At 35.2% G+C, this 144179-nt stretch overlaps 1 protein-coding gene, 4 long non-coding RNA genes and 2 pseudogenes across 28 annotated transcripts in view; 3 read left to right on the top strand and 4 right to left on the bottom strand.

Annotated features, from left to right (window-relative positions):
* Window positions 1–12343, bottom strand: part of LOC105421060 (anthranilate synthase beta subunit 2, chloroplastic-like) — a 23565-nt pseudogene extending 11222 nt beyond the window's left edge. The window contains exons 1-6 of the transcript XR_016053233.1: window positions 12022–12343; window positions 11628–11803; window positions 6400–6470; window positions 6270–6307; window positions 6029–6139; window positions 442–541 (exon numbers count right to left, since the gene is read on the bottom strand). The product of XR_016053233.1 is annotated as an anthranilate synthase beta subunit 2, chloroplastic-like (transcript). The remainder of the gene's footprint in view (window positions 1–441; window positions 542–6028; window positions 6140–6269; window positions 6308–6399; window positions 6471–11627; window positions 11804–12021) is intronic.
* A 12706-nt stretch (window positions 12344–25049) lies between these two features.
* On the top strand, window positions 25050–42789 carry LOC105421047 (uncharacterized). Of its 11 annotated transcripts, none has more exons than XR_016053949.1 (6): window positions 25050–25780; window positions 33874–33969; window positions 35251–35334; window positions 38381–38492; window positions 41762–41918; window positions 42094–42789. It is a non-coding gene; the product is annotated as an uncharacterized LOC105421047 (long non-coding RNA). The 11 variants fall into 11 exon arrangements; XR_016053946.1 differs by having other exon boundaries at window positions 42048–42789; XR_016053947.1 differs by having other exon boundaries at window positions 38299–38492.
* A 4916-nt stretch (window positions 42790–47705) lies between these two features.
* Window positions 47706–104588, bottom strand: LOC18439193 (anthranilate synthase beta subunit 2, chloroplastic). 10 transcript variants are annotated; one of them, XR_016053935.1, is made up of 12 exons: window positions 104355–104588; window positions 100877–101024; window positions 96195–96303; window positions 69543–70205; window positions 69277–69452; window positions 67170–67240; window positions 67041–67078; window positions 66800–66910; window positions 62172–62271; window positions 56929–57064; window positions 50747–50855; window positions 47706–48057 (listed from the first exon to the last, which is right to left on the bottom strand). XR_016053935.1 is itself a non-coding variant. In XM_088864565.1 (11 exons), exons 4-11 carry the CDS (start codon window positions 69643–69645, stop codon window positions 47938–47940), a joined length of 855 nt encoding a protein of 284 aa, XP_088720691.1. In that variant the 5' UTR covers window positions 69646–70205; window positions 96195–96303; window positions 100877–101024; window positions 104355–104588; the 3' UTR covers window positions 47706–47937. The 10 variants fall into 10 exon arrangements, 8 of the variants coding, with proteins under 8 accessions (XP_088720691.1, XP_088720692.1, XP_088720695.1 ...); XR_016053936.1 differs by having other exon boundaries at window positions 100877–100998; XM_088864565.1 differs by lacking the exon at window positions 50747–50855.
* LOC110007726 (uncharacterized) lies at window positions 73332–97430 on the top strand. 3 transcript variants are annotated; one of them, XR_016053941.1, is made up of 6 exons: window positions 73354–73865; window positions 81366–81496; window positions 95608–95678; window positions 95818–95876; window positions 96598–96721; window positions 96824–97430. It is a non-coding gene; the product is annotated as an uncharacterized LOC110007726 (long non-coding RNA). The 3 variants fall into 3 exon arrangements; XR_016053938.1 differs by having other exon boundaries at window positions 96573–96721; XR_016053939.1 differs by lacking the exons at window positions 95608–95678; window positions 95818–95876; window positions 96598–96721; window positions 96824–97430 and having other exon boundaries at window positions 73332–73865; window positions 81366–83123.
* On the top strand, window positions 99636–100785 carry LOC110007727 (uncharacterized). The gene is made up of 2 exons (XR_002281856.2): window positions 99636–99991; window positions 100480–100785. It is a non-coding gene; the product is annotated as an uncharacterized LOC110007727 (long non-coding RNA).
* A 3551-nt stretch (window positions 104589–108139) lies between the features above and the next one.
* Window positions 108140–125527, bottom strand: LOC105421061 (anthranilate synthase beta subunit 1, chloroplastic-like; annotated as a pseudogene). The gene is made up of 8 exons (XR_016053934.1): window positions 125081–125527; window positions 124842–124996; window positions 117810–117881; window positions 117673–117709; window positions 117476–117586; window positions 109830–109962; window positions 108533–108603; window positions 108140–108409 (listed from the first exon to the last, which is right to left on the bottom strand). The product of XR_016053934.1 is annotated as an anthranilate synthase beta subunit 1, chloroplastic-like (transcript).
* Window positions 125528–135249: 9722 nt separating this feature from the next.
* On the bottom strand, window positions 135250–140546 carry LOC148782227 (uncharacterized). Its single transcript, XR_016053933.1, has 3 exons — window positions 140372–140546; window positions 135746–137023; window positions 135250–135581 (listed from the first exon to the last, which is right to left on the bottom strand). It is a non-coding gene; the product is annotated as an uncharacterized LOC148782227 (long non-coding RNA).
* Window positions 140547–144179: the final 3633 nt, after the last annotated feature.

Raw genomic sequence — 144179 nt, 5'->3', positions numbered from 1 at the left:
AAGCCCCAAATATGTTCAAATGACAAAAGGAACTTCACTTTGATTCATCATTCCAAAGCTGATATAGTTGTTCTTTAAATAAAAAATTAATATATTCAGATGAAACTTGAGTGAAGCTAGAAGGCACAAAGAAAATGCTACCCCGGCGTATGTCAATGTGTGTATGTTTGTATGTGTATGAATATTCTAATTCAGTTGAATAAAGTTGTTAAAGAGCAATGTCAGAAAAAGATCATCACATATACTCTGAACAACGAGCAATGTCAAAAAAAAACTGTTAGACTGTGTATTACAGAGCAATTTCATAAAACGAGTGACACATATAATTTGCATGAAAGAGCAATGCCATAAAGAGAACATGTATTGTTTGATTTTGAATAGAAGAGCAATGTCGCAAAAATAATGGCATGTGTAGCAACTAGAGGCAAGTGGCAAACTTACTTTGACAAACCTGAAAGCAAACCATCCTCTCCTTTTTCATCATAATATACAAGAGAACTCTTTCCATGCATAACTCCAAAGAGAGAACGTACAATCTTTCCTTTACAATGCAAAATTAGTCTTCATCAATAGGTGTTCATGCCAACAGGTCAAATTAATTTTCATCAATAGGGGCTTGTGCCATTAGTTATTCTGCTTTTATCTACAACTACTAGAAGTTCTTCAATATAGATGTTTAATCAAGCATATCGTTTCGGTGAACAAAGATGGAGATGGACAAGAGATACTCTTAAACACACACACAGAACACACGTATGTATCCATGCATTTTTTGGGGAGCACGTGGTAGGATTTGAATGTGGGATGTAGTGTGCAATTGTTTACACCTTAACAAATCAAGCCCAAGCCTGCATCCTAACAAATCAACCCCAAGCCCAAGCCTGCATCCTACTTATATACATAGATATCGAGATTTCCCCTTGTGCTTGGTGGTTCTGCTCTAGAATCACGATCTCCTTAATCTAAAGTGGGGCAAAGTAGGATCATGACCCCACAAGTCATGGGATCACAGTCCCATAGGCCATGAGAACCCTTGGTGATAAAAATGTGAATGAATTGCCAATTAAATTAAAAAAGGAAAATTGGTTTCAATTACCAGTTTTTAGATTTTTTAACATTAAAATCACATATGGACTTGCATAAAAAGTATCTACTTGCCTAAATTGAAAGAGATTTCAATGGATATCTAAGATAGATACAAATGGTTATCAAAGGTAAATAAAATTGACAAATACATTAGAAGCAAGTTATCACAGATCAGTACTTCCAGAATAAAAGGAGGTGTTTATTGCATGTATAAGTTACCTAAAAAGGTTTAAATGCATTTCAATTGATCCAGAATAAAGGGAAAGTTATCATGAATGGGCATTTCAATTGATTCATGACAAATTACATACTCTTGATATTCAAATTTTAAACCAAAATGTGCATGAACTTATCTTAGTTTGGACTCAAAGACGCATGTATCAATCTTGGTATCACATATCATATTTAAACATTTATATTTTTTTAGTTTTGTATAATTGAAATTCATAGTACATATGCTTAGAGAAAGAAATTATTTCATAAAAATAATGTATTAATTTAGTATATAAACATTCTACTAACTTTCACAAAGTTCCCTATAAAAAAAGCCTACATATGATCTTACAACAAAATTCCCTATTGACAACGTATTGATAACAATATTTACAACTAGCATTGTATAATGTAAGTAGTTAGAAGCAAACCACAGCACCTGGATTTTTTGCTCGGTGTCACCCATCAAATACATGTCCAAAACATGGGACCCTGTTGACGAATTTAGTGGCAGCCTTTATGTCCAATTTCTTTATTCTCAACTCTCAAGTTCCCAAATAGGACCATGTTTCCTTCTTCTTCTTTTTTTTTTGGAAATACGATTTCCTTGTTTACTTTATTTTATTCGCCAAACATATTATGTTCTTTATTCTGTTCAGTTTGAATAAGAAATCTAGGGTTTGGTTGCCTATTTTAGTTGCTAGGATTTTGTATCCTTTTTATGATAGTTACTTTCATGAAATAGGCGCTTAGGTTTCCCTATTATAAGCGTTACATAGCTTCCTAGGTTTGAAGTAGAGTTTCTATGGCAAGTTTAAAATTGCTCGGAGTCCAAGCCCAACTAGAACTAGGGTCAAGAAGCACCAAAATATGTGTATTTTGAAGTTTGAAAATTGAATAAAGAGTGGCTTCTTTAAGCTTTTGGCCATGGATTCCATCAATATGCGGCATTGATTCCTCAATCCCATTTTGTAGTGCTGATTTCACAACAAACCCTAATCTCTCTATGCTGCCGATTCACTACATATCATAAGTTCTCTTCCTAGTTCTTTGACAATGATGATTCTATACAAGTCTAGGTCCCTTGATCTTTCACGATGCTGATTCTGCAAAATGATAGAATTGTTTGGTGCTGATTCCATATAAATTTTAGGACCTTTGTCTTCCTGTTAGGCACATCCCATCTCATCATTCCTTTTCTCTAACCCCAAGTCATCATCTCCCTTAACCTCACATAAGACCTAGCCTACAAACTCTAAGCCCACTAGTGCAAGAATCATCCACTTGGTCCAAAATCAATGAATGGTCCAAGGACAACAAAAAGATACTCGAAAGGGAATAGAGCTAGTAAGAGAAGGTTAAGCCTATAGAGGCAACTAGAACACAACTATTGGCTCATGTGAAGTTGGACTAATAAGTTAGGTCTCTTCATGGATGTATTAGTTTAACTACTATGTAGACACAAACACAAATTAGGGGCCTCTTCCCTATTGATTGACCCCAAAAAAAAGACACAGATACGCATATGCATGCATCTATGTTTCATTTACTTGTTTAAGAATGACAATCAATCAAATTCAATATTAAGTATTATAGAGTAGAAAAGAAAAATATACACAACAAAATGACAGAGTGGGCCACACTATAGGACTTTGGGAGCAGAGGATGATAGAGATCACTTACAGGACCAACACAAAAGAAAACATCTAGGCACTAGCAGAATGTACGATGTTGACATTTAGTGAACACCACCAATAATCAACAAAGTAATATATCCAAGCAAAGAACACCTTCCTAGATCATATATTGCACCACTGTTTATTTAAGACCACTTTTTTTGAGAGGGAGATATCTAAGATCAAAAGCCAAGGGCATTTGTGATATCATAACATCTCTTTATGCATGATGAGTTCTCTAATCTGTAACTTAAAGTTCCTCTAATTTTAGAGGAATTGAAGATGTTCCTACCTACTCTTAATCACTTAAATGTGAGGTAATATGGTACAAAGTTGAGAAGGTAAGGTCAAAGGGGAGATACATACTTTTAGTGAAGTGTGTATTTGGTTCGATGGTAGTTAAGACCTTCAATTCACCCTATGCGTTAGGGCAGATCTTTCTTATTGTTGAAGAGGCAAGATATTCCCTGTTATTACAGGTTGCAGTTGTTGGGGTTTGTGGCCTACTGCCCATTTGAGGCCATGAGAGCATGTAAAAAAAATTGTAGTGAATTATGCACTTCCATGGGAGAGCATGTAAAAAAAATTGTAGTGAATTATGCACTTCCGTGGGAGAGCATGTAAACAAAATTGTAGTGAATTATGCACTTCCGTGGGAGAGCATGTGTTGGTTGACTGTCCAAATGTTAGGCAATTTATGGCCATGGTCATGTCCCAAACCGTTATCCCTGAATATATGGTACTATCGTTGGGTCATCCTTATTCAGGTCAAAGAAATGCCAGGGATAGTGTGTAGGCCATGAGAGCTTCATAGTCTTCTATGTGGATGTAGGCATGTGAGAGAGAGGGCTAAATCTTCAACAAACTTCTGCTCAATATGTACACATGACAGCCGCGTACTAGGAAGTAACCCTGAAAAGAGATGTTTACATTGGTATAGAGAGTCCCCTTTGTACTATAGTGACATGTCCGTATGATTAGCTCTCAAACGGGGGGGGGGGGGGACATGTAATTCACATTTCAAAACCATGGTTCCACTATTTATTGGCCAACTTCAACAAGCCAATCATGAGCCCCTGCATGAGACCATAAGTCATCGACCTCATTGGGATAGTTTGAGAGGATAGTCGAGGATCACGGTTGCTAGGTAGTGTGGAGTGCCCTAACACACGTTTCTTGACGCATTGGTACCAATCCACTTTTAAGTGTCTTGTTTTCTGTGTAGTAAATATTTTTGTGAATTCTATAAATTTTCTCAGATTTTTTTTAAAAAATTCAACAGTACCCTCAAAAGGGCATTTCAAAAATTACAGGATTGTGGAGGAGCAAAGTGGAATATGTGAGGGCATTTGGATCTTACCCAAATCGTGCACCACTCTCACATGTGTTGGGCATGGAGCCCATGGGGACCACACACCACACCTATGAGGTGGCACACCCCCCCTTTCTCATTCTTGTTTTTTTTTTAAGGCATTTTATTATAGAAGAATATCTAGTGTAATCTTTTTGAAAAGATTATGTGACTTTAGGTGGTAGGAGTAAGGATTTTTATTTTATTTTTTAAAATATTCTTCACATCTTTGACCAAATCTTTTATCTTTTTGACTTCCTACAATATTATGTGAGATAAGGGAAGTTCTAAAAGTTTGTTTTTATTTATTTATCTTATCCTACGTTGACTAGAAGTGAATATGATTCAAAAATTCAGGGGATAAGGTTCCTAGATTCATCCCTAGCTGATCCACAAATTTATTCCTGTCACCTCATAGATTACCCCAAATCCTATTGGTCATGATGAGTTATAAAATTGGATGGGTATACCTAGGGCCCTTGAGGATGTTGAGATAGATGAGTGGAAAGACAAGAAGGGATGGAATTCGAAATAAATCTATTCGAGAGAATTTAGGTTCGACACCAATAGGAGATAAGATGAAAGAGAGTAGACTTACGTGGGCAGGCCATGCGTGGTGTCAACCAAGTACAACACATGTTAGGTGGTGCTAGTTAGTTCCAGTGGAAGGACTACAAAGGCAAAGGGTAGGCCCAAAATGACGTGGTTGAAAGTAGAGTCCAAAAAGATATGAGAGCTTATAGCCTTACTGAGGGTATGGCCTTTAATAGAGTAGAATGGCGGACCATGAATCATGTAGCCAACCCCAATTAATTGGGAAAAGACTAAGATGATGATGATGACCTAGGGCCCTTGAGGCCTATATAAGAAAGGAGCCCCTCATTCTCTATACAAACTTTTAGCCTCTCTCCCCCTTTCTCTCCTCCACACCACCCTACTCTCTCTCCCTGTCTTTCACTATCCCCTCTGGTCTCCAAAAGTGGTGGCACGCACCACCCTAGGCAGGTGGGACACCATCCAAAAATTTTAGATAAGAGCATGCCCAGCCCAAAGTAAAACCAAGGGAGGTGCCATTCAAGGCATGCTCTAAAAGATCCAAAAGAGGTACAAAGAAACCATAATCATACCTATGCTCTCAAAATCCTAAATCTAAAAGGCATTGCCTATGGTAGCTTCCCGATTAAGAAATTCGGCAGGGCCAATAGAATCAGAGTGCACCATCGGTCAAGTAATCGGGTATGGGGTATATGAAGTCATAAGGGCGTGATCCTATGCAAAGTCAAGTCAGTCTTTCCGTCAAGCTTATTTTCAGCCGTTATTCTTCGGTTTTATTGCGATATCCAGGAACATTATATGTATTGAAATTCTTAATTTGAGCTTGTTGTTAGTTCTTGGATTGTGTTTCTTTTATTTGGCAGTAAAAAGAAAAATCCTTGGTTGTGTTAAGGGTTTTATTTCTTGTTTACAGCAGTGGTATGTGGCACTTGTAAGTGGAATTCAGAGTCATTAATAAAAGCAGATAAAAAAAAATTAACTTTACTCCTTGAATTCCACATAATCACTTCTTTCAGTAGTTCTGTGTATTATTTAAACATTGAATAATAAAGGAAAGCCTTGCGACCAATTCAAACAGAATCGAAAACACAATACTTCAAAATTTACATAGTTTTACAATGTCATTGAAGGACATCGAACTATTTACCTCCATAGGCCTCACCGATGCATTGGAGGCCCATTCAAACTCCTAAGAGAGGAAACTCCGGTCCCAGTTCCAGCACACTCTGTAGTGATATTCCTGAGTCCTGAGGGGTACCTGTGGATAAAGAGGTTAATTAGTAGCAGAAACTAATCATGAGGAACCAGTAGACAAGGAGGTTAATTTGTAGCGTTAATTAATCGAATGTATGAACCTATAATTGTTAATCACATTGGAAAAATCTTACCAGGACCAGGAGAGATAAGTATTCCTCTCAGCTTTCTCCTTAACAGGACAAAACAAAATCATTCAAAAACAAACAAAGATAACAAGGTCAAACATATGATCGTACCCAAAGAAAAGAAGAAAACAAATACCTTTTGATTTCAATTACAGAAAGCTCATCATTACGGTACACCTCGTAGATAGCACCGAGTTCGCCCAAGTACTGCAAAATGGAAAAGGAAAAATATGTAGCCCTTAGCATCTAATTCAATCTGTATCATTCAAAAATTCGAGCATTATGTGCATGTGAACTTATCAACAGCTCAGTTATTTTCTCATTAGAACTCCAACGTTCTTCCATCATCAGATCTTAGCATGCAAACTCTCACTTAGAACGAACACCACATTAAGTTATAAGAGGGGTAACTTGAGCGCCTTGTGCCGGGGACATAATTTGAATCTAACAGTGCTCTATGAAAAAAGGTATAGTGGTAAGTGTAAGCACTACAATGCTTAGTCCTCTTATTTTTTCAAAGATGTTGAGGATGAATGTGTCCTATTTCATGCGGACTGGTAACCAGGGGGTCCCGATGATGACTGCCATAGATAGTTCCCTTTCGTCATCGGAATTGGAAGAGAAATTGTGGTGAATTGGTCCAAAGACAATCAAAAAATTGGCTCCAGATCCAAAGTTGATCATAGATGCAAATTGGTTGAGATGGCTACCTTTGAAGTCTGTACTAATGAGGCTGGAAAGTGATGACAAGGGAAATATGATGGTAAATTGGTGAAAGCCTTTTGAAGTAAAGAGTAGGGCCATGGATAAGCTCTTTGGGAGCACAAAAGTGCAAGAAAAGTGTTCAGAAGAAAAAAGGGACAAGTAACTTGAGGTTGTATCTGTCTGCCACAAAGCTTTAAAACTCGGCCAAGTCGACTTGGACTAGGCTGAGCTACTCGGACACAACACCTTGGCGAGCCGAGCCCTAGGAACAAACTCAGACACGTAAAAAATTCACGTTTCTGGTGATGATTTGTGAGTCATATGTTCTATTTTTCTATTTCCCCTTTTAATGGATTTTTCTGAATTGTTTCTATAAATTAAATTTCCTTGAATTCCATCGTTTTTAGACTTTCAATGTTATTTATAATTTAGTTTGCTTTTTACGATTTTTTTTTGGAAAATTATTTTATATTTTTTAACTATTGTTGCCCTTTTTGGGCTTGTACATGACAAGGACGAGTTCACTCGAACTCAACCGAGTTACTCGGCTCCAACAAGAGCCAAGTCTCGATCCCGAGGCCAAGTTTTCCCACATTGGTCTGCTATGCATTTGGGGAGACATACAGAGGGACATTACACAATATTCTAGTATATTTTAACTTGTTCAAGACTAAATTATTTTGTGGTTATTAGTGCTCACAAAATCATTCTAATCATTTTCCATCAAAATAAACCATTTTCGCAATGTTTAAAAACATTTACAAGGGAAATTAAGATCCTATGAAGTTGAATTGGGAATCAGGGCACTCCACTTGGCTAGACCAAATCCAAAGCAACCTTCTCAGTATGACCAAACAGACTCATGTCCCACAGTGTATAATCAGGGGCTCATGATATTAGCCTGTCAAAGTCAAACCAATGCATGACTCTGAATCCCCAAGTACTAGTGGATTTCAGGTGCATCCCCTAAAGGACATGCATACACAAGATGTGGGGGGTCCTCTTGTAGCACATGTGCATACCTCTTCTCAGTGGATCCTTGGAAGAGTTGGCTTCCCATGATTTGCGACTGTCTATGCACATGCTATGAGAAGGTTCTAAGCGTAACAGATTTAAGCCAATGCCCTCTGTTGGCCCTAACATTCCCATACAAGGCTTATCATTGAACTCATATCATCATACACAGAAAATCACATCACCCTGACCCAATCATCTAGTCATGAGGCCCAATCGAGCTCAATAATAATAACAATAACTGATCCTAACTAGAGGCAACCCTAAAACCTCTCAGTGCCTCTCATATATACACCAATCCTTCTCGTGACTGTCCCAAGGTTTCCATGACTCTTGGTCCTAATGCGCTAAGATCCTACAGTCATGTCGCTCTTTCCATTCCCACTCTGATCAATAGCTATAACATGTCGGTGTTAACATGTCAATGTTACAAGGCCTTGAAAGGCCATAACTCCAACAGCTGGAACATGTCTACAGCATGCCTTAAGAAATTCTCGTGTCAGACACAGCCTTCTTGGCGGGTCTACCATAGACATGTGTGTCAGGAACACCAATTCTTAATGCATCTAGCATTAGACGTGTGTCCATATCTCCATACACACGTGTATGTCATTTAGACTCGCATGTAGATCACTCTAAATACATATGTTGAAAACTTAAGACAACCATGTCCACGACCTGGTATGCAATACTAGACTCACATTTCTATGATTTGGAAATGTGTCTTTTACTAGTTAATTTTATTATTAAAAGTGAAATTAATTTTATACTAGTTGATGAACATGCCTTTAAAGTGTTTAAATGCATTAAATTAAGTACACATGAGGCACAATGATAATTGGATGAGTGATTGAAATTAGGGATCTCTTTCTAAGAGTCTCCGTTGAAACTGTTTTTATCCTCAAAATATTGGAAAATTTCTATTGGAGGTAATAATCTAAAGCTCAATATCCTTTGAAATTTTGGACACATTACTTGATGAGGTAAATATTCCCCACCATTTTGGATCTCTCTTTCACTATCTCTGTCTATCTCTTTAATTTTGATTAGGAGATAGCAGGTTTCCCATTCAAAAAGAGATAAAATGCTAAAAAATATAAAGTTGATTGGGGATAAGAGAGAGATCCAACTTACACTATACCCTAAACTTTTCAAATTAAATTAGCATGTCGGGCACAGCATGTAGTTTTCCAAAAAGAAATCCAAATAATGCTTTCCATTGATTAGTCCCTAATGATTGGGAACAGGAGCCGCCTAAAATGCAAATAAAGTGTCAAAAGAAGCTGTGAAGAAAAATACTAATACGAGCTATGCTAAAATCAAAATTTGGGACAGTGTGTCAAAAAATTAAGATAATTAAAACACCAAAACTTGGAAAAAATTGTATACAATTCAAATCACAGAACTGCAGCACACCCTAGAACGCAAACCATCGCCAAAGAACTCAAAAACATCAAAAGACTCATATTCCGGGATAGATGTGTAATCATTAAAATATGTTATACATGCCTCAGTCATCTACTGTTCCAATTAGCCTCATGTTCTCCTTTCTTATAAAAAACTCACAACCTAACTCCACCTAAATCACATATCAAATAAAGAAGCAAATAAAGGATCAAATCTAGGAGGAGTAAGAAGTTGCCCTCCGGATATATATTTCAATGACACTAATTTTTTATGACACAAATTGTAATATTGAAGAGGTTTGTGAAGGCTGCACTTTAAGTTCCTTATCATGAATAAAATTTCATTAGTATGGAAGTTCTTCCCCACTGATTCACCCAAAAGAAATGATCAAGTGAATATCTAAATTACCAGTAGGTTCCTCTGAACCAAAGACTACTTCGTATGATGAATACAAAAATCGAATCCCAGACTCCTACGAAACCAAATGATTACAGAGAAACTTATCGTTCCAAATTATGAAGCAGAATGCTAGATCATAACTATCAAACATAGTAGGCAAAAAGAGATATCCATAGACAAAAGGAATAAGTACAGCATTTAGTACATAAACTTGAGACCGTTGATAATACCATATAAAAACCAATCCAGAAGGTAACATGCAAAGATTAATCAAAAGCAACTAACAAAAGAAATTTATACAAAACCCAACATAATCGTAAAAATAAACATAGCAATTAGCTCATGAACTCGATATCATTTATAAAAGTAAAACCATAAAACCCAATACAACAAAGTGACATGCAAAGATTAATCACAAGCAAATAGCAAAGAACTCAACACAAAACCCAACGTACTCCCATAACAAACACAGCAATTAGTTCATGAACTTGAGATCATTGATAAAACCATGTTCTACATAATACATAAAAGTAACATGCAAAGACTTGATAAAACCATGTAAAACCTAATATAACAAAGTGAGATGCAATCATGCAAATGTTAAGCAGGAGGAAATAGCAAAGAATTCATTTTTAAGGCCCAACATACTCATGAGAATAAACAGGTTAATTAGTTCCTGAAATTGAGATCATTGATAAAAGCACTGAAACTTGGCCAACGGGCTAAGTCCATTCAGACTTGACCAAGTTACTTGAACTTGGCTCGTTGTCGAGCCAAGACACCGGCTACAAACTTGGGAAAATACAAATTTTCATAAAAATCATAAAAATTATATTTTTTTGTAAAATAAATTATTCATTTTTTAGAGGGAAAATTTCATATAGAACCCTAATTCCATGTAATATTCCATGACAGACGCTCCTTCCATCTTTCTTTCAAACAGCATAAAGAAACTCTTAAAGATTTCACCTTACCTCTAAAGATTTCACCATTCCTCACCATCTCCCTCTTTTATTTATTTTCATCATAAAAATTAATTCCAAAAAATCTTTTTGTACCATTTCAACCCAATAATAGATGAAAAGGGAACAAGAGGGTTAAAAAAAAATTTGGGTTGAAATAGTATAAAGATGGGACTAATTTTTATTATCAAAAGTCATTCAAAGAGGGAGACACGAGATGAGGGGTATGGTGAAAGCTTTACGGTTTCTTTATCTCGCTTCAAAGAAAATGGAAGGTAAGTCTATGATGAAATAATTAGAGTTCTATCTAAAATTTTCCCTTTTTTATATGTAATTTTGATCTTTATGATGGTGATTAGTGAGTTTTTCATGTGCCCTTTTTATATTTTCCACCCTTTTTAGATTTTTTTGAAACAAATTATTTTTTCTAAATCTATGTTTTATATTTTTGTCCATCTTATTTGGACCTTAATGTTGTTTATAGTTCACTTACCTTTTAACTTTTTTTTTTTAAAAAAAATATTTTTTTATTATTTAGCTCTTTTTGGGACTATGCACAACCCAGCGAGTCCGAGTAACTCGGCTCGGGCAGGTCGCACGTCATGAGTACGAGCCAGCGCCTAACCTTCAAAACCATATAAAACCTTACACGAAAAAGTGGCAGGCAAAGATTAAGAAAACCCAATGCAAAAAGTGGCATGCCTAATCAAAAGCACAAAGCTCTATACAAACAAATCTTAAAACAACAAAATATAGAAAATTAGTTCGTGAACTTGAGATCACAGATAAATCCATGCAAATATTAATCAGAAGCTACTCGCAAATGATAGTATACAAAACGTGAAGGATTTTTTTTTCCTTTTTTTTTTAACCTCACCTGGCAAAGATTATAAGTGAAACTATAATAGTCATCAATCACAATGATTGGATTGACTGAATTATTCTCCTTAATTTCGTCATTGGCAGAACCCACTTTAGTTATGGCTGAGGCTCTGAGAATGCGAAAAATCTTATTCCCGATTGTTTTGGAGCAATGAACATTGAAACCAGCATCTGGAGAGAGAGAGAGAGAGAGAGAGAGAGTCAGATGTAGAACTCACTGAAAGAATAAGAGACATGTAATGAGAGAAAGGGGGTGCTTATTTTGACGGGTGCAAGTTTGAAGAGAGAAAGTAGATTCCACTAGGGGTCTTCTTGAAAATGCATTAATTTGAGTACTGGGGATGAGAGAAACTGAAAACGCCATGAGAGCAGGTTACTAGGCACCCAACCTCGCCGGAAGAGGGAGAAAATGAGGGGAAAGATAGAGAGAGAGAGAGAGCAGGGCGCTTGGCCAAACTCGGTGGAAGAGACAAAATGCGAAGGGATGCACAGGGTCCGACTGAATAAATAGACATGTAGAGAGAGAAACAGAGTTAGAAAGAGAAACCAAGCCTGTAAAATATAGAGAGAGAATGACCCTGAACCTGAGGAGAGAGAAATGTCGAAATGGGTAGAAGGGTAACATCGCCATCTGATTTGAAAGTACCCACGTACTATTTCGTCCTCGTGAGGGTAACATCGCTCTCTGATTTGAAATGACTCCCATACCATAGTGGCAAATATGTAATTTTAGAGAGCGGAGGCTAAAATTTGAAAGAGGGGATACTATTTTCCCGCCACGCGCTCCTATAACCTCGTCCGCCATCACCTACATTTGGCAAGAGAGAGAGATTTTTGCAAAATTAGCTAGGTCTTTTAAGATAAGATATTCACCACTACAGTTAATAATTTTCCACTTGAGGCATATTTTAATACCAATAATTTAATAAATTTTTTCAAAGAGATTATCATTGAAGCCTTTTTTTATTATTATTATTTGGGGTTAGCTTAGTTTTGTGGCTTTTAAAGATGTCTATGTCCAAAAACTTTATCCCTGACATATCACCTACCTACCCAAGGTTTCTAGTGGTTCATTCATTGTAATGATCGGAGATATACCCACCCATGGTGTTTGTAGACCTAAAGAATTGTGTGGTCTCTTGTGTGTAATTGTGGGTCTATGAGAGCAACGAGCCTCAACAAATCTACACACAAGCTACATTATTAAGAAGCAACCCTATAAAAGTACATGTATACATATGCATATAAAGAGTCATTTTTGCACTGTAATGACAAGTGTTAGACTTGTTTTTGAATAATAACTGAAATCCACATCTCAATATTATGCTCTAACTGTTTATTATCTATTTTGACAAACCAATAATGAGCCCCAACTTTGAGACGGTGGGTTATGAGTATTTGTTGTGTTTGATAAAAAAGCAGTTTTTCGTCATCGTTTATGGTGTGAGTGAAATGCTCCTATTGTCGTTATTTTTTAGTCATTGATACCACTCCATTTTTAGTATATTTTATTTTGATGTTGTAAATATTTTTAATATTTTAAAATAATATTTGTACTGTAAAATACATTAAAATGATATTTCTAAAATTGTTCAAAACTCAATATAGCACATATGAGAACCAATTTTCAAACCCCCACATGTACATGCTACCCATGCATACATGAGCTCATAAGGTAGCCACTTTTTTTAAGCACAAAAGGAGTACGCCACTTTTTTTAGGACAAACAGGGCACACCTCTGGTTCAAATATTATGTGAAGTCATTTTACTTCGAATAAAATCTCGTTTTTTTGAAATTTTTTAAATATATATCTTCTTTGACTATAGGAGAGATCTAGCTAATGTTTAAATTTGATTGTATTTTCAATTTAAATATGAGCTTAAATGTATCAGAATTTAAGGGCCTAAGGTTCCATTTGTCCATCCAAAATCATAATGGCTGATTTGTGTAATCGATGGCTCTGATTAAATCTCTCTCACCCTATAAATTTCATAATTTTCTTAAAGTTATAGCTGAAAATTGGATAAGACTTATTGATATCCTATTCAAAATAGAAACTAAATATTATTTCTATTTAAACAAGATTTCAGCCCCTCTCTTGACTACAAGATATTTATCTCTCATGCCCAAAAGATTTATCTCTCTTGCACTCAAAAATTTTCCTCTCCATCATGTCTCTCTCTTTTTTTCTCCACACCAAATTTCCTTCACTCTTCAAAAGAAATTCAAAGTCACATGCCCCTCTCACTTTTACCTATAGAAAGGCACACTTTCTCTCTCATCTATGTTTGTGTTAAAGAAAAATATAGGTGGTACTATAATGAAACTCTAAAGCAAGGGTTTGTTGTATTTTGAATAAATAAGAGAGAAGCCCAAGCATCGAGACAGATCAACTCAAATATTTAGCCCATATTTGTTCTCATATGGTTTCTACAAATCCTAGTTATTTTTTTAAGCTCTCTATAAACCCTAAAAAAATGAAATATTGCCTATAAAGCTTCCCTATCTCAGATTTTTAAGCAACACCTAAATAAGTAAAAATGTATCATTGGCCAAAGAATTAGGTGTGGGGTATACTAAGCCTTAAGTATGGTAACTTCATGCATCTTCCCATTATTTTTAATTATTTTTCAATATTATTTCATATTCTAGGTGATTTTTCCTAACGTTGTTTTGTGTTAAAAATTATGATGGATATTTGTTTTAAGATCTTGGATTGTTTATATTTCTCTTGATAGTATAATTAAAAATACTAAGTTGTATTTAGGGCGTTATTTTAATTTTACAACAACATATTGTGATTTATGTAAAATATATTTTAGGCATTTGGTATAAAAGTAAAAAAAAAAACTTGAATTTAATACCTAGAATTCTATATAGCCACACCTTGCATATCACGGATCATACGTCAATGAGAACACAAATCCTCATACTTTTTTTTATTACCTCCAACCATGGTTTTTTAGGTCTACCCTTGTCATTTTTTAGCCTTCCATTTAGACCAACTTGCACCTCTTAACAGGTGTTGTACTAGGTATGCATTGTACATGACCAGTCTGCCTAAATATACTTTATTCCAAATACTGAGTTATATTTAGGGCATTGCTTTAATTTTACAACAACATGTTGTGATCTATATAAGTAGATTTTAGGTATTTGGAATAAATAAATAAATAAGAATTTTAATTTAATACCTTGAATTCTATATAGCCACACCTTACATATCGAGGATCATATATCAGTGAGGCCACAAATCCTCATACCTTTTTCATTACCTCCAACCATGATTTTTTAGGGCTACCCTTGTCATTTTTTAGCCTTCTATGTAAACCAGCTTGCACCTCTTAACAGGTTTTGTACTAGGTATGTATTGTACATGACTAGTCTACCTAAATATACTTTCTCTCATCTTATCTCCTATTAGGGCCACACTAAGTTATTCATAATATATTCATTTCGAATTCTATATCTTCTTGTCATGCCCACTCATCCATCTCAACTAAACTCACCCTATGGTATATTGTTTATTGCCTGTCCAACATTTCGCCCCATACAGCAAAACTATTATTACAACTGTCCTATATACCTTCCCCTTTAGCTTCATTGGTATGTAGTGATCACATAAAACTATGGTTGTACATCTATTTTAGTAGTATCCCAAGGGTAATATTTGAAGTTATTTTCAAAAGTTTTTGTAGCGGAAATCAAAAAAAGAATTCGTTTACACAGGATTATGCTCAGGTGAAGAATATGGTTTACAACAATATTTCAACTAGATCGGTGGGAAAGATCATTCACCCACATATATGTGTTGGATCACTGGAATGGTGATATAGATCAGGTTCTAGTCGGTATAAATTAATGATCATAAAAAATATTTAAAAATAAATGAAATATAAAAAATTGAAACAGAGGTTTATATGGTGGGTACATGAAAGGGACATGGCAAAACATTAAATCATCATCATCAGAGCTTTATCCCAACTATTGTGGTCAGGTGCACAAATCCTATTCTACCAATAGGTTCAATATTCATGAAAAAATGTGGCAAAATTTTACTTTGGCTCCTAACTAATACAACCCTCCTACTTTATCCGGACTTAGGACTAGCATGATAGATTTGGTCTTGAATGATTTTCATCTAGATCGAAAATCGCCAAATTCAAAAACACTGATTGATGATAAACATTGTATATTTTTTATTGTCCATTTTTTAACAACTAAAGAGATTACCATCATTTGGCAGTTTCAAGTTGCTTGCTTGTTGCTCCTTTTACTTCATGATGCTGCGCAAATGGCATATTGTAGGGTTGTAAGTTTAGGAGCAATATTTTTTTTTCTATTATTATTCAATAAAAAAACGGGTAGGAGGCCATCTCCCCCAATCGCTTAACCAAAAAAAAACTATATGTATTTTGCTCATTTAACTTGGGCCACTCTAGTAGAGAACTATCAAAATGCCTTTGTCGAGTTAAGCATGGAATATGAAACAACAACAATTTGGTAAATTTTTAGCTGTATATTTCCATTTGGGTAGATGAGAGAAATTAAATTGAAATAGTAACCACACTAACTTCTACATATTAAATTGATGAGCACGTTCATTGTACTTCGGGAGCATAATTTACTTTTACTCCTTCAAATACAAGATCTAGTTGGGAGTATTTTTTTATCTGGAATTTTGGGAACTATTTAAGAATTTCTAAATAATTATTCTAAAAAAAAAGTTGAGTTTTTTAACACTTATATCTCACAAACTAAATATTGACTATTCAATCTTGAAAATTTAATTTTTCAAGTTAATAGAGGGTACAATTAGGAATTCTTTTTTATTGAGGTTAATCTATGGGTTGAAGAGATTATATCCCCAAAATTTGAGATCCTAAAATTAATTCAAAGTGGGATTTTACCTGAATTGATATGTTTTTTAAAGCACTATACATATATTGCATGGAACTTTGATGTTCCGACACTAACAAATCCTTAAGTCGATCATCTCCACCTCAATAATAATAAATTTGAGAAAATAATAACTTTCACAAAAAATAAAGTATTATGTAACATAATATTTAGACAATTAATAGATATGTCAGATTTTAGGTTTTCACAAGGGTTTTCAAACGACATTTTCGAGGTGCGGGCTTACTTTTTCTTATGTATGGTAGCATGCCCAAATGCTTATGTATCTATCTACATTTGCCAGGATTGGGCGACGTCCTACGAGGTTGAATCAACGCCTGGCATGAAAATTACATCTCTTTTCCACACTTTTTAATCTCCTCTCAATCTCAATTACGATTTTACTCCTCCCGTTACAATTCAAATTTTAGCTTTGGCAATGGATTCAACCAAACCTAGACCGGACCCAGGTCCGAATAGGTCCAAAATTTGGACCAAAGGTAAGGTCAAAGTCTAAATTTTGGACCGTAAATATAATTCAAGTTTGGGTCCAGCGGGACTCCGATTCAAATAACATAATATCTAAGTAATATCTAATATTATTATTTAAAACTTTATTTTTTAATCTTTCAAAGCAATAATTATCCATTTAATTCAATACCACATCCTCTTGACCCCATAAGAAAGTGAAGTTTTTTGTTTAAACCAAGGATTAAAAAATCGCCAAGTCGAGCCGGACTCTCCCGGTTCGACTCGGGAATCGCTACCAAACGCCCCGAATCGACACAAAAAACAGGAATCGCCCGTGTCCAGAGAGAACCGGGCGATTCCCAATAGTAGACTCGCGATTCTGTCCGAGTCCCAATAGTAGAATTGCGAGTCACCCGGAAAAACACGGGATGAACAGTGTTCTTCACGGGATTTCGATTTTTTTTGTCTTTTTTTGATCGATTTCAACGTTTTCAGCCTTATGAGCGAATATTACAGGCTTTAATTCAAATTTGGAATCATTTTTACTCAATAAAAGGAATCAAAACCCACCGTTTTTTATCAAGAAACTTAGTTCACATAGTGAGTTTTAGGGTTTCTGCCATTTTCACGATTTCAATCGAATTAAATCTTCATTTTTTGTAAAATTTCAGGCTGAGTGATTGTAAGAGTGTTGGTCACAATTTTGTGTTTATAATTTGTGATTATCTTGGAGGAATACATATCAATTTTGAGTTTGAAGGCACAGATGCACGAAGAACAGGTAAAAACTTAGGTTTTTTTTTTTTTTTTTCCCCATGCGATCAAATTTATAGGATTTTGATTCTTTGTAGTGTTGTTTATCATTAGATATATTCAATTTGATTAGTTGGATTTTATAGAAAATAAGAGTGATGTCTGTACACAAAATAGTGAACTGTTTTTTGTTTTTTTTTTTTCCGCCATTTTCACGATTTCAATCAAAATAAAGCTTCATTTTTTGTAAAATTTCAGGCTGAGTGATTGTAAGAGTGTTGGTCACAAATTTGTATTCATAATTTTGATTATCTTGGAGGAATACATATCAATTTTGAGTTCGAAGGCAGATGCACAAAGAACAGGTAAAAACTCAGGTTTTTTTTTTTTTCCCCATGCGATCAAATCCAGTCAATATTTTAGAAATCATGTATTAAATTTTATAGAATTTTGATTCTTTGTAGTGTTGTTTATCATTAGATATATTCAATTTGATTATATTTATCCAATTTGAGTTGGATTTTATAGAAAATAAGAGTGATGTCTGTACACAAAACAGTGGACTGTTTTTTGTTTTTTTTTTCAGCCATTTTCGCAAATTCAGTAAATATTTTACAAAGAATGTGTTAAATTTATGGGGTTTTGATTCGTTATAGTGTTGTTTATCATCTCATGTATTCAATTTTATCTGATTTATTCAATTTGAGATTGATTTTTGAGATTGAATGACTAATGTCTGTGAAGAGCTGCGTTTTTTTTTTTTTTTCCTCAATTCAATCGATTTTAATTAATATTTTGATAATAATGTGTTAATATTATGGGGCTTTGATTTGTTTATAAAAACATGTATTAAATTGGATGTAATTTATTCGATTTAAGGTGGATTTTTTAGTTGGAATGACTGATGTTAGGTTGGTTTGTGAAGACCTGGGTTTTTTTTTTTTTTTTATTCATGATCAATTTTTTTGAGAAATCGTGATTTTTTGAAAAATTATTTTTGATTATAATGAGGAATTAAACAGTATTTTTAATTTTTATTGTTAAATTTCTAGCTCAAAAAATTGCATGTTGATAGATTATTTATGCAAAAAAATATATGTTATTATATTTTTAATGCAAAACTGTATTTTTTAATTTGTTGTTAATGCAAAAAAATACATTAACAAATACATGATATTAAACTGTATTATATTTTATTGCAGTTTTGCATTAAAAAAGTATTTTTAATTTTTAAAATTTTTAATACAAAAAATACATGTTGTTAAACTGTATTATCATGAGGAATTAAAGTGAATATCATTGTAAAAAAATCGTGGCATGTTGTTATATTTTTAATGCAAAACTGTATTTTTTAATTTGTTGTTAATGCAAAAAAATACATTAACAAATACATGTTGTTAAACTGTATTATATTTTTAATGCAATTTTGCATTAAAAAAGTATTTTTAATTTTTTAAATTTTTAATACAAAAAATATATGTTGTTGAATTGTATTATCATGAGGAATTAAAGTGAATATCATTGTAAAATATCATGTATGATAATTATATTAGCTTGCAATTATCAATTTTATTATTAAATTTTTAATAATTTAGTTGTAGGCATGTTTGGAGCTTGTTTTTTTTATTATATTATCTTGCATATTTGTAATTGAGATGTATGAATATTTAGCATGTGTGGCTTATACAGACTTTTTTTTATCTATAATGTTGCATAAATATTTTTTTTTTCTCAGTAGGAACTATTTGTCGAAATGAAGATTGGTGACAAGTCCATATGTATTGCCATTGTGAATTGCTATACCATTGTAAATATATTTTTTATTGATACTATATCAATGTAAATTTATTGTTGTTTATGTAGTGGCTAATATAAGCTATTTTTATCGATAATGTTGCATAAATAAATTATTTTTCCTAGTAGGAATTAAAATATTTTTGTCAATAGAAGTATTTTGCATTAACTAACAAATATAACTTCATGAACTACCCCTACATATTATCACTACACATGGTGATTATTTTTCATGTTCAACTGTCAAGTTAATTTTTAACATTTTACATTTTAAAGTTGAACCATGGCAAGATCTGCAGAAGACCCTGCATGGCAACATAGGGTCAGACTTAACCCCAACCAAAAAAAACAAATTTATTTGTAATTACTACCAAAAAGTGATAAGTGGTGGGGTACATAGGTTCAAGCAACACTTGACAAGGATTAAGGGAGATGTTTCTGCATGCAATAGTGTCCCTAATAATGTAAAAAAGCAGATGACAGCATTTCTCAAGGCTACCAAAGGAAAAAAAATTGCAAGTTAGATGATGGATGAGGAGATAGCTAGTTTATATACGCCATCAAGCGGAAATGATCTAGAAGAACAATATAATAATGACTTGGAGATGGCCACAATAATGAGTTTACATGAAACATACCAGAGGGAATGCAGGTTTAAAATGCTAGGTGGTTATGACATCGGCATGCATGGAGGGCTTAGCTCAGACATGCATGGTGGGCCTAGCTCACACATGCATGGCGGCCCCAGCTCGAATATGTATGGCGGGCCTAGCTCAAATATGTATGGAGGGGTTGGTGACAATATGTATTAAGAAGAATTAGATGTTGAAAAAATTGTTTCTAGGTTACCTAGAAGTGCCAGTATTGCAGGTCATAGTCGTACAGACCCATTTTTCTTAAAGCCTAAGTCACAACAGATGACTCTAAAATGTATGGTTAAAGGTACAAGAAACATGTTGGGGAGATATGTAAGTAAATGGTTATACGATAAAGAGATTCCCTTTGATGCAGCCAATAACCTATATTTTTCACCTATGGTCAGTGCAATCCAGAGAGCCGGGCATGGGGTAAAACCCCCGACGGCATATGAGTTCAGTGGGCCAATATTAGATGGAGAGGTGGAGGAAGTTACAAAATGGATTGAAGAATATAAACAGAGTTGGCCAAGGACAGGCATTACTCTCATGAGTGATGGTTGGTTGAATAAAGTTAGCAAAAATGAGTTTTTAAACTTCTTGGCCTATTCTCCAAAAGGTACAGCTTTTTTGTCTAGCAAATACGTATCAGGGACGAAAAAAGATGCAAACTTCTACGTACGACTATATGATCAGATAGTGAAGGAGGTGGGAGATAAGCATATAGTCCAGTTTATTACGGACAATGCGCATGCATGTGTTTCTGCGGGCAACAAGTTGATGGATAAGATGAAGCATCTAGTATGGACCTCGTGTGCTGCACACAGCCCCGATCTTATGTTGGAGGAGATCGGTGCCATCAAAATTGTGAAGGAGACTCTAGAGGAAGCAATGTTAGTGTCGAGATTTATATACCATCACTTTAAAATTTTATTTATGTTTAGAGAACACTCTAAGAAAAAAGAGATAATCAGGCCTGCCATAACCCGCTTTGCGAATGATTACTTAGCTGTGGACTCCATTCGGGAATCTGAAGGTGTATTAAAGAGATTGTTTACCTATGGAAAGTAGTTAAATGACCGCCTCTTGAAGTCCAATACCGATATAAAAGTGGACGGCATAGTCTCAAATAGGAGGTTTTGGTCTCGATGTTCCAGTGTTGTAGAGGCCACTGCCCCTTTGGTCACGGTGTTAAGAATGGTGGAGGTTGACAAGAAAGCTACCATGGGCATCATTTATGAAGGTATCGAGAGGGCGAAATCAGCTATTGGGGAGAAGTGTAGTTTTGCTAGAAAAGTGATTGAGATTATAGAAAGGAGGTGGAACATCAACTTTGGATGTCCAATTCATTATGTTGGTAAATATATATTTATATCATTAGAATGCTTCATTTTAAATCATTTTTTTATAAAATTGTAAATGACATTTTTCTATCTATATATTTTCTAGGTTACTACTTCAACCCAAAATTTTTCTATTTGACACCTGAACATCCCCACAAGATTATGGAAGGGGTCAGATACATTATTGCAAGGTTGGAGAGAAGCCATCGAAACCAAGTAACAACAGTACAAGAAGTATTATTTAATGTTTGGGTAATAACTTCATTGAGTTGTTATATTTGTGAGGAATAATGCACTAAAACGAAATATATTTGTTTTAGCTTGCTATGTATAGGGATGCTATAGGATCATTCAGAACTAGACTTGCCAGGAATTCTTGAATTAAGATGGATCCAGGTTATCCCCTCGCTAATATTTTGTTCATTCATATATTTAATCTTATGAATTGTTCTTGCCCTTACAATGCTTTTTGCATTTGAATCCAGCTGAATGGTGGGAGATATATGGTACTGATGCGCCTCACCTAAAGAGGATAGCAATCAAGGTGCTCTCCCAGACATGTTCTGCTACTGGCTGTGAGCGCAACTGGGGTACGTTCCAATGGTTGCACACTACTAGGAGGAATCGACTCGCTTCAGAGAAACTTCATAAACTAGTCTACGTTTATTATAACTTAAACCTCCGAGAGCGACAAATAAGAAAGAAGCTTGAAGACTATGAGCCGATAGACTTAGACACAATATTTGTCACAGATATAACAGACCAATGGGTAGTAAAAGAGGAGGAGCTAATGTTGCACAAGAGAGCGTTCATTGAGAATATCGGTGAGGAAGATCTTGAAGAAGGTGATAAGCAACATAAAAAAGGAAGCAGTCAGCCAACGTATCCACAATTCGTCAGAGATGTTGGTGATATTGCACCTAATGAGGGAGAGTGGGAAGGGGGTCTAAGGGAAAATGAGAGAGATGATGATTCCGAGGCCACCTTATCCCAGCTATATTATTCACATATCGAGTCCCAAAAGCAACAGGGTAGGGATGAGCACGACAGTGTAGGTGAGCATGAAGGATGGACAAGCTTCGGGGATTTTGGATTGGGAACACAACAGAACACTAATGCTCAGGGATTTGGATATAGTCAGATGCCTGTTAATATCGATTATTCATTTTTAGATTGAATCAATGAATTATCAAACGAATTCAATCAATGGCATCAGCGGGACCAAGAAGAATAACGTCGTCGGTCATTTTATTTTTAGATCGTATGTTACTAATTGTATGCTTTATTGTAGTCCACGTATATTGATATACTTATTCCATGATAATTCTATGTTTATCTTTCTGTGTGATGTAAATTAAATGATAATCAGTAGTTCATGTAGGGAAAGAACATATAAATATTCGTATATTCATGCAAAGAAATGAAAATTCTTAATGGAGTACCCTCATTTTTTATTGAATTCCTAAAAAACAATATTTATAATGAATTTTAATAATGTTTTCGGATTTTGTTGAAGCTTTATTCTGACCGTTTCACCCGATTCCTGATCTGGATCGTCGATTCGGATCGGTTTTGGCGGTGCCCGATCTGTTAAACAGAAAAATCGAAAAACAGAAAAAAAAAAAAAATAGCAGAAATTTTTTTCCACAGACATCACTGTGTTCATCTAAAAAAATCAGGCTGTAATTGAGCAAATTAAATAAAATTGAATATGTTAAATGATAAAAGACACACTAAAGATTAAAAACCCTACAAATGTAACTCCTTATTTTCAAAATATGCAGTGAAATTGATCATATGGCGGGAAAAAAAAAACCCAAAGTTCTTACCTGGTTTCGTAAACCGGTGCATTCAATCTCCAAATTACTCTGTTTTTCTCAACGATTATCACAAATTCGTATTTTTTGATAAACAACTTTACGATCAAAATGCCTACAAATTTTCACAGATTCATACTCTATTTGGCTTGCAACACAAGGAAAGGCGGAAACCCTAAAATCACAACTTTCATGATAAAAAACATGAAATTTCTCCACCATTTAATCCATGAAAAGGCTGAAAAAAGCTGCATAAAGTTTGTATATTCGATCACAAGGCAAAAAAATAAGAAAAATAATAAAAAAATAACAAATTTTGAAGAATCCCGTGAAAAACACTGTACAGCCTGTATTTTTCACGGGACTCGTCGATTCTGTACAGTGAATCGACGAGTCACTGTACAAAATTGCCCGATTCTCTATAAAATCGGACGATTCCATATAATTTACCCGAATCGACACATTCATTGTCAATTTTCGAGTCAAACCAAGCGATTCGACATTTTTTAAATCATTGGTTTAAACCAACTACTAATGAAACCCAAGGACGCAATCATTTCCTCTTGTCAATGGCCAAGTGTCCACCATGCAATTCGCCCAGTAAAAAATTTCAATTATTGAGCATGTAAAAATTTCCCTTGTCAATGGCTACGTGCCCAACATGCAGTTGGTACATATCTATTCACCCAATAAAAAAATTAATTAATTTAGTACACAACCATTTTCCCTTGCTAAAAGCCACGTACCCAACATGCAGTAGTTGTAAGAGGGCGTGCTCTCTCTCTCTCTGTATTCACCCAATAAAAAAGATCATTTATTGGGCATGCAAACATTTCCCTAGCCAAGGGCCACATGCTCAACATGCAGCTGTACAGACGTTATCTCTCTCTATTCACCAATAAAAATTTTTATTTATTTAGCACATAATCATTTTCGCTACTTAAAGGCTACGCAACCCAACACGCCGTTGCAAAAGGGCATGTTCTCTCTCTATTCACCTAATAAAAAAATTCATTTAACGAGCATACAAACATTTTTTTTTGTCAAGGAGCACGTGCCCAACATGCAATTATACAGACGTGAGCTCTCTCCATTCACTCAATAAAAAAATTCATTTATTTAACACAATCATTTCGCCTTACTAAGAGCCACATGCCCGACATACAACTATACGAGAGCGTGCTCCCTCTCTATTCACCAAATAAAAGAAATCATTTATTGAGCATACGAACATGTCCCTTGCCAAGGGTGCCCAACATACAGTTATACAGACGTGATTTCTCTCTATTCACCCAATAAAAAAATTCATTTATTTAACGCACAATCATATCTTCTTGTTAAATGTCACGTGCTTAACATACAGTTGTAAAAGGGTGCCATCTCTCTATTCACCCAATAAAAAAATTTATTTTTTGAACATACGAACATTTACTTTGTTAAAGGTCACTTATTAAAAATAATTTATTTATTTAACACACTATCATTTCTACTCACGAAAGCCACGTGCCCAATATGCACTTGTAAGAGGGCGTGCTCTCTCTCTCTCTATGTTCATCCAATAAAAAAATTCATTTATTGAACATGCAAATATTTCTCTTGCCAAGGCTACATGCCGAACATGAAAATGTACAGGCGTGATCTCTCTTTATTCACCAAATAAAAAAATTTATTTATTTAGCACACAATCATTATCCCTTGCTAAAGGCTGTGTGCCCAACATGCATTATAACAGACATTCTGCTCTCTCTCTCTATCGGGCCAGAGTCAACATCCGTATCCCTTTGTAATTTTCAGATGCGGGTTTGCGTCCAAACCCAAGTCCCAGTCCCGGTCCAGTAATGTATTTTTAGGTCCGGGTCCAGGCCCGTTGCTAACCTGTCAAAACCTTCGACTCTATTAAGAAGAAGACAGGTGGGGGAAGGGCAGTTTAGTCAATTATGAAGAGAGATGTGAGAGTAGGCCAGAGTGATCATTTCGACATTTTTCTTTCTTCCACTGTGGCTCCCTCTCTTTCTCTCTCTCTACGGACCTTTCCGTTCTCTCTCTAACTTTCCACTCTCTCTCTCTATTTATTTATGTGGCCGGGCCATATATATACCCCTCATTGTCTCTCTCTTCCAATGAATTTGAGCTCGTTGTAATCTATTATACCTTCTATGGCTTTCTTACTCCCTCTCGATCCCGATACTCAAACTAAGGCTTTCTCAAGAAGACTTCAATTTCAATCTACTTTCTCTCTCTCCAAACATGCATCCATCAAAGAAATACCCCAATTTCTCCACAGATGGGGGTTTCAATTTGCATGGCTTTGAAACAATTGGGAATAGGGGTTTTGGCCCCTTAGAGCTTCACCCTAACTGAAGTGGGTTCAGCGAAGCATCAAATTTAGGAGAATAATCCAGTTAATCCATTCGATGTGTTCAATATTTGCCAGGTATAATGCTTGTCTATAGTGTCGTTTGCTAGTAGATTCTGAGTAATCTTTGCATGTCACTTTTTTAAATTGGGTTTTGCTTTATTTTATCATTGATCTCAAGTTCATGAGCTAATTTCTATGTATATTTTATTGGCTATCTTGTATTTGGGTTTTTTTTATGGAATAATTTGCTATTTTCTTCTGGTTGATACTTGCATGCCACTTTCTAGTATTTGGTTTTACATGAGTTTATCTCTTTGCATGTCGCCTTTTTGTAGTGGGTCTTTTGTTGTTTCATCTCCAGTTCATGAGCTAGCTAATATGTTTATTGTTAGGAGCATTGGCTTTTATTTTGAACTACTTGCCAATTGCCTGTGCTTAATCTTTGCACGCAAGTCCTCTGTTGTGTTCAGTTTATATTGTTTGTGAACTAATTGTTATGTTGATTTGTATGAGTGAGTGTTAACTAGTGAGAGGACAACCGGTGGAAAGACGAGCGAATTTCCAATTATTATAAGCCTACATCAGGGGTCACCGTTGAGCCTATATCTCTTTGTTTTGGTTATGAATGAGTTAACTAGGTTTCTATAGGATGAGTTACTGTGAGGTATGTTGTTTGCGGATGGCATAGCTAATAGCTTTGATCAATGAGACTAGAGACGATAATGCAAAGTTAGAACTTTGGAGGGATACTCTAGAAACAAAAGGTTTTAAGAATTGTGGGACTAAGATAGAATATATAGAACACAAATGTAGCAATAATAGGAGTAGAAACGAGATATTAGTTAAAATTGATGCCAAGAAGGACATAATAGAGATTATTTCCAATATCTTCGGTTGATAATCTATAAGAATGAAGAGATTGAGGAAAATGTTACATAGAATTAGAGTTATATGGACAAAATGGAGATTCGCTTCTGGAGTGTTATGTGATCGTTGCCAATTAAACTTAAGGGGAGACAATTGTAAGACCCACCATGCTTTATAGGACAGAATGTGGCCGTTAAGAACAATATATTCATCGAGTGAGTGTAGCTGACATGAGGATGTTGAGATAGATGAGTGCCAAAACAAAAAAGGATAGAACTCTAAATGAATACATCTAAGGGAAGTCAAGGGTAGCTGTAATAAACGATAAGATGAGAGAAAGTAGATTTAAGTGGTCTGGCCATGTGTAGTGTCCATCTAGAAAACCACTGGTTAGGAAGGATGATTTGGTGCAAGTAGAAGGCTCAAACGATGTGGATGGAAGTAGTAAGAGGAGATGGATTGACTATGGTTTGACTGAGGGTATGGCCCTTGATACAACGGAATGGCTTAATATGATATGTATAACTGACCCAAATAGCTAGGATAAGGCTTGGATGATGATATTTAGGGATCATGTGAATATCCGTTTTTTAGGGATATTTGAAATGTCCTGAAAATTTAAAATCTTATGTAGATGTCATTTTTATTTTCCCTTCTCAAAATGCCCATTTTTGTACTCTTAGTTCCGAGCTGGATTGAAGCCAACTTTTGTGGAAAATATTATTTGGTAATGACTGTACTGAATATATTCATTCATTTAATTAAGTGCGGTATTACTAGTAACAAGAAATATATTCTTTTACATGTTATGCTTGGTATTCTCAATACTAAACTATTGTCTTTCTCTCATGCTGGGTATTGAGAGTATTGAACACTTTCGGTTTTTATTTTTTAATAGTTGTTCGGTACTCTTAGTACGAAACTTTGTTCAGGCATGAATGTGTTCGGTACTCTCAGTACTAAATAATGTTTTTTCGCAAAAAACAACTTTAGCACAGTTCAGAACTGAGAGTCCCAAATACTGGGAATTTTGGGAAAAAAAGAAAGGGGGAAAAGGAACATATACATAAAATTTAAAATTTTGTGGTTGTTTTTTAAATATTCCTAGAAAGTAAGGATGTTTACCTTAATTTCCCTTATATTATTAATATGTTGTTTTTGTAAATTTCTTTTGTTTCTTACTCCTAATTAATCTTTGCATGCCACTGTTTGTGTTGGGTTTTATATGGTTTTCTCAATGTTCTCAAGTCCGTGTACTAAGTGTCATGTTTATTCCTATCTTTATGTATCCATCTGTTTACCTCCCATGTTCGATAATTATGATCTAGCATTCTGCTTCATTATTAGGAATAATCAGTTTCTATCTTGTTTGTTTGTTTAGGAGGCTGTTTTTGTTTTCCAGTATTAATAATCTGAAGTAAAGTATAAAAAAAAAAAAAAATCTGAAGTAATCTCTTGTTCACAAACCTATTCAAAGCATAAAATTCTTTGCATCAAAAAATAATGATACTGAAATAAAATCTGGAGTACAAGTTCTCCAAATTGTTCCTCCTTTCAGTTTTGATCCCATATATGCTTGATTATTTAATATCTGATTCAGATGGAGACAGGTTGTGGGTTTCATAAATGGAAGGAGAAGCGGCTGAGTGGAATGAGATGACTGAGACATGTATAATATTTTTTAGTTCGACCCACTTTAGATAAGAATGATTACGCATGTAATTCTAGAGCATGGGTGTTTATGTTGTTTTTGATTTCCATGGTGATGATTCGTGTTCTAGATTTGGTGTAGGTTCATGTTTTTTATCGTTTTCAGTTTTTTCTAGATTTTGGTATGGTATTTTAAATTTTAAACAGTGTGTTATAGATTTTGATTTAGGTGTAGATTTTATTGGTATTTTGCATCGCTTCTCTGGATAATTTATTTATAACAACAGTTAAGGGTAGGGTGAGACACAAGGTGATCAACGAGAATAGAGGTCCATTGTGAGAGAGCGCTTAGGATGGCTGACCGAGAAAGAAGGAGAGAGAACTGTGAGAGGGCATAGGATTGGTGCGAGAGAGGGACGGAGGGGGTTTCCAAATTGGCAGGGGAGTGAGAGATATCTAAAAGGAGATCCAAAAGTGCAGGGGATATGTATGTGCCTATCCATATCTTAAGTCAAGTTATCTCCAATGAAAATTTTCCAAACTTTTGAAGATAGAAATGAGCTTTATAGAGACTCTTTAGACATTTTTATCTCCAATGAAGGTTTCCAAAGTTTGAAGACAAAAACGAGCTTTATAGAGACCTAGAGAGAGATCCTTTCCATAAATCAGCCAATAATCACTGTACATCATCTATTTGCATTTGCAGATTTTCTGTATTTTTAAATGGTAAAATTTGTATATTTTCATTCAATTCTTTAGGCAATTAAATACATGCAAAAGCACGTGCACTCGAGTAGTATAAAATTATTTTAAGCTCTTAATAATAAAATTTGTTAAAAAATGGATGCTTATTGACATGTTTGTCTGTATTGCATATACATGTGTTAGGGACATGTGTCTCTAAGTGATGAACGCGTGTCTAGAGTTATGGATGTGTTTCTAAATGACAAACATGTGTCTAGAGTTAGTCACACTCATATCTAATGGTTGACACTTGAAGAAGCGCGTGTCTAACACTTGTCGATGGCAAACACTCCAAGAAGCACGTGCCTTACATGAAGCTTTTCAAGACATGCCACATGCATGTCCGAGTTGTCTCATTGCATATGTAACATGTTGAGCACGTGTCGGACACATTCATGTCTTGGTAAGTTTTACCATACACATGAATTCATAACGACCCATTTTTCCTGAAAGATGGTGCGTTCTTCCAAAATTTTCAACCTATGTTTGATACCATCTTGTACCTCTCATCCTCCTCACATGCATTCTTAAGACTTATTAAAAAATGTTGTCCTTACTAACCATCCTCCCAATCCAGTGAGACAAAAGAGCCTCACTGACTTTCCCCCACATTTAGGTTTCCCTTTAGTTTGTGAACCTCCAATCACTTATCTAAGTGGACTCTCTCCCTTTGGTCTTTATGCTAGACAAAATTCTTGATAGGGGTGGCAATGGGCCCCTCTGAAGCTAGTCGAGGGATGGCTTGAGCTTGGTCCTAGACTCTAGAGGTTTGCCGGGCCTGCTTGAGGGCCCTGCCCAGCCCAGTCCTGGCCAAAGTGGCCCTAGCCCAAGAACGGCCCTAGGCTTGGGCTAGGTGCCCATCCTGGCCGTGTTAATGGAGTTGTGCCAGGCTGTGCCAAGCCATTAGATATGAAACCTTTTTTTAAGAAAAATATAAAGAAAACAAAGAAAGCATGGCCGGGCCTGGCCTTGGACAATGGGTCTAGATTTCAAGCCCTGCCCTGGTTCTTGTGGCAAATTTGTTGCCCCTAACCTGGGCCACGTGGCCCATTGCCACCCATACAAATGTCAATCTTGTTTTTGGTAGATATTCTTATGCGAAAAAATTGTATTAATAAAGTGGCAAAAGAAGTTTTAGGAGAATTCAAAGGGAAAAGAAATTTCGATATGGAAACTTGGTGGTGGAGTGATGAGGTTCAAAAGTCTATTAGAGAAAAACGATCATGTTATAAAGCTTGACAATATAATAGAAAAGACCAAAACTTAGAAGAATAAAAAATGGAAAATTGTTTCATGCGGACCGCATTTCTATATATGCAGTCCAAGAAGTGTAAATCATCCATTTTAAAGATGGATGCAAGTAGGTGCTCCATTTAAAAACAATGGAAACAATGTTTTCTTACTGGAAATGTTATTTCTAGGTTTTAAAATTTATTTATTTTTTCGTATTCATCATCTCCATCCTAGAGATTACATGTCCTTAAAAATTAAGTCCTAAAATCCATCTCAAAAATAGATTTATTAAGAGCCCCGCATTTCTACATATGTGGGCTTGGCCGCATAGAAACTAGGTCCATATAAAAATGCTAAGAAAAAATAAGAACATGGTAAGGCTGAACTTGAGGCATACAATGCTCTATTAAGTTAAAAAAAGTCATAGGATGATCTATTCAATAAACTAGGGTATGTCTTTAAACTAGCAAAAATGAGAGAGAAGAAGTGTAAGGATCTAAATTATATTAAATTCCCTAAGAGTGACGATCTAGGGTGTTGGTGAAGGATAGCTAGTTTAATAAAAGGTGGCAAATTTATTTTCAAAAATTGTTAAATGACGAGCACTTTGAGAGCACAACGTTCGAAGAAACTTTCGACCTAAATGAGGTCAGAGGTCATAGATACATTCACAGGATAATGATATTTGAAGTGAAAGAAGCTTTTAGAAAGATGAAGGTTGTATCGACTTTAGGACCTGATGGCATCTCAATAGAGGTTTGAAAGTGCATGGGAGAGATCGATATATTCTGGCTGACCAAGCTGTTGAACAAGGTGTTGAGAATGGAGAAAAATTATTATAGTACATATTTACGAGAACATAGGTGACATACATAGCTATATGAATTATTGAAGGATCAAAATTATGAGCCGCACTATCAAGTTGTTGGAGAAAGTGATTGAGCAATGATTAAGACATGAAACAAGTGTATCCAGAAATTAGTTCGTTTTTATGCAAGAGAGGTCAACAATTGAGGCTATTTTCTTAATTAGGCAACTAATTGAGACGTTTAGGGAGAAGGGAAGAGACCTCCCTGTGGCCTTTATTGATGTAGAGAAGCATACGATAGGGTAGCTAGAAAGTTAATTTGGCGGGTGTTGAAAAAGAAAAGAGTCTTTAGAGGAATTATTGACATGGTAAGAGATATGTACAAGGAAGCACTAACTAGTGTGAGGACAACTACACTAGTTTTGGCCATGGATGGGTTAATTAGGCATCTACAGGATGAGGTGACGTGGTGTATGTTGTTCGCTAATGACATCGTTTTGATTGATGAGGCTAGAGGCTGTGTCAACGCAACATTAGAATTTTAGAGGGATGCTCTAGAATATAAAGGTTTTATAATTAGCATGATGAAGACAAACTATATATGGAATGCAAATTTAGTAATAATAGGAGTAGAGACGAGAAGTAGTTATGTTTGATGGCTAATGAATACTTAAAAGAGGTTATTTTCGATATCTTGGGTCAATAATCTAGGATAATGGAGAGATTGCAGAAGATGTCAATCATAGAATTAGATATGGGTTGACAAAGTAGAGATTTGCATCCAGAGTTTCATGTGATTGCCACATATCAGTTTAATTGAAAAGGAAGTTTAATAGGACGGCTGTAAGACTAGCCATGCTTTATAGGTTGGAACGATGGATAGTTAAGAAACAACATATCCATACGATGAGTATAGATGACATGAGGACATTGAGATGGATGAGTGGCGAGACAGAAAATGATAGAATTCGAAATGAATACATACAAGGGAATTTAGTGGTAGTTCCAATAGGCGACAAGATGAGGGAAAGTAGACTTAAGTGGGCTGGCCATATACAACGTAGACCTTATACCACATGGTTTAGGATAGGTGATTTGGTTCAAGTGGAAGGCTCTAAAAGGGCAAAGAGGCAGACCCAAAAGGATATGGATGAAAGTAGGGAGAAGAGATCTGATGACTTATGGTTTGATTGAGGATATGACTCTTGATAGAGCAGAACGGCAGAACAAGAGCCGTGTAGCCCACCTCAAATAGTTGGGATAAGGCTTGGATGTGATGATGATAATTCTCATGCGAAAGAATGACATGCATTCTGTATGAAGATTCACTTAATTAGCTTTTCAAAGGATGATTCTCCCCTTGTGACAAAACCTTACCTCTTCCAAGTTGTAAGGACATCAACAAAGCTTTGCCTGTCCAAATTGTAAACTTCGTTTGACCCCCTCATTACTTTTGTGTCCAAGATGTTCACTTGGACTAAATAACACAAAGTTATGCCCCAAGGTAGCTAGAGAAAACTGCCAGGATTCAGTTAAAAATTGGCCACTCTAGGATAATGCACTTTGCTCATTTTGTGTATCGAGGCATATTTTAACCGGCTATCATAGTTTCCGGTTGGAGCATTGGCCTCCAACATTTGGTGTATGATTGGACTCCAACATTTAGTGTATGACAACCTTGTGCCGAACACAGTGTACTAAATCATCTCTCAAATTTTCAGCCTCCCTCCATTGCCACTTGTCAACATAGTGGACTCATGCCTCCTGTAAGTGTCTGGATGTTACTCATACAATGAAAAAACCTAGTAGATTCATGATATATCAACCTATCCAATCGTGACACTCATTCTTTGTGGCCCCAATAGGTATTTTCTTGCTTAAGGATTTCAGTACATTGAATCTTAAAGAGTTATGCTCGAGACTATCTCGTTGAGTTTTTCTGTTTTCAACCCATGTAATTGCTGATTTGTGTCATTTGGCTGCTGACTTTTTTCCTTCTTCCCAGTTATCAATCTAACCCCGGCATGTTGTATTGTTGTTGCATATTGTTTAACTACTGACTAAAGAAAAAGAACTCTCTGAAAGCCATTTACATATAAACCATACATTACTTTCAAATTTACAAAAATTTAATGATGTCAGTTCATAAAGTAGAAAGCATGACAAAGAAACTTTGGTTGTCTTTTGGTTAAAAAAATATGAGGATATAGGCTAAGTTCACCTCCATGAGCCTCACCAATGATTGGAAGAGACATCCAAACTCTGAATAGACGAAGCTGTGGTCCTAGTTCAGGAACAATTTGAAATGACATTGTAAAGGGCCAAATCTATAAGCCCCTTCCTTGCTTTTCTCTTTCTGCTATAGTAACAGGTGTTTCTATTAGTCTTGTTAGCCTTTTTGGCTGTCTGTGTGTCTGAGCCTGTATCGTCTGGCCCTACTCTCAGGGACTATGACTCAACTGAGGTCCACGTGTCGTGGATCCAACTCTTTGTAACTTCCTTTATTTCTTAATGTTAAGTCAACTTCTCTCACAAAAAAAAAACAATTTGTAATGACATTACTGAATCCTTGGGGGGTGGATGTAAACGAATCTATGAGGTATATATGAATGATGAATTCAGAGAAGAGGAAATTAGAAGTTATTTATTTTATTCTTTTCCTTGGGTGTGATCCTAAGGAAAAGAATACCTCTGTTTGTTATCTTTGTTTGATACCAAATACCTCTGTTTTGTCTTGCGAAGGAGACAACTGAGAGGAATATTTATCCCTCCTGAACTTGGTAAGATTTTCTCTTGTGCATATGATTACTTATTGGATTATGAGTATGATTTTCTTATGCCATTAATTAACCTCTTTTCTCTACAGGTACCCCTTAGGATTCAGGAATATTATTATAGAGTGGGCTCAAACTGGGTTTGGAATTCTTTCTGTTTGGAGTGTGCATGAGCCTCCAATGCATCTGTAAGGCTTATGGAGAGAAATAGTTCTATGTACTCATATATTTTATCTAAAAGGCATCCCTACAATTTTCTTATTTATGAAATGACATCATAAATTACGTAAACGCTGTATTGTGTGTTTTCTTTGTAATCAGTCACATAAGTTGCTTTTATTATTTAGTAGTTAAACATTGTGCCACAAATTTACAACCTACTAAGGTTAGAGAAAAATCTACGGAGAGCCAAATATGTTGCCCTCACAACAAAAGAAAGATTTCCATTACTTGACTAATAAGATATGCATTGAGGAAAAAGGAAAATGAATAGTCTCAACTGCCAATGAACCAAATACCTAGTTTACAACAAGTATAAGCTCACTATGGACCTTTACCTGCTCAATCGGCAGATGTACCCAATTGCCTCGCATCCTAGTGCTTTAAGAGTGGCTAGGAAGAACTACTTCAAGTCTTCAAAATTATTAGAGGAGTTTTAAGTTACGGATTTGAGAACATGCTGTACATATAGAAATGTCAATGGTATTGCAAACGCTCTTGGCTCTTAAGGATGTTAGATATATCTCTCAAATAAAAAAGGATCTTAGATAACAAGTGAGGTGTTATATGATTAGGAAGGCGTCTGCCTGGAGATGTAACTATGTTGATTGCTAGAGATTTTCACTAAATGTCAACAACAATATACAGTTCACCAAAGCCTAGATATTTTCTTTTATGTTGGTCCTATAGATGATTGCTAACACCATTTGTCCCAAAGTGCAGTGTAGCATGCTTTATTTCTTGGTTGAATGAATTTTCTCTTGTGCTCTATATTTTTGTCATATTGAAGCTAATTGATTGGCAGTCTTGAACAACTAAATGAAATGTAGATTCTTAGTGTGTGTCTGGGTCTGTGTTTATATAGTGATTCCAACAAATATATACATGAAGAGGATATTGTGAGTCTAGAGCATAACCACCAACCACAAAGGGATGTTTATGTTGATGAATATTAAGACTCAGGCTTGGGCTTGATTGGTTAAGGTGTCGGCACTTGCAACAATGCATCCCGAGCTTGATTCCAACCACTTCACTAACCAAAATACACACATTTTTATCATTGTGTGCGTGTGTGAGATTGCATGACTTTGTTTTTTTGAGTGAGTACCTCTTGTCCATCTTTATTTGCCGAAACGAGATGTTTGATTGAACATCAATGTTGAAAAACTCTTTGTAGGAGTTGCTATTAACTTACAAAATTACTGATGGCGTGAACCCTTATTAATGAAGAGTATTTTCTCATTCTACAGAATTGTGCGTTCCCCTTATGGTATTACACATGAACAGTTTTCTCTTGTACCATGATGAAAAAGGAGAAGATGCTTTGTTTTCAGGTTTGTCAAAGTAATTCGCAGTTTCGATCTGTAGTTGATACATATGCCATTCTTTATGTGACGTTGCCTTACATGCAAACTATGATATTGCTCTGTCATGCAAATTATACCTATTGTTCTTTGGAAAATTGTTTCATGTGGGTTGGACCACATTTCTACATTTCTACATATGCGGTCCAGAGGTATAAACCATCCATCTTTAAGATGGATGCAAATAGGTGGTCCATCTAAAAACAATTGAAACTAACGGTCCAAATGTTTTTTTAATAAAATTGTTATTTCTAATTTTTGAAATTTATTCATTTGTTCATATTCATGATTTCCATGTTAGAGATTGCATGTCCTTAAAAATTAAGTCCAAAAATCCATCTCAAAAAATAGATTTTTAAGGGGCGTCTCATTTCTAAATAGACTCATAAAAACTAGGTCCTTGTTCTTTTTATGACATTGCTCTTAAATGCAAACTCTAACATGATATCCTTTGTGACATTGCTCTTTTATGCAAATTATTTATGCCGTTCTTTTATGATACCGCTCTTTGGCTGCGTTTATTCAACCACATCAAAACTTGTTACACACAAAAACTAGAGTAGCAATTCTCCAATCCTTGCATTCTCAACTTTGTACAATTTTCAAGAAGTATATTTCCAGTTGCTTGTTAAAATGACAAGCATACCAGCGTTAATGTGATATCCATTTGAGGAATAACACCTGGTATGTTTGGAAACCACGTTTTTCCTTTCTGTGTATCTCTATAGCCTTCTGAGGTACTATTTTACCCCTGTCACTTTTGTGGTTTCCCTTGTGTGGTTTTGGTATTTTTTTTTGAAAATCATAAAGCTTCACCTGTTTGTCATTTTTGGACTTTTAAAGGATTTAATTTGTTAGAGTACTATTTTATAATATGAAGTTACATTTTTGGAACTTGGCATGTGTTATTAATTGGTAAGTGAAGAAATGATATTTTTCAGCTAATGTCCCATGTTGAGAGGTTTGGGTGCGCGTTCTCTACTTTGGGGGAAACAAGACTACGCCCTCCTTTTCTGAGAAAGACGAATGGTCATGAACCTCTAAGAGGTTGATAATATTTCTAAGTCGACAAAAATAACCCCAAAGGAGAAGATGATGCTACTACTTTCCTTTTAGGAAAAAAGTCCATTGTACCCGAGTTTCTCTGATGTCAATAGATTCAATACCATGCACAATACTTCACTGAAGAAGATCTCATGTTTTATATTAATATTATATTTTAATTCCCTATTCGATGCACTAATGAATAAGGAAATTCTACTATTTAAAACTAGAGATAAACAGATAGAGAAATAGGGATTTAGGAGTTTAGGGACAAGGATTACACGCACGCACTAGAGATGTAGGGAATTTGGATAAAGAAAATATTTTTGGATACGCTGAGCAGAACGTTTCTAATTTGATATATTTATTCATATATTTCTCTATCCTATCTTCACGTGAGATTGTTTTCAAGTACTTTTGGCTAAGAAGCCTAACTAGGGCTGAGAATTTTTTGAATTGGGTCTGTATTCGGATCTAAATCTGAAAAGTATACGTGGGATCCGGATCCAAAACCATTCGGATACAAAATGCTAGGATCCAGATCTGAAAAGTACCCACGCAATCATCTGATTTGCAGTGGTATATCTCATCCCACTCCAAGATGCTGCTGTTGTCCTCTGCACACAAGAGGCTGGACATACAGTCAAAGTTCGGAGAGCCATTGATGAAGATGAAAGTTTGGCCTTATGAAGATGCCATGAAAATGGCTGCCCTTCTATGGTCTGTAACCATTGAGGTCTCCTGGAGCATTGGCCATTAGAGCCACCAAACAGTGGAAGCTTGAGGGAGAGAGAGAGGGCAACAAAAGGGTTGTATTTGAGTGGGTTGATCTATTTAGGGCAAACAATTAGAGGTGTGTGGAGGAGAGAGAAATGGCAATACACTGGAGGGAAAGGAGCGTAGAGAGAGAAATTAATGATTTAATGAAGACATAAGGAGTGACAGAGTATGTCACACACGATATCTACCTAGCTCACCAAAAAACCCACTGGAAAATTATGCCGGCGGCATCTGCTGCAACTTCAAATCATGGTTTTACAGAGAAATCCTAATTCATGTGTAGAGAGAGAGAGAGAAGCGAGGATTCAATCCTCTCGTTCATCTTCTATAAACATACGTTGGGGCTTGGGTCTTCTTAAAGTTTTAAAAATTATATATATATATATATATATATATATATACTATTTTAAGAATTGGGTTGGATCCGGATAGGTTCCAAAATTCGGGATTCGGATCGAAATTCGGTAAATTCTATGCCCTAGCGCCAACTACTTTCAAATGGCAAAAACTGTTTCACTAGTTAGTTTCAGAGATCAAGTTGTCATTCCAACAAGCAATTGGATGTATCCTAACACAAACCTTGTGCGAAGTTGATAACGCAACGTTGCGATGCTCCAATGTTTTATTTGGTTGGATAAACTTATTAAAGAAATGTCACAAAAAGAACAACACATAGTTTGCATTAAAAAGCAATCTCACAAAAAAAGTGACTTGTTTTGTGACTTGTATGAGGAGCATGTCACAAAAGGAATGAAATGTATACTTTGTTTAAAGAGCAATTTGACAAAAAGAATGACGCAAAGAGTATTTTCACAATACAAATGGCATGTAGAGGTATCATTATAGTGTAACCTAGCAAACATGTATGTTGAGCCTAAAAGGGACATGTCACAAAAAGAATGACATGTATATAAACTATAGAGCCAGGTACGAAAAGATATGGGGATTTATGGTCTCACTGAAGGTATGACTTTTAATAGAGCAGGAGGATCAGGATTCTTGTAGTCGATCTTAATTAGTTGGGAAAAAAATTTGACGCTGATGATGAGAGCCAAGTGTGAGCTTTTTGGCAAGCTTGAAAACAATTCAACTTTTTTTTTTTCATCATAGTATGCAAGAGAATAATTTCTATGCATAACACCATGAGAGGAGCACAATCTTTCATGAAGAATGATAATATAGCCTTCATCAGCAAGGGTTCATGCTATCAACAATTCTGCTTTTATCCGCAACTTCATGAGGGAGGTGAGTTACATGGCATTCAGTCAAGCATCTTAATTGCAGCGAAGAAAGATTCATGGGAGGTACTTGCTCTTAAACATTTCTTTTTTTTTTTAATGGTTAACCAAACAAGTTTTAGAATAGGGTTGTAGTGTTGGCCGTTGCTATCATTAACACCTTAACTAATAAAACCCTAACCCCTTTCCTACATTTAAACGTTGATACATGGATCGCACCTTTCGATTTGTGGTTTCTCTAGAATCGTCATCCAGGGAATCTAGAATGGTACCATGGATGTTAATGATCCGACAAGTCATGGATCTTGGTTTTGTATATTATGAGAAACCTTTGGGGGTATGATTTGGGTACTAATTAATAAGGAAAAATCATGTGTATATGATTTGGGTACTAATTAATTAGAAAAAATCATGTGTAGTTACTCGTCATTTGAATGTCAAAGCCTGAAATCCTTTATGACACTTGCTTAAAAAGTATCCACTTTCCTAAATAAGACACTTTAATGGACATATATATAATACATTTGATAAAAATGATTATCATTAAAGACAAGTTATCCAAATTGGTATGCCTAAATCAAAGGATATTTTATTGCATATATAAGTTACCTAGAAAAGATAAAAAAAAATTATATGAAAGTGATCACGGATGAGATATCCATTCATTATTAATTACTTGCATAAAATAAGTAATAATATCTTGATATTCCAATTTAAAATTAAAATGTGTATGGGATTATGTTATTTTGGACTCGATGATGAATGTATTAATCTTTGGAATCATATAATTATTATGGCATATTTGTGTTTTCATTTTTGTATAAATAAATTTCAGTTTTTATTATGCTTAGGTAAAGCCTTCTTTTTATAAAAATATATCAAGTTAGTGTATTAATAAATTTTGCATAAGTTCTTTTTATAAATAATATATTAAGTTAGGTGAATTTTGCATAAGTTCTATATAAATAATATATAGAAAAGTTCTACCCATAATCTCCTGGCAAAATTCCTTGTTGATAATATATTGAAAAATATTTGCCGCTAAGCACTTTGTATAGCCTACAAAGTTGGGAGCAATGTTACCACAGCACCTGGCTTTCTACATTTGGTTGCATGTGAACATTTGTTGCCTGGGCAGAAAATTGATTATGGCTTTAGTGAGAAATATTAGGTTTAATTTCTCTATTTCCAAATTTCCAAATAGGATTGAGTCTTATAGATCCCGTTGAAATTCTAGGGTTTAGTTTCCTATGTTACTGGATTGCTTAGTGACAATTATCCCTGATAAATTGAAATTTTCTCAATTTTATCACAATCAGTTATATTGCCAATAATAACTCTAATACTATCCCAACAAAATAAATATCCCAATAAAATGAATTTATCATATTATCACAATAAGAAGCTTTCTTGATCGTAAATATGAAAGCAAAATTAGCAATTTGACTCTAAGAAGAAATATTCAATTACCAAAAAATAGCCCTGAAAATCTCAGTGGAACAATTGGGGAGCAATTTGCAAGTCACTAATAATGAATATGAAGTTAAAGTTGTTAAGGTTGATAATGAGTTTTAATATTTCAATTTTTGAGTTACATTAGCAAATAGTGGATTTTATCATTTATAAACTTTTTAACATATTTAGTTTTTGTGTATAATTTGAATTCAAATTCATCAAGGTTAATAAGAATTTATTGTACAACGAACAATATAGTTGACTAAATAGATTAAAGTCCTGATAATTATTTGATTCATTTTCAAATGAAAAGATATGCGATAATATCCCGATAAAACCCTCCATCGAGAATATCCCTATAATGATAATTGTCACTAAGGTTGCAAAGATTTAGTTTCCTTTTAATGAGAAATTCCTTTATGCAATAGGAGCTTGCTTATTATAAAGATTTTCCTAGTTTTTAATTTTGAAAGTAGAATTTCTATGGCAAATCTAGAATTACTTGGAGTCTAAGCCCAACAAGGAATTGAGCCAAGAAGCCACCATGACACATGCATTGAGCGTAACTCCAGGCAATGAAATACTTATGAAAAAAAACAAGGCTACACAATATAACTTGAGAATTTAATTAAGAGTGGCTTCTTTAAGCTATGGTTGTGAATTCCATCGATAAGGTGCTTAATCCTCCGTATCTTGTTCTGTTGATTCCTCAAGGAACCTTGATTCTATATGGTGCCAATTCCATACAATTTATAGGTTCTCTTCCTAGTCCTTGTATAGTGCTGATTCCATACAAGTCTAGGTCCCCTAATCCTTTGTGGAGCCAATTCCATGAAACCCTAATATTGTTTTGTATTTATTTGGTACAATCTTAGATGAATTGGTTTAAATTACTTGACAAATGCAAACAAATGTCTTTCTGACATGTATATATTTATCAATGTTTCAACTATTTGTTTAAGAAAGGTAACTGGTGCAACTAGAACACAAGTATTGGCTCATATGGCATTAGACAAACAAGGGAAGCCTATTCATACACGTTAGACAAATAAGGGAAGCCTATTTGTTCTTGAATTTGTATGACTTATCAGACACACACACACGAATGTATGTATGTCACACATGTATGCATGTATAAATGCTTCACTTATTTGTTTAAGAAAGGTGACTGATTCTAAGCTCTAGCGGATGTATACCATTTGACCTGTTATGAACATCACTAGCAATGAATATATAGTAATATCTGCAGGTAGATCTCACTTTCTAGTTACATATTTTCATTCAATATTCATCGAAGATCCCTTTTTTTGTCTTTTTCTTTTTTCCCCCAATTTGTTGACAGATATGTAAGATACTTGAGAGGCAAGAGCATCAACATTATAATTAACATACCTCTATCAATGGTGTTTAAAGCTCCTCTAGTTGTTAAAGACTTGAGTTAGATGTTTCTTATCTACCTTGGAGGCCTAAATCTCTTAAAATCACTTGGACTCAATATGGTACTTATGCATATTAACCATATAAGGTCAATGGGGTGCTTTCTACTCGTAGTGAAATGGGTATTTGGTTTGTTGGAGCATCCAGCCTCTTGGTCGAGTATGGGAAACCTACCTTTTTGTTGTAAGGGCATGACATCTCATTCGCTCTACTGTGATTTTCTCTAATACTTGCTGGTCGTAACTTTGTTGCATGCTTGTAACTAGTGACTAATGAAAATCAATCTATGCAACTAATTCAAATAGAAGGATAAAAAAAATTAATGCTTCTGGTAAAAAGAGATTAGTTCATAGCCTAAAATAGTCATACATATGATTCCAGAAGCATTCATAGCCTTAGGACAAGAGATAAGTATTTTGTCGGCTTCTTTTTTAATAATGCAGAACATAATCATTCAAGAACTCAAAGTTAGCACCAAGGTCAACCAAATACTGTGAGGAGCATGCCTTTCCGGGGCCATATTGTGTGGAATGAGTCATCAAGGTAGAGACCAAGCGGAGATAGAGATAAGCAGGAGATAGAGATAAAGTGTGATTAAAGGTATCAATCTAATAGCATGCCCATTCAGAATAAGCCAACATGGTTGTACTTCAAAAGGATCATGATTTTGAGAATGCACATGTCATGTACACTAATCAGTTTGCTATATTGCACAATTTTGTTTTGAAGTTTGTGAAAAGTGAGAGCCAATGCTTATGGGTGAACTGCGTAACAGATGGGGATATATGGTGCGTGCACTGCTCAAAGGTTGGTAGGACATTAACTTCTGGGTGAGCAGCATGATAAATGAGCACGTACCTGAATCTCCAATTGGTAAAGGTTCATTAGCCACTGGCTCAAAGCCAATGAGTAGCAGGAAGTGTCAAAGGTTGTTGCATGAGCAATCAGATTTTGACCAAGAAACAAATGATGTACAACGTGAATCAGGACAAACACCCTGACAAAACATCACTATACTCGCTTAATGGATTTGAACAAAGCTGATGATCAGATTTTCAGATAAATTCACGGCGCAAGTAAATGTAGCTGAGTACTAGTACCATTTGTACAGACAAGTGGAAGCAGAAGACTAGGTTTTCCATCACTTGATATGGGCAGTGGACATGCGCTTCGAGATCCATGATGATGAATACTACATTGTCGATCTTGCTAGGTGGACAGGCACATGTATGGAGGGCAAGTTGGTGGGTTATCTTGTAAGCATTTTATTGGTTCAATAGATCATAACATCTTGCAGATTTGGCATTCCGCAGTCCTTATTTCACAGTTAATTATCACACTAGATCTTATTTCGAGTTTGTTCCAGATGATAGACAATTACCCGGTGTGTCAAATGATAGGCAAATGTCGCATAGGAACAGAGATTGAAGACATCATGGATTAGAATTGTAAATACCTAGTGTTTTTTTTCCTTGTTTGGGTTTTTCTTTTTTGCAGCCCTATCAAAACATTTTCCTATGGATGCGGTTTTATGAGTCAGCCGACTCATATGAACACGTGTGGGCCCCCACTAAAATTTACCTTAAAAATGGATTTTTAAGGGGTATTGTGGTCATTATATTTTATACAAAATTTACTTACAATATTTTTTATAATAGTACCCCAATGAGAAGATGGCATGCATGAAATTTTATATTCATAAAGTTTGTATAAAAATTAAAAATAAAATATTCTTAGGTGTTTGATCTAAAGATCAAACGGTGAGTGGTTCACTTAATCAAAATTGGATGGCTGGATGGTTGGAGAATCATAGATCTTCTATGCTGTAGGGGAAGTATGGAAGCCTTTTCCCTTCACTTCACATTAATGTTTGGCATTTCACATTTTTTTGCTAAGTTGTCATGAGGGAAATTTTAATTTTCCACCGTTTACATTATGATCACTGCGCAAAAAAATCGTCAAATTATCTACTTCAAAATCTTACATTATGACCACTTTGCAAAAAAAAAAGGAGGTCCCATGCACCTGTTCTTTGCACTTGCGTACAGTTCAGATTGTTAAACCTAAGTTGTCTAGTGTAGACTATACTGGGCTGACTCACAAAATCAAGTTCTTCTCTTATACAAAATGATTTCGTGAGCCGGCTGGTTATTGAATAGTATAACAGCATGTACATACATATTTTAAATTATTATGAGTTGAAATTTTGTTAGAGATATATGAAATATAGGTGCACCAAAAAAAAAAAATTTTAATTGTAAAAATGCCTATGCAGTTATCCTTGTCCATGTACATACATCTTTTAAATTATTATGAATTGAAATTTCGTGAAGAGATATATGATATAGCACAAAAAAAAAAAAAGAATTAATTGCAAAAATGCCTATGCACTTATCTTTGTCCCCTTTAGTGTAGCATAGGTTGTCCAGATCACAAAATTAAGTTTCTTTTAAAGAAAATGATCTTGTGAGCCTATTGAATAGTATAGGTTAGGTGGCTTAAATTCAATTTGAGCATATTCAATGACTACAATGTATGGGGGCCTTTTCTTTTTTTTTATTTTTCTTTTTTCTTTTTTTTAAACCCTTTTAAATTAGAATGTAAGGGTGCCTTTTTTTTTTTCTAAACCCTTTTAACTTTTGTGGAGAGAGGTGCACGATACCTAGGTATACAAGAAACAATATTTTAAAAAATCATGAACAAGGAACAAATAATGAACATGCCCTTGTAGCCTGTCGGTGGATATGGGCATTCCAGATTATTAAATCTAGGCCTTCCAGACTATACTAAGCATAGATCAGCCAACTCACAAAATAAGTCCCTACTTTTGTGAAAAATGATTATGTAAGCTGGCTGGCCTATTGAACAGTATAGGCTGGATGGCATAGATTCAATCTGAGCATTGTATGTGGATCTTTTCATTTTCTGTTTCCTTTTTGAACCAGAAACCAGGTAAGCAAAAAACAAAAAAAAACAAAAACAAAACCTTTCATAAAAGAATTTATGAAAATGCCGAACCCACATATCATCCAGATTGTTAAATCTAGTCTGTCGAGCATAATCCGCTCACAAACTTATATGGTTCACAATATCAAATGAGTTCTATCGGAAAGAGCATTGTTTGTAAATTATTAAAAATAAAATGACTGTTTGTACAAGTAAAATTCTCCTTAAAGAGTCCAGTGTCCGGGTTGATCATATTACCAGTTATATGGTTGGTTGAAAGTCTTAAGACCTGACATAATATCTTTATACTTCTCTTGCCATCTAATGGCATTAAGAAGTTAATTTCTTTGCATTAAGGGCTTAATTGAGCTAATTAGAATCAAGCAATATAAAGCTGAAGAAGATATTACCTATTAGAATTCGAACCTATTAAGGATCATACTTAGGGTTGAGGTTGAAGATCGAAGCAGTTGCAAGGAGGAACATCATAAGAATGACGAAGGAGATGATAACAAAAGAGGCTAAGTAGATTCAAAATTTAAGGGAAATTTATTGAAATATATAGCGGGATGGTATATTATGAAACCATTTCTTTTTGGTACTAGGAGGTCACAATCATTTTTGGCCTCTAGATGTGAAATCCAATAGATGAAAGTGTGTCACAACATTTGAGAATTTTTTTTTTGGACTTTGTACCCAAACAATCACATGTCTTCAATCATCAGATTTCAAATCTAACGGTCAATGATGATTGTAACGTCCTTATATCGAAAGTAAATGGTCTCATTGGAGACATTTCCAATACATAACGAGTTCAACTATTTTAATATTTTATCCAAATCTTCTGAATTAATTTCAAAATACCTATTAAAATACACATTTGGAATAATTGAAGTGTTACATTGTTGAGCAACTAGATATATTTTGAGAATTTCCCAAAATTTAACAATAATGGGAAATTTAATATTTACTTAGTACAGTCTACATATTACTGTTCACTTCAAATGGGTTCAAGGTGGTTAGGGCGGCAAGATTTTCCGACCATTTGTACAACAAGTAAGGGATACCTTCCCCTCTAAATTGTCCTCAGAGGAATATATATATATATATATATATATATATATATATATATATATATTTATTTATTTATTTATTTATTTATTTATTTTCCTTCAAGAATTTCCCAAATCACTCGGTTCTGATCATGAGAATTTGGCAATTTGGCAACGCTTCAATCATACAAGGGTAAAATCCCTAGTTGTTTAGGGTTGGGAAAAAGGAACAAAAATAACCGAGAGTATAAATATCATTTAGCAGTTCCATCTTATTAACTACATTAACTAGTGTAGGAATGTGGTTGAGATTATGGTGGTAGCATTACCGAGCCTCAACTATCGGTTTAGGTTTCCATTCCCACTAACTCAAAACCACCGACTATTTTTAAAATAGGTAGAGGCTGTATTCCCCAATAATTTACCCCAAAAAAAAAAAAAAACCAATAATTGACGATATCATATGGTTGGAGCCACTTGATTGTGGCCAAACTACCTAAATTCCCCTACTTATTCGGAGTTCAAACCCTAAATAAGTTAAATTTTTAAAAATTGTAAGATTTTCCTTGAAGATGTAAAACTCCTACGTGCATCTTCCTTGCCCACAATTAAAAAAGTGTCGTTATGATCACTCACATTCTAGTGGGAAAATGAATCATTCAACCACCATAGTGATTTTGTAAATTGATTTGAGGAATAAGTTTTCTTAAAAAGAAAACATTTGGGGATTTAAGTGATATTTCCCACCAAGATTTTAAATTGTAATGTTACTGATATCAAATAGGAAGACAAATGTAACGTAGCAAATTAATGTTTAGAGCATGCAGCTAGCAGTACTTGCTCACTTCATCTAGCTTAGGAGGATCTTCTCAGTCTTGTATCTTTTAATCCGCTTTATAATTATCAGATGAATATTTTCATATAGAGATTCCCAATCACTTAAGAGTTAAGACTCTACTATCTAAATATTTGATGTCTCTATTCAACCCCAGGACATTATTCTTCCCTAATCACTTAAGATTTTACTATCTATATATTTGATAGATTATTCAATAAAAGGACATTTCTTCCTTCCAAGCACATCTATGAAGCATTATTCACATCTATGGAGCATTACTTTTTTTAGGTTGGTCGCTAAGTTGAGGAAGTTCCATCAATTTAGCCCTAATTACTCCTTAAGCATGGCTTTTACTCCGGGGAGTGGATCTAGTATATGCTCCCACTGGAGCATATAACCTTTTGGCTTTTTCTTTTTTATGCCGTCACGATAAGAAAAGTATGCAAAAAGACCATTTATTTTATGTTTAGTGCAAGAAGATCACAATCCGTCGTTTATCAAATTTCAAATTGGGTAGTTGTAAGTCATTGACTATCAAAACTTTGTGACACACCCCAAGCCATACAATATGACATCTAATGGCTAAAAATTATTGTGACCTCTTTGTAACAAAAGTAAATAATCTCATAGAATACGATCCCATCACATCAAATAAAAAAGAATAGATGTCTCTTAGCTATTGTTTTTGATATTACATAAACAAAAGAGTTAGATATCTTAGTTCTAAGGATAACAAAAGAGTTAGATATCATATCTTGATTTCGGTGATGCTCAACTAACTATATATATCGATTTCACACACACAAATTGGTTTTGAATCTGGTTTTAAGCATCGAAATCCGAGAGAGAGAGAGAGTTTATGGAAGAGAATCATTTTTTTTTTTTGATAAAGAGTTTTGATTTTGCAAGAGAACCCCATCTTTCTTTTAATTCCCCTTTCAAAAATCCAAACAATATAACTAGTGTATACATATACAATATGTAATGCACGATGCTTAGCTCATGTGGATGAGGATCTCATATGTAACATACTATACAGTCCATTGACATTCATGGAGATTGGAGAATCTCCACAATTAATTAAAAATAAGTAAATCCCTGTGTAGAAATTATAGAAATACCAGTTAAATAAGAAAAAAAATGAAAACTGAGAAACATAGCATGTGCAGACTGTCAATTATTTTGATTATGGAATACAAGCCGTTGGATCGTGCCAGATTTAGCAGTTAGAATACCAAAAAACATAAGATGTAAACATGTATACTATACACTAAGTAGTGGAGCTTTACCAGTTTTACTCGTTGTCCTGAGGCATTGTAAGGGAATCTACCAAAATATTGAAATTAAAACTATTCAACTTTCTTTTTCTTTTTTTTTGCTTTTTAGTACTTTCTATAATCTACCAATTTGATTCTCAGAGGTTCAGAAAAGTCACAGGATTCGATCTCTCTCTCTCATACACACGCACACACAACAGATACAAATTGTGTGTCTGTGTATGCATGAGAGAGTGTGTGTGTGTGTGAAAGAAAGAGAGCTATTGACACACACTTTATGCGGGTTTCCTTTTGCTCATTTATTTATGTTTATCATTTGTTTTCATGTTTTACTCAAAACAAAATACATGATAGTCTGAGTGGATTAAAATGGAAAACAGAACAAATCCAAGTCTGATAAATAGTTTAGTAACACCAAGGGAATATTAGAATATCCGCTTCTGCTGTACCTGAAAAAGAACAAGAGAAATCAGCATAGAAAAGCTCCTCTGCATTTTTCAAACTTTTTAAGCACCCAGAAGCCCGTATTTTGAGTGTGCCTCTGCTCGCTCAATGAGGCTGATGAAATTGCGCACAATCCTTTTGCCTTCAGTGCTTATAATGCTCTCTGGATGGAACTGAACACCCTACAATGCCAAAACTCAAAAGTGTCAATACTCCATGTGCAGCAGCAACTGTAATCCAAGATAAAATTTGTAGAGAAGTAGACGTTTAGCCAAAAGAAAGTGTAGCATTTGAAGTTTATCACAAATTCATTAATGCTAGTCTCCGGAGGAAGTGTGTTCTTTCGCCAACAAATTCCCACATTATTTTACTTCATTTAAAGGAAAGATATTACATTTCACTTGAATAGCTTTTGCGTTGAGGTGTGGATGTCCTTATATCTCATGCAACAATAAATTCAAATAAACAAGAGGCTTGCTGCATACGATGCATACAATTATTAATTAACCAATTCAAAGACATAAATATGGAGGCATCTTCTCTTCCTAAGGTCTTTTCTTATTGGTTTCCTAAATCTCAAATCTTGTAAAACAATCACTAGGCAGAAAGCGATAATCTTGTTGCAAACAAATTTACCAACTGAAGCTAGATTCTAGAATTGAAGTCTAAAGGACTACAATTGGGAATAGTAACTTGTTCACCACCAAACAAAATAGAGCATGGCAGACAACTTCTGAAGGCAAACAATCAAGATCTATCTATGGGACGACAAATGTAAAAGCATCACCTAATAGGTTAACAATTCGTAATCTAAACCTGTTGCATTGGACTTCAAAGCAGGAAAAGAAAACTAAGATTACACTGATATAAGATATATTCATAAATCATTGGTGTATGTTATCTGGTACACCACTAGGCCATCCAACAACCATTCATGGAGACAGGCCGTGAAGAGTAACTGTAGTTCCTGCACCATCTAACTTTGATTAACTGCAGTTCCTGCACCATCTAACTTTGATTAACTGTAGTTCCTGATGACAGACACATGTATATACGGTCATATCCACCATCTGACTTTGAGATTGGGAACAGTAACTTGTCCACCACCAGACAACATAGAGCATGGCAGACAACTTCTGAAGCCAAACAATCAAGATCTATCAATGGGACGACAAATGTAAAAGCATCACCTAATAGGTTAACAATTTGTAATCTAAAACTGTTGCATTGGACTTCGAAACATGAAAAGAAAACTAATATTACACTGATATAAGATATATTCATAAATCATTGGTGTATGTTATCTGGTACGCCACTGGGCCATCCAACAACCATTCATGGAGACAGGCCATGAAGATTAACTGTAATTCCTGATGACAGACACATGTATGTACGGTCATCTCCACCCTCTGAATTTGAGATTGGGAACAGTAACATGTTCACCACCAGACAACATAGAGCATGGTAGACAACTTCTGAAGCCAAACAATCAAGATCTATCTATGGGACGAGAAATTGTAAAAGCATCGCCTAATAGGTTAACAATTCATAATCTAAAACTGTTGCATTGGACTTCAAAACAGGAAAAGAAAACTAAGATTATACTGATATATTCATAAATCATTGCTGTATGTTATCTGGTACACCATTGGGCTATCCAACAACCATTCATGGTGACAGGCCGTGAAGATTAACTGTAGTGCCTGATGACAGACACATGTACATACAGTCATCTCCACCATCTGACTTTGAGAACGAAAGATCAAGGTCCCCATGGTATTCATATACCATACACCAGTGGCTTGCGATCTGCTTCGACAAATTATAGAGGATATAGATCAGCCCTTGATGGGCATGTCAGCTAGTCAGTGACCAAATCCTTTCATTCTCACCAATCCTACAACCTACCTATACATGTCAATTTGTCACAAAACAAACAATATATAAACACAATATCCAGTGGTAATACAAAACAAACAAGATTTTAATTTATCAACAGTGACTGCTCAGAAAAATGTTATCAATGAGTGCAGAGAGAACAAGCTTACAAAACTAGCATTAAGTGAAAGATTTTACTACCATGTACATACTAACCTAACACGTAGAAAGTGAATGTGTGAAACTATTCTTCATATAAATATCATTTGAAAAGTATCTTATGACACGTGACCTTGTAATGCTTGCTGAAGCTAGTTCACCTCCAAGTTCTATGAGCTCATCTATACTACATATCTACACAGATTTGTTTGCCCAAAGAACCCTTAATTCTCACCAACTATTGCTTTTCATTCATCAATAGCTGGCCAAGTACTTTCTTTTTGTTAGAAAATAATTTTTTACTACAAAATTAATTAGAACAGAAAGTTATGCATTGATTACTAGTCCACATAACTTTGTAAAAATACTTCATTAGATTTTAGTCAAGGTCAGAATAGAAGCTTAAATAAGAAATATCAGGTAGAATTAAATCCTGATGAACAATTATATAGTGCAGGTTCTCAACTGTTGGATGGGAAGAAATGGAGATGGGTATGTAACTGGTCACCTCCTAAACTTATGCGGGTAAACCCATGCGAGGCCCCGGTAACCTACCCCAATATTTCTCAAAATATCCAAACCTGCCCTTGCAAACTTTGCAACAGAGCAGAAGGTTCAATATTAATAGCTCAGTACCTCACTATCTCTTTCAAGTTTTGCGATGGTTGGTTCTCCTTGAAAATCAGTTGGTCGGGTTTATCACTGCCTCGATGATTCAACAGAGCTCAAAAAGCAAATTTATTGACAAACAAAAGAGAGTGAAACTGCTGAAAGTAATGAAAATTCTCAAAAAGACTAAAAAGATAGCAGAGAAATGACAAGGAGCCTAATTACCATCTTCCATGATCAGCGGAGTTAGAGCAGTGTTTCAAGTAACTCGGCGAGAAATTGGGACTCAGGCCCTGTCCTTGCCGAGTAACTCGGGTGAGTGCTTGCCCAAGTCCTGCCAAAGCCCAAAAAAGAGCAAATAATTGAAAAAAATTCACAAAAATTGTGGAAAAAATATAAACTTCAACAAAATCCAAAAAAAAAAACTAAATACGAAAATATATCAAAAGCATGAAATATAAAAAATATTGTTACTGGCTTGTAAAACAATGGATACACACACACACATATATATATATAGGAAAAAAATCCTGTACGCCCATGTGTATACCGCTGCAGTAAACTCCCAATGGCCCAGATCGAATCTGGGTCAATATGACAGTCACGGTTGTCCGAGAGTGTTTGAATTTTAATTTTTTTTTACAAATCGGAATAATCTGAAATTTGGAGCGCGTGTACATAAAAAATAGGTGAATCTTCTAAAAATATAAAAAAAATATTTTATATGCAAAAATTTGACCAAGATAACCCCTGTAAAGTTTCAAGGTATTGTAGTCTTTTTTTTTGGGACCATTTTTTTTTTTATATTTTTATTAGGTACGCTTTGATGAGAAGATTATACACCTAAAATTTCAAGTGATTTGGATTTATAGAAAAAAATTAAAATTCAAACACGAAAAGAAGTCGTGACCGTCAGATCGGCCTAGATTCAATCTGGGCCATTAGCGTTTACTGTAGCAGTCAGCTAGTGGGCGTACAGAATCCACTCCCATATATATATATATATATATATATGGAAAATGTTTATATATGGTTGCAACCTTAAAATGTAGAATTATAGATGCATCTAAAAAATCCATCGAAAAAGGTTGTTTTAATTTTGAAAAACCCTCTAATTGATCATCTCGACATCGAGATGCATGAATATGAAGAAAAACAAAGATTTTGAGTCCTAGAAATAGTACATCTTGCAACACATTATCTAGACCGTCCATTTTCGAGATTTTAACTATTTTTAGTTTAAATTTTTAGAATTAGATATAAAAATAAATTTTTAGATGATCCTAAGAATTTTTATAAAAATTTGGAGGTGCACCTTAATTGGATTGTTTAAGGCTGCAACCTTATAGAAACCACACCCTATATATATAGGAAGCATCTACACAATGCCTATGGACGAAATGCTACAATGATTTCACCCGTAGGCTCATCGCCATCTGAAGAAATCGAACAGCGTGCTTTTTCAACCGCCACGAACATAGCATGTCCATGGCGATACCCTCACAGATATACTAAGTCGGTCCATGGCGGTCCAAAAATTCACGCGAAACCACAACAGACGGCGTCGTCCGTTGCAGCTCCGTTCAATAAACTGAAACAGGCATAGCAAGTTCATGGCGGTGGTGAAACACTGTAGCACTACGCCTATAAGCGTTTCTTAGGTTTTTCATAAACTTGGAGAAATAGAAGATCCAATATTCAAATCTATAAGATCCTAACTTTATCATCATCATCATCATCATCATTATTTGTCGAAGACCTACCCAATGGTTGGATCAAGAACAAAAGGATATACCTAAGGTTCGATTTTCATCGAAGATTGACCATCGGACTCAAAGAAATAATTTTTTTTCAAAATAAGGCAAAAATTCCCCAATTCTTTGTTCCACAAAATGTGAGAAATATAGTGGTTTTTCTCAAATCTAATTATTCTAATAGGTAGATCTTGATGGATCAAAATATGGGTTTTGGGGGGCTCCTACACTCAAGTAAAATGTAAAATGGGTGGCAGGTTTCCTTGCCGAAGTACTGTAGAACTTTGGGAGTTTGCCTGAGTTCTACAAAACTCTAGTGAGTTTGTAAAGTACTCACCTGAGTACTATACACAAGCCCCCTTTCCCTATGTTGTACATATCTATTTGCCTTGGCATCCAGCCAAGGCCGAGTAACTCTGAATCCACGCCAAATAGGAAAAGTTTTAAGAAATTGAATTAGGATTAGGTATCCATGTTTGAACAACGAAATAAAGGCAGAGTTGACAGGGACAACTCTGGTATTTGGTATTTTTGGGATGGGCAAATATGGTTTGAAATGGTTTCTATAGGTTTTATTGGCATACTTACAGGTAACTGGCTAACCCACTGAATCTGACAGAACATCTCTGTTTTTTCCCCATCCGTAGATCAAAATACTACATTCTATATTTAGTCAGTTACAATCAATTATAGTTTATTATTTCCATTATTTCTCATTTTAGAAACTTAGGACCCGTTCGGAGACTAACATGCATTCCTGGACCATCAGCCATTGAAGAACATACAAACATAATTTTTAAAACAACCCAAGTTCTAATCCTAATGCTGAACTACCCTAGAGAAAAAATATATAACTAGGGATACGCACATAAGTTCGGTCATTCAACTCACTTAAGTTCAGTGTGTTTTTATGTCCACCAGCCACATGCTTGCTTTTTAAAGTGACACCTTGAACCACAAATGCCAGAATATTCAAGCTACAACCCCAACGTCCCCATGTGTTTTGGGGTGGAATACAAACCAGCAGTTAATATATTCCAAAGCTATGGGTCATACCATTCATTCATTCAGGTAACTGGTTTATATAGGTTTTATTGGCATACTTATAGATAATTGGTCAACCCACGGAGTCTGACAGATATCTCTGTTTTTTCCCCATCCATAGATCAAAATAATGCATTCTATATTTAGCAAGGTAGAATTGATTCTAGTTTGTCATTTCTCATTTTGAATTGGAAACTTGAGACCCATTCGGACTAACATGCATTCCTGGACCATCAGCCATTGACGAACATACAAACGTAATTTTTAAAACAACCCAAGTTCAAATCCTAATGCTGAACTACCCTAAAGAAAAGAATATAACTTTGGATAAGCACAAAAGTTCGGTCATTCAACTCCCTAAAGTTCAGTGTGTTTTTATGTCCACCAGCCACACGCTTGTTTTTTTAACTTGCATCCGAAGTGACATCTTGAACCACAAATGCCAGAATATTCAAGCTACCAGCCCAACGTCCCCACGTGTTTTGGTGTGGCATACAAACCAGAGGTTAATATATTCCAAAGCTATGGGTCATACCATTCATTCATTTATACCACAAGACGTCCCACTAGGAAAACCAACATCCCTCCTAATTTCCTTTTGCCAGGGTAGGTTAGTGGCAAGATTTGAACTTAGAATTTGGAGTGCCAACTGCCAATTCCCTGCCTCTTAACTTCTCTTTTTATTGCTAACTTCACTAAAACTTGGTATAAAGGCATATTTCTTATAAAATAACAGATATCCCTTTATAAATGGGATACCAGTTGTATGGACTAGACTAAAACTTCGTAATTGCAATTTGCAAGACCTTGCTTCCCCACTCCCTCTTTGGCCAATGTATCAGCCTCCACATCCCCCTTCACTCAAAGTGTGTTGGAAAGTCATACAGAATACTGACTTGTGTCAAAACTTTTTTCAAAAGTATTTGATAGTCCCTATAAACATCCCACTCGTCCACTTCCCGCTGGATGTTATTATTGGTGACACTTTCATTTACAATTTTCCACCAAGTATCGTCCAAACATTATAGGCCCCTATTAACTTCCCCCGGCCTCTTAACTTTCCTCAACCATGTCATTATATTTGAAATGTCCCCAAGAAGATAAGCCACACAGGAACATTCATTCTCCTTTAATAGTACAATGTTCCCCTTAGGAAACACCAATATCCCTTGACTTGTCATAAACCATATTCAGGAACTACATTTTATTTCATATTTGCACTCATGGCTTCTCTATCTTTTCATATTCTCTACGACCAAACACTTAATGCTACAAGTTAGAAAGGCTTGCCCTATGGACTGAGTAGGCCCAGCCCACGGCCGTGTTTGGATCGTATATACTGTTGAACCAACTCAAAACTAATTCAGGGCCCATAAAATGAAAAGGCGGTGATTGGGTCTATGTTCTTAGGCTTGGGCCCATCATGGCAGAACCAATACGGTTTAGGTGTAAATCCCTCAACCTTATTCATGTGAATACAATGTTTTTCCATTACATGCATATAATGGCAATAATTGTATCATATGCACGCAGCTATTTTTTTGCTTGCATAGGCCGCCATAGTCATCTATCAATTATGCACAGGATTACCCCTCTTGTCCTCACTTTCCATTTCTGCTTAGAAGTCTTCATGGTGTCCTTTTCTGATAAAGCATGCACGAGCTATCCATCTATGACCTATGTCATCAAACAATATGAGCGAACAAAAATAGAATGTCTTTCTCTATCAAACAAGACTTGTTGGGATGGTTGGAATAGATCTCTTATGGTATTCCTTTTGTCATAGATCTAAGAGCCAAGACTACATTTAAATGTATAGTTAACAGGCTGGAGTGGGCCCCAGTGATTTGGCCCATGACAGGCCCAAAGAGGTCTGGCCGAAGGCCCTTGACTTACAGGACAACTTGCCCCAGAGCTTATATATTTTTCGAACCTCATTTTGCTCTCTAGACATCTTTCATTCACTCTCACCTTTTATACCCCTCTTCTTACTCATTATTTTGTTAGTCTCCACACTTTCTGTTTAAGTTTGCTTTGTATTCTCCTTCTTTCTTTTTCTTTTTTCTTCTTTTCCCTCCAAATATTGAGAAAGAAAACTGTCACATAAAAATTTGATGAGACAATTTGACTTCAAGACTCAAGGGGACTTCCTCTTACTCTAAAAAAGTTTTTGTGCATCACTCCTTGATCCCTCACCTAACATTCAAAGGAAAAAGATTACACAAGTCAAGTGGCTTATAGCAAAAGTTATAAGCCAAGCCCCAAAAGACATAGCAAGAGGGATTTTTTGGGCTAAAATTTTGCGCATCATCTCCAATTTGAAAAAATATACAGCTTGAAGAAAAAAAATCAATTTTGAATTCTTGAGGACCTAAATCCACCAACTGCCAGATGGAATGCTGCATTCAACGATAATGACGAACTCATGTTCTCCCTTTCCTTGTGTGGCTTCAAAAAAAATTTGATTGCTTAGATGAGATCTACAAGTGTGCAAAATCGAGGGTCCAATAGACCCCTGCTTTTCAAAGTGGCTTAAGGTATAGTATAAGCCACCTGATTCCATATAATTCCATGATGAAATTTTATTTATTTTATGCCAGATTATAAATAAGGCACAATAAGCCTAGCTTGAAAGTTAGTTTATTCTACTGCGAATGTAGAATTGATTCTTTTATGGTACATCTAATCATGACTCCGGGTTTTCTCTAGAAAAAAAAATGCATTGACAATATTTATAATAATCCATGAAAAAAGGACATCTTCCCTTCTAATATGTCAATGTGACATTGTGACTTGAAATAACTTTCTTTGGGTAAGTTCCAAATAAATATTTCATTGTAGTACCCTCCCTCCCTCCCTTCCTCCCTCCATTGCCTGAGAATCGCAAGGGTTGATCACTACTACGAGCTGATCAGTATTTTACAAACTAGAGTCCCAAATAACATAAAAAAAGCTCACCAGATTTCACCATATGTAAAAGAAATACAATCAATTTTAATTTATCAGTCAGAGGCCCCAAAGATCCATACATATTTCACCATGCACAAGTAGCAAGTACAATTATATACACAAAAATATTGCCTTGCATTAGATCAAATTACATGACGCATCAATACATGGATCAAAATGAAAATACAACGATTAAAGATTTTTTTTTAAAAAAAGGACAATTATGTACACAAAAATATTGCCTTGCATTAGATCAAATTACATGACGCAGCATTACATAGATCAAAATGAAAATACAACAATTACATATAAAAAAAAGGAAAAAAGAAAAGAAAATACAACAATTGAGAGGTAAAATTTAAAAATAAACAAAGAAAAGTGAAGTATATGTGAATCCAATAGATAATGGAAAACCATAATTCATTGGAATCATCACCATACAATGAAGTGATAGATGATATGGAGGGGACCATGGGCCCCACAATTGAGGTCATGTCATTTACTGTTGACCCAACTGACTCCCCATCACTGTCCATTTTAATGACGGAGATGATCCAAATTAACTATTGTTTTGCATAGTCCATTAAATAATTGTATGCTTTCATATTTCTTTATACAACAACTATATGAGAACCCAAGACATAATATAAGAATAATTACCTGCATATGCTTATACTCTTTGTGACGCGCAGCCATGATCAACCCATCTTCTGTCCATGCTGTAATCTCAAGTTTATCGCTTGGAAAGGTCTTATTTTCTATTACAAGGCTGTGGTATCTACCAGCAATGAAGGGGCTGTGCATAACAGTAGACAATAGATCAGGTATATATGCATGTCAACATGCCTGTGATGAATGGGAAACTACAGCATACATATTACCAAAAGAAAAGAACTATATCGCACACATCATTTGTATGGTATACAATACAAATTTGGGGTAACCGCCGTAGATGATTATGATGGGCAGGGAGGATGTTTCCAGTGCTGATGTCCCTCGGGAAAACTATGGCCAGTGCTCACTGTTAGTATTTAGAATGCTCGATGATGGATGTCCACGATGTGTATTGTAAGAACATACACAGGTACTTACATGATAGAATATCCATTAAATACATAATTTCACAACATTCAGAATACATAGAGCACAAAATTGTCTTCCTAAGGCTTCCCCACAGAGTTCAATGATAAGCATTAAATACATAATTTCACGACATTCAGAATACATAGAGCACATAATTGTCTTCCTAAGGCTTCCCCACAGAGTTCAATGATAAGGACAATAAGAACACTTACAAATACTTTTAGTCCCATATGAGATCATCTTATGTTGCTTGCCAGCAGTTTAGCATGCATTTGGGGGCATAATACATAGCAACAATGTCCATAAATTATCTTATTTTATTATATTTCATATTTCTCATAGGCATAATATTCTTGGAGTTTGACAAAATATATTTTTCAATTTTTTGAGTATTGGATGACATACAGATAAAGAGATTTGCAAATTGGACATTTAAAGAGAATTTATTTGAATTTCATGTATAACATATAATTAGAATAGTATGCAAATATCTTTGAATTCATTGGATATTCCTCGAGGGAGAACAGTAACAACCATTTTGAAATAGTTTGGAAGTAGATTAGTAATAATGATGTACTTTTTCCTTTTTCCCAAGAAAACATAGAGAAGAAAAACACATTCATACTAACTGTGGTTGGGCTTGGCAACAAGCCTCGTCATCTCACTAGTCAGAGATGAGTAAGTTCTTGCTTATCTTCAGTCCTCTTTGCCCATAATCCAAAAACCAAGGGAAAGACAGGTAGAGACAAAATGAGTCTTTTAAGCAACTTAATAAGACTGACTTACAGATCTGGTAGGGTCTTTGAGAGATACTGCATTGCACCAGTGTCACCTGGGTACTGCATATTTTTTCTTTGGTGCCGCATGTCAATACGTTACGTATCAGCGTGTATCAACTTATCGACACTTATTTGGATATGGGTTGTTATGGCTCAGGCATGTTGTCCATACATGTCAGGTGACTCAGTGATTAGACATGGCATATTGACACCCTTGTAGCCCATGTCCATCATCTAAAGATGCAGTATCAGTACCTAAACATAAGTGCTTCTGGGACTCAAATCCACAACATCCCAATAAAAGGCCAAACCATTTTTTCCTCTTCGCTATCACCGTATAGCAGTACTTTCTATATTGAAATTTATTTTATTAATATTTCTCAAAAAAATATATTTTACTAATAGCTTGAAAGGCGCACTTTCTTGGAAAAACAAACAATAAACTCCCCACCTAAACATGCATTCTGATTTAAGAAAGTCAAACTTCCTTATGGGGACTTGAATATGGTCCTCCCTATATGGCAAAAAGGAAGCATTGTCCCTCACTTTGGCTTAGAAGCAATGGCTTTACAGGGAAGCTACCTGATACATTTACTGTATGCTTAGCAAAATATTTGCCTTAAAAAGATTCAAAAGCATCAAATTGAAAAAGAAAGAGCGTGAAACAGTAAATATTTTTATTTTTCTTATAAATAGTATTAAGAAACAATTTCAGTTTTTATGTTTTGCAATCTTTCTTGCAAATTTTCAGAATTTTTATATGACAAATATATAATATGTATAAAATTTCTACTTGCTTACTCGCACAGACATGTTGTCCTCTACTTCATTTTCTAGGCTGGAGTAGTAGACACATATGAGACACTTACATGACATTGATTTGATTACTTTTTCCCCTTTCCATTGCTAGAAATCAAGATCACATTTTTAGTTCTTAGCAGAAGTTCTTCCTATTTTTCAGGAGTGGAGATGCATAAACCATTTCTTCAACCCCTCCCCACACGTCCCCAACTCAGCCGCTGACCTAACCAAACCCAACCGCTCTTCCTCAAAACCCAAAATAGTAGGTATAAGAGCATCCATTAGGATTTGCAGAGCATGTAGGTAATAGGGACCATGCACATTACCATACTGAAGACGACCTCATGCTTTTATTAATTGTGATAATTAACAGACTTACCAAATATGAAGAACATTAATATTCATTATCATAATAGATACACTAGTGTGTCTTAATTAGATACACCACTCTATCTAGCAAAAACATTAATAGATACAGAAATGAAGAAGGAAACTCTACTCTTTACCATAGATAAATAGATGACGAAAAACAAGGACTCAGGGAACTTTTAGGTATCCATCCTTCATACTTCTCACTATCACTTGTCAAAATGCCAAAAAAATAACATCAATTTAAATAAAAATGATTAAAATAGCTCTGTCAATTTCAAAATTTTGCGGTATTTGGTATTCTATTTATTTTTAATTTTTTTTTGTATTTTTTACAAAAGTGAGATGGTGAGAAGTGCCAACACCCTAAATTTGAGCTTAATCTGATGTGCAGAAAAGAAAAGAAAGTTAAAATATAAAATGCACTCTCAAAAGCTGAACTTTATCGTAAACTATAAAATATACAGAACTATTTTTTAAATTTGATAATAAAATGGGAATTTTTGTTAGTTTCCCTAAAAAACCAAAAACCGACCAAAATCCCCCTTAAACTTTTAGGTGTAATTTGATTAAATTTTTTATTTGATTTTTATTTTTATTAGATGCACCGGATGCTCCAAATTTCATGTAAAGAATTTTAAAAATTAGAACTAAAAAACAAAAAAACGTATGAGCCATTGGGCATACAAGATGAGGTACACAAATGGGTGTACCTCATCTTATATATATATATATATATAATTTTCTTACATTTCTTTTGTGTATAGATTTCATGAGCACACAAGAAAATGATTTCATGAGCAAGCAAGCCTATTAAATAGTACAGGCCGGACAGCTCAGATTCAATCTGAGCATATCCAACAGCTAGTAGGAATGCACATTTTCAGTTGTAGTTTTTTTATAAATTCTTTTGAGCTAAAATCTTTGGAGAGGTGCACTACACCTACGCACACAAAAAATATTAAAAAATATCTGCAAAATAAAAAATGATGAAAATGTTCTTGCACCACTCGATAAACATGCGTCCCAGGCCTATACTGTAGCATTATGTTGTCAGGATCAGATGAGTGACCGAACCCATACAGGCACCAGTTTGGTTGGACCGGCCGAACTGGACCGGTTCACCAGTCGGACCGATCTAAGGCATTAAATAATTAATAAAATAGTGAAATAAGGAAAATTCGAGGAAAATAGAGAAAAAAAAAAAATGAAAAACAGAAAAATTTCAAAAAATAAAAATTTCTCGTTTTTTTTTTCTGTTTTTATTTTTAATTTTAATTTTCCTTTTTTCGATTTTTGGGATTTTCTTTGTTTTGTGCATTTTCCATATAAAAAATTGAAGAAAGAAAAGTAGAAAAACAAAAAAAAAAGCCCCAAATATATTTAAGAAACGGAAATCAGTTTTTAGAAGGTGCCATTAAATAGCTTTCTTATATTTACTAAAATCATTTTTTAGAATATGCCATTCAATAGCTTTCTTAATGTGCCGTTAAATAGTTTTCTTATATTTTTAAGAAAGCTATTTAATGGCACATTCTTAAATAGATATCTCATATATAATTGCAATTCTTATATTTAATGACACATTGTATTTAACGGCATTCAAAAAACTTTGTTTTGTTCTTTTTAAAACTATTTAATGTGCCAGTAAATAGCTTTCTTATAGAGATATGGCAGCTCCTAAAAGAAACTTCCCCTTTAACATTCACTTTTACAGTTTGACTTTAACATTCATTTTTACAGTTTGACTTTAACATTCATTTTTACAGTTTCACTTTAACATTCATTAATAGGACGAAAAAATCTCGTCTTAGGATCCTTTTTTCTTTTAAAAAAACAAAAAAGAAGGGGCAGAAACCGGTTCATTGCCACCAGTTCAGAGCCGGTTCATGTCCTTGCCCAGTTCAGACCGGTCCACCTGTTGAACCGGCAAGTCCGGTTTGGTTTTCACATCATTGCTGTAGCATAGGACAGCCAGCTCACAAAATCAAGTTCCGATATGTGTGTGTGTGTGTAGAAAAAGAGAGAGATAGAGAGAGAGAGAGATATTAATAGAGACATTGGAAATTTGGATAAAGAATGTAGTTTGGGATATGCTAAATATAAATATTGCCAAATTATGTTTTCTTGTACATATATTTATCTTTCTATTTTTTTTCTTTATCCAACTTTTATAGAAAAGCTAAATAGCAGCTTTTCACTAGTAAAATATGCCCTTTCTTCCCTCTCACTGTATAAATTGTTTGCCCAAGGTAAAATAAGATATAGATTTAAAAGATAGATATTCAGAATAAATAGAAAGGAAACATGCAGGTTTCTAAAAATACAACATGCCATATGAGGCCCTTAAGTAAGCCATTCCTTAAAATGGAAAACTTTTGGCTAGGAAGCCCCAAATATGTTCAAATCACAAAAGGAACGTCACTTTCATGCACCATTCCAAAGCTGATATATTAGGTATTTTAACAACAAAAATTGATACATCAAGATGAAACTTGTGGGAAGCTAGAAGGCACAAAGAACTGCTACTCCAGTGTGTGTCAGTGTGTGTGTGTGTGTGTATTTGCATGTGTATGAATATTTTAATTCGATTGAATAAGGTTGTTAAAGAGCAATGTTAGAAAGAGACGTCACATATACTTTGAACGAATGAGCAATGTCAAGAAAAAAACATGTTAGACTATGTATTACATAGCAATTTCATAAAACGAATGACACATATAATTTGCATGAAAGCGCAATGTCATAAGATAAAAAAAACATACGTTGTTTGACTTTGAATAGAAGAGCAATGTCAGAAAAAGAATGGCATATGTAGCAGCTAGAGGAAGAATGGCATATATAGCAGCTAGAGGCAAGTGGCGAACTTACTTTGACAAGCCCAAAAGCAAACCATCCTCTCCTTTTTCATCATAGTATACAAGAGAACTCTTTCCATGCATAACTCCAAAGGGAGAGCGCACAATCTTTCCTATAGAATGCAAAATTGGTTTTCATCAATAGGTGTTCATGCCATCAGGTGAAATTAGTTTTCATCAATAGGGGCTTGTGCCATTAGTTATTATGCTTTTACCTGCAACTACTGGAAGTTCTTCAATAAAGATGTTTAACCAAGCATATCGTTTTCGATGAACAAAGATGGATCTACAAGAGATACTCTTAAACACACACACAACACATGTATATCTCTATTCATTTTTTTGGGGAGCACAGTGGTAGGATTTGAATTTGGGATGCAATGTGCAATTGTTTACACCTTAACAAATCAAGCCCAAGCCCGCATCCTACTTATATACATAGATAACGAGATTTCCCATTGTGGTTGTTGGATCTGCTCTAGAATCACAAACTCCATAATCTAAAGTGGGACAAAGCAGGATCATGACGCCACAAGTCATGGGATCACAGTCCCATAGGCCATGAGAACCCTTGGTGACAACAATGTGAATGAATTGGGAATTAAATTGAAAAAGGAAAATTGGGTTCAATTACCAGTTTTTAGAATTTTGAATATTAAAAATCACATATAAAATTTCATAAAAAGTATCTACTTGCCTAAATTGAAGGAGATTTCAATGGATATCGAAGATACAAAATTTGACAAATACATTAGAAGCAAGTTATCACGGATGGGTACTTCTAGAATAAAAGGAGGTGTTTATTACATGTATAAGTTACGTAAAAAAATAAAATGCATTTCATTTGATCCAGAATAAAGGGAAAGTTATCATGAATGGGCATTTCAATTGATTCACGATAACTTACATACTCTTGACATTCAAATTTTAAACCAAAATGTGCATAAACTTATCTTGTTTTGGATTCAAAGACACATGTATCAATCTTGGTATCACAACATCATATTTAAATAGGAGCTTAGGTTTCCCTATTATAAGGGTTACATAGCTTCCTAGGTTTGATGTAGAGTTTCTATGGCAAGTCTAAGATTGCATGGAGTCCAAGCCAACCTAGAAATAGTGTCAAGAAGCACCAAAATATGTGTATTATGAAGTTTGAAAATTGAATAACGAGCGGCTTCTTTAAGCTTTTGGCCGTGGATTCCATCAATATGAGGCATTGATTCCTCATTCCCATTTGTAGTGCTGATTGAACTAGAAACCCTAATCTCTATATGGTGCTGATTCACTACATATCATACGTTCTCTTCCTAGTTCTTGGACAGTTCTGATTCTATACAAGTCTAGGTCCCTTGATCTTCCATGGTGCTGATTCCGCAAAATGATAAAATTGTTTGCTGCTGATTCCATATAAATTTTAGGCCCTTTGTCTCCTTGTAAGCCGCATCCTATCTCATCATTCCTTTTCTCTCACCCCAAGTCATCATCTCCCCCCCCCCCCCTCAAACCAGCAATGGCCTCAAATGCAAAGCTTAACCTCACATAAGACCTAGGCTACCAAACTCTAAGCCTACTGGTGTAGGAATCATCCTCGTGGTCCAAAATAAATAAATGCTACAAGGACAACAAAAAGAAACTTGAAAGGGAATAGAGTTAGTCAGAGAAGGTTAAGCCTATCGAGGCCATTAGAACACAACTATTGGCTCATGTGAAGTTGGACAAATACGTTAAGCCTCTTCATGTATGTATTAGTTTTAATTACTATATAGACAGACAAATTAGGGGCCTCGTCCCTACTGATTCACCCAAAAAAAAACACGACACAAACACAAACACGCATATGTATGCATCTATGTTTCACTTAGTTATTTAAGAATGATAATCAATCAAATTCAATAGTAAGTACTATAGAGTACAAGAGAAAAAATACACACAACAAAATAATAGAGTCGGTCACACTATAGGACTTTGGGAGCAGAGGATGATAGAGATCACCTACGGGACCAACATAAAAAAAGAATCTAGGCTCTAGCAGAATGAATGATGTTGACATTTAGTGAACACCACTAGTAATCAACAAAGTAATATCTGCAGGCTAAGAGAACCTTGCTAGATCATATATCTCACCACTATTTATCTAAGACCACTTTTTTATTTTGAGAGAGAGATATTTAAGATCAAGAGCCAAGAGCATTTGTGATATCATAACATCTCTATATGTACGGTGAGTTCTCTAATCCGTAACTTAAAGTTCCTCTAATTTTTTAAGAATCGAAGATGTTCCTAGCCACTCTTAAATCACTTAAATGTGAGGTAATATGGTACAAAGTTGACAAGGTAAGGTCAAAGGGGAGATACATACTTTTAGTGAAGTGTGTATTTGGTTCGTTGGTAGTTAAGACCTTCATTTCACCCCAATACGTAGCCTATCAGTCAAGTAGAGCAGATCTTTCTTATAGTTGAAGAGGGCAAGATATTCCCTCTAACCGTTATAAGTTGTAGTCGTTGGGGTTTGTGGCCTACTGACCTTTAGAGGTCATGAGAGCATGTAAATAAAGAATTATAGTGGATCATGCACTTTAGTGGGAGAGATTGTGTTGGTTAAAGTTTATGGCCATGATCATGTCCAAAACCCTTATCCCTGAATACATGGTACTACCATTGAGTCTCTGGAGGATCATTCTTATTGAGATTGGAGAAATGCCCAGGGAGGGATTTGAACCTACGACCAGTCAGTTAATAGCCGACTGCTCTACCATTGAGCTACTAAGGAACAACGGTCTCATATACGTATTAATGAGTCAAGTCAGGCCGAGAGAATTGTAACGGGAGAGAGCAGCGAGAGTCTCTCTCTTTATAGACGTATCAGCTTGACTTCCATCACGCTCCGGGGAAGAAGAATGGCGAAGAAGAGGTGGGGAGAGACATAGTTTGTAGGCCAGGAGAGCTTCGTGGTCTCCTATGTGCGGATGTAGGCTTGTGAGAGCGAGGGTTAAACCTTAACAAACTTCTGCATAGTACGTACATATAACAGCCGCATAGTGGGAAGCAACCATGAAAAAAGATACGTGTACATGTGCATAAAGAGTCGCCTTTGTACTATAATGATATGTGTGTATGATTAGCTCTTATAGGGGGGGGAAGCAATTCACATTCCAAGATTGGTTCCACTATTTATCCGCCAGCTTTAACGAGCCAATCATGAGCCCCTGTATGAGACTATGGGTCATCGGTTTTGTTGGGATGGTTTGAGAGAATAGTCGAGGATCATGGTTAGTGGGTAGGGTGGAGTGCTCTAACAATCACTTTTCTTGACCCATTAATACCAGCCACTTCTAGTTATCTCGTTTTTTGTGTAGTCAATGTTCATGTGAATTTCAGAAATTATATCATATTTCAGTCGTAAAACCCTCAAAAGGACATTTTTGAAATTACAAACCTGTGGAGGGGCAAGGGACCTTTATTTGTAGGAGTTGGAATTTGTTTTTTTGAAAATATCTTTCACATCTTTAACCAAATCTTTTATCTTTTTTACTTCCTAAAATATTATGTGAGATAAAGCAAGTTCTAGTTGTTTTTTTTATTGGTCTTATCCTAAGTTGACTAGAACTGGATATGGGCCAAAGATTCAGGGGATAAGGTTCCTAGATTCATCCCTAAATCATGATAGTTTATTCGTGGGATGGATGGCATAGATCTTTTCCTCTCTCACCTCACAAATTACCTCAAATCCTATTGGTCATGATGAGTTATAAAATTGGATGAGAATACCTAGGGCCCTTGAGGCCTATATAAGAGGAGACCCCCTCATTCTCTATACAAACTTCTAGCCTCTCTCTACCCCCCCTTCTCTCCTCCACACCACCCTACTCTCTCTCTCCTTGTCTCTCTCTCTCCTCTCCGGCTACCAAAAGGGGTGGCAAGCACCACCCTAGTAGGGGTGGAACGTGACCCAAAGATATTATTCTTATATCGAGGCATGCCCAGCCCAAAGTAAGACCAAGGGAGGTGCCATTCAAGGCATGCCCTAAGAGGTCCAAAAGGGGCATAAAAAAACCCTAATCTTGTCTATGCTCTCAAAACCCTAGATCTGAAAGGTATTGCCCAAGAGTTTCCCAATTCAGAAAATTCAGTAGGGCCAATAGGATTAGAGTGCACCATCGGTCAAGGTAATCGGGCATATGGGGTGTACGAAATTCAAAGGGGGTGACCCTAGGCAAAGTCAAGCAAGTCTTCCTGGCTCTCTAAGTTTATTTTCAACCGTTATTCCTCAGTTTTATTGCGATTTCCAGGAACTTTATATTTATTGAAATTCTTAATGTGAGCTTCTTGTTAGTTCTTGGATTGTGTCTCTTTTATTTGGCAGTAAAAGGAAATATCCTTTGTTGTATTTGGGGTTTTATTCTTTGTTTACAGCAGTGGTATGTGGCACTTGTAAGTGGAATTTAGATACATTAATAAAAAGAGAGAAAAAATTAACTTTACTCCTTGAATGCCACATAATCACTTCTTTCAGTACTTCTGTGTATTATTTAACTATTGAATAATAAAAGAAAGCTTCGTGACCAATTCAAACAGAATGGAAAACACAAAAAAAATTCATAATTTTACAATGTCATTGAAGGACATCGAGCTATTTACCTCCATAGGCCTCGCCGATGCATTGGAGGCCCATGCAAACTCCTAAGAGAGGAAACTCCGGTCCCAGTTCCAGCACACTCTGTAGTGATATTCCTGAGTCCTGAGGGGTACCTGTGGATAAAGAGGTTAATTTGTAACAGAAACTAATCATGGGGGGCCAGTAGACAAGGAGGTTAATTTGTAGCGTAAATTAATAACATGTATGATCCTATTAGTATTAATCACATGGGAAAAACCGTACCAGGACCAGGAGAGATAAGTATTCCTCTCGGCTTTCTCCTTAACAGGACAAAACAAAATATTCAAAAACAAACAAAGACAACAAGGTCAAACATATGATCATATCCAAGGAAAAGAAGAAAACAAATACCTTTTGATATCAGTTACGGTGATCTGATCATTCCGGTACACTTCGTAGATTGCACCGAGTTCGCCCAAGTACTGCAAAATGGAGAAGGAAAAATATGTAGCTCTTAGCATCTGATTCAATCTGTATCATTAAAAAATTTCGAGCATTGTTTGCATGTGAACTAATCAATAGCTCAGCTATTTTCTCATTAAAACTCCAATTTTTGTCCATCATCAGTTCTTAGCAAGCAAACTCTCACTTAGAATGAACACCACATTAAGTTATGAGAGGGGTAACTTAAGTGCCTTGTGCCGAGGACGTAATTTGAATCTAACAGTGCTCTATGAAAAAAGGTCTAGTGGAAGTGTAAGCACTACAATGCTTAGTTCCTCTTATTTTCTCAAAGAATTTGAGGGTGAATGTGTTCTATTGCATGCAGACTGGTAACCAGGGGGTCCTGATGACAACTGCCGCAGATAGTTCCCTTTTGTCAACGGAATTGGAAGATAAGTTCTGGTGAATTGGTCCAAAGACAATCAACAAATTGGCTCCAGATCCAAAGTTGATTATAGATGCAAATTGGTTGAGATGGCTACCTTTGAAGTCTGTAATGATGAGGCTCGAAAGTGATGACAATGGAAATAAGATGGTAAATTGGTGAAAGTCATTTGCAGTAAAGAGTAGGGCCATGGATAGGCTCTTTGGGAAGGTGAAGCAAATAAGTACAAGAAAAGTATTTAGAAGAACAAAGGGACAAGTATTTGAGTTTTTATCTGTCTGCCACAAGGTTTAAAAACTCAGCCAAGTTGACTTGGACTCAGCCTAGTTACTCGGACACAGCACCTTGTCAAGCCGAGCCTTGGGAACAAACTCAGACATGTAAAATTTTGATGTTTCAGGTGATGATTTGTGAGTCATATGCTCTATTTTTCTATTTCCCCTTGTAATGGATTTTTCTGAATTGTTTCTATAAATTAAATTTCCCTGAATTCTATTTTTTTCCATCTTTTTAAGACTTTCAAGAATTGTTTCTAGACTTTCAATGTTGTTCCATTACAGAAAAACTTATCATTCCAACTATGAAGCAAAATGCTAAAAGGCGAAAAAGATATCCATAGACAAAGGAATAAGCACAGCATTTTAGTACATGAACTTGAGACCATTGATAAAACCATAATCAGAAGCAACTAACAAAAGAAATTTATACAAAATCCAACATAATTGTATCAATAAAAATAGCAATTAGTTCATGAACTCAATATCATTGATAAAAGTTAAACCATCAAACTCAATACAACAAACTGACATGCAAAGATTAATCACAAGCAAATAGCAAAGAACTCAACACAAAACCCAACATACTCCCAGAATAAACATAGCAATTAGTTTACAATTAGTTCATGAACTCAATATCATTGATAAAAGTAAAACCATCAAGCCCAATACAAACTCGGGAAAAATAAAAATTTTCATAAAATTCACAAAAATTATATTTTTTGCAAAGTAAATGATAAATTTTTTATATGTAACTTTGATGTTTTATGATGGCGATTGGTGAGTTTTTCATTTCATGTGTCCTTTTTTATATTTTCCACTTTTTTTAGATTTTCTGAAAAATGTTTCCTGCTATAAATTCTTTTTTCTAAATCTATCTTTTATATTTTTTTCCATCTTATTTGGACTTCTAATGTTGTTTTTCTATCTTCAATTTCGTTTTCACTTTTCTTTTTAAAACATTTTTTTATTATTTAGCTGTTTTTGGGCCCCTGCACAACCAGGCGAGTCCAAGTAACTTGGCTCAGGCGGGAAGCAGGTCCTGAGTCCGAGCCGGCGCCTAGCCAAACCTTCAAAACCACATAAAAACTTACATGAAAAAGTGGCATGCAAAGATTAACAAAACCCAATGCAAAAAGTGACACTAATCAAAGGCAAAGGGCTCTATACAAACAAATCCAACATACTTGAAACAACAAAATATAGAAAATTAGTTCGTGAACTTGAGATCACAGATAAAATTTGCAAAACCAAGTAAAAAAAAAATTACATGCTAATATTAATCCAAAGCTACTCGCAAATGATAGTATACAAAACGCGAAGGATTTTTTTTTTCCCCTTTTTTTAACCTCACCTGGCAAAGATTATAAGTGAAACTATCGTAGTTATCAATCACAATGATTGGATTAACTGAATTCTTCTCCTTAATTTGGTCCTTGGCAGAACCCACTTCAGTTATGGCTGAGGCTCTGAGAGTGCGAAAAATCTTATTCCCAGTTGTTTCAAAGCCATGGATATTGAAACCAGCATCTGGAGAGAGAGAAAGAGAGTCAGAGGAGGAACTCACTGAAAGAATTGAAAGAATAAGAGAGACGTAGTGAGAGAAAAGGGGGTTCCTACTTTGACGGTTGCAAGTTTGGAGAGAGAAAGTAGATTGGACTTGGTGTCTTCTTGAAAATGCATTAATTTGAGTAGTGGGGTTGAGAGAGACCGAGAACGCCATGAGAGCAGGTTACAAGGCACCCAACCGGAAGAGGGAGAAAATGAGGAAAAATTGGGCAGTGTGTGCAGGGAGACAGATAAAAGAGAGAGAGGGCCAGAAAACGATAGGTATAGAGAGAGAGTAGGGCCAAACCGGGTGGAAGAGAGAAATAGATATGTAGAGAGAGAAAGGGAGTTAGAGAGAGAAACCATGACTAAATATAGAAAGAGAGAGAGAAGGGCCCTGAACGGAGAGAGAAAATGTCGAAATGGGTCTGACTAATGCACTCTAGCAGTGCTTTATTCCATGATAACGAAAATACCCTCCTCCTGCTTCGTCCATTTCAGGGTCACATCACCTTCTGATTTGAAATGAATCCAATTTCACAGTGGCAAATATGTAAGTTTAGAGAGTAGAGGCTAAAATTTGTAAAATTTTCCCGCCACGCGCTGTAAGAACCTCGCCCGCCATCGCCTACATTTGGCAACACAGAGAGAGCCACGCGGTGGTTCGCCATCACAACAGAGACCGTTTTTTAGCAGCCTCCCTCCACGCGCGCGTAGAACCTCTTCCGCCATCACCTACATTTTTGCACACCGAGAGACCCTTATTTAGCTCTCCTTTTTCCATTCATAGGTCTTTAAGATAAGATTGTCACCACTATAGTTTACAAGTACTAAAGTTACAAATAACCCCAACAATACACCAACTTACCCTTACTTAAATTTGCTCTCATTTTTTTTTTCCAAAATATACTTTCTTAACAAATACCCTCAACTACAAAAAAGCACATTTTTTTTTTAAAATACCCTTTTTGTAAAAAAAATAATAATTTTTGCCTGACATTCATGTGGGCATACGTACAGTACCAAAAGCCACATGGGCTGTCGGACCACATGAACCCATTGCTAGACCCATTAAACTAAAAAACATGTTGGATCGCGTTTATTCTCTGCCAAACTGCATTGTGTCCAAGAAAAATGTATCACACCGCTTGTTCAATTTGCCGGACCGCACTTTTGTCCAGAAAAAATTTTGCCGGACCGCACATTTGTCCAGAAAAAAATGTGTCGAAGCATGTGTCTAATCTGTCGGACAGCACTTTTATCCAAAAACATCAAAGCCAGACTGCTTATTCAATTTGCCAAACCGCGGTTTTGACCATAATAAAAGTGCAGGACCGCATGTCTGTTATGCTAGATTGCAGTTTTGACCAGAATGAAAAGTGCCATACCTGTTGTTTTGACTACCGAACCGCAATTTTGACCATAACGAAAAGTACTGGACCGCTTGTTTTGATTGCCGGACCGCATTTTTGATCGAAGGAGGGAAAGAGGAGAGAGAGGCATGGGTAAAAGTGTTAGGGTAGTTTAGTTTTTTTTTGTTTCTTTGTTTTGGGTTGGGGGCATTTGCTAGGAAAGAATGTTTTGGGATAAAAAATGAGAAAAAAATTGGGGCTGGGGGTAAGTTGCATAGGAAGTGTATCTTTGGGGTATTTTGTAATTTTCTATTCACTATTTTAATCAACAGGTACCAATAATTAAATAAAAAATTTGAAGGGGACTATCATCATCATAATATTTTCTTGATTATTTAGGATCTTCTGGTCCATCATTTTGTTTTATGTTCGTATATCTTTGCTACTACTTCCAACAGTCTTTTTAGGGCTACCTTTTGTCTTTTTTAGCTTTTTATTTGAACAAACACACACCTCTTAACAGGCGTTGCATTAGTTATGCACTACATGTGATCAGCCCTCTTAAGTCTACTTTGTCTCATATTATTGTCTATTGGAACCACATCTACGTTTTCTTTAATGTGTTCATTTCAAATTTTATCCTTTGCTATCTTGCCACTCATCTATTTCAACATCCTCATCACATCTATACTCATCTTATGGTTATGTGGTTTATTGACCACCCAATATCTTGCCCTATAAAAGCAAAGTTGGTATCACAAACGTCTTATAGAACTTCCCTTTCAATTTCATTGGTTTGTAGCGATCACTTAAACTCAAGTTGCGCTTCTCAACTTCACTCACTCAACTCTAATTTTATGCGCGACATATTTCTCAATGTCTCCATTTTTTTGGATTGTTGACCCAAGATATTAACAGTACCTTCCCTCACTACTTTAAGTAGTATCCCATAGGTAATTTAAGTTATTTTAAAAAAAAATTGTAGTGGAGATCATAAAAGGGATTAATTTATACTATATCCTATTAAAGTGAAGAATCTGGTGATAGGGTTTACAACAATGTTTCAACCATATCAGCAGATCAGATCATTTGCCCACATATATGTGTTGGATCACTTAATTGGTGATCTGGATCGAGTTCTAGTCAGTTTGAATCAGTGATCCTGAGAAATATTAAAAAATAAATGAAACAAAAGAAAAATAAAAGTAGATGTTAATAGGGTGGGGATATGAAGGGACATTAGAAAACATTAAATCAGCATCATCGTATCATTCGAGCTTTATCCCGGCAATTTGGTGTTAGATCCATGAATCGTGTTGTACCAATAGTTCAGTATTTATAAAAAATTGTGGCAAATTTTTACTCTGGCTCATATCTGACACCACCCTCCTCCTTTATCCAAACTTGGGACTAACATGATTGGTTCGGTTTTGAACGATTCCCATCTAAATCAGAGCTCGATTCAAATTTAAAAATATTGATTTACGATAACAAATGTATATTTTTTGTTGTTCACTTTTAATAACAAAAGGGATTTAACATAATTTGGACGTTTCAAGTTGTTAGTATTGGACAACTATATGTATTTTGATCATTTAACTTGGGCCACTCGAGTAGAGAATCATCAAAATACCTTTGTTTGTTTAGTTATGAATATAAAACAACTACAAATTGGAAAAATTTCAGCTGTATATTTCAGATGGGGTATTTGAGAGAAATGAATTTTAAAAAATTAACCGCACTACCGTCACGAATGAATGACCATGCAAAGAATTTTGCGCAAGTGGTTTGACAATTAAATTTATGGAAAAGTTCACTATCCTCCCTTGGGAGCATAGTTTACGTCTACTCCTTTAGTCCGACGACCTACTTGGGAGGATTTTATTCAATCTTAAATTTTAGGAACTACTTGAGAATTTCTAGATAATTATTATATAAAAAAAATTTGAGTTTTCTAATACTTAGATATCTTTCCATTTAAAATTTGAACGGTCTCTAATCGGTCTCGAAGCATTATTTTTTTTAAGTGCAATTAAGAATTATTATTTTGATTAAGGTTAATCTATGGATTGAAGATATTATATCCCTCAAATTGGGGTCTTAAAATTAATTCAAAATGAGATTTTTTCAAGGGAGTAAATAAATTTTTGCTAAATTAATATTTCTACTTTTTGAAGCACTGCACTACATATATCTTGTATGGAAATTTGATGTTCAGGCACTAACAAATCATCTGCACCTCAATAATAATCAATTTAAAAAAAAATAAATTTCACTAAAAATAAAGTATTGTGTAAGGCGATTATTTTTCAAATAATCACAGATATGTCAAATTTACATTCACTTTGAACCTCCAAAATTTAAAATGAAATGCCGACGATTTTAGGTCTTCACAAGGGTTCTCAAAGGACATCTCTACAAGGTTAAATCGGCACCTGGCGCAAAGAGTCTTATTTACGATTTTTACCCCTTCCGTTACAATTCCAAATCTCCGACTCTATTGAGAAGATGGAGGTGGCGAAGGGCACTTCAGTCGTTTGTGAAGATAACTTGTCAAGAGTGCTCTGGTGCAGGCATGCATGCAGCCATTATCGTTTCGACATTTTTGTCTCTCTCGCTCTCTCTCTCTCTCTCAAACTTTCCATTTCTCTGTCACCGGCCCCCCTGTGCATACCCTTCATTTTTTCTCTCTTATGATGAGCATCGGGCTCATTGTAATCTAAAATCTCCTTCTCGACCCCGATACTCAAACTAAGGCCTCCTCAAGAAGAACTCAATTTCAACCCCCCCCCCCCCCCCCCCCCCTCTCTCTCTGTCTCTCTCTCTCTAAACATGCATCTATCGAAGAAATACCCCAATTTCTCCACAGTTGGGGGTTTCAATTTGCATCGCTTTGAAACAATTGGGAATAAGGGTTTTGGCCCCTTAGTGCTTGAACCCTAACTGAAGTGGGTTCAGCTAAGGATCAAATTAAGGAGAATAATTCAGTTAATCCAGTCGCTGTGATCGATAACTATGATAGTTTCACTTACAATCTTTCCAGGTATAATGATTGTAAATAGAGTTGTTTGCTAGTAGATTCTGATCAATCTTTGCATGTCACCATTGGGTTTTGCGTTGTTTTAGCATTGATCTCTAGTTCATGAGCTAATTTTTATGTATATTTTATTGGCTACTTGTATTTTTTTTTTTTTTTTTTTTTAATGGAATAATTTGCTATTTGCATGCCACTTTCTAGTATTTGGTTTTACAAGACTTTATCTCTTTGGATGTCGCCTTTTTGTAGTGGGGCTTTTGTGGTTTCATCGATGATCTCCAATTCATGAGCTAGCTCCTTATGTTTATTCTTACGAGCATTGGGTTTTATGTTGAACTCTTTGCCAATTGCATGTGCTTAAGTATTTGCAAGCAAGTCGCACTTTTGTATCGAGTTTATGTTCTTCATGAACTAATTGCTATGTTTTTTTTTTCAAATGAGCATTAATTCGTGTGAGGACAGCAAGTGGAAAGACAAATGAATTTTCAATGACAATAGGCTTACGTCAGGGTCAATGTTGAGCCTATATCTCTTTATTTTGGTTATCGATGAATTAATAAGGCTTCTACAGGAAGAGGTACCGTGATGTATGTTATTTACGGATGGTATAGCTTTGATCAATGGGACTAGAGATGACAATGCAAAGTTAAAACTTTGGAGGGATGCTCCAGAGTCTTCGGACTAAGACAAAATATATGGAATGCAAGTTTAGTAATAGTAGGAGTAGAAACGAGAAATTAGTTAAGTTTGATGCAAAGAAGGACCTAAAAAAGATTATTTCCAATATCTTGGGTTGATAATCCATAAGAATGAAGAGGTCGAGGAAGATGTCACGTATAGAATTAGAGCTATGTGGACGAAGTGGAGATGTGCTTCTAGAGTCTTATATGATCGTAACATACTTATTAAACTCTAGAGTAAGTTTTATAGGACAGTTGTAAGACCAACCATGCTTTATAGGACAAAATGTTGGGCAGTCAAGAAACAATATATTCATAGAATGAGTGCAGTTGAGATGGATGACTGCCAATGAGTACATCTGAAGGAACTCAAGTGTGGCTCTAATAAGCGATAAGATGAGGGAAAATAGACTTAAGTGGTTTGGCCATATGCAGTATCGACCTAGAACAACACCAGTTAGGAAGGGCGATTTGGTTCAAGTGGAAAGCCAGGAGAAATGTCCAAAAGGATATGGATGGAAGTAGTAAGAAGAGATATGGTGAACTATTGTTTGATTGAGGATATGGCCTTTGATAGAGTGGACTGGCAGAAACCGCGGAACATGATTCCTATAGCTGACCCCAAATAGTTGGGATAAGGCTTTGATTTTTAGGGATTGATGTTAATATCCAATTTTTTAGGGATATTTAAAATGTCCTTGAAATTTAAAATCTTATGTAGATGTTGCTTCTATTTTTCGCTTTCGAAAATACTCATTTTTGTACTCTTAGTTCTAAATTGTATTGAAGTAGGTTTTTGTGAAAAATACTATTTGGCAATGGGTGTACTTATTCATGCCTCTCATTAAGTTTGGTATTAAGAGTAACAAACAAATATATTATTTTACGTGTTATGTTTGGTACTCTCAATACTAAACTATTGTCTTTCTCTTATGCTGGGTATTGAGAGTACCAAACACTTTCATTCTTTATTTTTTAATATTTGTTCGATACTCTTAGTACCAAACTTTGTTTAAGGCATGAATGTGTTTGGTACTCTTAGTACTAAATACTAATTTTTGCAAAAACGAACTTTAGCACAATTCAGAATGGAGAGTACCAAACTACTATGCATTTTGGGAAAAATAGAAAGTAGAAAAGGGATATATACATAAAATTTTAAATTTTTGGGATGTTTATTAAATATCCCTAGAAAATAGGGATATTTACCTTAATATCCCCTATTTTATTAAAGGAAAGTATATAATAAGACCATTTACCATTGATACAAGGTGGTCACAATTAATCTTGACCATTGGATGTGAAATTGGGTAGCAGCATTTATTTCATTGACCAAGCTCAAAATTCAAAAGATTTTTTTTTGAACTCTATAACACACCCAAGCTATCAGATTTCACATCGGATGGTTATAAATAGTTGTGACATCCCTATATCAAAGGTAAATTGTCTCATTGTATGCAATCCCTTTTATTAATATGTTGGGTTTTGTAAATTTCTTTTGGTACTCCTAAATAATCCTTGCATGTCGCTGTTTGTGTGGGGTTTTATATGGCTTTTCAATGTTCTCAAGTTCGTGTCCTAAATGCCATGTTTATTCCTATGTTTATGTATCTCTCTTTTTACCTCCCATGTTCGATAATTATGATTTAGCATTGTGCTTCATAATCTGGAATAATCAGTTTCTATCTTGTATATTTTTTTAGGAGCTTCTAGTAGTGCTAATCTGAAGCAATCTATTGTTCAGAGAAATCCATTAATAATACAGATATTTGCTTGATTATTTTTTTGTGTGAATCAGTGGGGAAGAGTTCCCTTACCCGAGGCATATTATTAAAGAAAAGAAATGATAGAAAAAGTACGGACCTCACAAACGTCTTCAAATTATTTACATCAAAAAATAGTGATGTTGAAATAAAATCCAGAGTACAAGTTCTCCAAATTGTTACTCCTTTCAGGTTTGATCCCTTATATACTTGATTATTGGATATCTGATTAAGATGGAGACGGCTTGTGGGTTTTTTATATGGAAGGAGAAGAGGCTGAGTGGAACAATAGATGACTGAAACATGTATAATATTTTATAGTTCGACCTACTTTAGATAAAAATGATTACGTATGTAATTGTAGAGCATGGGTGTTTATGTCGTTTTTGTTTTCTTTGGTGATGATTTATGTTCTAGATTTGGTGTAGTTCTATTTTTTTTATTGTTTTCATTTTTTTTCTAGATCTTGGTATGGTATTTTAAATATTTAACAATGTGTTATAGATTTTGATTTAGGTGTAGATTTTATTGTATTTTTGCATGGCTTCTCAGGATAGTTTATTTACGGCAAAAGTCAAGGGTAGGGAGGGACACAAGGTGATCAATGAGAATAGAGCTACACCGAGAGAGGGCTTAGGATGGTTGACTGACTGAGAAAGAGAGAGAACTGTGAGAGGGTATAGGATGGGTGAGACAAAGGAGGGAGGGAGGGAGGGAGGTCCAAATTGGCAGGGGAGTGAGGGATCTATCTAAATTCTAAAAGGAGATCCAAAATTGTAGGAGATATGTACCTATTCATATCTTAAAACATATCATCTCCAATGAAAATTTTCTCAACTTTTGAGGATAAAATCAAGCTTTATAAAGACTCTATAGACATATTTATCTCCAATGGAAGCTTTCCAAAGTTTGAGGATAAAAATGAGATTTATAGAGATTCTTAGAGAGAGATCCTTACTATCCATAAATCAGTCAATAATAATTGTACCTCATCTATTTTCATTTGCAGATTTTTTTTTATTTTTAAAATTTGAAATTGTATTTTTCATTCAATTATTAAGGAAATTAAATACGTGCAAAGCATGTGCATTCTGCTAGTATAAAATTAATTTGAACTCTTAATACTAAAATTTATTACAAAATAGATGCTCATTGACATGTTTGTTTGTATTGCATGTACACGCGTTGGGGACATGTGTCTCTAAGTGATGGACACATGTGCCTATCGTTATGGATGTGGTTCTAAATGACAAACATGTGTCTAGAGTTAGGCACACTCATATCTAATGGTTGACACTCGAAGAAGCGCATGTCTAACACTTGTCGATGGCAGACACTCCAAGAAGCATGTGTCTAACATGAAGGTTTTCAAGACATGCCACATACACGTATGAGTTGTGTCTCATTGTGTATCTAACATGTTGAGTAGTGTCAGACACATCTCCGTGTTAGACATGTTGAAATGTGCTGACATCAATGTCTTTGTAAGATGTAACATAGACATGAATTCGTAAGGACCCCTTTCTTCTAAAAGATGGTACGTTCTTTCAAAATTGTCAACCTGTGTTTGATACCATCTCGTACCTTTCATCCTCCTCACATGCAATTCTTAAGACTCAAATACAAAAATGTTGTCCTCACTAACTATCCTCTCAATCTAGTGAGACAAAAGAGCCTACTCACTGACTTTATCACACATTCAGGTGTCCCTTTAGTTCGTGAACCTCCAATCACTTATCTAAGTGGATTCCCTCCCTTTGGTCTTTTCGCTAGACAAAATTCGTGATAGGGGTGGCAATGGGCTCCTCCTGGGCTAGTCGAGGGATGGCCTAAGCTTGGTCCTAGACACTACAGGCTTGCCGGGCCTACTTCAGGGCCCGGCCCAGCCTAGGCTGGGCCAAAGTGGCCCTAGCCCAGGCACGGCCTAGTCTTGGGCTAGGTGCACGGCTTGCCTTGTTAATGGAGTTGGGCCAGGTTGGGTCAAGCCACTAGATATGAAACGTTTTTTCAAAAAATATATAAAGAAAACTTAGAAGAATATAAAAATGCTAAGAACATAATAAGGCTGAACTTAAGGCATATGATGATCTTCTACATTAAAAAAAAAGGCATACGATGATCTATTCAACAAACTGGGGCTATGTCTTCAAACTAGCAAAAATTAGAGAGAGGAAGTGTAGATTATATTAAATGCATTAAGAGTGACGATCCCGGGTGTTGGTGAAGGATAACTAGGTCAACAATAGGTGGCGAATTTATTTTCAAAAATTGTTAAATGATGAACACTTTGGGAGCACAACATTAGGAGAAACTTTCGATATAAATGAGGTCGGAGGTCATAGATACATTCAAAGGATAAAACTATGAAGCTGTGAGAAATGTGAAGATAGTATAAACTTTAAGACCTGATGGTATCTCAATAGAGGTTTGGAAGTGCATGGGAGAGATTGACATATTCTGGTTGCTAAGCTGTTGAATAAGATGTTGAGAATGGAGAAAAATTATTGTAGTACCTATTTACGAGAACTAAGGTGATATACAGAAGTATATGAACTATTGAGGGAACAAAATTATGAGCCACACTATGCAGTTGTTGGAGAGAGAGTGATTGAGCAATGATTAAGACATGAAATAAGTGTAACAAAACTTAATTCGGTCTTACCAGGGAGGTCAACAATTAAGGCCGTTTTCCTACTTAAGCAACTGATTGAGAAGTTTAGGGAGAAGGGAAGAGACCTCCACTGGGCCTTTATTGATTTAGAGAAGCATACGATAAGGTAGCTAGAAAGTTAATTTGGTATGTGTTGGAAAAGAAAGGAGTCTTTAGAGGAATCATTGACTTGGTGAGAGAGATGTACGAGAGAGTGCTAACTAGTGTGAGAATAACTAGTGGAGAGGCAAGTGAATTTTCAGTGATAGTGGCTTTACATCAAGGGTCTGCGTTATCTCTTTGTTTTGGCCATGTACAGGTTAATTAGATTATGGGATGAGGTACCGTGTTGTATGTTGTTCGCATACGACATAGTTTTGATTGATGAGGCTTGAGGCGGCGTCAACGCAACATTAGAACTTTGGAGCGATGCTCTAGAATATAAATGTGTTAAAATTAGCATGACCAAGGCAAAATATATGGAATGCAAGTTCCGTAATAATAGGTGTAGAGATGAAAAAATAGTTATGTTTGATGGCTAATGAATACCTAAAAAAGACTATTTTCTATATCTTGGGTCGATAATCTAGAAGAATGAGATTGAGGAAAATGTCACACATGGAATTAGATCTTGGTGGACGAAGTGGAGATGTACATCTGGAGTTTTTTATATGATCATCACATACCAATTAAACTGAAGAGGAAGTTTTATAGGGCGGCTGTAAGACCAACCATGCTTTATAGGGCAGAACTTTGGGCGGTTAAGAAACAATGTATTTATATGATTAGTATAACTGAGATGAGGATGTTGAGATGAATGAGTGGTTGGACAAGAAAGGCTAGAATTCGGATTGAACACATATGAGGCAATTTAGGGGTGGTTCCAATAGGCGACAAGATGAGAGAAAGTAGACTTAGGTGGGTTGGCCATGTACAACATAGACCTAATACTGGTTCAAGTGGAAGGCTCTAAAAGGGTAAGGAGGAAGGCCCAAAAAGACAGATGGAAGTAGTGAGAAGAGATATGGTGACTTATCGTTTGACTAAGGGTTTGACCCTTGATAGAGCTTATGTAGCCCACTTCAAATAGTTGGGATATGGCTTGGATGATAATGATGATGATTTCTCATGTAAAAGAATGACATGCATTCTGCATGAAGATCCACTTAATTAGCTTTTCAAAGTATGATTCTCTCCTTTTGACTAAACCTTACCTCTTCCAAGTGACATCAACAAAGCTTTACGTGTCCAAGTTGTAAGCTTCCTTTGACCGCCTCATTATTTTTGTGTCCAAGATGTTCACTTGGACTAAATAACACAAAGTTATGCCCCAAGTTAGGTAGAAAAAACTTCCAGGATTCAGTTAGAAATTGGCCACTCACTTGTTTCTTTATTAGGATAACATTTAGTGTATTGAGGCATATTTTAACCAGCTATCATAGTTTCGGGATGGAGCATTGGACTCCAAAATTTGGTATATGGTTGGACTCCAACATTTAGTGTATGACTACCTTTTGCTGAACACTATCTGTACGAAGTTGTCTCCCACATTTTCAGTCTCCCACCATTGCTACTTGTCGACATAGTGGACTCATGCCTCCTATAAGTGTTTGGATGTTACTCCAACAATGAAAAGACCTAATAGTTTCATGATATATCAACCTATCCAATCATGACACTCATTCTTTGTGCCCCAATTGTTCTTTTCTTGCTTAAGGATTTCGGGAAATTGGACCCTAAAGAGTTATGCTCGAGCCTATCTTATTGAGTTTTTCCATTTCCAACCCATTTAGTTGCTGATTTATGTCTTTTGGTCGCTGACTTTTTGCCTTCCCAGTTTTCAATCCAACCCTTTCATGTTGTATTGTTGTTGCATGTTGTTTAACTACTGACGAAAGAAAAAGCATGCTCTGAAACCAATTTACATATATAACCACATTACTTTCAAATTTAATGATGCCAGTAGAAGGCATGACAAAGAAACTATGATTCTCTTTTGGTTAAAAAATATGAGGATATAGACTAAATTCACCTCCATGAGCCTCACCAACGTATGGAGAACGCATACAAACTCTGAATAGAGGAAGCTGTGGCTGTCCTAGTTCAGGAACAATTTGTAATTACATTACTGAATCCTGAGGGGACAGATGTAAACAAATCTATGAGGTATACTGGATTGATGATTGCAGAGTAGAGGAAATTAGAAGTTTTTACTCGTTCCTTGGGTATGATCCTATGTTAGACCTTGTTATCTTTGTATGCCTCTGTTTTATCTTGCGAATGAGAAAACCGTGAGGAATTACTTCTATCTCCTGATCTTTGTAAGATTTTCTCTTGCGCATATGATTGTTTTTTTCTTGTTGGATCATGAATATGATTTTCTTATGGCATTAAGTAACCTCTTTCTCTACAGGTACCCCTTAGGATTCAGGAATATCATTATAGAGTGTGCTCAAACTGGGATTGGAGTTCCCTCTGTTTGGAGTCTGCATGAGCCTCCAATGCATCTGTCAGGCTTATGGAGATAAATAGTTCTCTGTCCTTGTATATTTTATCAAAAAGGCATTCCTACAATTTTCTTTCATGCTTCTTATTTATGAAATGATATCATAAATTATGTAAATGTTGTGTTATGTGTTTTCTTTTTAATCAGTCACATATGTTGCTTTTATTATTTAGTAGTTAAACAATGTGCCACAAATTTACATCTTACTAGGGTTAGAGAAAAATCTAGGGAGAGCTAGATGTCTTACCCTCACAGCAAAAGAAAGGTTTCCTTTACTTGACCAATAAGATATGCATTGGGAGAAAAGGAAAAATGAATGTGTCAACTGCCAATGAACCAAATACACACTTTACTACATGTATAAAGCTCGCTATGGACCTTTCCTGGTCAATCTGTAGATGTATCGTATTGCCTCGCATCCAAATGGTTTAAGAGCGGCTAGGAAGATCTACTTCAAGTTTTCAAAATTTAGAGGAGTTTTAAGTGAGGATATGAGAAAGTGCCGTACATATAGAGATGTCAATGGTATTGCAAATGCTCTTGGCTGTTAAGGATCTTAGATATCTCTCACAAATAAAAAAGGATCTTAGATAACAACTGAGGTGTTATATGATTAGGAAGGCGTCTGTGTGGAGATTTTACTATGTTGATTGCTAGAGATTTTCACTAAATGTCAACAATATACAATTCACTAGAGCCTAGATATTTTCTTTTATGTTGTTCTTGCAGATGATCGCTAACACCATTTGTCCCAAAGTGCAGTGTAGCATCCTTTGTTTCTTGGTTGGGTGTATTTTGTCATGTGCACTATATTTTTGTCATATTGAAGCTAATTGATCACCAGTCTTGATCGTAGATTCTTAGTGTGTGTCTGTGTATGTGTTTATATAATGATTTCAACAAATACATATATGACGAGGTTTTACTTATTTGTCTAACTCCACATGAGCCAACAATCATCTTGTAGATGTTTTACAGGCTTAACTTTCTCTTATTAGCGCATTTCCCATTTGAGTTTCCTTTTATTGTTGTTGCAGTATTAACTGATTTAGGCCCAAGGGGATGGTTCCTACACAAGTAGGGTTAGGGTTTGCATGAGGCAGTGGATGGTTTGCGAAGGGTAAGATGATGAAATTAGGTTAGAGAAAAGGAATGATGTGATGGGCTGTGGCTAACATGAAGAGGAGAGGCCCTAAGATTATATCTATATAGCAGTAAACAATATTTGATTTTGTGGAATTAGCACCAAAATGTGGGGACTTAAACTTGCATAGAATCAACACTGTACAACAACTGGGAGGAGAGCCTGTAATTTGTATAGAATTGACACCATACAAAGATTAGGGTTTTGTTGAGCGAGCAGCATAAGATGGCGTCAAGGAATGAACACCTCATTGATGGAATCCATTGCCAGAACTTAAAGATGTCACTTTTATTGAATTCGCAAACTTCACAGAACACATATTATAATGCTTCTTAACTCTAATCCTAGCTTTGGCTTTAACTCCAAGCAATCGTAGACTTAAAATAGAAACTCTACTTTCAGAATTAAAGAGCTAGGTCATTTTTATAGTTCAGAAACCCAAGCTTCTCTTGCATAAAATGGAACTCCAATAGAAAGAAAACTAAAACCTACCAACTAAAATAGGAAATTGAACCCTAAAATTTCAAATGGAAACTAAACAAAAGAAATAACATATTTATTTTTTGGTTAGTTAAATAAAGAAATATCAAAACCCAATCCTAATTGGAAATTTGAAAATAAAGATGTTAAAAACAAAAGCTCTCACTAAATTCGTGAACTATGTTGATGTGCACACCAAGCAAAAAAGCCTGCTGTTGGGGTACACACTGCTCCCAACTTCTTTTATGATACCATGTTAGCAGTAAATACTGCTAGCAATATATTACCAATAGGATATTTTGTCGTGAGGTTATTTATAGGCTTTCTTCTATTGGGAAATTTGTGAAAATTTCAGAAGTTCTATATATTAAATTAATATGTTTTTTTTATGGAATAATTTCTTTATCCAAGCAAAATAAAGCATGAAGTTCAATCATGCAAAATTAGAAAAATATAGATATGTTAAGAATGAATATGTAATACCAAAATTGATGTGCATCGTTTTGAGTCCAAATAAGATGAAGTCCATGCACATTTTAGTTTTGAATTTGAATATCAAGATATGTCTAGTTGTCTACCTGTATTATGTAAGTTATCATGAATCAATGGAGATCATATCCTCTCTTTAAATGTATTGAATCTTTATTGGGTAACTAATTTACATAATAGAATCTCCTTTTTTGTTTTGCTATTACTTGCACTTGTCATATTTGTGATTTTTAGCCAGCTTGGATATCCATTAAATGGCTTTCTATTTAGGCTATTGGATACTTCTTAAGCAAGTTATGTGATTTCACTATTCAAGATTCAAATCACTAGTAAATAAACCTGGTTTCCTTTTTTACTCTCTTTTTTTTTGGGTAGTTCAACGAGGAAGGGGTCCCCTAGTTGTGGTAGAAGTGGAACTGAAGAAGTCATGTTGTTACACCCTGACCACCTTGCCTTGAGCCCATTCTGAACTTTTCCTTACTAAAATTCCCAATTCATTCACAATATTGTTGCCAAGGGTTTCTCATGGCCCATAAGACTATGGTCCTATGATGTGTGAGGTTGTAATCCTACGTAATTCCTCTTCGGCCTTGGGAGATTGTGAGTCTAGAGCAGAACCACCAACCCACAAAGGGATGTCTATGTTTATGAACCATCAACCACAAAGGGATGTCTATGTTTATGAATATTAAGATTTAGGCTTCGGCTTGATTGGTTAAGGTGTCGCCACTTGCAACAATGCATCCCAAGCTTGATTCCAACCACTTTACTACCCAAAATACACAGACATGTTTTTATCATTGTGTGCATGTGTGAGATTGCATGCTTTTGTTTTTTTGAGTAAGTACCTCTTGTCCATCTTTATTCACCGAAACGAGATGCTTGATTGAGCATAAATGTTGAAATACTCTTTGACGGAGTTGCGATTAACTTATAAAATTACTGATGGCTTGAACCCTTATTAATGAAAAGTATTTTCTAATTCTACGGAATTTTGCGTTCCTCTTGTGATGTTATGCATGGAAAGTTTTCTCTTGTACCATGATGAAAAAGGAGAGGATGGTTTGTTTTCAAGTTTGTCAAAGCAAGTTCGCTTATATATATATATATATATATATATATATATATATATATATATATATATATATATATATATATATATATATATATATATATATATATATGCCATTCTTTATGTGTGTTGCCTTTCATGCAAACTATGACATTGCTCTTTCATGCAAACTATGACACTGCTCTTTCATGCAAACTGTAGCTATTGTTCTTTTTATGACATTGCCCTTTAATGCAAACTCTAACATGACATCCTTTATGTGATATTACTCTTTTTTGCAAAGTATACACGCTGATCTTTTATGACGTTGCTCTTTGACAACATTTATTCAACCAAATCAAAACTTGTTACACACACATAAAAATAGAGTAGTAATTCTCCGAACCTACATTCTCAACTTGTGCAATTTTCAAGAGGGATATTTCCAAATCCTTGTTAAAATGACAAAGATACCAGCTTTAATGTAATATCCATTTGGGGAATAACACTTGGCATTTTTAGAAACCACGTGTCTCTGTTCTATTTATCTCCATAGCTTTCTGAGTTACTATTTTACTCGGCACTCTTGTGGTTTTCCTTGTGTGGTTTTGGTATTTGTTATTGAAAATCAGAAAGCTTCACCTGTTTGTCATTTTTGCACTTTATAGGATTTAACTTGTTACAATACTATTTTATAATATGAATTTACATTTTTGGAACTCGGCATGTGTTATTAATTGGTAAGTGAAGAAATGATAATTTTCAGCTACAGTCCCATGTTGAGAGATTTGGGGTGCCCTCTCTCTTTACGTTTAGGGAAACAATACTACCCCCTCCTTTTCTAAGAAAGACAAATGGTTATTCACGTCTAAGAGAATGATGATATTTATAAGTTGACAGAAATAACCCCAAATGAGAGGATGCTACTACTTTCCTTTTAGGAAAAAACTATCGATAGATTCTACCCGAGTTTCTCTGATGTCAATACCATGAACAATACTTTACTGAAGAAGATCTCATGTTTTCTATTAATTATGATAATATGCTCTTGAAATCTGGACAATATTACATACTGATCCCCTATTCGATGCACTAATGAATAAGGCAATTCTATTACTTAAAACTAGAGATAAAAAACATAGAGAGAAATAGGGATTTAGGAGTTTAGGGAAAAGGATCACACACAATACATTAGAGATGTAGGGAATTTGGATAAAGAAAATATCTTAGGATATGCTGAGCAGAAATTTGCTAATTTGTTCGTGAACTATGAGAAATCCACCGTTCCATATGTGATGTGTAAACAACGAAAGTTGTGTACCATAGTCAATAATTAGGCATGGAGAGGAGGGCATAGAATACATATGGTGAGCAAACTAGAGATAAAAAACGTAGAGAGAAATAGGGATTTAGGAGTTTAGGGAAAAGGATTACACGCACAACACATTAGAGATTTAGGGAGTTTGGATAAAGAAAATATCTTAGGATATACTGAGTATAAATTTGCTAATTTGTTCTATTTATTCATATATTTCTTTTTCCATTTTGTTTATTTACCTAATATTTGTGGACAAGTTAAAATGGGGAGTTTTCACAAGTAAATTCGTTACTTGTCCAATCTCTTTCGAAATTGTTTGCCCTAGGTAAAATAAGATAGACATTTAAAGGACACATGGGTTTCTAAAAATGCTATATTCTATCTTTAGGTGAGATTGTCTTCCAGCACTTGTGGCTAAGAAGCCCTAACTACATTCAAATGACAAAGAGTTTCACTAGTTATTTTCAAGGATCAAGTTGTCATTCCAACAAGCAATTGGATATCCTAACACAAAACCTGTGCGAAGTTGAGAATGTAAGGTTGGGATGTTCCAATTTTGGATTTGGTTGAATAAATCTATTAAAGAAATCTCACAAAAATAACAACACAGATAGTTTGCATTAAAGAGAAATCTCACAAAAAGGGTGACACAAATAGTTTGTATAAAAGAGCATGTCACGAGAGGAACGACATGTATACTTTGCTGAAAGAGCAATTTGACAAACAGAATGACACAGAGCATTTTCACAATACGAATGACATGTAGAGTTTTCATTCAAGTGTAACCCCACAAATACGTATGGTGTGCATGAAAGGGACACGTCACAAAAGGAATGACATATATGCAAACTATAGAGCCAAGTGCAAGCTTTTTGGCAAACTTGAAAGCAATTTAACTTTCTTTTTTTCATCATTGTATACAAGAGAATTATTCCCATGCATAACACCATGAGGGGAGTGCACAATTTTTCATGAACAATGAGAAAATAGTCTTCATCAACGAGAGTTCATGCTATTAGTAATTCTTCTTTTATGTGCAACTCCATTAGGGAGATGATTTACATGGCATTCAGTCAAGCATATCAGGGAACAAAGATGCATCGGAGCTACTTGCTCTTAAACATTTCTGTTTTTGATGGTTAACCAGTTGAGTTTTAGAATAGGGATGTAATGTTGGCTGTTGCAATCATAAGCACCTTAACTAATAAAACCCCAACCTGATTCCTACATTTAAATATTGATACATGTATCGCCCCTTTGGTTGGTGGTTGCTCTAGAAGGGACATGTTGGCACCATGTTATGACTTCGCCCGTGTTCACTCTCTTGAGCGGGGTTCTTCGCCAATGCGTGGTTATGTCTTCCGGTTTACCAAGGGTCAACTTCTATGCTATTACTCTTACTGGCCTGCATTTGCGTTAACGTGTCATATGCTAGTGTGGTACGCCTCATGGCCCAGGTAAGCCTTTTTAGGACTATGCACTCAAAGATGATTACATTGTCATCCCTGATAGATGCGGAGTCGTCTCAGAAGTGGATGGATAAATGTACAGTGACACCATGGAAAGAGAGCAGTCACTCATTTCTCATACTAGCGCGCTCGAGTTCGCTAAGCATTTCGTGACGCAGGTGAGTGGGATTTGAGTTTCATGGCACTCCGTGTCTTGCGAACATTACATTGTGCTTGTTTTGCATTTCTTTTGTCGTCTTTGGGTCCTATGACCTTGCAGACGTCATATCGACTCAGGGGAGCATCTTATTGAGTGCATAGTTGTCGTTCCGTTCCTACCTCAAAAAGGTGGAAGTGTACAATGACTGATCAAGTACTATAGACCATCCTTCAAACTCTAGGATTTCTTTGATACACAAAATGTGCCTGCTCCGAACTCTCGTTGATCGAAGGGGAGGGTGCTATCTGATCCATTGCTAAGATTAGGGCTGGTCCTCAACCTTGAAACATGTGTACCCACCATTTAGTCATTTAGATAGGAAAGGCTTTAGGACCAAATGGTATCCCGATAGGGTTTGGAAGTGCATGGGGGAAATTGGCATTGATTGGTTGGCAAAGCTGTTTAACACTGAAAATGCCAGACGAATGGGAGAAAAGTATTGTGGTACCTATTTACAAGAACAAAGGAGACATACAAAATTATGCAAACTATCGATGGATCAAGCTTATGAACCATATTATGAAGCTCTGGGAGAGAGTCATTGAGCAACAACTAAGGCATGAAACGAGTGTATCTGAAAACCAATTTGGTTTTATGCCAAGAAGGTCAACAACTCAGGCTATTTTCCTATTTAGGCAACTGATTGAGAAGTTTAGAGCGAAGGAAAAAGATCTCCACATGGTCTTTATTGATCTTGAGAAGCTTATGATATATTACCTTGAGATTTGATTTGGCAGGTGTTGGAAAGGAAAGGTATCTCTAGACACTACATCGACTTGGTGAGAGATATGTACGATGTAGCAGTAACTAATGTACGAATAGCTAGTGGAGGGACGGATGAGTTTTTAGTGACAATAGGTCTATATCAAGGGTCAATATTGAGCCCGTACCTCTTTGTCTTAGTCATGAAACTAGGCACCTACAGGATGAGGTACCGTGGTGCATATTGTTTGCAGATGACGTAGTTTTGATTGATGAGACCCGAAACAACGTCAACACAAAGTTAGAACTTTGGAGGGATGCTCTAGAATCTAAAGGTTTTAAAATTAGTTGGACTAAGATAGAGTATATGGAGTACAAATTTAGTAATAATAGGAGTAGAGGCGAGGAAGTAGTTAAGATTGACGGTCAGGAAGTACAAAAAAGACCGCGCTTTCAATATCTTGGGTCGCTAATCCAGGAAAATGGAGAGATCGAGGAACATGTCGCACACAGAGTTAGAGCTGGGTGAGCGAAGTGGAGATGTGCAATTGGAATTTTATGTGATCGCTGCATACCAATGAGGCTGAAGGGAAAATTCTATAGGATATCGGTGAGACCATCTTTGCTTTATGGGGCGGAATGTTGAGCGGACAAAAAACAATATACCCATAGAATGAGTGTAGTAGAGATGAGGATGTTGAGATGGATGAGTGGCAAGACAAGAAGGGATAGAATTTTCAATGAATCTATTCGAGAGAATTTAGCGTGGCACCTAGGCGATAAAATGAGAGAGAGTAGACTTAGGTGGGCTGGTCATGTGTGGCGTCGACCAAGTACAATACCATTAGGAGGTGCGAATTAGTTCAAGTGGAAGGGACTGAAAAGGGCAAAAGGTAGGCCCAAAAGGACGTGGTTGGAAGTAGTTTGAATGGATAGGGGAACTTATGGCTTCACTGAGATATGACCTTTAATAGAGCGGAATGGAGTACCAGAATTCATGTAGCGGACCCCAATTAATTGGATAAAGACTAAAATGATGGTGATGATGATTCTCGCATGTCAACTGGCCACATTGGTAGTTCATTGATCCTCGTGGGGGCTCTCTGGTCGAGGTCCTCACTTCGTTATCGCCCGGTCGGTTCACTCGATCTGTTCACCTCATCCAGGGAAATCTAGAATGGTATCATGAATGTTAATGATCCCACCAGTCATGGATCCTTGTTTCGTATATCATGAGGAACCCTTGGCACTAGCAGTGTATATGATTTGGGTACTGATTAGTGAAGAAAAATCATGTGCAGTTACTCGTTATTTGAATGTCAATGCCTGAAATCCCATATAAAACTTGCTTAAAAAGTGTTTACTTTCCTAAATAAGAGACTTTAATGGACATATATACATTTGATAAAAATGGTAAACACATTAAAGACAAGTCATCCCAAATTGGTATGCCTAAATAAAATGACATTTAATTGCATATATAAGTTACATAAAAAAAATACATTAAATGAAGTGATTATGAATGGGTAGTGGATATGAAGGAGATATCCATTCATCATTGATAACTTATATAAAAGTATCATATCTTGATATTCCAATTTAAAATTAAAATCTGTATGGGCTTATATTTTTTTGGACTCAATGATGAATGTATCAATCTTTGGAATCATATAATTATTTATAAAATATTTGTATTTTTATTTTTGTATAATTAAATTTCATTTTTTATTGTGCTAAGATAATGATTTTTTTTATAAAATAATATACTAAATTTAGTTACTTCAGATAAAATTTTCATAAGTTCTATATAGAAAAGTTCTACCCATTATCTCCTGGCAAAATTCCTTGCTGAAAATATATTGATAAAATATTTGCCGCTAAACACTTTATAGCCTACAAAGTTGGGAGCAAGGTTACTGCAATACCTGGCTTTCTACGTTTTGTTGCATGTGAACACTTGTCCCCTAGGCAGAAAAGTGATGATGGATTTAGTGAGAAATTTTCAGTTCAATTTCTTTATTTCCAAATTTCCAAATAGGATTGAGTTCTACATAGTTCCCGATGAAATTCTAGGGTTTAGATTCCTATGTTACTGGATTGCTCAGTGACAATTCATCATCATTGTCAAAGCCTTTTACCAACTAATTGGGGTCGACTATACGAATCCTAGTATGCTATTTTACTCTATTAAGGGTCATTCCCTCAGTGAGGCCATAAGTCTCGATATCGTTTCTCATTACTTTCAACCATGTCCTTTTGAGCTTACCTCTTGTCTTTTTTGAGCCTTTCACTTGAACTATAGGGAAAGAAAATAAATCAAGAAAAGACATAAAAAAAAGAGGGCGAAAGCCATAATCCAATGAAGTTATCATCATACAATGAAATGATGGGCATTGATGGAAGGACAATTGGCCCCAACTATGTTCCAATATAAAAAAAAAAAATTCACTTTTGCTACTTGTTCTGAAGGTGATGCGTCATTTAAACAAAACCTGGATGAAACCTAAGAAAAGCTGGTTAAAAGAACTGCAATTTCATAATGAGTGTGTGCATGTAACAAGTTTTGATTTGGTTGAATAAAGTTATTAAAGAGCAATGTCATAAAAAAACAACACATATACTTTCCATGAACGGTCGATGTTACAAAAAAAACAACATGTGTAGTTTGTATTAAAGAGTAATGTCATAAAAAAAATAACACATGCATTTTGCATGAAACAATGACACGTTTTGTAACAATAGTGGCAACTGGCAATTTTACTTCGGCAAACCCGAAAGTAAACCGGCTTCTTTTTTTTTATTATAATAAACAAGAGAACTCTTTCCATGCATGACACCATAAGGAGAGCATACAATCTTTACTATAGAATGAGAAAAATAGTATTTATAAGTGAGAGTTCACATTATTATTATTTGAGTTTATCAGCAACTTTGATGATGAGGTCTTTTACATAAATATTCAAGCAAGCATATCATTTTCAGTGAACAAGATGGACAAGAGGTATTTACTCTTAAATCATATATTCTTTTTTTTTTTTTTTCTGTGGGGGGTGGTGGGGAAGTTCAGCGGTAGGGTTCAAACTTGGGAAGCTATGTTGCAATTCTCAACACCTGAACCAATCAAGCCCAAGCATGAATCCTATTTACTCTTGAACATAGATACTATGATTACTTCTTGTGGTTGGTGGGTCTGTTCATATGAATTTACAATGAAAACCGTGTAGGATCACCACCTCACAATTTATGAGATCATGGTTCCATATCCCATGAGAAACTCTTGTCAATAACTTGGTGATTGCATTGGGAATTACATTTATAAAGGAGAATGGGGTGTAATTATTAGTTATTTAAATTGTTGCACAATGAAATCACATGTATATACTTGCTTGAAGAGTATCTAGTTGCCAAAATAGAAGGAGATTTTAATTGATATCAACGCGAGCTAAAAATGTTAAGTAGATTAAAGGCAAGTTATTGCAGTTCGGTACTAACTAAGTAAAAGGAGTTTTATTGCATATATAAGTTTTCAACAAAAGATAAATACAATACCAACAAATTGGGCCTTAGACATTTTCGTCTCTATTATTTCCTTTGATTTGAAAACCTAACCTCTGGTTTTCAATGGATTCAATTCTATCACATCAATGTTGTTTCCTCTGCTTATAGGTGATTTTTTTATGAGCTTTCAAGTCTATCTTGGTCAAGAAAAACCCCCAATCCTCCAGCTTTTGAGCTCTTTCATCATCCAATGAAATTGGGTCTTTGACATTTCTGCTATGTCCATTAAAGAATCCTTCCTTACGTGAATGGCGACTCTAAAAAGCCATGCATAGGCATTTGTTTGTGCTACCATTTTTTTCACTGCAGTTACATATGAAAGCTGAATCAATGGTTTTCATATCAATGGTGGCCCTCTTTGAGGTCTTTGAGAATGTGTAGTTTTAGGTTTCTAGGCTAGGTTCACCATTTCTCTTTGCAGGGAAGAGATTCGTGTTGAAATTTATTGAGATCCATTTGCCATTCCATGCAGGGTTTTCTGATTGGGGCCAGAAAGGCAGCATAAACACGACATCAATTGATCCATGCTCTCTCGCTCACTCTCTTGGTCTTATCTATTTCACCACATAGCATGTAGTTTCATCCTTTTCCAAAAAACACTGCTCCCTAAGCTATTTTTTCTCCCTAAACCTCTGCCAAACAACTACAAAATTAATGTTACAAAAGATATAGTAAGATTAGATGGAACTAAATGTCATCCAAACAGGCCCGAAGCCCATTGATATATGTATTTGTTTGAATTACTCCACACACACAAACACTGATGTGCATGTACATATGTATTTTTCATTAGTTGTTTAAGAGTGGTGATAGATTAAATTCAACATAAAATAATACAGGATTCCAGAAAAACATCATCATCATCATCAGAGCCTTTTTCCAACTATTTATGGTCGGTTACACGAATCCTGATAAGCTATTCTGCTATATCAAGGGCCGTACCTTTGGTGAAACTATAAGTCGCCATATCTGTTCTCACTACTTCCCAACCATAGTTACCGGGATCTCCTATTTTGTTTGGCGATCCCTTCTAGAATCTCGATTATGTCGCTCTTGGAACGGATCTCTATGGGATATCAAATTTTAAATTTTGGGATCTCGTACCCCAAAGATAAGGACCCCGATTCTTACTGTTAGGGATCTCGATCCCAACCTTAAAGACTAAGACAAATAAGGCTTGCTAATTAACAACGCAAATATTGCTTGCTTGCTATAAATAATGAGATCCCTACTTTAAAGAGTATACATAATCCTTGATTATCATACACTTTAAGGTTGGTAACAAGATCCCAAAAGGTCGGGATCAAGATCCCCAAAAGGTTGAAATCTCGTTCCCTAACGTTTGGGTATCTCAATCCCTAACATGTGCATTGTACGGACGACATTCGCAACCATAGGGATCTTTTAGCATTTCATGATCCCTCGTTCCCGATCCCTATCCTGGTACCATTCATATTCCCAATCCCAACAACTATACTTCCAACCATGTCCTTTTGAGCCTACCCCTTGCCCTTTTTGAGTCTTCCACTTGAACCAACTCCTACCTCCTAACAGGTGTTTTACTGAGTTTGCGCTACACATAGCCAGCCCACCTAAATCTACTTTCTCTCATTGTATTGCCCATTGGAGCGACACCAAAGATCTCCCGAATATATTCATTTTAAATTCTATCCCTTCTTGTTTTGCCACTCGTCCATCTCAATATCTTTATCTTAATTATACTCATCCTATGGGTATGTTGTTTTTTGGTCGTTCAACATTGCGCCTCATAAAGCAAAGCTAGTCTCACAATTGTCCTATAGAACTTCCACTTCAGTTTCATTGCTATGCGGTGTTCACATGAAACTACGGTCGCACATCTCCACTTCGCCCACCTAGCTCTAATACTATGTGCGATATTTTCCTCAATCTTTCTATTTTCCTGGAGTATCGACCCAAGATATCGAAAGTGCGTTCTTTTTGTCGTTTCAAAAAAATATGGCCAACCAAATTTAGGGGATGCCACAACACAACAATTTGGGACACAAGGATGTCAAGGATCATAATCATCATCATCATTCAAGCCTTATCCCAATTATTTGGGGTCGGCTACATGAATCCTATTTTTTCATTCTTATTTATCGAGGGCCATACCCTCAGTAAGACCAAAAGTCATCATATTTTTTTTCACTACTTCTATCCATGTCCATTTGGGCTTTCCCTTTGCCTTTTTAGAGCCTTCTACTTAAACCAAATCACAACTCCTAACTGGTGTTGTATTGGGTCTACATTGCACATGGCCAGCCCACCTAAGTCTACTTTACTTTATCTCTTATTGATTGAAGCCACACCTAAGTTCCCTCGTATGTATTCATTCCAAGTTCTATCCTTGCTTGTCTTGCCGCTCATCCATCGTAACATCCTCATCTCGGCTACACTCATCCTATGGATATTGTTGTTTCTTGACCATCCAACATGCTGTCCCATAAAGCGTGGCTGATCTTACAACCGTCGTATAAACCATCTCCTTCAATACCAATGGTATGTAGCGAATCACCTAAAACTCCGGATGCACATCTTCACTTCGTTCATCCAGCTCTAATTCTAAGTACAACATCTTTATTAATTAATTTTCTCTATTCTCTTGGATTATCGACCCTAGATATCAAAACTATCACTTTTAGGTATTTTTTGACTTTCAATCTGAACTACTTTCTTGTGTCTACTCCAAATATTACTAAACTTGCATTCCATATATTTTGTCTTAGATTGTAAAGCATCTCTCCAACATTCTAACTTTGTGTTGACACCGCCTCTTGTCTCATCGACCAAAACCATGTCATCCGTACACCATGGTACCTCATGTTGTAGGAGCCTGGTTAACTCGTTCATAACTAAAACAAAGAGATATGAGCTCTACCCCTGATATAGGCTTATTGTCACTAAAAACTCACTTGTTTGTCCACTAGTTCTCCACAGACTAGTTAGTGCTCCCTTATACATATCTATCTCTATTTCAATATCTCCCTTGTACATGTCTCTCACTATGTCAAGGATGTCAAGGTTCATCTAAGGAAATATCTAAGCTCTGGAATGTACTATGTTGACATTTAGTGAACATAACTAGCCATCAATTTAGCAATATCTCATGATGGAGGACACTTTCCATATATATATATATATATATATATATATATATATATATATATATATAGATATGGTTATTCTAGAATAGCCAACACCAATGGTGAACTTTTCACCATAACATGCTCTTATGTGTTCAAAAATAACTTTTGACTATAATATTTTAGGAAGGGTATTTTTCTCTTTTTACAATCCCTGCAAAACTTAATTTCAAATTTAAAAAGATTCATTCGACTTCTTGAATAAGGCATGGATCTCTAAAGCAATTCAAAATTACAAATATGCCCTTCTCAAAATTTTTAAACAAGCTATTCTTAATGTAATTCGTATATTTATAAGGACCTTTTGTTGTCAAAAATTTAGTACGGTGTATTCTAGAAATTCTAAGTTCACCAGTAGTAGTATGGTGTATTCTAGAATATCACACACAAACACACACACGAGCATACGCAAAACACACACTCACACACTCACACATGACTGAACAAAAACTCAGAATCTTAGTGAAAAATAACTATGCCAATGATTAGTCGACATGCATAAAACACTTGATTTCTGAATAATATGGATTTATGGATATCTAAGAGGTACATACTTCTTCTTTACCATTTTGCAGTACTTGGAGGAACTTGGTGCTTCATTTGAGGCGTACCAAAATGATGAGCCCACTGTAGCAGAGATTAGAAGGTTTCACTTTCTTCTTTCCCTTTGTTGTCATATTTATTTGTTTGACCTCATTGTCATTGTTTGATTCTGAATGATTTTTAAACATCTTAACTCACTTTGATGCGTATCACTACGGTGACCAGTTAAGGTTGATGTGCAGCTTTGTACTACGGTGACCAGTTAAGGTTGATGTGCAGCTTTGTACTTGTAGTGAATCAGGTACTTGTTTATTGTGTTTTCAAATTGTCCATTTTCACCAATGCCAGTATTGGTAAAGTGAGTCCTTGGAGAACTTTCTTCTTGTTGAGGAGGCAAGAAGAAAGTTCTCCTAAAACCTTTGCAAGTCGTGATATTGTTTAGAAAAATAGTGAAAGGATATAAAGGTAGGCACACGACTGACTAAAAAAAAAACGAAGAACATATATTACTTTTGAATTCACAAAAATTTTGTGATGCCATTTAATAAAGTAGATAGCATGAAAGAAAATAGTAGGATTGCCTTTTAGTTGAAATAGACAAGGATATAGAACCCGTTACCTCCATAGGCCTCTCCAATACATTGCAGGCCCATACACACCCCAAACAGAGGAAGCTCTGGGCCTAGCTCAAGCACACTTTGAAATGATAACCCCGTCCTGTGGAGTACCTATCAAAAAAGAGGTTATTTATGGCATAAAATAATCATAAATATTAGCTCATAAGTATTCACAAGCACCAAGTTCACCCAAGTACTGCAAAATGGTAAAGAAAAACTATATATTACTTATATTGGCAAAAATCCATGTTATTTAGAAATAAAGCATTATCTGCATGCCAACTAATTAATGGCATGGTTAGTTTTCACTAAGACAGTTTTTGGTTCATCGTCAGTTCTAAGCAGGCATCTGTTTTTTGTACATTGTCAGTTCTAAGCAGGCATCTATTGTTTGTTCATCGTCAGTTCTAAGCAGGCAATCTCTCACGTAGAAAGAACATTACATTCAGTCATGTGAGGGGTAATAGGACAAACTCGTGCCAGGGGCAAGATTTAAATGCAACAGTGTTTGATAAAAAAAAAAAGGGTGGTGAGTACCACAAAACATGGTTTCTCTTCCTATATTATGTGGAAAATGATACAGGAAAGCTGATGATGACCGACACATATTTTCCTTTTGTCATTGGACTAGGAAGAGAACTACCAATGAATTATTTCCAAGACAATTGCCAAACTAGCTTCAGACAGAAATTGATGGTAGACACAAATTGACTGAACTTGCTTCCTTGGAGTTTTAAATTGATTGGGCTGGAACATGATGAAACTGATGATGAAAGACGTTTCCAGTGAATGAATAGGGCTAATGGATAGATTCTTTAGAAGGGTGAAGCTAAAAGTGCACAAAAGTGTTTCGAAGGCAAAAATTGAAAGGATCAGCAATGTTGGTTTTCTGGACATGTACCCCTCAGGGTTCAGGATTAATATCAATCCAAAAGTGTTCCTGGACTAGGACTGCAATTTGCTCTGTTCTGAGTTGTAATGTGTCTGCAATGCATTGGTGACTCTTATGGACGTAAGTCATTCTACATGTATGTTTTAACTAGGCCGGCCGCTCTACCTAAACCAATCATCGTATCAGTCCTTAGGCCCCATTGTTGGAAATACTTGGCTTCAAAACCGTACGTGGAGCTTCTGCCTCATATGGCTCCTCCCAAGGTGGCGGTAGGCCCAGCCCAGGCTTGTGTGGTTAAGGTTGTTGTACACGACCTCTTCTATTAAGGAGAACTACTGTTTTTTCATGCCTTCTACTTATGTACTGCCATCATAGAATATTTGTAGATCTCCAACAAGTTACATCGGTTCATCATCATCATCCAAGCCTTATCCCAATTATTTGGCGTCCGCTACATGAATCATGTTCCTCCATTCTAACAAGTTCCATGAGTTAGAAATAGAAAACTAGATGGGATGGTCTCGAGCATTCCTTAAGCAAGAGAAAATCTGTGGGGGACTAAAAAGATGGGGTTATGGTTGGAATAGGTAATAAAGCATTAAAGCACTAGGTTCTTGCACTCCATGAGTGACAAGGAGGATGAATCCTGCTAACAAGTGTCAATGGTAAGAGTCGAAGTGTGAGATGGAATATTTTCTACAATTGATGGATAATTTCTTGTTTAGCTTAAACATGTGGGTCTTAGAACCCAAGTCTGGAACTTTTGTTCCCAAGTTCAGGCATTCAACGCCCAGCACCCACACAAAAGAACCGTACAAACAAGGGACACAGTGGGTTTAAAGGACCATGGCCCCGCCTTATTTCTTACTATACAAAATTGCAAGCGTATAGTGCTACAGGTGCCCCCTCAAGGGCCTGGGCTTGCGCCTAGAGTTTATATAGACCACAGTTTCTTACGTTTGAGTTTCAGATACATGGTGCCACCTGGCTGCCAGCCTCTTTCATGGACTGCCAAGGTGAGCACCGACGTGCTTCAACAATCATGGGTGACACAGACAACTGCGTGAATCCTTATGAGCCCGCCAAGATTCGAATTCAAACGTAGCCACCTGCACAACTCAAGCACACCATCTGGCCCGACATCCAGTTCATCGTCCAGTTGTGTGCTAGTTTAGCATGGGGCATAAACCCCCATGTACCATGTACCATGCGCCACACTTACCTGGTCTGGTGGGTCGGTCGGCCCAAGGCTTGGGTTCCCTCCTCGTAGAGGTTTGTTGATAAATGACCTGGACTACCAGAAGTGGTGATTCCGAACATTAAAACGGCACAAATTCTAACGGGACTACCAGGTCATTTCCTCAATAGTTTCCTGCACCAAGAGATGTTCACGCTCAGTGCCTTCACAGGTATTGTTTACAAGCGCCGCCCCCTCGCCACTCCTTCCCTCGAAAAAAAAAATAAACGAATCCTTTATTTGAAACGTATCCTTTTAAAGAAGTGGCAAAATAGTAATTTGGTAGCAGTGCGAGGAGGAAACCAATGTGTGTGAGAGAGAGAGTAGTATCATCTGACCGACCTCGAGATGTCCATTGGATATGAAAAAATAAAGATTTTTAAATCCTAAAAAATTATATGTTATATAATATATTTTTGTATCTCCATTTTTAAGAAAAGCATATAGAGAGACCATTTATGTTTTGTAGAAAGAGGTGACAATCATTTTTGCCCCTTGAATTTTAAATTGAGTAATTGTAAGAGTCTCATTGAAAAGATTCAAAGTTAAAAAATAATAATTTTTCAGATTTCATGACTATCTCAAACCATCTAATTAGACATCTAATGAGTTGGAGTGATTGTAATTGTAAGAAATAAATAGTCTCATTGTATATAATCTCCTCTTTTTGAGGTCTTACTGTGTTCATAGATTTGTACGTATGTACCTTTTTTTTCCCCAAAATTTATAATTAGGGTTGGTGTAATTTTTTATTTTTTTTGGCAACTATGAGGGTTTTTGGCACCAGAACTGCATCTTCCATTTGCATATTTACTTTTAGTTTCCGTTTAAAGGTTGGTGCCATGTTCAAAGACACCCATGTGTGATCGCATAAAAACAAGGTAATTTTTATTAATGTTATTTGTTTTAATAGAATTTAATAAATAAAATTTTATATAAAATTGTAATTTTACTTGTAGATGTAAGGTTGTAATAATCTATAGCATCTATTTTATTTAAACAACATAGATTTAAAATTATCTTAAGAGATTTGTTACTTTTTTACAGTGTCTTAAAAGATATATTAAATCTACACTATGAAATATCGTAATTTTTATTATGGAAATATGGTTGCCACGTTATATAAAATGCACTTTGTAAAACAATTGTAATGATCCTATAGGACCTTGCTACACCCATTGGCATGGGACCCCAAAGGATCATCATCAGATCCTAATTCTAATAACAAGAAAAAGATGGGGCTTTACCAGTTAACCTACTTCCAAGCCGGTAACCCGTGACCCACAAGAACTCTGTCCCACTCTATTGAAAAACACACACAAACACTCTCTCTTCACGAGCAGTTCTATCTTATAAAAATGGCGAGCTAGAGTTCTGCCTCTACCAAAGCAAAAAAACCAAAACAAATCTCCCCCGCTCTCCTTGCACGAGCATTTCTCCCTCTACGCGATCAGGGATGAGTTCTCTCTCTAAAAACTAGGGTAAAAGAGAAAGCATCTTTTTCTCTCTCTAAAAATCAGGGCATATGAGGCATAGAAGTTCTCTCTTTATAAGAGCAGCTCTCTCTATGGATGTACAGTACCAATGCAAGGCCATAGGAGCTGTCGTTCTAAAAACCAAGGGGAAGGGTAAAATAAATCCCTCTCTACAAACTAGGGCAAAGAAAAAAGGTAAATCTCTCTCTTTCTAAAACCCAGGGCAAATGTATTCTCTATATCTCTATTAATATTATGATTTCTTTCTTTAGTTTCAATGAATTACTAATCTGTGAAAGGGAAACAAGCAAGGTGCCTTCTTCTTCGGTAGAGCCACAGATTTTAGAGAGAGATGTACTTTCTCTCTATGAATGCATAGAGAGAGATGTACTTTCTCTCTCTATGAATGTATATGTGCAAGACATGTATTTTGGGTACAAAAAATAGTTACTTTTCTTTATAAGATATAAAACCTAGTCATGATGTGTATTCTAAAAAAAAGGTTATAACGAGTGGGTTGTGGATCTCTTTTTTTCTTTTTTTGGATTTTTAATGTTGTGGATTTTTGAGCTTCTTTATCAAAAAAATTGAGAAGTTCCTTGGATTAGAAAAGAGACACCATCAATTGCAGCTTAGCTGATTTTGAATGGCAAAGTATCCGTTGTAGCTTGCAATTTTTGTAGGTTCTCCAAGTGCCTTACAGTAGAGGTCCAAGAAGGATGGGTTGCCATGAATTCTATTGCTGAGAAAGACGATGCCTTACCGTAGAGGCCAAGAAGGATGGTTTACTATGAATTCAGAATTCTATCGCTAGCAAGACAATGTCTTTTTTTGAAGAAACTGAGCAAGACAATGTCCTATGTCAATCTAAAAAAATTGTTAAGGATATCTTGTGTTTTGTTTGCTTCTTAATTTGTAGTAATCCATAATGCATGACTTGATGATTATCAGCAATTGAAATTTGGTTTTATGCTTTCTATGTGCCAAAATTTCCTTGGCATTCTTCTTCTTGATGTGTTTGTGAGAGAGAGATGAGCTGAGAAGTAGTTGTTGATATGTGTATTTGAGAGAGAGAGTTACCGAATGTCCTTTGTATGGCCTTGAAAGTGCTTATGCCTTTTGCACTGATACTCATTAATTTGGTGCTTGACATGAATTTGGATGTTTGTCATGGTTGACGTTTCTCGATGGTGCAACCAAGCCTGCATCTCATTTGCCATTCCAATCCCTTGATTTTTCGGTGCCCAAAAGTTACAAGGAAACACATGGATGGAAAAACCAATCAATTTTGGCTTTGCGGACATTCCCTAATGCCTTTTTTATACAACATAAATCCCAAATCTTGTATACAACTTTTAAATCGATGTATAATAATTTGAACAAACGGAATCTGGCTTTGTTATTCATGACACAAGTAGTTCATCAACATTGCACAAACTAATTACCAAGAGAGCACATATTACATGAGATGAAATGCATACATGTCTAGAAAACGAGAGAGACGTAAAGTGATCTACAATTGTGGAGATGTCATGAAACATATGACCATTCTTTTTAGGGTGGGTGTAGAGGTAAGGTGCACCTTCAAATTTTATCATGGTATATAATTTTGATGTAAAATGTTTTTAGGATTATCTCAAAATCTATTTTTATATTTCAAAAATGGTTAAAATCAAGTAGATCTATAAACATATGAAAATCTTGAAAATGGACGGTATAGATAATATGTTGTAAAATGCACTATTTTTTGAGACTTAAAATCTTTTCATAGTCATACATTTCGATGTCGAGATGATCAATCAAAGGGTTTTTTAACATTAAAACTACCTTTCCCGATGGATTTTTGAGGGGCATCCGTGGTTGTACATTATAAGGTAGCATCCTTATATAAACTTTTTCCTTCTTTTTATAAGGAGAAGGCGGGGTACGAGTGCCACATGACTATACTTATCACAGTAAATTTTCATATGTTTATAGAGTGCCACATGATGTCATGAACTTATCACAGTAAGTTTTACAAATACAAAGGAAATGACACCATGAAACAATAATCTAGGTAACTAGCTTTCAAATATATGCTATGCAGATAGCTCCTACAATAAAAAGAAAATCCATCCCCACATAGGCTACTGCTTTTTTTTAAAAAAAAATTATTCATTGTCGTATTAATATAAAGACTAAACGAAATAACAAAGTGTTAAAAAAAATGTATTCATTGTTGTATTAATATAAAGATTAAACCAAATACAAGTGTTAGGCAGCCCAAGGGGCTCAAAAAATGTTTTACATCCAAAATATAAACAAGATATTAATATACAAAAAATGGGGGGACCATGTGCTCAAAATGTTGCCCAAAAAATCCTTGCTCCCTATTTAGCAAGAGCGTCGATGCTAAGTTGGGCTCTACCAATGAGTAGCTCCATAACAAAAGTGGGATCCATGAATGAGTAGCTCCATAACAAAAGTGGGATCTATCCACAAGAGAGCCCTTCAAAGAGAAAATTTGGCAGCACTATCAATGCCATAAGAGCACATTCAATTCCTCTAAACCCATAATTAACTCAAATGTTACGCTTATTCTTTACACCATGCTCCACACCAGTTCACTATTTTAACCTAAGTTATGAGGCCTACAAATCAAATATTTCACATTTTCTTTACACAATCCCCTTCTTATTTCCCAGTAAATTATTTCCTAGCTAATGCTGACACCAAAAAAAAACATACTTCCTAACAAATGTGACAACTCTTAACTAGATGACTTTGAAAAAGCCTCAACACTAACTAGATGACTTTGATCCAAAACTTCATCCGATAATTATTATTCATTTAAAAAGACTCCTAATATTTTTCCTTTTTTTGAACTTTAGCCATGGCTCCTAATTATAATGAGACTTAGCAATGCTATTTTCTGACACCTAGTGGACTCGGCTGGACTGCCTGGTTCATCAATAGGCAACCCTATGAGAGAATATGGGGTTAAAATTCCTCCCCAGTTTACTCGGAAACCGTAGTCTGCAGGTTTTTGAGTAATATGGGATGTATATTACATGGTAGAATTTCTAGAACATGGGTCATTTTTTTGGCATACTAGTATTGGTTGTCTCTGATTAAAATTGTGAAGAACAGACTGCAGTTACCTCTTAAAAGCAGTTAGCTGGTGTTTTAAAATCTGCTTATTGTTCGATTGATGAAGATCTTTTTTCCATTTTCATTAGAAGCAATTTTGATTTGCTTATAACCGAGACACTTGTGAAATTATTGATCTTATGGTTAATATTCGTTGTCGTTTTTTATGCTTGCATACAAGCAATTGCTTGCTTTCACACTTCAAATATATTCCAAGTTCATGTGTCGTTCTGCTGGTAGAATGCTGCTAGTCAATAATGCGATAAGAAGAAAGGATTTTTTTTAAAAAAGAAGACTAAATGACGTGATACAAAGTTGAGATTCACAGGAACAATTTATATTGTGTCCTTTTACTATCATGAAACTGTGTTTTTTTTTTAAAATCATAATTAATGTTTTTGATGGATAGCTTAAATCCCTGTAATAGATCCTATATTAAAGCCCCTAGGCCCCCTCTGCAGAAGTCCTCAAAGCTGATGTCTAAGAAGTAGGAGGAACTGTGGACTTTCTCCTTTTTTTCAGGAACCAGGAACCAGTATAGATACGGTTCTTAAAAGACATTTTTTGAGCTTTCAAATGTTCTCAAAACACAGTGAAATTGGAGCTTTCAGATAGGTTGACAGTGAAATTGAGTTATGCAATTTGTCTATTAAATTGATCATTGGTTGGGTTTTGCAATTTGTCTATCACGGGAGAGAGAAAGAGTTGGGGAGCATGGGAAGAGAGAGAGTGAAAGACACATGGAGAGCAAAAGGGAAAAATACAAGAGGGGTTTGACAGAAGGGGAAAAGAGAAAGTGAATGGAGAGAGATCTAAAAAGGAAGGATGGATTTTAGAAAATGTATGTTTGTTTAGATTTGTTTAGCCTTTATATTATTTAAAAGAAATAAAATTTATAATTTTTACCCAACATATTGTAAAATGAAGCATAAAAATAAAAATAAAGGTATGAAGATATTTTTCAATGAAATATAATCACCTGCCATTAATCCAATTAATATAATCAAATGCACAACATTCAAATATGGTCATTAGCTGCCACTAATCCAAACACCCCTTCGATTTCAACTCTTGTTCATTTTTCATAAATTTTACACCAAGAAAACAAAATGTATAAGAAATATCGACAATATATTAAAAAAAAAAAAATCGTTGCAAAGGGTGAAAATCCCTTAAATTTTGAAATAAAATTTGTGCGTATGAGTTTCTTGGCACATTCATCACCGCACATCAAGCGCATGTGGGTTTTTCTTTAGAGAGAGAGAGAGAGAGAGAGAAGGTTTTCTTGATAGTGATAAATGATTTTCTTGCTGACCCAACAAGAGCCAGGGGAGAGAATAAGAATGGTGAGCATAGGACAAGGAGAGAGAAAATGAAGAGAGAGAGAGGAGGCACAAGATTAGAATCAAAACCCAGAGAGAGCGTGTACCTCTTCGTTGTTGTGAGAGAGAAGAGATGCCCAATCTGATTTGCACCCAATACTCTTTCGCTAAGAGAGGTTGCTCCGCTGCCGATAGCTTTGGAGACGAGATAGAGGAAGGAAGGAAGGGACACAGAGATGGGCGTTTTGTCCCTGGCTCAGGGAAGACGGGAGAGAAAGAGAGCAAATTTTAATAACAGCTATGCTCTGCTCTGCTCTGCTCTGCTCTGCTCCTGTACATCCATAGAGAGAGAGACAGAGAGAGAGAGTTGCTCTTATGAAGAGAGAACTTTCGGGCCGCATCTGTCCTGATTTTTAGAGAGAGAAAGATACTCTTTTACCCTAGTTTTTTAAAGAGAGAGACAGAGAGGGCTCCTGCCGTGACCGCATAGAGTTCTTGTAGGTCACCCTTTGCTTGTTTGGGAGTAAGTAAGTTAACCGATAAAGCACCCTCTTTTTCTTCTCATGATCCAATGGTGATCCTTTGAGATCTCATGCTATATTGGCTATGGCAACGTCCTATAATAACATTACTCTTTTAAAAGAGTTTCAAATCAAATTTACACGTATATTCTATTTTTCCCTTTTTTATTTTTTCAAAGTCCCCTTAATTTGGAAATTACAAGTTTCAAACAGATTTCTTGCACATTTTGGTCAGAACTCCCAACCTCTAAACATATTCTTTTTTGGTTAAAATTGATGTTGACACTTGGGGTTTTTAACTTAAAATTTAAATAAAAATAATATTTTAGAGACTCAAGTTTCAAACCTGTCTTTTTTACTATTTATTAAACAAAATTCCAGAGGCTTTTTTAAATACCCCTAAGTAGTGGCATCTCGGTTCAGTTCATCCATAAATCCTCGGATCCGAAACTATTGAATTTTGGATCTAAGAGAACTCTTGGATGCGATCCTACAATTTGAAGATCACCATCTCTTTGAGCTCCCATCATGGAATGTCAGATCTCGGAAGACCTACTCAGAAAATTTTTATCGATCTAAAATTTTGGAAACCGCTTAAGAAGTACTAGATGATTGTCGTAAAAAAAATTAAAATTAAAATTTGAATTTTCTGATGCTTATATCTCACCTTCTAACAATTGGAGGGCTCTTTTCAATTTCAAAACATTAATTTTTTCAAGTTTATATAGAGTACAATTAAATTTTTTTTTATTGAAGTTAATCCATGGTTGAATAGGTTACGTCCTCAGAGTTTTAGGTTTGAAAATTAGTTCTAAGTAGGGTTTTACCTGAGAGAGTAAATGAACATTCGCAGGAATAGAATATCTTTTGGCCTGCACAAAATGACATTAGCACTGAAGAAGTGATGATGTCAACCCCATATCGTGCTAGTAAATTGCTTACTAAGAATGTACACAATATAATACCATGCCTGTAGAAATGGCATGTTTAGGGAACTCATGGTTGCTCTTGTAAGATATAAAACCTAAGCAGATGGAGACGATTTTCTGAGTGTAGAGAAAAGTGAGAGATGGTAAAAAATGGACTAAGGTTTCATTAGAATAGAAATGTGATATAATTACATGTTTTCCATCTATTCATTAGCAATAATTACCTGTGTCCTTGGACTATAATGGCACTCTTAGTGCTGTGATACATGGTATATACTCCACAGACTATATATAGTTTATACAACGCTATCTTGTACATATAGTTGATTCATAATTGATTTCCTACAGCTCTCTTCTCATCATTCAGCTGATTAGTCCTAGATAACCTTGAAACTGAGGATTCATTGATATTAGATGGTGCAGATATCACACACTATAATCTTTGATATACCCAAAACTTCTTTCTTTATCAAATGAAAAGGTAAAAGGACGTCTGGAAGATAATACAGTTTCGCTTGAAGACCCGATTAACTCGTTTTTTATTTTTCTCATAGTTCTCATGGACGGTCCATTGAGATTGGCTCTACAATGGACGGTCCATGATTCTCATGCACCATAACACTATAAAAATGTACATGATCATTCTCCATGGAAATCAATTATTTTTGTAAGTTCAAGGTTAGCTCCCTTTTGGTGTTCTCAATTTTCGAAAAATGAGGATCTCCATTGGTGGGTTGAACTGGATGAAAAAAGTAGGACGGAAATGATGATTTATCAACAACCAATTGTCCTCAATATATATATATATATAAAGGGTAAACTTTACAACAGCCGGTCAGCTATAATGAATAGTATGTAAGTAGAATGTGAACCATTAGTTCTTCATCATATGGTTCAGAATACACACTACTATTTAAATTTTAATTTTTTTTTATATAAATGTGATTAATATGAAAATTTGGATGCATATAACCAACACTAATGTGCACCATATAAAAATATAAAAACAATATTTTCAATAATTTAAAATGACTAAAATACCCCCATCATTTTTCAGAGGTATTTCGATCATTTTATATTTTAGAAAATATTTTTTATTTGTGCGCCGTATTTTTTAGTACATATGTCTAAAATTTCATTATGATCCGATTTATAAAAAAATAATGAAAATTAAAAAAATAATATACATTCTAAACCGCATGATGAAAATCTGATGGCTCCCATTCCACTTATATTACTATTCATTATAGCTAGCTAGCTATTGTTAGCTTTTTCCATATATATATATATATATATATATCAACGGCCCTAATCTTTTAGAAGATAAAACACATTTCTTGTTTTTTATACTTGTAGTGGAAAAATGATTTCAGCAGTTACCGGCAATTCTCGTCATTTTTCATGCGAAATGTTAAACTGGAAAAAAAAAGATACATTGGACATATTCATTCTGATCATTTTTCTTGCGAAATGTTAGGCTAGACAAAATATCATTAGAAATGTGCTTTATGCTATCCAATTTTTCTTCGTTAGATCCATACCAATATTCATCATGTTATACTGTTGGTTTTTTTTCGATATATCCCATGCTTTCGGTAGGAATGGAATGGAATGCATGGTAATATCCATACTCATATTAGAAAAGTAACTCAAGACATTTGTAGTACTCCACTTATGCTTTGAGTCCATTCCCATCTAGTTGTTTTCTTGAGGAAGATATATGTTATCGAAGCTAGACTTTATTGAAAATATTCATGCCACCCAATTATTATTTATTTTTTTTGAAGTTATCTTACCTAGTTGTTTTTTAAGAGAGAGGTTGGTTAGATATAGAGGAAGGTGAAGAACTTCTAGACATAGAAATGCAAGCTGAGAGACGGGAGGAGATAGGGAAAAGTAACGGAGATAGAATGAGTGGGGCGGAGATGGAAGAGGAGCGGCCGAGGGACTTGATGGTCATTAGAAATACTGAGGTTAGTTATTGCAAAGATTAATTTTGATTAAGAAAGTAAGCAGGGTTTCGGTGTAAGATTTGAGAGAGTTTAGAGCCACCGGTATGTACTACAATTACATAGGAAAGGTGTGTTTGAGGCATTCATTTTGGTTAGTGGCCCCGGTAAATTCTCCATTTTCTTTTCCAACAAAAGGTGAGATCTATGGGGGACTCCATTCTTTAGAAAATGGATCGATGGCAACTCAATCATGCACTTGGAAGATCTGGATTGAGGATCCTGAAAAGCAAATTGGTAAGTAATTAGAAAAAATAGCATTAGATGAAAATATTTGAGAATCTTCAATCCCATCTAGGACGAGGATTAGGATCACCCACCTATCCTAGGCAATCACAGTTGCACCAAGAGTGTTTTTTTGTTTTTTAAGTTGGAGACCAAGGTAATAGTAAACACAGCACCCCTGGAGAGCACGTGAAGAAATCAGATATAATTTTAGCAAGATTTGTGTATAAAATGACAAACATCCAACTGGCTAGTTTCACATTTGATGACGAACATATACCTAAAGTAAACAATGACATGATCGTCAAAAGCTTTTTCTTTTTATAATTAAAATTACAAACAAGCAAATGAGAGAGGTTCAAAATTCTTAGCTCCCATAATCCCATTTTGTGATCGAGCCTCTGCCTGTTCAATAAGGCCGATGAAATTGCGGACAATCCTTAGTGGTTATAATGCTCTCTGGATGGAACTGAACACCCTATAATCCAAAGACAGCAAAACTTCAATATTGCTTAATGCATCAACTGTAATCCCATAGTTAAAATTCGTACTTGTATAAGGAAGTAGATATTTAGACGAGCAAATGTACAAGAAAGCATACTTGAAATTCAGTAATGCTAGTCTAAAAAGGAAGTGCGAGTTTCTTTGCCAGCAAAGTCCCCCATTGCTTCACTTCATTAAAAGGAGAGCAATTACATTTTGACTTCAAAATTCTTGCATTAGTTCAAAGCCTGGATGCCCTAGTCTCTCATGCAATATGGGTACAACTATCAAAGAGAGACATTTGATGCATGCGAATATTAACCAAATAAAATATATAAACATGGAAGAGTTTTCTCTTCCTATGCCATTTTCTCATTGATTACCAAGATATCAAATCATGCACAAAAAGGCAACAAGTAACGAACCTGCTCTCAATAATTTGACCAACTGAGATAAGATTCTTGAATTAAAGTTTGGAAAGATAGAATGCAATCTGTAATGGTAAATATTTGCTTACTAGAGAATCAAGAGCATAGGACCACCTTATGAAACCTACAAGGTAGATCCGTACATGGTATTGAACACATGTACAAGCACTAATCAGTCACATCGTTTTGCAATCTAATATTGTCCTAGCAGTTTTGCAGTACTTGGAATTTCGATTGTCCACATTCATTAGACTTTGAAACAAGAAAAAGCTACGAATATATGGACGTTAAAACTGTTAGTTGATAAATAACTCTTTTTTTGGGTAGGTTCCAAATATTATTCATCTCTCTCTCTCTCTCTCTCTCTCTCTCTCTCTCCAATGCCTGTGCATCCCACAGTTCTAATAATTCAGCACTTCACTAAAACTTTATAACTCTTAAGTCCAATAAAGCAAAAAGAGCTCATCAAATTTCACATGTAAAAACAGAATACAATTAATTTCCAATTACCAACTACAGATCCCAATATGACATGCTTACATAAATCACCATGTATAAGCAGTAATTCCAAAGCATGCAACACAGAAATATTGCATCATGTAGACCAAATTACATGCTACGCATAGATCAAAATGAAAATACAACAATAGGGAAAAGAAAAAAAATTACGAACAGACATGAAGAAAAAAGAAGGTACACTAAAATCCATTGGACTGGCAAAAACGATAATCCAATGAAATCATCACCATACAATGAAATGATGGGCATTGATGGAAGGACAATTTAACCCAATGCTGGTATCATTTCATGTTCTGATGGCCCCATTGAGTCCCTCTAATTGTGTACCATTTCCAAGGACGGCGATGAACCAAATTGACCATGCTCTTCCAGAGTCCATTTGATTATGGTAAACTTTTGTATACATTTCTTGTACAAACACATATGACAACCAAGACAAATAACACTAACAATAACAAGAATAACTACCTGCATATTTTTGTATTCTTTGTGGCGCACAGCCATAATTAACCCATCTTCTGTCCACACTGTAATCTCAAGTTTGTCACTTGGAAAGCTGTCATGTTACAACAAGACTGTGGATCTGGCAGCAGTGAAGGGACTGTGAACAATAAGGATAGGTTCATACGCATGTCAGCGTGCCTTTGATGAATGGGAAACTACATGCCACGTACTTAAGATATACAAGTAGTAATTCTTATTTGCATTTAAAACTAGAACTTCAAAACTTTAGTAGGACCAAAAATTACACCAAATTATACTCTCACCTCTTTTCTTGATAACTTATTATATCATGATTACTTTCTTAGTAGGTTGTTAATGTTTCTTCTCATTCTTACACTAGAGAACATCTCCCTCTCCCTCCACACACATACACAAGTAGGTGAGAATTGCTATGCCCCGTAGATCACTGAAGTGCAATTATGTTAGTAAATACATTTTTCTTGGGGGTAGGTCAGCGATAGGAATCAAACCCAGAATGATAGTAAATAAATCTCTGATATATGAAAAACGTTATACATTAATTATCTTAATAGATACACTAATGAAGAAGGAAATTTATTTATGATATATGAAAAACACTATATATTAATTATCTTAATAGCTACACTAATGAAGAGGGAAATTCTATTCTTTATAATATAGATAAATAGATAAAGAGAATGAGGACCTTCAAGGAATGATAACGAGATATAGGAAATAGGGATAAATGAAGTATCAACGGATATCCTGATAAGAAACATGGCCAAATTGTGTTTTTTTCCCTTTCATACACTACACTTTCTGTTTTGTTTCTTTACCCGATATTTTTGGATGAGCTGAATGGGTAGTTTTCAATATTAAGCTTGCTCCTTCTCTTGTCTTTTCTAAATTGTTTGCCCTAGCTCAAACAAGGTAGAGACAAATTTAAAGAAGGCTTTAGAAAAATAAATAGAAAGTTGACATGTAGCTTTCTTTCTAGAAATGCTAGACATTACCCTAATGTGAGACTGTTAACTAAGCCATACTTCAAAATAAAGCGCTTTTGGCTAGAAGCCCCAACTATGTTCCAATTTTAAAAAAAACTTTACTTTTACTAGTTGTTTTGAAGGTGATGCGTCATTTAAACAAAAATTGGATGAAACCTAAGCAAAGCTGGTTAAAAGAACTGCAACTTCATAATGAGTGTGTGTATGTAACAGTTGAATAAAGCTATTAAAGAGAGCTATATCATAAAAAGAACAACATATATACTTTGCATGAACGACCAATGTCAAAAAAGGAACAGCACGTGTAGTTTGCATTAAAGAGTAATGTCATAAAAAGAATGACAAGTGCAGTTTGCATGAAACATGACACATACAGTTGGCACGAAATAATTGCACATACTGTAACAATAGTGACAATTGGCAAACTTACTTCGGCAAACCCGCAAGCAAACCGACTTCTCCTTTTTTGTCATAATAAACAAGAGAGCTCTTTCTATGCATGATACCATAAGGAGAGCGTACAATCTTTCCTTTAGAATGAGTAAAATAGTTTGATGGTGAGGTTTTTTACATAGATATTCAATCAAGGATATCATTTTCAGTGAACAGGATGGACAAGAGGTATTTACTCTTAAATCATGTATTCTTTTTTTTCTTCTTTTTTTTTGTGGGGGGTGGTATGGGAAGTTCAGCGGTAGGGTTCAAACTTGGGAAGGAATGTTGCAATCCTCAACACCTTAACCAATCAAGCCCAAGCATAAGTCCTACTTACTCTTGAACATAGATACTATGGTAGCTCCTTATCGTTGGTGGGTCCGCTCACATGAATCTAGAGTGGGAACCATGTAGGATCACCACCTCACAATTCATGGGAGAATAGGGCGTAATTATTAGTTATTTAAATTGTTACACAATGAAATAACATAGATATCCTTGCTTGAAGAGTATCTAGTTGCCAAAATAGAAGGAGATTTAAATTGATATCAATGTAAGCAAAAAATGTTAAGTAGATTTAAGGCAAGTTATCGCAGTTCGGTACTAACTAAATAAAAAGAGTTTTATTGCATATATAAGTTGTCAACAAAAGATAAATAAATTACAAGGAAATATATCAATGTCATGAATAGGCAGTGGAAATGCAGGAGATTTCCATTGATTTTTTATAACTTATATAAAAATAGATAAATATATTTTGAGTAAAAAAGATAAATACATTACCAGGAAATATATCAATGTCATGAATAGGCAGAGGAAATGCAAGATTTGCTTACTTTTGATATTCAAATTTAACACTAAGATTTGCATGTATTTGCTTATTTTGGACTCAATAATGCATGTAGCAAACTTAGTATTGCATGTTAATTTCTTTTATAATTGAAACATGTCTTATTATGCTAAAAAAAAAAATTGTTTCAGAATAATAGCATTTATATTTAATTTATTGAACACCCATAAATTTTGCATAAGTTCCTAATAGAAAAGACCCGATTTTCTCTCAAAGAAAAAAAGAAAAATGGCCTAATGATAATCTTTTGTTTGCTACTAAGCGAGTTGTATAACCCAAGAAATTGGGAGCAATGCGCCTGCAAAACCTGGCTTTTTGCTTGGTGTTGCTTGTTGACTCATAGAACCAATAAGGAGATCTAGTGATGAATTTACTGACAAAGTTCAAGTTTAATATCTTTGTTTTCAAATTTCCAAATAGGATGAGGTTTCAATTATTATTTTTTGTTTAGTTCCGTGAAAGATTAAGGTTTAGTTTCCTATTTGATCATTAGCATTTTGTTTCCTTTTTATGAGAGTTTCCTTTTATATAGTAGGGGCTTAGGTATCCTAAATATAAAGGTTCCCTAGTTCCCTAATTTTGAAAGTAGACTGGTAGAATATCTGTGGCAAGTCTAGATTTGCTTGGAGTCCAAGCCAAGCTAGAATTAGGGTCAAGATGCACTATAATTCACATATTGGGCCGAAGGCCATGCAATGAAGTTTGAAAATTTAATAAAGAGTAACTTCTTTTAGCATTGCCAGTTGACTCAATCAGTGAGGACCTGATTCCTAAACCCCATCTTGTGGTGCTGATTCCACAAGAAACCAAATTATGCATCATTAGTAGTGGACCAGTTGCCCACCCAGCTGCCATTCATGGACATAGGACAGAGCTATCCCTTGTGTTGCTCTTTCTCTACGCTTTGCCCCAACTCTAATCCATGTCTTGCACCATGTAAACAACTCTTTCTCTAAGTTTTGCCCTAACTCTAATCCATGTCTTGCACCAAGTAAACAGCTCGCAACGTGGAAAGACTCCTAGGAAGCAGCTCACTACTAAACAGCTCATAAATCAACTCCTGTAACTAGTGACAGGTAGAAATCTCACAAGTTCAGGCCTGGGACTGTTGCCCTCTTCGAACCCTCTTCAAATCCATTGTTTTTCTGTCTTCTCTTGGAATCCGGAGCAAGTTCTCAAAAGCCTTTGAACCAAATACATTATCCCACCAGACCCTGGTCTGGTATATTATTAAAAGCAACTGTGTCCTCAGTTTCTTTGGTGTAGGACACCCTGGCTTGAATTCCCTTCATCCACTTTTTCCACGGTTATTTTTCTTTTATCGATGAACCAACTACTAAGTTTTCAAAGGCTTCGATTTTATCGGCACCATCGGCTTTTTCTCTATAATCTTGAATTAGGAGGATGTTCCAGTCATTTCTTAGTCAAGATTCAAGAAAGTACATTCCTCTATTTTTTTTGGCCTCTTTCCTCGTTCAAATGAATTGGGTCTTAGACATTTTTCTTCTCTATTATTTTGATTTGAAAGCCCAACCTCTGGTTTTTCAATGGATTCAACTCTATCACATCAATGTTGTTTTCTCTGCCTATAGGATCATCATATCCACACCACTGGCCCTTATTATCTCCAGGAACTACAATTTTTTATTAACTTTCAAGTCCACCTTGGTCAAGAAAAACCCCCAATCCTCCAGCTTTTGAGCTCTTTCATCATCCAAGGAAATTGGGTCTGACATTTCTGCTATGTCCATTAAAGAAACCTTCCTTAGGAGAATGGAAACTTTAAAAAGCCATGCATGGCCATTTGTTTGCGCTGCCATTTTTTTTCAGTTCAATTACATATGAAAGCTGAATCAATGGTTTTCATATCAATTGTGGCCCTCTTTGAGTTCTTTGACAATGTGTAGTAATAGGTTTATAGGCTAGGTTTGCCATTCCTCTTTGCAGGGAACAGATTCAGGTTGAAATTTACTGAGATCCATTTGCCATTCCATACAGGGTTTTCTGATTGGAGCCAGAAAGACGGCATAAACACGACGTCGATTCATCCATGATCACTCTCTCTCTCTCTCTTGGCCTTATCTATTTCACCACATAACATAGACAGTTTCAGCCTTACCTTTCCAAAAAACACTATTACCAAACAACTACATAAGTAATATTACAAAAATAATAATATTAAACAAAGAAACAAACTCATGATGGCACTAAATGTCATCCAAACAGGCTCCAAGCCCATTAATATATGTATTTGTTTGAATTATTCCACACACAGACACTAACATGCATGCACATATGTGTGTTGCATTAGTTGTTTAAGAGTGGTGACAAATTAAATTCAAGAGAAAATAATACAGTATTCTAGAAAATATCATCATCATCATCAAAGCCTTTTCCCAACTATTTAGGGTTGGCTACATGAATCCTGGTCTGCCATTCAGCTCTATCAAGGGTCATACCCTCAATGAAGCCATAAATTACCGTATCTTTTCTCACTACTTCCAAACATGTCCTTTTGAGCCTACCCCTTGTCCCTTTCGAGCCTTCCACTTGAACCAACTCACACCTCCTAACAAGTGCTTTACTGGGTCTGCGCTGTACATAATCAGCCCACCTAAGTCTATGTTCTCTCATCTTAGCGCCTATTGGAGCCACACCTAAGCTCTCCCAAATATACTCTATCCCTTCTTGTCTTGTCACTCATCCATCTCAATATCTTCATCTCAGCTACACTCATCCTATGGGTATGTTGTTTTTTGACCGCTCAACATTCCGAACCATAAAGCAAAGCTGGTCTCACAGTTGTCCTATAGAACTTCCTCTTCAACTTTATTGGTATGCGGCGATCACATAAAACTCCGATCTCACATCCCCACTTCGCCCACCCAGCTCTAATTCTATGTGCGACATTCTCCTCAATCTTTCTATTTTTCTGGAGTATCGATCCAAGATATCAAAAGTGAACACTTTTTGCCATTCCAAAATAATATGGCAAACCAAATTTAGAGGATTCCACAACACAGCAATTTAGGACACAAAGATGTAGAGGATCATAATCATCATCATCAACCAAGCCTTATTCCAATTATTTGGAGTCGGCTACATGAATCCTATTCCTCCATTCTTCTCTATCAAGGGACATATCCTCAATAAGACCAAAAATCATCATATCTTTTCTCATTACTTTTATCCATGTCCTTTTGAGCTTTTCCCTTGCCTTTTTAAAGCCTTCCACTTAAACCAAATCACAACTCCTATTGGGTGTTGCATTAGGTCTACATTGTACATGGTCAACCCACCAAAGTCTACTTTATCTTATCTTATCTCCTATTGAAGCCACACCCAAATTCCCTCGTATGTATTCATTCCGAATTCTATCATTTCTTGTCTTACCGCTCGTCCATCTCAACATCCTCATCTCAGCTACGTCCATTTTATGAATATTGTTGTTTCTTGTCCACCCAACATTCCGTCCCATAAAGCATGGCTTATCTTACAGCCGTCTTATAGAACATCCCCTTCAGTATCAATGATATACGGTGAATCACATAAAACTCCAAATGCACATCTCCACTTCGTCCATTCAGCTCTAATTCTATGTGCGACATCTTCCTTAAGCTCTCCATTCTCCTAGATTATTGACCCTAGATATAAATAGATATAAAAAACTATCTCTTTTAGGTATTTCTTGACTTTGAATCTTAAAGACTTTCATGTGTCTACTCCTAATATTACTAAATTTGCATTGCATATATTCTGTCTTAGATTGTAGAGCATCCCTTTGACGTTTTAACTTTGCGTTGATACCACCTCTAGTCTCATCGATCAAAACTATGTCATTTGCAAACAATATACACCATGGTATCTCATCTTGTAGGAGCCTGGTTAACTCGGCCATAACTAAAACAAAGAGATATGAGCTCAACGTTGACCCTTGATGTAGGCCCATTGTTATTGAGAACTCACTTGACCCTCCACTACTTGTCCATAAACTAGTTAGTATTCCCTCATACATATTTCTCATTATGTCAATATCTTCTTTGTACATATCTCGCACTTTGTCAAGGATGTCAAGGATCATCTAAGGAAAACATCTAAGATCTGGAATGTACTATGTTGACATTTAGTGAACATAACTAGCAATCAATTTAGCAATATCTCATGATGGTGGATACGTTCCCATATCACATATATATATGTGGTTATATTTCTAGAATAGCCAACACCAATGGTGAAATTTTCACTATAACATGCTCTTATTTATTCAAAAATGACTTTTGACTATGAATAGTTCATGTATTTTAGGAAGGGTATTTTTCCCTTTTTACAATCCCTGCAAAACTTAATTTCAAATTTAAAAAGATTCCTTCGACTTCTTGAATGATGAGTGTATCTCTAAAGCAATTTAAAATTACAAATACTCAATATTTTCAAATAAGCTATGGTTAATGTAATTTGTATATTTGTAAGACCTTGTGTTGCCAAAAATTTAGTTTGGTGTATTCTAGAAATTCTAATTTCACCATTAATATGGTGTATTCTAGAATATCACACACAAACACACACACGAGCACATGCGAACACACACACACGATTGAATCTAATGTTCTTGCTATATGAAAGATTACCTTCTTAGAACTGATGATGAACAAAAATCAGAATCTTAGTGAAAACTAATTATTCCATTGATTAGTTGACATGCATAAAACACTTGATTTCTGAATAATACGGATTTATGCAAATCTAAGAGGTACATACTTTTTCTTTACCATTTTGCAGTATTGGGGGACTTGGTGCTACCTTGAGGTGTACCAAAATGATGAGCCAACTGTAGCAAAGATCAGAAGGTTTTCATTTTCTTCTTTCCCTTGGTTGTCATATGTTTATGTGTTTGACCTTATTGTCATTGTTTGATTCTGAATGATTTCTAAACATCTTAACTCACTTTGATGTGAAGTACTACGGTCCCCAGTTAAGGTCGATGTGCAGTTTTATACTTGTAATGAAGCAGGTACTTGGTTTATTGGTTTTTCAAACTGTCAATTTTCACCAATGCCAGTATTGGTCAAGTGAGGCCCTTGGAGGAGAACTTTCTTCTTGATGTTGGAGGCAAGATATTTTTTTGGCTCTCCTGAGATTTCTCTCTAAAACCTTTGCAGGTCGTGATTTTGTTGCATATTGTTTAACAAAATAGTAAGAGTATAAAGATAGGCACACAATTCACGGAAAAAAAAGAAAAGAACATATATTGCTTTTGAATTCACAAAATTTTGTGATGCCATTTAATAAAGTAGATAGGATGAAAGAAAATAGTAGGAGTGCCTTTTAGTTGAAATAGACAATGATATAGAACCTCTTACCTCCATGGGCCTCTTCCATACATTGCAGGCCCATACACACCCCAAACAGAGGAAGCTCTGGCCCTAGCTCAAGCACACTTTGAAGTGATATCCCTGAATCCTGTGGAGTACCTGTCAAGAAAGAGTTTTTTATAGTGTAAAATAATCATAAATATTATTTTATAAGTATTCACAAGCACATGGGAAAAATATCTTACCAGGTCCAGGCGAAATAAGTACTCCTCAGTCCTTCTCCTTAACAAGACAGAACATAATCAGTTAGAATCAAACAAAGATGACAAGGTCAGACACATAAAATATGACAACCAACAGAAAGAAAAAAAAATAATGAAACCCTTCTGATCTCAGCAACGGAGAGCTCATCATTTCGGTACACCTCAAAGGCAGCACCAAGTTTGCCCAAGCACTGCAAAATGGTAAAGAAAAATTATGTACCTCTTAGATATGCAAAAATCCATATTGTTAAGAAATATAGCGTTATATGCATGTCAACTAATTAATGGCATGGTTAGTTTTCACTAAGGCTCTGTTTTTTGTTCATCAGTTCTAAGCAGGAAATCTCTCACATAGAAAGAACATCACCTTCAGTTGTGTGAGGGGTAAAGGGAGAAACTCGTGCCAGTGGCCAGATTTAAATGGGTGGTGAGTAGCACAAAACATGGCTTCTCTTCCAATTTTATGTGGAATGAAACAGTGCTTGATAAAAAAAGAGGGTGGTGAGTACCACAAAATATGGTTTCTCTTCCTATTTTATGCGGAATGATACAGGAAAGCTCATGATGACCAGCACAGATATTTTCTTTTGTCATTGGACTAGGAAGAGAAGTACCAATGGATTATGGGTTTCTTAAGTACTGGCATGCTCCCCATGGGTCGCCACTTATCCATCAAGCTGATTAGAGAGGGGCACACTCTTCGGGAAGTGACTCAGGATGCTAGATTCACAAGGAGATTTTGGCAGTACTTGTTTGAGTTGATGGGCACAAAGCTAAACTTCTCGACTAGTAACCACCCTCAAAGAGATGGTCAGATTGAGAGAGTGAATGAGATATTGTAGGACTACCTCTGTCACTATGAGACTGCCAACCAGCATAATTCTGTTAACTTGCTTACTTGACCTAGTTTTGCTACAATTTACATCACAGTTTTTCAATTGGGAAGAGCACCTTTGAGATGGCCACAGATCGGTAGCCTCTGGTTCCACATGATATGGTCTGCAACAAGGACAATTGTGATGATTTGCAGCCTTGAGATTGGCCAAAAGAAAGGGCTGAGCATCTTAAAGAGGCAAGTGACTATCTCAACCGAGCCGTTCAATGCATGAAGAAGTATGTTGATGCCGGTTGCCAACACCTTGAGTTTCAGGAGGGGGATTGGGTGATGTTCAAGCTTAGCCCCCCAAATTTGGAAGAATATCAGCATCGTGATGGTGCACGCCGTGGCTTAATCCAGTGATATGATGGTCTTTTTGAGGTGACCTGGTGGATAGGAAAGCAGGCCTACCTCTTGAACCTCCCTAACCTGATCAAGAGTTTCTTGAAGCCCTATCATCTCGACGAGGATGAGACACCTCCATGAGTGAGGACCTAGTTCGCACTAGAGGTCGAGGCCATCCTGCCATGACGGGTATTGGGGCAAAGCAGAAAGAATCAAAGTATTGAGTTTCTGGTCAAGTGGAAGGGCTTGACGGAAGAGGAAGCTAGCTGGGAAAAGGATATGGCCCTGTGGGATTACGAGGGTTTGGTTCGGAGTTCTTAGCGGGACTCCCGATGAGGTCATTAGGTTCTCATGGTTTTTTTTGTTTTTATTTTTCTTTGGGTGGGGGGAGGGGGGGGAGTGTTTTTGCTTGTCAGACCCCTAACTTGGTGCCTGTGTGCTAATTGAAGGTATTGAGTGTGAACATCCCTTGGTGCAGGAAACAATTGAAGACATGACCTGGTAGTCCAGTTAGAATTTGTGCTGTTTTAATGTACAGAATCACCACTTCTGGTGGTCCAGGTCATTTATCAACAAACCTCTATGAGGAGGGAACCCAAGCCAGGAACACTCTTGGATTGATATTAGTTCTGAACCCTGTGGGATACATGTAGACAAAAGCCAACATTGCTGATCCTTTCAAATTTTGCCTTCTAAACACTTCTTTGCACTTTTAGCTTCACCTTTTTAAAGAATCTGTCCATCAGCCCTACTCGTTCACTGGAACATCTCTCATCAATTTACCATCTTACTGTCAGTTTCATCATGTTCGAGCTCAATCAATTTCAAACTCCAAGGAAACAAGTTCAGTCAATTTGTGTCTACCATCAATTCGGTCTGAAGCTAGTTTGGCAATTGTCTTGGAAAGGAACTTAGAGGTTGCTATTGCTGCCTTAACCGAAATGTTCACAGGAAACATTCACACATTGATGGCCCTGCACAACTCCCCAAGTGTCCTCAAACCAACAAGGGTCCGAGTGCCTAAGCCTAAGCCATTTGGGGGACCTAAGAATGCTATGGAGCTGGAAAATTCATTTGAGTTATGGAGCACTACTTCTTCCTGCTCATGCCCAAGAAGAGGATCAAGTGAACCTAACCACCATGTGCCTCATAGGAGATACCATGCCCTGGTGGAGGACAAGGGCCATAGACAGCTCGAAACCTCCCCTTGTTAGTTGAAGGACCTCAAGGAGTTGAAAGAGCAATTATGGCCTAGAAATGCTTCCTGGATTGCAGGGAAGGCTTTGAGGAAGTTCAAGCACACTATTGTGCTAGAGTGTGTTAAACAATTCTCAAGCCTCATGCTTGACATAAACAACATGCCTAAGGAGGACAAGCACTTCAACTTCATGACTGAATTGTAGTCACAGGTTCAGGCTGAACTAAGACAAGAAGGGGCGAAGGACCTACCTACAACTGTGGCTGTGGCTGTGGCTGTGCCTGTGCCTGTGCCGAGAGCCTAATGAATATAAGCTCAATGCCTCAAAGGAGGGTTCATTGGCGAAGCAAGGGGAAAGGCTATGGGAAGAAAGCTAGTGGAGACCCAAAGCCACAGGCGATAGGAGGGGTCTTTTAGCAAGATAGTAGCCAGGAAGGACTTCTCAGGTTGCTTCATTTTCAAGGGCCCCATTAGAGCTAAGGACTGCTTGGAGGCCCCTAAACGTTGTCGGATCAATCCATGAGTAGGAGGGAGAGGTCGTGAGACCACTCCTCACTAAATTCATGTGATGCAAAGGGTGGTAAAGTAGAACTCCATAAAAGGTGGCCTCATGTACATGAAGGTCACCTTGAATGGAAGGGTGATGAAAGCTATGGTGGAGACAGGTGCCACCCACAATCTATTGTCAGATCGAGAGGCTGATCCACTAAGCCTCACACTGGCTGGGGACATTAGTAAAATGAAGGTGGTGAACTTGGTGGCCAAGTCAGTTGTAGGAATAGTCAAGGAGGTGTTCGCTAAAGTGGGAATTTGAATGGGAGGATTTCGTTGATGGCACCTTTGGATGAATTTAAGGTTATTCTTCGACTAGATTTCTGGATGATGGCCTAGGAATCTGTTGTGCTGCACCTTGGTGTGGTGGCCATCATGGACAAACAGTGCCCCTGCATGGTCCATGCGGCTTGCATGGAAAAGGGGAAGGCGTTATCTATGTTGCAGCTAAAGACAATGTCATAGCAAGGCCATGCCACCTATCTTGTGGCCTCGTTGACCAAGGAGATTGGAGAAGGACTCATGGTGCATCCTGCAATCATGAGGCTCTTAGAGGAGTACAACAATCTGATGCCTCGAGATCTCCCTAAGACACTGCATCCACCACCTGCCGTGAATCAGTGCATATAGCTCAAAATTGGTGTGCACCCACCAGCTAAGGCCCCTTATAACATGGCCCCCTAGGAGTTGTTAGAACTACGAAGCCAATTGGATGTTGGGATGATCCAACCATTCAAATCTCCTTTTGGTGCACTGGTGTTGTTTCAAAGGAAGCAGGATGGTTTGTTGAGAATATGTGTGGACTATCATGCCCTAAACAACTGCAACATCAAGAATCGCTACCCACTATCCTTGATCAGTGATCTATTTGACTGATTAGCCAAGGACAGGGTCTTCAATAAGCTAAACCTGTGCTGAGAGTATTGGCAAGTCCGCATCGCAAAAGGGGGTCAAGAGAAAACTCCTTGTGTAACCCTTTATGTGTCATTGGAGTTCATTGTAATGTTGTTTAGGCAAACTAATGCCCCGCCACTTTTTTGACATCCTATCAATGATGTTTTTAGGAAGTACATCGACGTATTGGTGTTCAGTTATTGTATATTTAGATGACATAACTGTGTATAACGAGACCTTAGATGACCATATCAAGCATCTAAGGCTGGTGTTGGATAGGTTGAAGGCAAAACAGTTGTATGTAAAGCTTGAAAATTGCATCTTTGCCAAGGAGGAGATCCTATTCATTGGGCAGAAGGTCGGTCGAGAGGTGATTGACATGGATGATCAAAAGGTTTGCGCCACCCTTGACTCGCTTATGAACAACGGATATTGGAGGGTATTGCTCTACTAAGAAAGTGTGAAGTGTAAATATGCTTCAACATGCAAAATGAGAAAACAGTATTATTCCATTAAGGCAACAAGCAGAGCCGATTCTAACTGTATTCCTAACAGCCCTTTTTTTACAAATTCGGGATCATTTGTTTTTTTTTGGAAAATGGTAATTGAATAATATATAGATAAATATGTACAAAAATTCCTGATGACAAGTGAGAGAAAGGCAGCCCACAAATTGGGAGCTCCTTTACAAAAATAATGATAAAGTAACCAAGCAAAAAAGAATGCTTAAAGAACTGTGGATTAACATAGCCCAAAAAGAATTATGTAGGAGTAAGACTTAGGAGGAGGGCAGCAAAGTCCGAGAAAATACAAAGGGAAGGGAAGATGGGGGAAAAGGCATGAGGGTGCCATAGGAGAGGGGAAAGAGTGAGAAGGAGGCCTTCCCACATGTCGGGTGCTCCGAGAAATCTTAGTAGCAGCCCACAGTCGAGGTACTCGGAGTGAGAAAAGAAAGAGGCATCCCACATTTCTCAAGTGCTCAAAGGGACTTTTGAAAAATTTAAGATAAAGGGGAGAGGGAGATAGCTAAGAAAGAGCAAGGAGAGAAGAGGGGAAAAGAGTACGGTGGGGGGGAGAAAGAGAGAAAGCTCAGAAGAGGGCCTTCTATTTGGGTGGTCCAGAAAAACTCAAGATGAAGGAGAAAGAGAAAGGGCACAGAAAGAAGGGGGAAACGATAGGGGATTTGGAGAAAGACAGAAGGGTAATGAGAGAGGAAGTTAAGAGGATAGAGATGCCAAGCGAGAGAAAAAAAAGGAGAGGGAGGGGAAGGAGACGGAGAAAAGGAAGAGAAAATAGAAGACAGAGTAACGTCAGTAGAAAAGACAACAAAAGCCAGTGGAAGCAGATGTCCATAAAAAACTAGAATGCTGGGAGCCCCCATGCTCAAAGTTCCCTCCTTGGTTAACATGTATGCCTCTGAATTAGCTTCTTGACAAATATGAAGGAAGTCAACTCGAAGATGCCTGCAAAGATGAAAATATGCAGTCAAATACAGGATCAAGAGGCTAAGGACTCTGGTTCGATCTATTGGCCCAGCAGGTAATGTTAGTACTATCACCTTCCACCATGAGAGACTCACCCCAACTTGGGTCATACCTAGACAAACCGTTCAGCTGGGCATTGGCCTCGACCCAGGTGCCGTCACCTATGCCAAGGTAACCTGAGACGGATGACAAAATAGGGCCGCTCATATCTTGGAATAAACCCCTGAAACCACAGGGACCCAGGTTTCCATGGGAGCAGTCATCAAAGTTAAGTTTGATGGAACCTTCAGCAAGTGGGATCCATAAGGAAAAGCAAGAGGGTGTTGGAGTTTGTAGTTGATTGTAGTCAGTCAGTGTGAGAGAAAGTCCACCTAGGTCAGATGTTTGAGAGGCTTGAAATTGAATGCCCAAAAAATGGTAAAGTTTCAAGCATTCCCTGCTAAGTTCACCTTGGTATTTAGTTCCCCTTTGGAGAGCCTCAAATTACATTAGATAATAACTACACTAATGCTAGAACTCAAAGTCAAATCATCACTCAAGAAAGCAGAAAGAATATAAATACACATGATCTCATATTGCATGCAGAACCATTCTCATCTTCAGGGGATCAAATAAATCATGGTATGTATGTCTCATTTAGCTACTCTTCAAATTAGCCTCATTTTATCCTTCAGTAGTATTATACCCACTGCCTATGTCCAACTATATCATATGTATTAAATAATCATGTAAAATCTGCATTACTGATAAATTGCTCTGAAACAGAGGAAACCTCAACTAAAAAAATATTACAAACCAAACTCCTATGAAACCAAATTATTAGCTAAAGACTGACAATTCCAAACTGTAACACAAAGAACTAGATCCTAACTATTATGAATAGGATTGCAAAAACAGTAATCCATACTCATAACATTTAAATGGTAAATAGCTTATGAACTGGAGATCACTTATGAAGTCATATATAAACCAAAACAAAAGTGAAACAAAGATTAATCAAAAGAAAATAGCAAAGAATTCTATGTAAAACACAATATAATCATAAGAGATGTTGGAAAACTGGACGAGTCCGACTCATGCATGTGTGAGTTACTCAGACTCAGCACGCTGCTGTTTCGGTAACCAAACAAATGGGAACTGGCCTATTCTGGCTTATTACCAATATTTTGTTATTTTTTGTTTGGACTCAGCAGAATTCCTGGTGGACTCCACTGAGGCTGTCACACCTGACTCGGGCTTGGGACCCTAGCAAGTCATGACCCAAGTCCTTGTTTTTTAAAACTGCTCATAAAAATAAACAAAGAATTTAGTTAACATGAGATCATTTATAAAGCATATAAAACCAATACAAAGCTATATCAGTGATATACAATGCCAAAGAATAAAAAATACCGAAGAATATAAATCAGAAGTAAAATACAAAAGAATTCCATACAAAATCCGACATACCAGTAAGAATAAACATATCAATTAGGACATGAACTTGAAATCATTGATGAAACCATACAAAACGTGATTGATAAAAGTGACACGCAAATGTTAATAAACCCATAAAGAATCCAATTCAAAGAGTTGACATGCAAATATTAATCAGAAGCAAATAGCAAAGATTCGTCTATAGAGCCAACATATCCAGAACAATAAACACAGAAATTAGTTCAGGAAATAGAGATCATTGATAAAATCATACAAAACATAATTAAAGAAGAAAAAAGCGACATGCAAAGATTAATCAGAAGCAATTAGCAAGGAATTCTATATGAAACCCAAAAGATTCGCATGTTTTATCGTTGCATCATACCTGGCAAAGGTTATAAGTGAAACTATCATAGTTATCAATCACGATAATCGGATTAACTGAACTACTGTCCTTAATTTGATCCTTAGATAATCCCACTTCAGTCATGGTCGAGGCTCTAAGAGGCCCAATAGATTCGAAGCTAAGCGATCCCATACCTGAATATTTAGAGAGAGAGAGTTAGAGGGGAAAATGCCCTGACAGTAAAATGAAGATCGAATGAGAGAAAAGGGATTTCTCACTTTGACGGCTGAATGTCCGGAGAGAGGAACCAAATTGAAGTTGAGTTCTTATCGAGAAGGCCTTGGTTTGAGCTGCGGGGCTGAGAGACATGAAGAGCGCCATGAAAGGGGATACAACGAGCTCAAGTTAAATTATAAAAAAAAAAAAAAAAATTACAACGAGCACAACTTCACGACAGGAGACAGAATGAGAGGGCCTCGTGAAAAAAATACCCAATTATAGAAAGAGAAAGAGAGAAAGCAGGACAGAATGCACAGGACCCTGGCCAAAATTAAATATATAGAGGGAAAGGAGAAGGTCCAAAATGTTGTATAAATGTAGAGAGAGAAAGAGAGGGAGAAATGTCGAAATGGGACTGGTTTTAGCAGCGCGATCCCGCTGTTTTCACATCATTATTTTCCATAAATGACGAAAACGCCCTCCTCCTCCCGCTCTCTATGCAGCTTTCCGATGGACCGTTGAGGTGGTTCGAACGAGTCCTTTATTTGAAACGTGTTCTTTAAAGGAATGGCAAAATAGTAATTTGGTACTAGTAGTAAGAGGTGGAAACCAACCACTGCAACAAGAAGCGGTCGCCATTTTCGCGCCACGCGCTGATTCAAAGAGAGAGAGAAAGTTCCCAGAGGCGAAACCTAGTACTGTAAAAGAGGGCACGGCGGACGTCGAAAATCCATGGACATTTGTTATTTTCATCCTGAAAATCCATTGGATATGAGTAACGAAATTATCATAAAATTACTTCAATTTTCATCTAATTAGTAAAAAAAACTCTGAATTTTTATAAACCTCGACCACACTTATTTTTTTCAAAGTTTCTAGGCTTTCATTATGGTCATTTAAGTACCGTATTGACCACCTAAAACCGTCCTAAAACCGTCCAATTTTATATTTAATGGGTTGGAATTATTGTGACCTCCTTGTAATAAATATTAATGATCTCATTGCGGACAATCCCCTATTTTTGAGGTTGTTAGATGTTCATAAATTTGTACGTACGATGTTTTATTTTATTTTATTTTATTTTATTTTCAAAACTTATAATTAAGGGTGGAATTAATTTTTTTTAGGCAACTATGAGAGTTTTTGACACCAGAATCGCATCTTCCGTTTGCCGTTTACCTTAGTTTTATTGTTTAAACTTGGTGTCAAATAGCCATGTGAGATCCCATAGAAACAAGGTTTTATATTAATATTATTTATTTTAATAGTATTTAATAAATAAAACATTATATAACATGGCAATTTTATTTGTAGATATAAGGTTGTAATACTCTTTACCACCCATTTTATTTAAACGGCATAGGCTTAACACTATCTTAAAAAAATTGTAATTTTTTTACACTGTCTTAAAAGTTACGTTAAATCTACATTATAGAATATTACATTATAAGATATTGCAATTTTTATCTAGAAATGAGGTTGCCACATTTTATAAATTGCAATCTTTAAAACACTTGCCTTCACATTTTTCAAATTTACACGTATAATCTATTTTTCTCTTGTTTATTTTTTCCAGAGTTCCCTTAGTTCGGAATTTGCAAGTCCCAAACTGACTTCTTTCACATTTTGGTTTTGTTGTTGGTCGGAACTCCAACTTCTAGTCAGATTCTTTTTACTTAAAATTGATGTTGGCACTAGGAGTTTAAGTTCAAAAACAAAATATATATTTTAGAGACTCCAAGTTTCGAAGCTGTCTTTTTAATTTTTATCAAATTGTTAGTTTAGAATTTCAAATTCCTAACATGTTTTTGGAACTTGAAGTCCCGAACTAGCAATTAGGTAAATAATGAAAAAAGAACGACAAAAGAGGTTTGGAACTTGGAGATCCAAATAATATTTTTGCTGAGACTCAAGTTCAAAATTTTAAGTTTTGACCATCAATTTTCAACGTAAAAATATGTTTAGAACTTAAAGTTCTGAACTAACGAATTGTTCAAAATAAAAAAATAAAATAAAATATTTAGAACTTGGAGTTTCGACGATAGGCATTATGTGGAAAAATAAAAGGGAAAGTATATAATGTGGTCACAATTAATCTTGACTATTGAATGTGAAATTGAGTGGATGCATTTATTTCACTGAGCAAGCTCAAAGTTCAAAAAAAAATTTCTTGAATTTTATGACATACCTAAGTTATTAGATTTCACATCGAATGGTTACAAATAATTATGACATCCTTGTACCAAAAGCAAATGGTATACAATCCCAAAATACTAATAGGGAAAATATCTCCATACCTTTTATTTTTAAGTTTGATTTTTTAATAATTAAGAGTTGAAAACATATATTAGAACATAAAAATCCTAGCTTTTATATCTTCTAAACGTAATTTTTTAGCCCAAACAAAATACACGTCCTTTCTAAACCAACTACACAACTCCATTTGCAAGGGTACACATCCTCAACTACATAGAGCTCATTTGTAGAGGTTCGCACCCCAAACCACAAAGAGTTCCATTTGTAGAAATTCACACCCCAAACCATACGATCTATCTCCATCCCAATCCCAAAAGCAGCCAGATGTTCAAAGCGCCATTTGCAGAGGTGTTAAGTTTACAGGACTGCCATTTTCAAGGATATCTATTGGCATATCAATAGGAAAATCTTATCCTATGAATACATGATATGTTGAGGGAGCATAAACTATTTTGGGTATTTAGGTTCTCAATTTTTGGAAAATATGGATTTTTTTCCAAAAAAATATCTCAAGAATAATTGAACAAAGATTTTGTTGTTAATCGGCATTGCACTACCATGGGGAAGCAGTAGGGAATCAATTTGGACTTCTGTAAAAAAAAAAAAAAAAAAAAAATTTGTTTGAATTGGTGTTATAAGGACTTTAATGGATTCCAAAAAGGTGAGAAGTTACAAGGAGGAGAGAGATGAGTTTGAAAAAATATGGGAGGAGAGAGAATATTGAGGAAACACAAGAGGAGAAAGAGTGAGGTAAGAGAGAGTTGAGGAAATACACAAGAGAGAGAAAGGGTTTGGAGAGAGTCAAGGGGAGAGAGAGTTGAGGAAAGACGCAAGAGAGAAAGGGTTTGGAGAGAGACAGAGGAGAGAGAAAACCGGGGGGGGGATGTCATTGTCAGATTTATTTAGGCCAAAAATATAGATTTAAAATAGGTAAAGTTCTTTGAAAGAGTTAAAAGATATAAGATTTCTATGTTTCAAATCTGGGTATTATTAAGAAATGAAACTTAAAAATAAAATATATGAAAATATTTTTCAAATAAAAAAATAGAAAAAGGAATGTGTGGGGTAATACAAAATTCCAGAGGCATTTTTAAATGGGTGTAGTTTGCATAAGGATGCATCTGTAGATGTAGAGGTAAGGTGCACCTTCAAATTTTATCATGGTATATAATTTTGATGTAAAATATTCTTAGGGTTATCTCAAAATCTATCTTTATATCTAATTATAAAATTTTAAATTTCAAAAATAGTTAAAATCAAGTAGATCTATAAACATATGAAAATCTTGAAAATGGATAATGTAGATAATATGTTGTAAAATACACTATTTTTTAGATTTAAAATCTTTTTTTTTTTTATAGTCATTCAACTTGATGTTGAGATGATCAATCAAAATATTTTTCAACATTAAAACTACCTTTTTCATTGGACTTTTGAGTGGGACCGTATTTCTACATTATAAGGTGGCATCCTTATATAAACTTTTTCCCTATCGGAATAATGAAATCTCAGCTCAACGAGCCACGTAAAAGCTGTCGTTTTCATTTGAGGGTTTGACGGTGTAAAGAGCACGTCCACTATGCTCCCTGGGGAATTTACTGCTACTCCATCGGTTAGAAGACCTACTTAGAAAATAACAAATATAGTCATAAGATAAAATAAATTATTGATATATTTTTAAACATAAACGTAAGGAGAGATACAAAAAAAAAAAGAAAAAAAAAGACAATAAGAAAACTTTAATGTACTTAACTAATAGTAGTTGGAATAAAAATATCATTATTTTACATCCTTTAAAATTATTTCAAATTTTAGAGTTGCGAGGATCACAAAGTACTTAAAATTTTAAAAATCCATAGTGAAAAGCCTAAAAAAAGTATGATCAAATCATAATATAAGAATGTATTTAATTGATAATGGTTGAAAATTTATAATAAAAAATTAATTTTACTGTAATTTTAAGAAGCATAGAAATACAAAAACAAACTTACTTTGTAAGAAATTAAAACTAAAGCTGCTACTTAAAAGTCCTGATAAAAAATTATTTCTTGTGAAAAAAAATTATTTATTTTCTAATTTTAATTTTTTAAAAAAACTAAAAATAAGTCATGAGCTATTTTAAAAATAAAAGAGTTGGTCCACATTTTCCATTGTCAAATTACTTTCAAAATTTTAAAATACAATGTAATTTTTATAAATAACTCAGAAATACATTTTTGAGCATGCGTAATTACAAAATTAAAATTAAGAAGATTAAAAAAGATAAGCTTAAATTAAAGCATAACAATTATAATAGATAAGTTAAGAAGATTAAAAAAGATAAGCTTAAATTAAATATTTCATAAAAAATATAATAGATAAGCTAAGAAGTATAAAAAACACAAAATGATTTTCACGATTATTTGAAAATTGTAATCACAAAGGAAAGGGGACAAATACAATTGCTTAGAAATAAAACAGGAAATGGAAGCACAATTTTTCTATTTTTGTGCTAATAAAAAAAAAAACATTCATTTTTTATGACTTAAAATAAGAAAGTTTACTATTTAAAAATAACTGAAGTTCATTTCATTGTAAACAACTTTAAGGCCAACAAATCAATTGACGTGGTAATGAAAAAGGAGAATCTAAAAATCGGTACTAAATTTTTTTAAATTGGTAATAAAATTTTAAATCAATAAATTTTTTTGTAATATAAAATATTACGTTTTTCTTAGACATTTTTTAAATGAGGTGTGAATGAAAATTTAAAGCATCAACATATGCTTTGAAAATAAAAACCATCATTATAAAGCACAGCCTAAATCTAAAAAAGTACAAAATAAAATAATATGTAATTAATATTAATTAAAAAAAAGAACACATGCCTTTCTAAGACAGAAAAGGTTACATAAAATATAAAGAAAAGAAAAGTAGATAATTTCGTGTTTGATTGGATCGAAATCTCACGCAATTAATGCTAACAGAAAATAAGAAGAAAAACATATACAAACAAATTTTAAGAATCGTACCTGAAATTATTAAAAAGAATTTCATACGATTTTTATTTCTTTATTCTCTCATATGAACTCAATCTCTCATGCCCAGTCACCATGATGCTTATATTTTTCAATTGGGTATAAAAGCACGCAAAATGATGCACATTGGCATGAATTCATTTATGTATATAACTCATTGCAAATTTCAATATCTATAACTATCTGGATGGAGAAATGTTAATTGACTTTCCAGTTTGGGTGCTCATACTACAGAAATATTTAGAACACAATGAAAAGCTCATTTAGAATTTCATTTGACAGACTCCACCATAAATTAAGCCATTTATGTGCATACAGACATAGGTGTGCAACTTTGTAACCTAATAATAACCTATGGTTTAAAAAATATAAAGAATCTCACAAAATAAGAAATCTATTTGTAATATGTTTTTTTTGGCCATGAATACTTATTGGGTGCGGTTTGTATAGAGCCTAGGCTGTAAACAATCAAATTAGAGCCTACCTTCAAATAGTGTCTAGAAATGTGGTTTCAATACTGAAAATCTTTATGATAGCCTTAAAATATATTTTTATCTTTATTTATAAAGTTTAAAGCTTAAAAAATAGTGTAGATTGACAGATCTATGAAAACTTGAAAATCTCGAAAATTGACTATCCAAAAAAGCGTTACAAATACACTATTTATAAAACTTGAAATCAACTTTTTTTCTCATGTCTATGCATCTTGACGTCGAGATGATCAATTTGAGGATATTTGGGCATCAAAACATCCTGTTCTAGTGAAATTTTTGAGGTAGGCTTTAATTTGATTGTTTGAGCCTCATCTCTACGTAAACTTTTCCCATACTTATTTTTACATTTTTTTAAACATAGACTCTCAATCCATAACTAAAACATTCCATGCAATGTAAAGTATTATAGAGAATCACACTGAAACTAATGAATTGTGTTACATGGAGAAAATACCAGTAACTAAATTGTCACAAATACTAATACCAAGGAAAAAGCGAAAGACACCTGATTGAGAGTGAGGAAGATGCATGCAGTAAACAGAGAGCATGATAACAAAAGATAGGTAAAAAGCTAATTTTGTTTATTTGAGCAAGTGGCTTGGGCATGCTCACTTTTAGGGTTTCCTGATTTCTATAACATCAAGAACCTAACTAATGAGAGAGAGAGAGAGAGAAAAAAAGAGAGAGAGAGAGAGAGAGAGGGGTGTGTATGCATTGAGAGATGTTATCATGATCTTGGATTGAGAATCTTCTTAAATACGGAAAGAATCTTATATATGTATACATGTCTTTCTCTCTCTTGAATTTGCTTATCATTTTAAGAAGTTTAAACCAAAAAATAGAGAAAGTTTTTTACCTATTTCTAAAATTAAGATATGAAAACAATCTCTCTCTCTCTTCCTAGAATCTCTACTTTCTCTCTCTTCCTAAAATCTCTACTCTTCACGCGCAACTCAAACTTTCTTATAGCAAAGTGAAGGAAGCTCTGCTCTTCCCCTAGAATCCAGGTCGGAGGTTCGTCCAACTTCTTTTCTTGAACGTGCAATAGTGGAGAGAGATTATGGGAAGAAAGTAAGTTGAATGTTGAATTATCTATTGAACTCTTGAGGGGAAAGAGATAACCCTCCAAATTCCTAGGTCTTGAACATAATATCGTTAGACTGTAAATCGCAAAGAGCATGGCTTTCCAGAACTATTGAGTACGCGTTTTCTCTGTGTATATCTCCATAGCTACGAAACATTACTTATACAGGGATAGGAGGATGCCATTTTCCAACGTTCATCTTTTCTCCTGGAATCTAAACTCTAAGAAGGTGGCCCTCTTTTATTGGGAGATAGGTAGTTATGTTCTACCCGTTGCATAAAAACATCTTCTCTCTCTAAGAAGTCTTTTGGTGATAAACATTAAAATGCATTAATTAAGATAAATATTAATTAAATTAAGAGAGAAAATTATGACACATATGAGGACCCATGGTCACCCACACGTATCAACATCTCCTACTTGGTGATGAGAGTTGGATACAATGAAATATCATAAAGTCTATACCAATTAATTAGTAGGTTAAACATTTATGAGCATATCTTTGTTATGAGGCTTTTCACGCCAGTGTGGTTATGCATCTCATGACACAAAAAATATCCAAAGATATGTCATGGGGTTTTTCACGCTAGTGCGGCTTTTTCTCTCATGACTAAGACATCAAAGAAAAATATCTCATTTGGGAGTTCCTGACTTAGATATTCCTAAATCTCTTCAAAGCTACTTGCTTTAATAATATTTATGCACATAATCCTTTTGTTAAAAAATCTGCAAACATACTAGATGATGGCAAATAACTTGCAATGGTTTCATCAAATAATATCATAAATGTAATGATAATCAATTTCAATGTGCTTACCTTTGTAACTATATGCTTCATTTTTAATTGATGAGGTGGCACCCTGATTATCACAAAAAATATTAACAGGTCTATCGGCTATATTTAACTTTAAATCATTTATGAATTATTTAATTCAGACGGCATAAGTTGTAGCAATACTACAAGTAGTACACTTGGCTTCTATAGTATATTGAGCTACACATCCTTGTTTTTTATTAGACTACGAAAGACATCCACCTTTAAAGAGGAATACAAGTCCTGAGGTTGATTTTCTATCATCTGGGTCTTTTACAAAGTCTGCAGAGTACTTAGTAACATCAAAATTATCAGCTTGAAAATACAACTTATAATTTTTAGTTTTCTGAATTACTTGAACATCCTTTTTATGGCTGCATATACCTAAGCGTCCTTTTTATGGCACTCAAATCAGGTCCTGAGTATCCTTTTTATGGCACTCAAATCAGGTCTTGTATACAACATGACATAATTTATACATCCTATAGATTGAGCATATGGACTTCTTTTTATTTCAGTTTTGTCACTATCATTTAATGGATACATTTTTTTTGATAATTTCAAGCTTTTACAAATTGGCATATTTATGGGCTTGACATGTTTCATCTTAAATATTTTAAAAATACTTTCTAAATAATTTTCTTGAGATAAGCATAGAAGTTTCGAATTTCTATATCTTATTATCTTAATGCTCAATAAATATGAGGCTTCTCATATATCTTTTATCTCAAAATGGGAACGTAGATATGATTTCGTATGGTTAATCATGCCAATATCATTACCAACTTGTAAAATGTTATCTACATATAATGATAAGATAGTAAAATTGCTCTCACTATTTCCAACATATACACAATGGTCTAATATATTGCTACATAACCAATTTTAGTGATTGTATTATGAAAAGTAAAATACCACTGCCTAGAAAACTGTTTTAGATAATATAAAGATTTTTTAGTTTGTATACTTTGTATTATTGGCATTTAATTACATATCATTTTGGTCAATTTATATTTTACGAATTATTTTTTTCTTATTTTTATTAAGTGTGTCTCATTAAGATGTGTACATGCTCCAAATTTCAAGTAATTTGTATTTGTAAAAAAAAATAAAAAAAATGAAACACTACTGAAAAACTGTGACCGTGCGATAAAGTTTGGACGGTGATGAGGGTAGGCGAAATCACTGTTCATCTTCGCATTTATATATATATATATATATGTTTTTCATATTCTGAATTTTGATATCTTTATTTTTCGTATTTTAGGCAAAATTGTTCTTTTGAATATTTTTTAAAGTCAAATTTTAGGGGAAATTATTTTTAATCATGTGGTGTGGAAGTGTTTATAATATTATTTGAATCATGTTTACTATTGAATTATAATTAATAATTATACATTGATAACAAAATCTTGTATTCTATTAATAATTTATTGGTATTATAAATTATATAATATGTTATTGTTTGTTGTATTATTATTATTATTATCTTGGGTAATCCAGTGGGGAGGACAGATCCTACCCGTTTTTCAATAGATTGCAATAGATGAGGGAGTCACGTTTTGAAGGTGTTAATTGAGATGTCAGCGGTAGGAATGGATACCATGATGTGGTAACTGGATGCAGGAATACTACCACCACGTAATAAGAGTTTTTAAATTAGATGATATTATTGGACAAATTTTAAATTTGTTCTTATTAGCATAGTAAAATAGTTATAAAATATAAACTTTGAGCTCTAATTTCAGCATGTAATGTTATAGTTAGTTAGGTTGTGATAATTAGATGAGCAAAAAGAATTAATAAATATTTGAAGTAATACTAATTTCACTTTATAACAGATATTATTTTTTAAAATCTTATAATATGCAAGTGTTTTTTAATATTTTTTGAATCATTTTGATGTAATATTATAATATTATATTATAATTTAATAATTACACAAACATCCAAATAGGAAAACAACATCTCAATATTTACATACTTTTTCAAATAAATATGTTACATATTAGTGTTAGAACAAATAGATTGCCTCAATATGTTTTCATCTCGGTGGAATGCATGTGCATAGTTGTATAGAAAATTGCCTATATAATGTATCTCTCACTTACTTAAATGATAAATATAATCCGTTAAGTATAAAGTAAGCACGTTAAAAATAAACCAAAATTTCTCTGATTTTTATTTTTATTCATAAATAATTTGTTTTATTTCATATAAGCTTATAAGTTACTATAATTATAGTACACATGAATAAAGTTACTTTATTTATGTTTACTATAATATATTCGTAATTGTGTTTTTTACTCATTGTGTTTTCATCTTACAGTTTTGTATCCCTCAATCTAGAACTATTTATAATCCTTTATTAAATAAAAGGTCATTTATTCAAAATATCCATAAGATATAAACTATTAACGTTTTACCCAATTAAAACTATTTCAACACATAACCATTATGTCAAATGTTATGGGTAGAACGTCAAATAGTGTTCTCTCTCACTGGGTATTTGGATAAATTTCAAAAGATAAAAAAAAAAAATGAGATAAACAAATCAAACATAATAAAATAACTTTCAAATTGAGCAATGTATGTTGGAATCACTAGCAAAGATACATAGAGAACCAAAAGTATGCAAGCTCATACACTCGGGGGATAGAGAGCATAGGTATAAAATCAACATTTTTGTCCTAATAACAAAATTTTATTGCATTTTGAGGAAGAAATAAAACACCAAAAGCTGGATACTACTAAGAAATTGGTAGCCTCTAAATCTCAACCATTAAAAATGGTGAAACCCCAAAAACCCGTGTGGAAATTAAAACTTGTAAATTTTTTAGAACCATTACATCTTATGCTGCCACAACTTTCCCAAGTAATGAACTTCATTGATTCCTGCAGAAGGGAAAGATATATATAAGAAGAATGACAACAAACAATGAAAATAAATAACTTTCAATGAATAAAAATAAAAATGAAATTTTGGAACAATGAAAATAAATAACTTTCAATGAATAAAAATAAAAATGAAATTTTGGATGCCAGGCTTAAGAAACTACCTGAATTCACAAGAGAAGAGGGTGGGTCGATAAGGCCCAAAATCTGAAACACGGTTGGTTGAGTAAGATGCAAGGAATTGACAACTTCGATCTTTCACATTATAGACTATAATCTTGCATTCCTCAAACCGCCGCGATCGAATGAAAAACATATCCTCAACCAAGAGAAAAGGGAGCATACAAAAACAATTGATTTCAGAACTATGGCTTTGTCTCAAGCTTTGAAGATCCAGTTGTATCATCTGAACCCAATTCTTCTCTCCACTTAAAACCCATATTTTTAGTTCCTCCCAATCTGAAATTAGTAGGGCAATGGAGATCCCATCATTCCATGACCGGAGTTCATGGCACTTGGAATCTTCATTCCCAGGAGTTGAGATTCCATCCCATATCTCTCTCTCTAGATCAAAAGTCTCCAGCATACGAGAGTCATTACATAGGGCATACAAGGTATTGCTAGTACATACCATTCTTACATAAATTGTACTAAACTTAGGCCACTTGTTTTGAATTGGTCGCCATTTCCACACCAGTGAGCAAAACATGAACAATTTCAGCTCATTCTTTGAGTGCCCATAAACGAAAATATTGAAATTTTGTGAGATAGGGTTGAAATAGAATCCCATCATACCTATAATTGATATGAAGTCCTCACTAAGCCTAGGAAGAATGATGTATTTGTCTGTTGCAGGGTTACCAACAAAGAAAATTTGATCAGAGGAAGCATAGAGTTTCAAACACACCATCCCGTGGCTACTAGCCATTGACAATGGCGGGTGGTCAGGATGAGATTTAAATGGTTGGGGGTGACAAAAAGAGAAGTGGCTAGAGTTTGGATGAGATTGAAATGGTTGGGGCTGAGAGGAGTAGCGAGAGTTTGGATGAGATTTAAATAGTCGGGGCCAACAAAAAGAGTAGCTGCGAGAGTTTGGATGAGATTTGGACCGACAAAAAGAGTAGTGGCGAGAGTTTGGATGAGATTTATTTATGTGGGGGCGACAAAAGGAGCAGCAAGAGACAGAGGGATCCGGATTGGGATGCTGTAATGTAAGTAATGTAAGAAATGATGCATTCCTGTGAAAGAGGAGAGGTAATGTTGGAGCCAGAGGGGAAGAGGCAAGATAATGGGTTGTGGCGAAAGAGGGGGAAGAAAGAAGTTTGTTCCATGATTTGGAAACAGTTTTAAATCTAAGAACGGATTGAACAGGTAGGAAAGAGAGGATTCCAACCATCGAATCGTGTGGGAGAAAATCAGTACAGAGAGAATCCATGTTACACCTGATACAAACAAAACCACCCTTGTTAGAGCTCATACAAACTCCATTTCTCTTTCTCGATCGGTTGAATCTCTCTTTCTAATATTATAACATATGAAATTATTCTCACTAATAAGATATCAACAATATTATTAACGTCAATAATCCCACAAATTTTGCTGTAAAATTTTGAACTATAATCACAAATAATTAAATTTTACTATATATAGTTTTTCTATTAATGTAAAATAGTTAATACTAAAACAAATAATTTGTTAACTATTCATACTAATAATTCATTATGTATTAATCTACAAGTTTATCAATAGGGAAAAGTTTATATAGAGCCGACGCTCTAAACAATCATATTTGAGCCTACCTCAAAAATTTCACTAGAAGAGGTTGTTTTGATGCCCAAGTATCTTCAAATTGATCATCTCGACATCAAGAACCATGGACATGAGAAAAAAATGGATTTCAAGTTTTGAAAATAGTGCAGTTTGTAACTCATTTTTTGACCATCAATTTTCAAGTTTTTATAGATCTGTCGATATATACTATTTTTAAAGTTTTAAACTTTATAAATAAATATAAAAATATATTTTAAGCCTATCACAAAGATTACCAATAATTGAAACCACATTTCTTGACACTATTTTAAGGTAGGCTCTAATTTGATTGTTTAGAGCCTAGGCTCTATACAAACCGCACCCTTATAAATAACCTGATAATAAACATTATAATAAATAGTTAAATAATAACTCGTAGCTAATACATGTTTTTTTCTTTCTTTTTCTTTTTCTAATAATGGATGGAAGTGAAACAAATATGCATACAGATTATTTATCAATAATGGGCATTAAAAAAATACAACTTGGAATAAAAAATAAGATTTATGTTATTCCTCGTGGTCTCTCTTTTTATGTGACTTTATCCCTCTCTCCCTAAGGGATCCACCAAATCTTGAAATTTTTTTTTCTTTTTTATATATCTTAGCTACTAAATCTTGGAGAACCTCCTAAAATTTATCTCTACCCATATCCCAAAATTCATAGTTGAATAATAAACAAGGTTTTAAAATCAATTTATTCGTAATATTATAGTTAGAAACAAAAATAGTAAAATATTGGTAAAAAGCGGAATAGATATAGTCTTAAAATATTATAGTTAGAAAAAATATTAAAATAATAGTAAAAAATAGAATGGATATATTTTAAAATATTACATAATTTGATTGTAATATTATAATTAGAAAGGAATATATTAAAATATAATATATTAAAATATTACATAATTTGATTGTAATATTATAATTAGAAAGGAATATATTAAAATATACCCAAAAACTTTTAGGGACATTTTAGTTATTTAATTTTATTGAGATATTTTCTCAAAATTGGGTGTCATAATATTTTGAAAAAATTACATTAATATTTTTAGTTTCCATTATTACTAAAATATTGAATACTCTTCATTATTACTTATATGTCCGTTTTTCAGACTTCATAACAATATTTTTAAAAAAGATGAAATCAGGCCAATTTCGATTTTTGAAAAATCAAATGTTTTTAAATTTTTCAGTTTTTCAAGAAGTGTTATAGGTCCTCTGCGTATTCTCGTCTTTCTTTTTTTTCTAATAAAAGAGATGCCACTTTCCATTGCCCAAAAGCCAAAAACGAAAACAAGCTTGTTCTTTGTCAACAAATTAAAACATTAAGTCCAAGGTGCATACGTATAAAGAGTCTTCTCCTCAAACAAAACTATTTCAGGTCTAAAAAGATCGGGTTGGATGGGTTGCACTCGAAATGCAGTGAGAGAGGATAATCCCTTCCCTTCTGTCATTTTCTGTTTATGAAAAACTTAAAAATGGACAATTTCGTTTTTTTTTTAAAAAAATTGTTATGAAGTCCAAAAAATGGACATATCAATAATAACGGAAAGTATTCGGTATTTTGATAAAAACAAAAAGTATTTGGTATTTTGGCAATAACGGAATCTAAAACAAATATTTACATAATGTTCTCTAATATTTTATAGAAAAATTAAAAATAAAATAGTGTAAAGATGTGACAATGTGATTGAAGCCTCTCAACCGTCTTTTCAAAATAGACTGTTGGATAGAAAAAATGTATAAATTTTATGCAGAAGGTGAAATATAGAAAACTTCCCCTCTTATATTACTTCATTTTATAATGGTTTGGAGGAAGACGTGATCTCTGGATAGAGAGGACGCCGTAAGAGTGACATTTGCTCAAAATAGAAGATAGGAACTGAACATGGCGTACAACACATATATGTCATATTTTGTTCATTGATTGCTATTGCAATAGCATGATCATTAACAAATAAAATTTTCAAAATTTTAAATTAATAGTTTTTAAATATCTAAAATGAATAAAATTATCTTTGCCACAAAACTAGAAAACTATTTTTTAATGTAAAATATCGAGGCCTTTAAATTTCATTCATAACTCATTTTTTTTTTAGATAACTCTTGGAACATAAAATAATAATGTAAAGTTCATAAAAATTTCCATTACTTAGAAATAGTTTATGCCCGATTTCTAAATTTGTCCTAATGTAATTTTATACACTTCACATATATTACGTTGATTTCTCAAACAAAAAATTGAAATAAAAATCTACAATAAAAGTTTTTAAAAAATTAGAAGAAGTCATATGGTGACTACTTAGAGGTTTTACACTTCAAAAATAGGTATTACTGGTTTATTCTAATTTCTTGATCTTTAAAAATTGTCATTCTATTTTTATTTTTTTTCTGATATTTTTAATCACTCATAGATCTTAGATATTAAATGAAATAAACAAGGGATTGTATACAATCACTTATAACCATCCGATGTAAAATCGGATAACTTGGGTGTGTCACAAATTTCGAGAACTTTTTTTTGAATTTCGAGCTTGGTCAATGGAATAAATGCAGCCATCCAATTTCACATCACATGATCAAGATTAATTGTGACAACTTGTACTAGTAAAAAGTTTCATTTTATACTAAGCAATACCGTAACAAACCAATATGTAATGAAAACCATAAAACGTGCATCCATAAAAGAAAAATAAACCAAATAAGTAGCAATGCGATAAGAACGATACACCAACGTAAACCCTAACCATCAGCCATTGAAAACAAAAAAAACAGGACATTGAAAACATAAAAACCATAACGCGCAAAGCCATTTAAAAAAAGATTAACATCAATGGACATTAAAAAAATCAATATAAAAACCATAACACTTGCTTGTTTATTTATGGGAAGCTCAGCAGTATGAAGAAATGCATAAAACAAGAAGGCAAACAGGCAGAAGAGGCATAAAACATTAACACAAACAATGTAAAAGAGGCCTACCTTGAATAAAGAACAAGAACCAAAGTCTTGAGAGAGGAAATAGTTACTTTCTTTTTTGGGAGGAGAGAAAGTCGCAATAAACATTGATTTATAAGGAGGTTCAAATGGGATTAGGTTTTTTTTTTTTTGAAGGAAAGAGAGAGAGGGGAGAGGGAGATAAATGCTACGAGAGATAGAAAGAGAGAGATACGTACTCATCTTTAGTGGGGAGAGGGAGAGGGAGAGTAAGAGATTTTGAAATTCCTGAAATTTATGAGTGAATCCCATTTTTAGAGGATAAAGATAATGAGGGAGATAGAATCCCATCTTTAGAGGATAAAGATAATGAGGGAGATATGAGATAGAGAGAGAGAAAATTATCAAATACAAGACTTTTAGAAGATAATGAAATATATGGAGAGAAAATTAACAAGTAGGAGATTTTTAAAAGAGAATGAAATATATGGATAGAAAATTAACAAGTAGGAGATTTTTAGAAGAGAATTTTAGGGATAGAGAATCTTTATAGAGAGAATCAATTCCCTATTTTCAAATCAATTCCTTATTTTTCTTAATAAAAATTAGGAACACAAAATTATAAGAAAGATAATCTTTAGAGAAAGGATTTGAGTTGTTATAAAGAAAGTCAAATGATAAGAAGAAGATTTGAGAGAGAAAAAAAAGGATACATCTTACTCTTTGACTTATCTAATCTAAAGAAATAAAGATAAATCTTTATCGAGAGAATCAAGTCCCTATTTTCAAATCAATTCCTTATTTTCGTTAATAAAAATTAGGAAAACAAAATTATGAGAAAGATAATCTTTAGAGAGAGGATTTGAGTTGTTATAAAGAAAGTCAAATGATAAGAAGAAGATTTGAGAGAAAAAAAAAGGATACATCTAACTCCTTGACTTATCTAATCTAAAGAAATAAAGATAAATAACTTCTTTCCAGGGACTATAGAGGGAGAGAGGAGAAAAAGAAATAGAAAACAATAGTTCTTCCTCTTTTCTTTTCTACTCTCCCTCACCTGTCCCTTCATAAGGTAAGCTTTAAGCATTGTGTTATTTATCATAATCTAAATATTCACTTTTCTTACTAACTTGACAAATACATTATTTGAATTTCTCTCATTCCAAGGTGAGGCCCTCTTAGCTTTTGTTTCTAGAGAAATTTAAGTACAGACCATATTGGCGAGGGTCAACTACAAATTAGAATCAAGTTTGTCCCAAATTACGAGCTGCACTCCGGGGCGTTTTGTGTCAAGGTATCTGTCCGATAACACGAACACCAGACAAATGAGGTTTATATTGTGCAAAGCAAAGCAGCTGTCTGGTGTTTGAAATAACTGACAACTATCTGCTATCCCCAAGATGAGAAATGACGTTTATATTGTGCAAAGCAAAACAAGCGTCCGATGTTTGAAATAACTGACAACTATCTGCTATCCCCGAAACGAGAAATGAGGTTTATATTGTGCAAAGCAAGACAACTGTCCACTGTTTGAAATACGGTATAACTATATGCTATCCCCAAAACCAGCAAACCCCTTCTCCCGCCCAGCCCCTCTCTCTCCTGACCCTCCGACCCCCTCTCTCTCCTCTCTCGTCCTCTCCAATAACCCCATGGATACAGATCTCGTAACCCATCTCTCGGCGTGTTCTTCTTGTTCCTCTGCCGCCTCACTTTATTGTTGCTTGAAACAAGCCCTAAGAACCATATGAGAGAGAGAGCCAGGGGACCATATGAGAGAGAGAGAGAGGATACAAGAGAGATCCCAATAAGAGATAGAGAGATAATAATATCCAAGAAATAGGAAAAGCTATGTAAGAAATAATCTTATCATCTTTCTTTCTTCAATTCGTTAATGTATATACATACATTGGCATCATGGAAAATCTCTCTTTCCATAAAAATGGCAAGGAATTGGTTAGACTCAAAGTAGTTATCAACCCGATGGCCTTGATCATTCATGAGAAAAATCTCCTCCTCCAAGCTTGATGATCAGAAAAACAAAAAAAAACCCAAACTCATATCGCCCTATAAATTCTCTTTTGCGAAGATGTACAAGCCTCAAGGCTTTGAAACAAATCCATGGATTTATGGTCGTCAATGGCTTCAATTCCAACCCCTCAACTCTCATAGAGCTCATTTTCCATTGTGCAATCAATCTTTTAGGCGCCATGGATTACTCCCACAAGCTTTCCGCCAAAGTTCCACTCCTTCATTTTCAACACCATGATAAGAGTCACGATGCTATGAATTACTCCCACAAGCTTTTCTGCCAAAGTTTGGAGCCCGACTCCTTCATTTTCAACACCATGATAAGAGTCATAATGATATGGATTACTCCCACAAGCTTTTTCGCCAAAGTTTGGAGCTCGACTCTTTCATTTTCAACACCATTATAAGAGTCACGATGTTTGGAGAGAGAGGGCTTGCTGGTTTTGAGGATTGTTGGTTTTGGGGATAGAAGATAGTACAACTATTTTGCTTTGCACAATAGAAACCCTACCTGTCGATGTTCGCGTTACCGGACAGAGGGTAACTTGGAAAGCGTTATTGAACAGAGGGTAACGTGGAATAAATGTTGCGAGGGGGGTGCCGCCTGTAATTTGAGACAAACGTGATCCTATTTTGTAATTGACCCCCCAATATGGTCCATATATAAATAACTCAGAAAGGAAAAGAAATCGGAATCTATGAGTAATGAAGCTTGGGAGGATATGGACCTTAAGGCTATGGCTACAATTCGATTGTGCCTAACAAATAGTGTTTTATTCAATATAGTGGGAGAGAAGATGACAAAGGGTTTGTGGAAGAAATTGGAAAGTGTTTATCAAAACAAATCTCTTACAAACCGTATTCTATTAAAGAAAAAATTGTTTAGTTTAACGATGAAAGAGGGGTCAAAAAATTTGGATCATTTGAACACTTTCAATAACTTTATTGTTGGTGAAAAAATGAAATATTAGGACAAGGCGGTAATGTTGTTATGTACTTTATCGGAATCTTATGATAATTTAGTGACAACATTAAGTTGCACTAAAGAAGTTTCACTTGACTTAAGTACGGTGTGTAGTACTTTGGTTGCCCATGAACTTCAAAAAAAGGCATTTATTGGAAAACCAAAATTGAAAGTTCAATTTTCAAGGGGTTGTTCAAGTGAGAGAGGCAATGTTTCTTGAAATTCTTCAAGATCTAAGTCGAAAGGTCGAGAAAACAAGTTTGTTTGTTGAGGATGTGGTGAAGCTGAACATATGAAGAAAAGTTGTACAAAAAGAAAATGACAAAAGTTCGAAAAAGCAAAAGAAACCAATGAGTCTAAGAATGAGGTAAATCAAGTGAAAGAATCTACATCCGGTTTTATTGAAGAAGAGGTTTATGTTGTGGGTTGTAATATTGAATTGCATCAAAATTAGATTTTGGACAGTGATGTTACACATCATATGTGTCCACACAAGTCATGGCTTAGTTCATATGAACCATGGGTGGTGGTTCCTTGTTGATGGGAAACAATTCAAGTAGTAGAATGGTTGGGATTGACATGATAAAATTAAGGATGTATGATGGAAGTGTCCATACACTTGAGCATGTTCGACATGCGTCGGACTTGAATAAAAGCTTAATTTCTCTTTCCTTATTGGATTCCCATAGCTATAAATTCACCGAACAAGGGGGAATTCTCAAAGTATCTAAGGGTGCTCTTATTGTGATCAAGGGTGTTAGAGTTGGGAACTTGAATAAGTTATTGGGAAACTCCATCGTTGATAATGTGGCAAATTTGGTTATGGAAAGTAATAATCTTCCACTACGCTTATGGCAT

Source organism: Amborella trichopoda, chromosome 4, assembly GCF_054954075.1.
Source record: "Amborella trichopoda isolate Santa Cruz 75 chromosome 4, AtrichopodaSantaCruz75HAP2 v2.0, whole genome shotgun sequence".
NCBI lineage: Eukaryota > Viridiplantae > Streptophyta > Magnoliopsida > Amborellales > Amborellaceae > Amborella > Amborella trichopoda.
Note: the sequence above shows the minus strand (reverse complement) of the source record. Positions and strands in the feature narration are given on the sequence as shown.

Bases quoted from the DNA above. Each gene is read 5' to 3' on its own strand.
- LOC18439193 (XM_088864565.1), bottom strand. From the start codon at position 69,645: ATGGCGTTCTCGGTCTCTCTCAACCCCACTACTCAAATTAATGCATTT. The intron at 67,241-69,276 runs GTGAGGTTAAAA...TCCATTTTGCAG, and splicing joins TCACTTATAATCTTTGCCAG to TACTTGGGCGAACTCGGTGC. The intron at 66,911-67,040 runs GTACGGTTTTTC...CTTTATCCACAG, and splicing joins ACTTATCTCTCCTGGTCCTG to GTACCCCTCAGGACTCAGGA.